The following is a 120,196-nucleotide window of genomic DNA, read 5'->3' as shown; positions in this document are numbered from 1 at the left end:
CAAAATGAATTAAATTAAATTAAATTAAATTAAATTAAATTAAATTAAATTAAATTAAATTAAATTGAATTAAATTAAATTAAAAAGCTGAAACCTCAATTAATGTACAGTATCCCTTTTCGGAATCAACTAAATAAAATGAATAAATAAATAAATAAATAAATAAATAATAGGTCTGACTCTTTAATAGAAGAGTGATAAGTGTCCCTGTTTTTATGTTTGTTGCTGTTTTTTTTTTTTTTTAAACATATTACTGTCTTAAAACTCTTCTTAAAACCTTTTTGTCTGACTTTTGAGATCACAGCAAAATTGTGACTGAATTCTCAGAATTCTTGAAAAAGAAAATCAGAATTCCATCCTGTATTTGCTCAGATTTCTTCTTCCTGTGGCCACAATACACCTCTGAAACCCTCTTCCCAGTCTCTTCTTTTAGAATTTCATGTCTGTATTCGTACATTAATAGCTTAAACTCTGTTTTAAGAAGTATGAGAATATTACATTTATTCAAAATAATTATTCAGTGTTAACAAAACTTGAGTATTTTATAGGTATACTCAATAATTTAAAGAATTTTTGTGATTTTTCTTTTGTTAATTCTTGTTAAATACTGCTGCATCCTACCCACTGCACCATCTAAGGCTTAATTTTTGATTACTTCAATTTTCTGTCAAACTCAATTTAAGAAGTTGTTTAAAACCATCAGGCGTCATGGTGTTTTGCAGTTATTATAGTCTGCAAAAATAATTCAAACTGTGTTTGTGCCATCTGTTTTTCAGACACCTCATTGTCTTTCCAGACATGGCTGCCTGGGAAGACAGTGAGAGACCAGACTGTCTCACATCCGACAAACAATAATCAAAATGCATACTTTATAATGTTGTGATTTTTGGGAAACAGTCATCAAACCTGAGCATTCATCAGTTCCTGTTTATTCAGCTGTCACTTTCTGGCACTACATGAGGACAAAGATCCATATCTGATGTTGTTTATTACAGATAAGATATTAAGGCTTTTGAGGTAGTAATAAACCATCTCTGAAATATACAATAAATCAGGCACAGACACATGACAGTGACAGCCAACAGTTTTTCACAAGTTCCTGTTTACAACCAGATTTTACCTTGTGTCCTGGATGCTGTGATCAAAAGTAGACAGTTCTGAACATGCACAGTCATAATCAGGCTCTCGGGTTAAACAGGTTACACAGACAATGAGATGCATAAACATGTTTCATGCTATTTCTACATTTGTTATAGCCATCTAACATTGTAAATTGATGTTTTCTTTATAAAGTAAACTAATCACAATAAAGTCACTGCAAAAGTTTGGACAATTTCAGCACAAATGTCTCAAATACATGTAAGGGATACAACAGCACCACATGTTTAAAAGACAACCAGTAAAATCACTAAAGCTTCCATGCCACTTTAAAGTACAATATTTATGTTCATACAAAAAAATGATGGCAGTTTCTTCTCTTTTCTCTCTATGGTTTAAAGTAACCCCAGGAATCCTCGCCTACAATCGTGCTATCTCAGGGACAGCCTTACAATGCTTAGACTTTGTTTCTTCTCCATGGGGAGCTGTGTGTCTCTCCTGCTCCTCTTGACATGGGGTATCTCAGAGTTCTCGGCCCGTTTCTTTTTTCTTATATATGCATCCCCAGAGACAAATTATCGGTCATGCAGTTACTGCAACAGAAACTCAGTCTCCTCAAACTGTCTGGCTGCTTGTAGGAACGGGATGTGTCATATATTTCTTTGACTTAATTCAGATACAGCAAAGCTCCCTAAGCCCTGAACACCCAGCTATTAACGGTCTCCAGATGGCTAGCCCTTTAACAATGTTAGTCAGACCTGTTTCAAAAAGTCTCTGCATTTTCTTCGACCCTCTTCCAAAATTTGATGGTAATGTTAGAAAATTAATTAAATCCTTCTTTTTTTCCCAACTGCAAACAAATGAAAAATATGATAGATGAATAAAAGGATGAGTACATCCAAATTTCATCATGAACAAAATGCTGCAGCCATTTGAAATCCTACATCACTTTCACAATTTTTGTGTCCCTAAATGGCTACTATCAAAGTTAGAATTGATTTCAAGCGCTTTTGTTAATCTTTTCAAGCATTATATTGCCTGTATATATTCTAACTTCAGACCAGCGCATACTTTCAGGTTGACCATCATCAATCTCCCATGTTCACCACTTTCCTGATCTATCAATAAAAGCTCAAAAGCCTAAAAATAAATTTACAAATCTCACCCTGCTTTCTTTGAGGGTTAAATGCATCACTCAATATCACACAGCACAAGGAAGGCTGTTTCTGCACTGAGCAGGCTATTGTCTGTTCTGACAGCAGTTTCAGATATTTTAAAATTACAATGCAGGAATTGTCACTCTTGTTGAAGGAGTAGGCCATAAAGAGGCATTGTTTATTCATCCTAAATCAGATGTGTTGAGAAACGTGCACTAAAGTGCCCTCTTGTGAGCCAAAATATGCATCCAAGTGCGCTCCTTAGAGCTAAAGCACGCTTAGGTGCCCTCAAAAACACATACAAAGTGTCCTCTTGAGTCAAAGCTTTTGCCAAAGTGCCCTATTGAGAGCCAAAATGCACACTTGAGTGCACTTATGGGAGCCAAAACTTGAGTAAAGTGTCCTCTTGGGAGCGAAATGCACACTAAAATCCCCTGTTTGAAGCCGAAACAAGGGCTACAGTGCCCTTGAGGGAGCTAAAATGTGTGCTAACATGCCCCCGAAAAATATACGGAATTTAGTGCCCTCCTCAGGGTTCGAAAACATGTCTTTTTCCCCCCCTGCCCTTCGAAAAGTCAGTGCACACTTCTGGGCTTCTATAAATCCACACATATAGTGCCATGTCAGAAAGGAAATATCATCTTTATAGATGATAAAAGGAAACAGTTTTAGCTGTCTAAGTTTCAGGGCAGCATTATAATCTTACCAGTATTACCAGTTCCCTTAAAAGACTAGAAATGTCTGCTTTGAAAAATGCATTCTGGGTGAATGCATTTGAATTTTTCCAATTATTGTGAGAGGTTTTTTCTCTAGTTGTCACTCCTCTCATTCACTTGAGATCATTTGTAAAATAAAAAAATAAAAAAAATAAAGAGTACAAACAACAAAAACTAAGCAAAATCTATCTTTTCTATTCATAAAGTAAATTTCATTCGTGTTTTAAAAACTGTTTCAATAAAAACAATGGCAGTAGCTCTCGGCAGTCACAGTTAATTCGGCAGCTTGTGTTGGATAATGACCTGTTTGTATAAAGCTGTAAATTATGCTAATTTTCTGCAAGTTGCAAAAACCATTTTTATTATTCATAGTAAATAACACGCTCAGTAATCCATTAGTTTGACTCAAAACACTTTTGGGACCATTTGCATAAACACACATCTCAGCTCATGCAGACTGTTGAGCTTTGTTTTGAATATCTGAAAATTATCTTTGAACTTTTGAACGGACCCCTCTCCACACTCAAGCATCTACCTGGTGAAAAATTTGATGATTCCTTGGTAGTATGCAGTGGATGATATGCTGATTGTTTCTGCAGCTAGATGAATCACACTCTGCATCATAAGATGTTAAATATTCAAGGAGCTGCTCACATCAACACACTCTGAGACAGATAAATTACACGTCATTTGAAACTGCTGAAAAAAAATGTGGTCCAGGTAGAACAGAGAGCAGGTGATAGTCCTCTCTTCTTGTAGGCTGTAGCATCAGAGTCAAACAGAGTTGCTCCTGCAGCTCAGAGGCACAGATGTTCGGGACATTTCCATGTGCACGGTGGACATAGGAAAACGTTCACACTCATCTTCAGCTGAGTGGCAGCGGCAGTGCAGCAACACCTCCCTCACCTCCTGCCTGAAGTTGGAGTTGAGAAAGCCGTAGATGATGGGGTTGATGCAGGTGGAAGACATGGCCAGCAGGTGGCACAGGGAGAACAGCAAGTTGTGGTGACAGATAGGCAGAGCCTCCTGGTTCCAGTCTGACACCACGTTGAAGACGGTGAGCGGCAGCCAGCAGAGGGCGAAGGCCGTGATGAGGGCGACCAGCATGATGTTGATCCTGCGGCTGTGGGTCATGCGATGGTTCTCAGGGGTCCTGGCTCGATCTAACATCTCTTTGCGGTGTCGTAGCCTCACAAAAACTCTAACATAGCAGAGAAGGACTAATAAAAGAGGGCCACAGTACTGGAAAAGCAGGAGCCATGTGGTGTAGGCGAGCCTGTGGTGCTGGGATGGCCAGTGCTCCAGACAGGCCATCATATGTGGAGAGGTGGTAACGTAGGAGAAGAGAGTTCGATATGAATTTGGAGGCAAGGATGAGTTTTTTAATGTGTAAGAAACAGAAAAAGGTGAAGAAGCATTGAGATAACTTTGAGGAGATGCTTGATGATAGAAAGGAGGCTGAGGCGGAACCATGTGGGTGTAGGGTTCGTTTGTGAGGAGCTGAAAGGCCAAGAAAGGCGAGGAGGTCAGTCCAGCCAAAATCCAAATCATTAAAATCACAACATAGGCTTGAGGGATGCTTGGTTTCCATCCAGAGGGGTTAATAATGAGCTGATGTCTTTCTAAGGCGATGAAAACTAGAGAAAGCACTGACACTGTCACAGAAACACACTGGATGAATGGCACCAGGCGGCACAGCAGCGACCCAAACACCCAGTGATCCATGAGCGTGTATATGACAGTGAAGGGAAGGCAGAAGACGCACACCAGGATGTCAGAGAATGACAAGTTGCAAATAAAAATGCCGGTGACGTTGACTTTCTCCCTGCGCCGGGTGATGATGCAAATAAGGCCAATGTTCCCCACCAGCCCCAGCACCATCGTGAGGCTGTACCAAACCACCAGGCACACCATAAGGAGAGGAGACATGTGGCACATCTCATCCTGTCCAAGGACAGCCAGGTCTGACAGGAGATGACTTTTATTCTCCAACCACTCCTGCACCGACTCGTGACTGTTTCTCCCCTCCTCCCATGGAAGGTTGCGCAGCGTGGCAGAGGTGTTGAAGGGCTGAAGAGGAGCTGTCGACGCTGGAGAAGGCTGGCTTGTGTTGCCACTCAAGGACATGTCACCGATAGACTTCAGTGTCACCAGCCCTCAGGATCACACTGTCCATCCCCGCCTGGAGGTAACATGCATCTGACAACACGACAGAGAGAGCACAGAGGGAAAAATGAATGCTTCATGGGCAGAGCAGCTTCCACGGGTCAACAAATCTGTTAGAGACGAGCTAATAGAGATATTTCTCCAGAGACAGAGTAAATAAAGGGCAGAGATCTTTAGGTTGAATAAAAAAAACCAAGGATGCATGCTCAAGATGAAGTGTGCAATGTTAAAGGCTTTTTCTCTCAATTTACAGGGAAGGTAGTTTGTTCAAGGGGTGCACTCTTAATCCGCAAGGCTGATGGCGCCCCAGCTGAGCTGCTTAAAATGATGGAGCTGTTCAGTTACGTCCAAATAAGCTGCATTTTTACCCTAACAATCCTTCAGAGAGTTCTGTTGTGGTCTGATATTAAACAATGATGGCTCACTAAATGATCACAGTCAATGCATGCAACTGGAACGGATCTGCAGGACTATGATGTCTCCATCCAATCTTTCAATTCAATTTAATTAAGAGAGACAAGTTAATGAAGAACAGAGATTGAGTGACAATGAGTTATTGATAGAGTCTCTTTGGTCCTGTCCTTCATGATTTAGGATTTTAATATGAGCCCATTAGATTTCATGAGGTTTCCAGTAGGTTTTCTTATTAATTTCTGCCTAGATGGCACGACATTTATCAAAGCAGAAACCTCTGGTTTTAAGAAAACAATGATAGTGAATGAAGTGATGGGGTAAGACAAGTGAGGTAGCAGTATATATATCCCACTAACTGCAGAGGGGCAGACAGTCGTGGAACAAAGGATTGGACATTAAAGATCAAATATGGACACTAAAAGACAATCAAGAATTATGTCATACTTCTGTAAATGGAATCAAAATGTATGATAATCTGATGATATGTGAAAAAGAGGAGAGTAAATATTGAGGAAATGGGGACGGGACTAGATAAGTTCTGCTTCTCCAGTCTGCCCTTTCGGACATGTACAATGTGATCATCTATTGACAATGTATGATGTTGTATAAGTGTGCTGACATGACCGAAATCAATTCAATTCAATTCAGTTCAATTCAATTCAATTCAATTCAATTCAATTCAATTCAATTCAATTCCAGACTCAAACTCTATGCAGAAATGTCCAAAACTGCAGTTCAAAGAGCGTCCACGAGAGACTGGCTTCAGAAGCACCACATACTACATACATACCCATTCAAAAAGCAAATCCTTTCAGAAAAAATTAACATGGTCAAAGCCTGATTCAAAAAAGGTTTTGGTGAGTACTTCATGTCTCAATACCTCAGCGAGGCAGAGGGGGGACTTCATAACTTGTTATTTTCTTAGGTAGAGCCAATTGGGGTGCCTGAATTTTACTCTTTAAATCAAGCATTGTTACAATGCTTCTTATTGTTACAAGAAAGACAAAATCCACCAAACACTTTATATATATATATATATATATATATATATATATATATATATATATATATATATATATATATATATATATATATATTTTTTTTTTTTTTGGTGGTCTCGAAATATCCTCAAATTTCCTCTAAAGCCATCCTGTGTATATATCTATATATCTATATATCTATATATCTATCTATATATATATATATATATATATATATATATATATATATATATATATATATATATATATATATATATATATATATATATATATATATATATATATATATATATATAAATTTTGGTGGTCTCGATATATCCTCTAATTTCTCCTCTAAAGCCATCATGATGTCAACTTTTGAGTAGCCCCTGTAAAATATGCTTTCTTTTCTTTTTTTCAATCCTTTTTTTCAACAAGCAGTGCTCGTAAATTTAACCCAACACTGTACATGTTGAACTGCAAGTAGGCAATTCTTGGTGGTAATGATCACTCTCTTCTCTTCTTCTATCCATAATAAAACCTCCAACTTGTCAGATTCCCGCCCACAAATGAGTCCTCCAGTCAGGTCTGAAGACTCAACATAAAAGCCTAATGACAATAAAATTACTGAGCATACATCTGAGCAGACTTCTTCCTTTCTTTCTTCTTCACTTACTAACAGTGTAGTGCGTCTTAGTGAAAGGGCATGACAATGTCAGGATCCTAAAAATGGATTCTTGCTGTCTTTCCTGAAACCTCTGCCATGTAGAAAACAAGCCTGTCATTTTCCATTAACCACACACACACACTCAGCTACCAGTGCCTTCACACTGCATCATTTCTAACCTGCTCTGTCAGTGTGTTGAGCGAGCTGCGGGCAGACTGGCACAGCATTGATCCGCCTTTCTTCAGTGGAAAGAAAAGTGTAATGTCACCAGAGAGCAGCTGGAAATAAGGCGATGAACCACAAATAACAAAGGGGGAGAAAAAACAAGAATTGCCAATTAGTGGGAAAAGCTGAAGCTGTTCTTTTACAGTGAAATGACACTGAAGGATCTGGTGTGTCACAGCGATCTTGATGGCAGAACGTCCTCAAGATACGGATCATTGTGGCCTGGTGACCATATTCTCCCTTTCTTCCTCACTGAAGTGTCCTCCTTAGAGAAAACCATCCTCTCTCAATTTTCATGATCCAGCTTTACCTCTGTTGTAGTTTTCTGAGGACAAATGTATTATATTACGTAGTTTTTCATTTCTAATCACTTCTTAACCGACAGTCTTCACCCTGTGAGACAATCTCTGTTTCTCCAAAGAAATATTAGGATGGCTCTTTTGTGATCCCTTTCTCACAAATGTTCTTGCAGTTTTACTTAAAACATCCACATTTAATGCATAGAAACTATAATTTAAAGAATGAATTGCAGAGCAGTAATCCAGGATTGATTTTATGGTGTGAAATGATGTGAAAATGTGTATTTGAATAAAGATGGATCCGGCACATAATCTTGCAAATGAAAGAATGAGAGAAAAATGCAACATAAATGTTCCCGTCTGTGCATTATCCTACAGAATCTCTGTCTCCCCGTAGAGTTGGTTCAATCACTTCTAGTAGCATCTTTAAATTGGCCCCCTTTTTATTGCGTACTAGTAGAGCTAGGAGCCAATATTTCCAATTATGAGGAACCATCAAGTTGGAGTCATTTTACTAAAATATTAAAGACACAAAGATAACATTTCTCACTTTGATGCTCAGCCTTTGGGACTATCCAGATGCAATTTCCTCCCTCCTGCCTCCTGCATGTGGTGAAGCAGACAAACAGGGAGCAGGCAGCTTAACGGGTACAACCTGAGATGATGACCCAAGCCTCATTATTCACTGCTGGGGCTGTCAGGGACTGTGTGGATGCTATCTAATGAGACATTATCACCAGCAGCCTGTCAGCAGATGTTTTTCTCTCCCTCCACATTTTCATACAGAATTTAAAACATTCATGCAAGTCAGTGGCATCTTCCCCCCTGGTTTTCTGTTTTTCCTGCAGAAACTGGATAAAATTTCCAGTGTCTTTTTTGCTTGAATGCAGCATTCAAAATCATTTTTAAATTTAGAGATTGACAGTAAACATGGGGAAACAACAAGACACACCTTTTTAAACTAAGGAACATAAAGAAGCAAATAGAATATGAATATTTTATGCAGAAGAGCTTTCTGGTGCATAAAATAAAGCACTCACATAGGTGTTTCTTTGAAGCCGAGGTGATAAATAAAGCGACTCTGACCAGGTGAGAATCCTCTGAGATGATAGTTGGAGGCAGAGCTGAGCATCAGAGTGTTTCTGTGAGCAGTGAGGAGAGCAGCGCTGACTCTGGGCTGTTAGAGCCTTTTGGATGCCAGAGACCGTATGAGCGCTGAGCTCTGCTGTCACACAGTGGTGTAATAACTCCATTACATTTTGAATTAGAGCAAGTTTTCATTTATTGTTCAGTATAAAGCCAGACAGACAATGGGTGAGCTTGAAAAATCTTGTTTATTGGTCATTTAACTCATGTTAACACCTTTCAGGTTTGGACTTCAGCCAAACATAACCACAGAGACCACTAAGGAAAATTTAGAAATAGACAAAGTTTTGTTTTGTTCGATTTGAGCACAGGTTGAACAGTGCAGCTCTCCCTGTCCACCAGCATCTCACAGATCAGTGGCACCTCCAGCTAAAAGCAGAAAAAAGCAAAAACATACTCAGAGAATATAAACTGAAGTACACTAAATATGTTTACACACATGAAAAAAATGGTTATTACCCCATTCTTTAAATTCAACCTGACAATTCTCAAAAATAAATAAATAAATAAATAAATAAATAAATAAATAAATAAATAAATAATTTAAAAATAATAATAATAATAAAAAATAATAATAATGATAATAAGTTAGTGTTTAAAATTAAATTTTAATCTCAAAATGCAAAAATTATTGATGAAAAGAAAAAATCCTTTACTCAACTCTAAAACATTTAATAAAACCCAAAAAACAAAATTCAAGAATGAAAAAAAAAAAATCATGAGGGAAAAAAACAGCAAGAACAGAAAATGTCAATATAAGTATTTCACAAAAGGCTTTACATTTAATTAAAACCAAAATTGTTTTAAAAACATAAAAAATACGAGTAAAAATAATAACAATAATAATGACACTGCAGAAAAACTGCTTCATGTGGGTTACAATGAGCATTATTACAAACCGTTTAGCTCATGTCTTAGCCTTTATCTCCTGTTTTAGCCTTTAGCCTTTGTTTAGCCTGTAGCTTTTGTTTTAATCTTTTGCTTTTGTTTTAGCCTTTAGCTCAAGTTTTTACCTTAAGCTCATGTTTTGACTTTTAGCTAGTTTTTTTTGTTGTTTGTTTGTTTTTTTTGCCTGTAGCTTGTGTTTATTATTCAACTTGTGTTTTAGCTTTAAGCTTGATTTTCAGCCTTTAGTTCAGGTTTTAGCTTTTAGCTAGTTTTTTAGCTTGTAGCTTGTGCTTATCATTTAGCTTGTGTAGTCGCTTGAAACTTGACTTTTAGCCTGTAGCTCATGTTTTAGCCTTTAGCTTGTGATCAAGCGTTTAGCTTGTGATTTAGCTTACACAAGTTTCAAAATGAGACATAATTCTTGGAATCCAAAACCACCTTCTTACTTTGATAAAACTTCATTCAACACAAAATGATATATCAAAAAAGACAATTTACATCTCTCTGATTTTTATTGCCTGATTTTGTGGTTTTGTAGAACATTTTGTTCCCTGTTGTTATAATTACTATACTCGTAGAGGCATTATGGTGAAATTATTATCCCTCCGAGAGACATGATCATCACGCTACCAACAAATTCAACAATGTTCAGCCTCCTCATTTTGAAAAGTTCCAAATTTCTGATACAAACTCAGTACAAAAAGCTGAAGGTCTGTTATTATTCATCCAGTGTCTTCGGTTTAATTCAACAATTGAATACAACAATGATAAAACAGCTGAAGAAAGGGGTCATATTGAAACACAGGAAACTGTTTTCTTTGTCTGTAAACTTTTATTTCCAGGGGCAGATTCCCTGCATTGCAAGAACAGCCAGGAGTTGTAAACAGTTATTAGAGAAAAACAGTTTGGATCAACATAATAAAAATATTTTTACAACATTATAGCAAAAAAGGCAGCTTCAGAAAAATCTGATATCATGATAAAGATTCATAAAATTAAAGTTTCCTTTTCTTATCACATTATTAAAAATCTGTAAAAGTTAATTTAATCATTAAAATGTTTAGCAGCTGATTGCTAAAGCTGAACATTAAGTTAACATTTTTATATTTGGTTAATCTCTGAATGCAGACAACTTTACCATCAAAAGGTCAACTTTTAATGATCTTTTATGAACAGAAAAGTGTTTCACTTGAAAAGAAGGTGAAAAAAACTTTGAACAGATAACAGGATGTAAGAAAAAAAATCCCACAGGTGCTGAATCTCTTTAACTGTCACCAAGACAACACCACAACATTCACCGTCTGTGAACTCAAATCACCCGCAAAGCCGAACATTAAAGACAGAGAAAACAACTTCAAAAACATTCCCAAACAAAATTACGTGCAACTGGTGCATTAAGTCTTAAAAATCAACTTCATTTCTCTTTTTTATATGGCAGTGTGCTGTGTAGTTGTTTGAAGTCTCAGAAAATACACTTATTTGTCTGTTAGCTGGCAGTGAGTTAGAATAATTAGCATTGCTTTCATGTCATAGTAAATATTTTCCTAATGCCAGCACACAAGTAGCATAGCTTAGCATAAAGACTGAAAGCAGAGAGGAACAGCTAGCTGGGCTCTGTTCGTCAACAAAACAACCCATCCATTATCTTCTCTACAGAAACTCAAATTCATTTTGAGCAAAAAACAAAGGTCACAGTGTGATGAAGTACATCACAGATAGCAGGAAGCTTCTTAATGACATGTTGCTGACAGCACTAACACTTCTTTATATAACGATTTTTGAGGGCTGATGAGCTTTGGTGATGTCCTGAGGGTTCACGTTTTAATATACTATTTGCCGATTGTCTGTGGGAGCCGGACCGAAGTCTTCAATTATGATGGCAGTTAGGTGGACTAGGTTACCCAAACTTAAGGTGCTAACATCTTTGGTGGCTTTAAATGTTGTAACTTTCCTGTTGTCAGGACTTAAATGTCATATTTTACATAAAGATATTTTTATTTTTAGTGCTTAAATAAAGCAAGAACAAAAAAAGTGATTTGTGATAATTTTGATGCTTAAAAAAATGTAATGAAGCAACCATGTGACACTGTATTTGTTTTAAGTTTGGATGATAGTGGAGACAAATGTGTGAAATGTGTGATGTTTGTGTGTGCAAATATATGTCACACCACGCTTGCATCAGTGAGTGTCCTCCAACCGAATATCTGGATGTGCCCCCGACAGTCATGATGCCAAGCTAAGCTATGCTAAGCTGTTCCGCTGCTGTTATATTTATGAACCTGTATATTTTTGTGATATTTCTTTCTTCTTAGCCTATATATTAAAACAAAGATCAACCATTCATACATATAAAGATGAAAACCCTCCAAAGACAGGAAGCAGCATTTCAAGTTAATAAAAAAAGATCATTTGGTTTCAACAGTGCAGCTAAAAATCTGCAAAGTTCGTTTCTATCCAATCAAAGTCTTCATGAAGGCCGGTTTGCTGAAGGGCCAATGGTACTGGTTAGGGACGGGTCCGTTCACATTGCACTCAAAAAAGGAGAACATGGGGAACCAAATGCGCGCCCTGCGGCTGTGCTGGTAGGCTCGAGTGTTAGCCAGCGTGTGATAGTACAGGAAAAGGCGGGTGGTGATGTAGAAGGCGATGAAGACGTCGATAGAGTAGTGCTCATGAGCTGCCAGGATGAAGAAAATCCCAAAGAGGTTTAAGACCCAGGAGATGGTGTGGATCATGTTCCAGGTCCGTGGAGTGTCTGCAGGGATAAATATGTTGGCTTTATTGTTTTTTTTTTAATCTATTTCATGGTTTATTTTTGATGCTTGGGTTTATAATGTTATAGTAACAGCTCTAGCTTTTCTGCAAAGTACTTTGTAACTTGTTTTAGAATCTGTTTTATGCATAAAGTTATTATTATTAAGTAACCTTACTTCTTAGGGTTATTTCTCACTCCTTTCAGTTGACTTGTGTTCCTCTCTTCACCTGACAACTGTATTTGTTCGCCTGTCTACTCCCACAGACCTCCAGACACCTCTGTACACAGCTGTCTGACCTGCCTTGTCTGTATTTGTCTGTCCTTCTTTGACGTCTACAGCAGGGGTGTGTTAAAAAAGACCATTAAAGTCTTTCATGCATACACATTCAGTAGCTGCATCTAAAAGGTTTAGTGTCAAAAACACAGGTATAATATATTTTTTTTCCAGAGTTAAGAAAGCTATTTTTAACCGGTTAAAGGGTTTATTTAAAAAAAAAAAAAAAAGTAAAGGCTGCATGTCATTTAATCATTTACAGAAGGGTCACATTGTACGTGCATTTGTGTATACACTGTGATTCAAGCTGTTTAATATTTATTCTAGACACAATACCATTAGGGAATATTTTCAAATACTGATACCAGCATTTCACCTACTTAAAACAGAATGATTAAATAGTAATAATCATTTACTGTTAGAAACTGGATTTCAAGATATCAAAAATTTAATTTCTCCACATCAAAGTTTAATCAAAGATATGTCTAAAAAAAACAGAACCTAATGATTTGCAAATTATTCAAAACTTATATCTAAGTGAAGATGGTGAAATATATAAAATGTTAAAACTTTAAAAGTCATGTTAAATTTAATGCCAGCAACACATTTTATCATGAAAAGATTCAGAGAATCTGTAGCAATGTCCGTGCCAAAGGGAAACGGCCATAAAACTGGTACTTTATGGTGATATTTGGGCCCTCTGGCAGCATGGCATTGAAACAGAACATGTTTTATTTGCAATTAAAATATGACCCACGGTTATGAGGTTAGCAAAAGGAGACATCATAAACAAAAACGACAGCCTGTATAGATCTACACATGCCGCGGGCATTTCTCACTGAATCTCTTATATTTTTACAATCTAAGCTCTTTAAATTATTTACTGGCTTAGGAATAAAGTCTGAATCAAGCAGGAGAGTATTTAGGTGTGAGACACAGCTTACCCTGTGAGCCCTTCATGAACTTAAAGAGGCTGTGAGGACTCTACCTTTATTTGTTCAGGACAACTGTTATCACAACAAGGTAAGGTACTTATCAACAGTTATGTAGCTCTGTTGCTCAAGACGTAACAAAAAGCAAAGTAAGTTTATTCCATAGTTTAGCCAGCTATATGTATCACCACTCACAGCCAAGTGGCTCAAGAGTATGTAAAGAGCATTTAAAGATCCTGATGTTTCACAGCTGGAAATATTTTTTTTTTTTGCTGGATTCTCAAAAGAGATTATAACTGTATCAAACTGGCAGCTTCCATCCAGCACTATCCACATACACTTTAAAATCTAGCATCATGATGGTAAGACCGTGCATAAATTTCTTATTATCTTGAGTTAACAAAGATGACTTTTCCATCACAACAGGCTAGAGAACAGATGAACAGATGAACTCCAGGACAGCTTTGATAAATACTTACATTCAGTCACAAAGAAGTTGAGCATCGTGATAACCACAGTGTGTCCACTAAACATGTAGTCTCCACATGTTTGGACACCCGTTAAAGTCATCCCAAACCCGCTCCAGATGGTCAGCGCTCTCTGGATCTTTCCCAGAGTGTCACCATAAGTCTGAGGAACATGAGACACAGTTATCGGTTAGAGGCAGCTGGTCATCATTTAGCGAGGATATCCAAGCCTGTCATGGGTTAGAAAAGATAAAGGATCTCTGTAGTTAATGCAAAAATGATTGAATATGTATGTTTCTCACCTTGCTGGCACACTTGAGGTGTTGTCCAGGCACAGAGAGTGAGGTGACAAACATGGTGCAACAACGCAGCAGGAACACAGTTCCCATTAAAGAGCACAAGCGTCTACAGAGAATCGACCTGAAACAGAGACAAAACATCAGACTTAAGAAGCCTCAATGCACGATACCTTCTGAAAACACTTTTCAAACAGCTGTCCTTAATAACTTTAACCATCTCCCCCCTAAAAATCAGATACATTTACCCAGTCCCTTTGGGAAAAAACAATCTTATCCACTCTGATGTCAGATTCTGAGCATTTTTTCTTCTTTCCTTTCATCCAAGCTGTGTTCAGCCAATGTGAAATTGACAGCACACACTGGCATGAGGCTTTCTTTGTTCTCCCTTTTAGAGTTAATCACTCATGACATAACTTTGATGTGACATGATGAAAAAATTGCAGATGTGATGCAGCAAAGAGCCGTGTTTTCTGCTACTCTTGGGAGAACTGGGATAAATACTCCATTTCCCATGTGCGTTCGTGAAAACGTGACTTTTTCCAAGGTGTGCATTTGTTTTGGAGAGCAGATCTTCAATGGGATGATGTAATGTGTTTGTAGTTACATAGCTCTACTGTTTAGGAGTTTCGGTCTACGTGCTGTAAATTGATTCATGTTCTCTTGAGAAAATTTGATCTGACTGCGGATACTCAGAAATATCATGTAAAAATAACCATTTTTGGCACTGATAACCTCATTTTAGATCGTGGATTACAATCAGGCACATATCTAGAAGTGAGACTTGTTCAAGATCACTCAAAAATTCTTCACAGTATTGTTAAAATCAGAACCCATTATCTACTGAAGTAAACAAAGTGTGTTTTCAGACTTCTCTGACTAAATGCGTTATAATAGAAAGACAGAAATCTTCATATGTGGACCATGTTTCTTAACCCTGATGTGCTTTTCTGCACGCATGATTCCACCTCACTGATGGGATATCTTAACTATGGACTACCTGTGTTTGTGAAGGAGCAGGATCAACAGAAACATGTAACACAGGATGAGACCACAGGCTTCAGCCATTGCAAAAGCCCAGGGGATTCTAGGAACACTGAAAGAGGACACGGATGAGCATGTCAGGGTACAGATAAGATATGAGAACAGCAGAATGTGTACATGAACTCTGGACTCATACCTGTCCAGGAATATATCAGGCAGAGGCGGGTACGTGGTTGTGTCTGGGACTCGCTCATGTACGATGACCATGACAAAAGATGTGAAGCCAAAGACTAGAAACACATAAAAGGCACTCATGACTGTTTTCCACACCTCTGGGTCCAGTCTACCTGCCAGTTGCTGCCTACACCTCCCGTTGGAGTGTATGTGACAAAGTGAATCTCCTGAGGCAAATCCAGATCTGTCTCCATTCCTTAGTCTGAGCTCAGTCCCGTTACACGTGTGGTTTCCTCCGTTGTGCCTCCTGATGGATCTGTCATAGCTCCACTCTACGCCTCCAGAGTCCACTGCAGGGTATCTGTCCGTAAGCTGCAAACCAAGCTCCTCCAGCTGGTTCTGGTTCTGCCTCTGGAGCCGGCGAAGGGCGATGTTCAGCCTCTTGATGTCTCCCAGGATAGTGAGGCCCAGTGGGGGCCCTCGAAGGTCAGCTTCAGTCAGAACCAGCAGAGCAAGGCCGTCCAGGCGGTGCTGGGTGCACAATAACTCCACGTATTCCCCGAATCCTTCCTCCTGCAGCCACTGAGCGACCTGCTTACAGCTCCAGGTGCTCACACTGTGCTCTGACAGGGCCATGGCACTACACACACACACACACCACACACAAACAGAAACAAAAATTGAGTATTTCAGGTGGGTTTCAAGTTGAACTGTTGAACTGTGAGTACCTCTCTCTCCTGCCTACTGATTTAATCACTTTTGGTCCTTTTGTATGAATGACAAGCTGCTAAAAACTCACCTCTCCACCTCTCAGTTTGCATACTTTTGATCATGGCCACTTGTGAAAAGGGCAAGAGCTGCAACTGCATGCAGGTCAATAGTTAATCCACCTAAGTTAATTTGGTCAATTGTCTGATTTTGATCTATCAGTTGACCAAACCTCAAAGCTTCAGTATAAAGTGAAACAAACAAACAAAAAGATTAAAACATAAAATCCTTTGATTAACACCCAGAGTAAAACATTTTTCTAAAACTAAATATTAGTCTCAAGTAAAGCATCTTAAAGGTATTACTGTATCTTGAAGTTTTATTTTGATGAAGCTTTTGAAGAAATTTTAAGATTCCTTGACTAAGTGTTAAAAAAGACATGTTCAGTTCAGGCTCAATAAAAAAAAAAAAAAAAAAAAAAAAAAAATTAGAATAAGGTTTTATATATATATATATATATATATATATATATATATATATATATATATATATATATATATATATATATATATATATATATATATATATATTTGTGTGTGTGTGTGTGTGTGTGTGTGTGTGTGTGTGTGTGTGAGTGTGTGTGTGTGTGTGTGTGTGTGTGTGAGTGTGTGTGTGTGTGTGTGTGTGTGTATAATGTTTCTAAGTCTAACAATTACAATTTTGTCAGATGAGGAGCATTTGCAGTGTCCAAACTATAAACTGTTTGGTTAAGTTCATCAGTCTCTGACCCGTGATTATTGGCACTCCTTAACTGGCTGTAACAATTTGCACCCACTGACAATAATAACAAAGTCTATTTACTGAAAAAAAGAACACTAAGGTCAACAGCAACAGACATCCTCCTTTAACAGCTCATAAACCTGGACAGTTTATAGATTACAAAATGAGTGATGAGGCAATGCAGGGATTCATAGAAGGGGAAACAGTAAAACTTCAGTGATGATCTTTAAAAAGGTGGTCACACTGAAGCAATTCTCGGAGTAAAACTTTTTTCGCACATTTTATTTCATGACAAGACATTGGAAACTAGGGGCTGGTTAAATTTAAATGTCATTTTTTCATGAGCATAAAGACAGATAAATGATAGGAATGGTAATATACGGAGCTGAAACTTCAACTTAATGTACAATTTCTTGACAAGATTAAAACTTGATTCCTCTCTGCTCTCACACAGTCACTGCTTCATGCTCTGAAGACGTGCATGAGGCAGAAATGACAAAACAAGGAGGCAGCTCTGTGTGGAGCAATCAGCTGTTTGTGCTCTTATTGGACGTGACCTGGTGCCACACATTGCAGAACGCTCAGTGTATTTCATCAGGTCTGTGACTACGCAGCAGCACACAGTTTAACTCACATTGATCCCTGTAAACCAAGCTTCTGTTTGGTGACAAATAAGAAATTATTCCACCTAAGTGAGAGTGGGAGTCCTCTTGGTAGCACAGCGTCATTTCATGATTAATAAAAATAAGAATCAGAAAGTCACTAACCCTCAAAAACAAGCAGTAAGCTCCACTCCCACGGGCAGACTCAGGTACTGAAGACACACTGCTCCTCATGCTAATGTATTTTGCTTCATCTTTAACCTTTGACCCTTCTGATAAGCTCACCGCAAAGGTCCGTAACCCTCAAACAGCACACCTGCACATCTAAAAACTGCTCAACGTGAGCGATACACGCTGATAGAACCGCAGATACTGACTGAAAATTATACAAGTAAGCAGATAATCAGTTATCAGTGATGACCGCAGCTTGAAACTACTCTATGGGTTGATTCATTAATGTGCTTTAAAACATAACAGCAGTTAACCCTGGTGTATTTGACCTAAATCTGAAAAATAAGGAAAAAAGGACCAAAACAGATGAGCATGTGATGGTTTTTGCCTTATAAATCATGTTTTTACAGTTCCACATTGAGTAAAATGATGTGTCAGAAACTGAAAACTATGTTTCACTGACAGAGGAAATTAGGATTGAATGATCCAAGAAATATCTAAAGATTGATGATCAAAGTTGTATGTTAACTATGTAAACTGAACATTTGTAAACAGTGACTGGATTTAAACTACAAATCTAACCCCCTTTTCATGTCTTACCTTAAAAAAAAAAAATAATCTTGAGACTTAATATAAGCCACATTCACTGGACTAGTCCAGAAAATTGTCTCAATTAAAGATACTGAAAGAGAAAATGACACCTGAAATTCTTGTTATGATTAAAAAACTAACTGTTAATAGGTTAAGAAAAATTAAATGTATGTCAAGTTTCTTGAAATATAAAATAAAGTCTGAATACAAGAAAATAAATACACATTACTCTTACCCATTGGTAGATTTTTTTTTTTTTTTTTTACTGGGGTTACATTTTTGCCTCCTAAAATCTTAAAATATGACAACTCTACAGCTGCTTTATATCTGCCACAATTCATAACAGATGAGATCAGTATTTGATAACAAAAAGCCTAAAAGGTTTAAAATTTAGCAGCATTTATGGGTTTCTGCTCCGTCAGAAGATCATGACCTATGATGGTTTGGACTTCTTGTTCCTCTTGGATACCAGGCTTTCCCTTTCGGATTCTACAGTAAGTTGCAGAGTCAACCACTACATATTTTCTAAACTGAAGAGAGACAGGAAATGTGAAGAGTTCAGAGAACACATGCAGCAAAGGAGGGTCCTGGCTGTGACCACTGCGATACGGACTGTAGCCTGTAGATATGGGGCACGTGTTAAACCCTTTCAGCCCAACGGCCAATAAACTATTTTGATTTGATACAACACAGCCACTCAAGGTCAAAACAAACATGCGGTATTGATGTGTGGTGGGATTAGTTAAAACTGATGTGTGCTCCACATGAGCAGCCTCTGTGACCAGTGTGTTTTAAGCATTTAAAGAGAAATCTTCAGATATTCCTAGGGGTGGCTATTACCATTTTTCTCTCAATTTGTCTGTTAGTCTTTGTATGCTAAATAAAACAACTTCTCAAAAAACATCGTGATCTAACAACTTCAAATTTTAATATAAAGCACATATGTCTTCACACATAAAGAAAAAGATGCCTATCAATATTTTGTATTCAATCTTTTTTTGAAAATGTTGTTTAACCAGGAAAAACTCACTGAGATTTTAATTCTCCTTCATAAGAGTGTCCTGGCAAAGACCAGCAGCAGTACTTTCCAAAAAAGTTACAAGAAAATTTAATCTAAAAGTATTTTAATGAATTCTGGATTACAAAACAGAACGTCATCAGTCAAAGCATCTACACACTGACGCATCTTCCTCCAACATCTTAAGATTGCTTTAAAAAACATTTAAAGAGACCTGCTCCCTCAAACTTCAATTTTCAGCAGCAAATCTAAAATTCTCTTTTTGTCATGATGCACTCTGAGCACAGAGAGCAAAAAGTGTTGATGCTGGCTCACAGAGTGAAGACTGAAGCTTCCAGCTTTTCTCAAATGAATTAAATTACATAAATAAGAGAGATACAAGCCAAGAGTCTTCTTGGAAACGAGGATCTGCCAGTAATTTAGTCCACAGGTTGACAGTGTAGGCTAGCCGACTCACACATGGAGCAGTGATGAGTGGATCTCGTATTAAAGCTCCTGTGAGGAACTTTCAGTTTGTGTTGATTTTGGCACCCCCTATGGAAAAAAAAACCTTTCTCTTTTACTGATCTTATCTGTACATGCTAAAATGCAAAAACACATCCTGGGCGCTGTTGGTTTATTAATGTAACCCCCTTATTTTATAAATCTAACCCCATTCAAGACAATTATTCCATAAAATCATAATGTGACACCTGATGGTTTTGTAAATAGTTGTAAAAGCCTTCAAACTTCCTGTATTCAATTCAAATTATTGTATTTTACTGTGTTGTTTGCCAAATTTGTGCTTTGAGTTTTAAAATCCACAGTGTATATTTCAGTCCTAAAGTACAAAAAAACAAAAAAAAAAAGTAATAAAAACAATTTTTAAAAAAAGGTTAAAAAATAAGGTTATATACGTTTTTTTTCATACCAGGTCAGTTCCAGGTCTACAGTGTTTTTACATTATATAAAAAATGAATAAATAACTGTAAAATCACACAGGTGAACAAATTAAAAAAAAAAAAAAAAAAAAAACCTGAGAGGCAAGGTAAACAGTGAATTATAAAGGTAAAGTCATAAGTGGTAAAAAAAAAATGGCACTTGACCCTTAAACCCCAAAGGGTTAAGAGCTCACCCGATAACTAGAAGCTATAGTCCCCATAGCACTTGTCACTGATTCGACCCCAGCCACAACAATTTCCTGCAACACATTTCCTGTTTGTTTTCATCTGCTAAACTGATGAAAAAAATGGCAAAAAATGACATTAAAAAACCCTCATCCTACTTTTTTTAAACGATCACTCACCATGAATGTTTGAAACAGAAAATGTAACAACAGGCTTTGTCTTTACTCTGCTGTTTATTATCTGATCAACACCTCAGCAGTCTCACAAAGTAAAAGAAAGAGCATAGAAACTGAAGCTTTAACTTTTATAGGTATCACAACCAAAACTTCCCACAAGAGCTTTGAATAAAGTCATTTATACCAGATTATAGCAATTGTTTTGATAGAAAACCATTATAAAGAAAGAATTGTCACGTTGCAATATCACTCTGTAACAGTATTTATGACGTACTTGGATAAAATAATCACTTAAACTGATCTGTTTTGTACCATAACACCACACAAGTCAGCACATTGTTTACAGCAGCAGACTATTTCAACTGTTTCTGTTGAGTGCATAACTTCAAAATGGTGTTAAGACCTTCAAATGGTGATCATATGGATGTTTGTTTGCTGTTAAAGCTCATATTATACCTTGAAAGGATCTATAAAGAACAATAACCCTGAGACTTAACTGAACAAAGTCTGAGAGCGGACTCACCTGTGCTGCTCTGCTCGTCCCCTCACAGGAAGAGGTTATTTTTAAACTCTAGGTTTACTGGCATGGTCATGCTGTGGCTTTACTTGGAGATTCATAAGTGCCCTGTCAGCTTGTTTGGCTGGCTTACAGTGAGTCACACTGCGCTGACACACAGCTGTGTGCGTGTGAGAGAGAAAGCCCCTCAGTGTGTGTGAGAAACACTGTTAGACAAAGGGCTCACAGTCTGTTCAACACAAACAATGAAACATCACACTTTGGCCTCAGATAAACTCTAAAAGGTTAACTTGTTTTCATGAAGTTTGGATGAGAGTTATTTCTTGACATAAATAAAAAAGTTAAAGCCACCATCTTAAAATTGGAAGTGAGAAAAAGAACACTTCCCCTGTTTTAAAATAACTTTAACAGACTTTCTGAAGCAGCTGATGTTCTTTCTTACCAGAGATCCACTGTCACAGGGCTGTTACAGGGTGTGGATGATGATCTGTGTCACAGGAACTCTTCATGATCAACATGTTTCTGACAGCCAGGCAACCAAACAGGAAGAGAGCAAATCAACAAGAGCAGCAAAGACGAGCTGCTGCTCTCAGGTAGGGCTGCTGGTTAAAGCGTGCTGACATCTGCTGGACGTGTTCAGGAACAACTGAAGAGGCAGCTTTGGCTCAGGGACTTTTTCAAAGGGTATTAGTGTTTGTTTCAACCGCAGGGACCATGGTTGTAATTAAGTTACAGTGACTTAATTTCATCCCCCTTAAAAAGCTCCTGTTGTGTGGTTTACTAAAGTACAGGATGTCTACCGTGGACCAAACCTGTTCTGACTGAGCTCCAGACCTCAGCAACAACCTCCCAGGGAAATTCAAGAAAAATTTTTGTCCTCTCCTTTGAAGCAAAATTTGTATAGATGTGCTGTCACAGGAGATTTTGTCTGTTTTAATCCTGCAGATTTTTTAGGCAGTATCACAGATAGTATCTTTAATCTTTTTTTTTCTTTTCTTTTTGTCTAAAACTGCCTATTCCTTTTGTGGTTTTGGTCTTTAACACTTCCTTTCATCTTTTCCTTTTTCAAGGTTTTAATCCTTTTGACTTGTTTTGTTCTCATCCCATTTGCCCTTCTTAAAATTGTATTTATTTTCCTCTTCACTCTTTGTTATTTCTCTTGAATTGTCAGTTTCTTATCATAACGCATTTTTTAAACTCCATTTAAAAATAAGTTTACTGTGTATTGATTTTCATTGTTTTCATTTATTTTTGTTTATTAGTTGTTTATTATTTGTCTATTTTTACCTTCATTTTACCATCTTCTTGTACTGATCAGAATTGCATTTCAATGACAATAAAGAATATCCTCCTCTTGCTTCTCGCTTGATCCAAAAACCTATCTAGCTTTGTCTAAAGTTTATGTCCATGAAAATCTCATGCAATATGCTTCATCAGATCTGAACTTCTAGATTTTTCTCCTCACTTTGATGCCATCCATGATCCTCCATACCTCTCTGAACATCAACACTCCCACCTGCTCTCTCAAATCCTCTTCTTCCATTCACCTACTGCACCTCTTGGCGGCCTGTGAACCAAGAGGTTCAGAGCTTTTAGCTACTCTGCCTCCATTTCTGGAACTTCCTTGGACATCCACAGCATTGACTCCACCCTGGCATGAATGAAGATATAAGTAGATGAGATGCAGAAGTATCAGCCAGGTTTTAGACAACAAGCAAGATGATGGTGCTGCTCGAAATGAAAATATTAAGTATTTTTGTGAATCCATTAAAATCTCCTCTACAAAAAAAATGTTTTCAACTGGTTTTGATTTTACAAAACAAAATCATAGTATTGTTTTCAGATAGTTATGGTGGTGTAATTGAAGTTGAATGAGATCAAGCTTGGCAGCAAATCTGCGTCAGACTGCAGCACCTGTTCATGACTGTCACAGACAGCGAGCAGCCAAAGCGAAGGCAACAGACAGCAGCATGACTCAGTTTTAATTATCTGATTCATTTTTCACCCTCTAAACTTTCAAATAACTGAAGGAAACCTGAGCTGTGGAAACCGAGAGGGTGAGCAGAGAAAAGTCAGGGACATGGATTCAGGGGAGGAGGAAAAGTGCACATGTGCTACAGAAGGTTTCGAAGAGAAGATCCCGTCTCTGCAGGAGCTGGAGGAGGTTTTACACTCAGCTCCTCGCTCCTGTAGACATGGAGACGAGGTGTGGCCAAATCTGTATCTTGGAGACATGTGAGTGCTCCTTTCTGTCTTTCTGGTAACATGTGCCTCTAAAACTTGACTAATATACATTTTGTGTCAGGTTCATGTCTCATGATAAACTGGGGCTCTGGCAGCTGGGCATCACTCATGTCCTAAACGTATCGCATGGAAAACTGTGCTGTAAGGGCAGTGACGATTTTTACGGCACCACAGTGAAATACTTTGGAGTCCCAGCCAACGACCTGCCGACATTTGACCTTTCACCTTTTTTCTACCCTGCTGCTGAGTTCATTCACCAGGCTTTGACGTCAGGAGGTAACCCCAGCCGCCACACACATGATTACTCATCAAAACACACTTTATGTTCAGTCTCTTTGTTGTGATCTGCAGGAAAGGTGTTCGTGCACTGTGCTGTGGGTGTGAGTCGCTCTGCTGCGTTGGTCCTCGCGTATCTGATGATTCAGCACCACCTCAGTCTTCTTTCATCCGTCCACCATGTGCAACAGAAACGGTGGATTTTCCCAAACAGAGGCTTCCTGAGACAGCTCATAGCCCTGGATCGAAAACTGAAACATGAAAGGTCAAATGAAACGCAGGAAAAGTGAAAAGCATGAGGGTCAGGTTTCAACTTGAAGTACCAGGAACATTAAGGTGCTGTCCAACCACAGGGACTACAGGATCTACATTTAGATCTAGGGTGCTTTGGGTTGGCTTAGATTAATAACTCCTAAACAACTGTCTTCTTTGAGCTTGATGGGGTGAAAGTGTCTGTCATCTCCCAGAGTTACACTTAAAACAGTGACCCTGTAAACTGGAGACCTTCAGCTGAACATGTCAGAGAATACACAGTTTACAACACAGAAGAAGTCCTCAGGTGTACATCCTCATATAGTTTTATTCCTCCCTTCATCCCTCAGTGATCTCTCACCTTATTATTAAATCCAGGCCCTATTCTTGCCAGCTGGATCCCCTTCCCACAGTTCTGGTCAAATCCTGCCTCCCTTCTCTGCTCCCCTTCATTTCAGCCATTATCCACTCCTCACTTCCCACTGGAACCATTCCCACTCTTTTCAAATTTGCTGCTGTCAGACCTATCTTGAAAAAACCTGGTTCAGACCCCAATGACTTCACTATCCTCTGCTCGATGATACTCATCAGAGAAGTTGATGATCTAAAACCGTTTGAGAAGGACGCAGGCTTTTCTATTAGCTCTCGTCTCCTCTCAAGAAATATATTCACAGGCTGAATCTCCTCCACGCTTGAGGGCTAAATGCAGCATTTTACATAAAGATGCCAGCCTGTCTATGTTACCATTTGGCTGAATGGCCTTGTTTTACTGCCCTCTAATGGTCTGGCTGTGAGTTGCAATAACCCTTTTTTTTCTACATGTGTCACAGGCTTGATTTACATATTTACCTTGGGCCGTGGTGGAAACACAGGCCAACAATGGGCCACAGAAACTTTGCAATTCCTGGAAATGTTTCAAACTTCTGGTAAAAAAACAAACAAACAAAAAAACACAAAAACAGTCTTTCATCAGTAGAAACTTAACCCCACTGAGGTCTGTCTTTCCAACAAAGTCTCAGTTAGAGTTTGACTGCTGACACCTGGCGTACAAAGGTCCACAGTCACAGCTGCAGAACTCATGCCAGTTTCCACAAACTTTTATTGGGCAACATGAATGGTGCAAATTGGATTGTGCTGATTGCTCCAGAGAGTGTGCAGAACATTCTGGCATCAAAATAAAAGCTATTTTTCTGCATAGAAGTAGGCAATCTTATTTGTGCACGGTGGGAACAACAATAACATAAATTAAAGCTGCTGTTTTTGGATTGCAAAAGCCTTTTCAAAGTCCATCCATATTTGTGCTCAAGTGTTTGGCAGACATGTACAGGATCTCACCGGTCAGATACATTTTTGTAGTATTTATAATTTTGGATGATGCACACCAAAAACAGAAATGTGTCATATCAGGATGACTAGCTTGTCTTTTTTTTTTTTTAATGCTGCATGTTCTCAAGCGCTCAAAAATGTTCAACCTTAAAGTCTCAGTGGTTTTAGAAAAAGAAGAAGAGGTTTTCAGAGGATGCACTGAATATAGACCCTGTTCCCTGCAGTATATCTGCTCTGAGGACCTCCTAACCTCCTTAATTCCTGTGCTCTCTGGGAACTGAGCAGCTGACTTGTTCTCCGTTAGTCTGCAAAGGTCATTATCCTCATTAAAACTATGCAAGGATGTCTCCTCTTGTACCATTCTGGCAGTCAAACTGTGGCCATGTTCCTGCCTGAGTGGTCACAGAGAGAGTTAGTGTGTCTCTGTCATCAGTGAACAGAACAATCAATTCCACAGCCCCATTAAGTAACTCCACATCCAGGCACAGTGAGCTCACTGAACACAGAGAGCTAATTTTGGAGCCAAGCAGCACTCAAACAACCACCTGCTTCCTGTCTGTCACCGAGCTGCAGACTGCGGTGGTGGACGACACAGACAGAGACAGACAGACAGGAGCAGTGTGCTGGAGGAGCTCTGTAAGAATGTCTGGGAGCAAGCAACTACCGAACCTGGCGATCATTAAAGAACTGGAGCTCATCTTGGATTCCTGCTCCCTGGAGCTCACACCGGTGGATGAAGTCTGGCCTAATCTGTACATAGGAAATGTGTGAGTTTCTCATGATGGATGCAAAGAAAAGATAATCAGTGAGTTAATGTGCATTATTAAAGTGAATGTATCTTAAAGTTGTTTCCTATTTTTACTTCATTTGTGTTTTTGTGTGTTTTCCAGAGCTGTAGCACAAAACAAGAAGACACTACAAAAGCTGGGCATCACTCACGTTCTGAATGCAGCTCACTCCAAGCAGGGCAGCATCGGAGACCAGAGCTTTTATGGGAACACCTGTATTTACTATGGCATCCCGGCGGAGGATTCTGATCACTTTGACTTGAGTCAATACATCAAGCCTGCTGCAGACTTTATACACAAAGCCCTGAAGAACAAAGACGGTACGATCATCAAATTAAACACTCTTTCACCAAATTCACACAGCAGCTCTGAAGTCTCAGGGAGGGAATTTTAAATTTTGCTCCCAAAATCAGATAAACAATCTGACGTGCCAACATTAGCTTAACTGCTCTCATAATTTCCAAGCTAAAGTGACATTTTACAGTAAACAGACATTCCACGGTAAATATCTCATGTTATATTGTAAAATAAAGCAAGATAACTAAAAAACAATATTGTCAGACAAAAGGTGATAACACCAATGCAACTTAGAGCAAGTGTTTGATGTAATCACTAGAGCTACTCAGGCACAAATTGATGTCAGTTACTTTACTAAAGCTTGTTAGCACAGCAGGCTTCTCTGAAATGACAGCTTTCTTAAAGCAATGTGTAAACTGCAAAATTTTATCTTCCCACCATGAGGGTAACAATTGCTACTGACTGTTATTATTTTTGTGGTAACAATGCTCTCCTTTCTTTCATTACAGGTAAAGTTCTGGTGCATTGCATCATGGGTGTCAGTCGATCAGCCACTCTGGTCCTGGCGTATTTAATGCTGCATCAGCGTCTCCCTCTGAGAGAAACTCTGAGACGAGTCATCCAAAAACGAGCAATTTACCCCAACAGGAACTTCCTGTCTCTCCTCCTCAAACTGGACGAGCAGCTGACTCTCAGGCGGAGGTTGTGTCCTCTTCTCTGACCTTACAACTCTTCCAAAATCAATCCATAACATAATCTCCAGACTTTTCTCTGCCCCACATAAATCAGAATGGACAATATTTGTGCTGGAGGATATTTTGTTGGACTGGTCATGAAGAAGGTTTCTGGGTACAGAGGCTGTAATGTTATGTACTATATTTCCTAAGGGAGATTTTTCATATTCAAACTGTATTCAAATAATATCTGTCAACTTTATCAGGCATATGTGCATGCTTTGTAAATAGAAACATGTTGTAATTATACATTTAATATATTTTTGACCATTTTATTAAAACTGAGACCTACATTCATTAAAAAGTTTTGAGTTCTTATTTCATATGCCTTAAAGTTTACTAACTGTTTGAACTACCAAAAAAAAGTCTTTTTTTTCAACAACTAATCCTAGAACTAATGTTTAAATATGGTTTTGCCATGTCATACTACATTTTAAGCTTAATGTTTAGTTATTTTGAACAGATCAAAGGTCTCAAATTTGTTTTTCAACTTGCAGTTATCAAACAAAATATGCATATTTCACAATTATTGTTACTATTTTAAAATATTACACTGGCCTACAAATTAAGTTGTATCTTATTGTTAACACTTAGATGCAGTTTTTAATTAAGTATTTAAGTATAAGAAGAAGATAAAATTAACAGGAAATAAAGCTGGAGTTCAATGAGAAAATTAACAAACATCTTAAATAATGAATTTGGCAAGAATTACCTTGCACTTGAAAGTTAAATTTGTATTTTGAAGTCACCTAAAGGGGGAAAAAAGGAGTACTAAACTTCTAGACACATGTTATTACATTGTGTATTTACTTTGCACCATGGTTATTGTTTCTTCTTGCCACAAAGTGCACTAAGAATAAGAAACCTGTTTGATTTATGCAAAAAAATTCACAACAAATGCTGGTTAAATTCAGATGTCACTGCTGGTTGTTATTCTCAGCTCACATTTCTTAAAGGAGCAGCGCAGCAGAGCTTCACTCTGCTCGGGAACAGCAACACAAAGACAAATACAGCACAGTCTATATTTGAGTTACATAACAGTCTGTGATCATGGAAACGCAGACTGACCCAGGGTGATGCCACAGCATGGAAATGAAGTGAATACATCTATCTCTACATGCCTGTGTGCTGGTGAATACTGGAGGATGTTTTGTTAGAACAGAGTGTTTGATTACAGAGTTATAAAAGGAAGCAGTCCTGGTGTGTTCATAGGGAAATAGGAGCAAGCCCGGGGGAAGAAAAGTGAGCTCTGCCTTGGATTGAGGTGAGTTCATGTAGGATTTGAAGAATTATGTGTTTGTTAGAGTGTATGTTGCAAATAAAAAGTCAGTACTAGTGTGTCTTTGTGCATAATTAGAGCCTGTTAGATCATTTTTAAGATAAAGTGAAAGCCCAGCATGTGTTTATGTTTCTATGTGTGTCAGTATGTCTCTTAAGGATTCATCATATGAGCCTCCGACTGTGTCCGAGCTGCTGGAGGTTCTCCTGGCAGACAGAAAACCGACTGGACACGTCAATCAAGTGTGGCCCAATGTTTACATCGGCAATGAGTGGGTTTCATATGGTCGCCCCGAGGGACAAAAGAAGGCAACATTTAAAATAGAACCAGAGAAAACTAAATTTTGAAGTTTACAGAACAATAATGCAGCAACATTTTGCTAAATTCAACATCTATTTAAAAAAAAAAATCATCTGAATAGAGAGACCAATTTGGAGACTCAACACTTCCCAGAGCATTATGTCAGAAAATTTAAAATTTCGCAAAAGAAAGAAAGAAATTTCTAAAATGAGACATTCCTTCAGAAATAAGTTTAACTTAAAAAAAAACCAATTTAACCAACAGAACAAAACTACATGTGGCAGTAATATCTCACGAAACATTACAAAACAGCTTTGGCTTCAAAAAATAGGGAAACCAACGTTAAAAAAATGATTTATTAATCTTTTTCATTTAAAACAGAAATGTGGAGGGGAGTATCTTAAAAAATAAATAACTTTTTCATGTGGTTTTCATACAGCCCTACATTTTGTTTTCACTTATGAAAGAAACATTTAATTTAACAACTAAATTTCATGACAAAAATTTCAAAAACAAAGAAAAAAAATTGACAAGAAAAACCCCAATATTTTTTTTAAAATACAAAACTAGCTTAAATTCACAAAAATCACTAAATGATTGAAAGAAACAAAATCAGTTTAGAAAGGAATTTTTTTTGCAATAAATATATCCTCAGAGAGGAAAGTGTTTTCTCAACACAGCATTTTTTTTTTAATAGATGAATGGAAAAAAAAGTAAGAAATTTCCCAAAACACCAATCACTAGTAGAAGAACACTGCATAAAACCAAGGAACAATGCATATTATACACAATTCTAGCTAATAGAAATAATTTTTCAGAAAACACACTCATACAAACAGCCTTCACATGGTACGTATTCTGGGGCTGTTGGCTTAGTTTTCCTGTTTTGTGAAATGTTTCAATGTATTTGACATGTTCTGTTTTTTTTCAAATGTGTTTCAACCTTCTGGGTCAACGTTAGTTACACTAACATGCACTGAACAACAAACCATCAATAAACACAGTTCACTTAACAGATGTCAATATGTGACTGGGTTTCAGGGTCGCCGCCCGTGACAAGCCCCTGCTCCACAGCCTGGGCATCACGCACATAGTGAATGCTGCTCATGGACCCTCTAACCCCGACCCTGGACCCTGTTTCTATGTCAAAACCGGCCCACGTTTCTACAGAGACATGAAGGTGGATTATTATGGGGTGGAGGCTGATGACGCCATAGGGTTTATACTGAGTCCTTTCTTCTACCCAACTGCACGATACATCAGAGCTGCACTGGCCATGGGAGGTAAGTTCATGAAATCTGCAATTGAACAGTCAGTATATCACGGTTAAATGTCTAAATGAAAGAATGGTGTGTGTGTCTGCACTAGGACGGGTGTTTGTTCACTGTTTAATGGGTGTCAGCCGCTCTGCCACATTGGTGCTGGCCTTCCTGATGATTGTTGAGGGCCTGAGGCTTCAGGAGGCGGTTGCTGCCATCAGGCCGCACAGAGACATCTGTCCGAACCCCGGCTTCCTGCAGCAGCTCCGCAGCCTGGACATGGGCTTGGAGAGGGAGAGGAGGAGACGAAGACAGGCTCTAACACTGTAACACCACAGAAAGACACACACAAAGTCATCAACAGTAACATGTACAAACACACACACATACACACAGGCACATTTTTATTGCTACAGGGGTCAAGAGGAGGTGACGCCATCGCTGACAGATCTGAGGCAATTACTCTGGACCAACAGGAAGCCGGTGGAACCTGTCAACCAAGTCTGGCCGAACCTGTACATCGGAGATGAGTGAGAATCTCAACCTGCAGATGGATGTGTTGTCAAAAACATGTTACATCAAATCATTTTGTATGTGTCGTGTGTCTGCAGGTCTGTGGCGAGAGATAAGTCCACGCTGTCCTCTCTGGGTGTGACTCACATTATGAACGCTGCAGCAGGTCGACATCGAATTAACACAGGTCTACTCTTCTACAAAGACCTTGATGTGGTGTACCTCGGAGTCGAAGCTGCAGACCATCCAGAGTTTGACCTTCGACCTTTCTTCAATTCCTCTGCACTGTTCATAGACGGTGCTTTGAGGCAGAGTGGTCAGTTTGACAGTACGGCAGCAGACTCATCCACACATCAAAAACACAAGTTAAATCACATAATTACAACATGAACTGCTTTTATATGTGTAGTTTTGACTTCATTTCTGTGTAAACTTATTTATTTAAAGATGTCTGGGGAGACTCATCTACATTTAATGTGACAAAGACATGAGCCTGCTTTTTAAACTCCTGCTCCTTCATACATTACTTATGCAGCTAACAAGTCCTGATTTCATTACTTGAGTCTACATTTCCAAATTGAATAAAGTGATATGTCACTGTCTGTGTCAGGGAAGGTGTTTGTGCACTGTGCCATGGGTGTGAGTCGCTCTGGTGCGCTGGTTCTTGCGTATCTGATGATCTGCCACGGCCTGTCCTTAGTGGATGCCATCACAGCTGTGCGTCTGAACAGAGACATTGGACCCAACTCTGGTTTTCTGGAGCAGCTGAGGCAGCTGGAGCTGAGCCTCAGAGACATTAAAGAGGACGACCACGCTGTTACTCCATGAGGAAAAGACACGCCACCTGTCCCTCACTTATTCTATTCAAATGGTGTTTTCTGTCAGTGCAATTCAGACACACTAACAGGAATCTCACCTGTTACATAAGCTTCTAATCTTGTACAAATCTCCATGGTAAAATGTAACAAATGAATGCTTCAGCTTTTATGCCTCCAGAAATAACTGCACTGACAAATGTGACGTGATCCCCACACCTGTCCACACATAAGTGACATTCTTACAACACGACTCTCTGAACCTCTTTCTGTTTGCTGGCGTTATTTCTCATGACTAAGTGTGTTTCTGTATTATCACATCTTTAAAAAATGTATAACTGTGCTGTATGAGGCATTAGATCACATTAGAGCCTGTGTGTGTGAGAGAGAGTGAGTGTGTGTGTCAGGTTTCGAAGTCAGGTGTTGAAGCCCTGATGCCTAAAAATATCACCTTTAACACAGAGCCTGACAGAGCAGTTACCATCCCGAATCAGTATTTTTGTCTCCATGCTTGATGCACACACACACGCGCGCACACGAGCATGCACACACACTCTCAAAGCTTACACATGTCCACAGTGGAAAAGTTCAGATGAAGGTCTGGGATTCTGCTCCAAAACGGATTTAATTTCACACAGGAACGAGAGGTAACTTAAGTTTTCTACTTATTATCTTGAAGACTAGACAAACATTAACAAAGCAATGTGTCTGTTTTTCTTTTGTTTTTGTTTTTTTTATTTTTGGCATTGTTATGTAACTGAAACCTGAAGTGGCACTGTCTAGCTCTAGTTCATCGAGGGACAATACAACAGTCAGTGTTTGAACAAACTGTGTTTAGAGGTTTAATATTGAAACTACAACCCCAAATCAATCTGATGAAAGTTAGCTGGACATTTATAAGTTATTCAGAGTGATTAAAGAATAGTTTTTAAACGTGATCTGTTTGTTTACCAAATTTGTCTTTATGAAGTTGTCCGTTTTTGCTGTACTGATCCTGTTAGAGATATATCTATCACAAAGTGACAACTTTTAGCCTCTGATAGCAACAGCTGAACTGTACCCAGAAGAAACACAAAATCAGACACAACAAAGCCCTTCAGTGAATGAAGAGAAGTTTAAAGTAAATATACTATTATTTTAACAACTTAAATGTCTGTATAAACTTTTATAAGCATGTAGACTGTGGATGACAAATATCCTTATACTGCCTTTTCTTACATTCCTCTCTTGTTGCTTATATTCAAAGCGTGAACGCTAATGAACAGTTGTAAGGTCTCCAGTAAGCTCAAGGCACAACTTTTCTTCTCAAGACATTTTTTCCCATAAAGTTTAAACTTTATGGGCGGCGGCATATTTCTTTAAGAAGTTATGCTTTTGTAAAACTGCTACAAGGCATACATTTACATAAAGAATCAAAACCCAAAGAATGAATTCAAAAAGGCACAAAATTTTGACACTTTGCTAAACCAAAACATAGTTTTTGTGCTCACCGCTAGTTTACAGCTCTGCTAACTATAAATTGTCTAAATTAAAAAGTTTTTTTGGAAAAAAGTGCCCAAGAAAATCTTTGCTAGAGAACAAGCAGCACCAAATAGTCCACAGTTGGAAATTAGTGAATTTACTCTTTAGAGGAGGAGACAGTATGGAAGCAAAATGCATCTTATATTAGTCTCAAATGAGCTTATTTAAAGTTTTATTAATTGAAATGATTTTTTAATTCAAGTTATTTTAGGCAATAAATTATATGTTAAACAAATAATTAAAAGCCTGTTATGTTGAATTCAAGTGCCCTGTTTGTCTGAAAAAGAGCCCAAAACCAGTAATATACCCATTAAATCAGTGAACTAATCTTTACAAGTCTGTATCATATGTCACTTCTTTACAGGTGTTAGAATGACATCCTTATACCTGTGATTAAACGTGGATGTGTGTTTTCTCTGAGCAGCGGAGGTGAGCCATGTCATCCTCAAGTGTAAAGTCCAGGAGCAAGAACCCATATGCTGCAGTCCAGGTAGACCCAGACAGTGACTACATCACACCAGGAACTTTAGACCTAGAACAGCTGTTCTGGACAGGAACCGGGGCTCCTTATGCACACGTAAACCAAGTCTGGCCCAGAATCTACATCGGTGACGAGTGAGTAAATACACAAAGATAGTTCTCCAGTTCGACATAAACACCTATGGCAGCTTAATACTGAGTGTGTGTGTCTGTAATCAGGAAAACAGCTCTTGAGTGTTCTGGACTAAAGGAGCTGGGTATCACACATGTCCTGAATGCAGCAGAGGGGAAGTGGAATAATGTACTGACTGGTGCTGACTACTACAGTGACGTGAACATTGAGTACTTTGGAGTCGAGGCTGATGACAAACCCACCTTCAACATCTCACAGTTCTTCTGTCCTGCAACCCAGTTCATCCACGAGGCCCTCAGTCAGCCCGAGAGTGAGTCCTGAAGCCATCACAGCCCTTATTAAGGATCCTCCTCTAAAGATGAAGCTCACCGTTTATCAATGTGTATTTTTTTTTTCTTTGTAGACAAGGTCCTGGTGCACTGTGTGATGGGCCGGAGCAGGTCAGCATCTCTGGTGCTGGCGTACCTGATGATGAAACAAAGCCTAACAGTCGTGGATGCTGTTGAGCATGTGAAACAGCATCGCTGCATCCTACCCAACCATGGTTTTCTGAAACAGCTCAGAGCGCTGGACATCACGTTACAGGAGGAGAGGCTGAGGGAAAAACATCAGACCAATGATACACAATAGATCTACAATATGTTTACAATGTATATAAAACTGTTGATTACCTTTGAATACATCTCAGGAATGAAAAAAGCTCTTTGTTTCTATAACTGTTGAATAATCAAACCCTGTTTTGATTGTAAAGTCTGTTTCTTGTTTGAAAATGCCAAATTCAAGAATGTTGTTGACTGGTTTGCATAGTTAATCATTTTCCATAAAATGTATTCCATTTTTCAGATGAGGTTTTCCTTTATGTCTCAATTTGCGATTGCAGCTGAATGCTGACAACATAGTCAAACTAGCTTAATCAAACAATAGAGTTAAGGTTCTTTGGTCTGTAGTGCTTGATTTTATTATCACTTATCCATAAGTGTGTTTGATATTTTAACAATATTTAAGCTAAATATTGATCAATGACAAATACATGGAGTTTTGTTTTTCAACATTAGATTATTTAGATCATTCACACCTTTAGCTATCTAACCCTTCCAAACATCACTGGGTGGGTGTTTCAACCATAAACCCACAACATAAGGCAACATTTCCAACCACTGTCCCATGTGTAAGAAAGCCCTGCAGGACCATGACTTCATCCTTTCTTTTCGCGAGATAATAAGATAACTAAGTTGTTATCTAAAGAAAACGCTAGAAATAAACCGTATGAAACCATGACCTTTATGGCTTCTGAGCATGCATTATCCAACTTATTCAATATTCCCATTACTTTAGCTAGCAACTTTAAACAAACAGCATACTTTTCTTTTTCTTTTAATTTTCTAATTGAACAAAAGCCTGTCAGCCATAGCCATTAAAGTGTTTACAAGTGTAACCTTTTCACTAAAAGCCATTTATGTAAGCTACTAGTTAACTTTTGAAGCTAACAGTTACAACAGTTTTGCAACTTAAGCTAAGCTAGCCTCTTCGCCAGCCGCGTCAAGCTATTTAAACCAATGACCATTTGCTTTTCGCCAGTTATTTTAATTTTGGCTAAGCCTTTCTACATAATTCTATTACTATTTACGCTGACCAAAAATTAGATTACATTTTGGCAAATAGCTTGCAACAGTTGCCTTGGTAGAAAAAAAAACTATTTTAAAATCCCAAATAATTTCTGTAAATAAAAGAAAAAATAAATTAAAAAAAAATCTTCACAATTAGCTTTGATGAAGCTTCCTCTCCTCACGTAACAGGCTAAAAACTGTGATAGTTTCAAGTTTGCTACCACTTTAAATCAGACAATTAACTCTTGATTAAAGCACTACCTATTACTTATTCAGGCATCAAGATTTCAGCTGCCAGACACAGATGTTTCCATAATCACTGTTTGAAATGAATTTGTTTCAAGTGGCTTAAAAAATGTTGAATTAAAGCTCTATCTTAAAAGCCTTAAAATATATATTAGCACAAATACTGAAACAGAAAAATAAAAATTGCAGTTGAATTCATCATGCAGCTTTGACTAATCAGGAGTTGTTGCAGTCAAGCACAGAGAAAGGCAACTTGAGGACCACTTATGCCTTCACTAAAAGTTTAAATAAGGCTTTTTGGTGTACCTGAAGACAGTAAAAAAGGGACAGCAGGCATGGTTTTTGTATTAACGGAAATGTATTTCAAACAGCTCTGGTATGCACAAAACTGAGCAAACTATCATGAACTGTTTGGAGGTGTACAGCTGACTTGTATTCAAGTATTCAAAGTTGCTCAGACCACTGAATAACACTTACTCAGGTAAATGGTGAGGTTTGAAAAAATTTGGCCCCGCGTCACAAGTGTGGTCTGAGCCTCATTTTAACTTGTGTTTCATTAATATATGACTGAAAACCAGGGGAGTTTTATTATCATTCACTTCTGATGGAAAGAAAAAAAACTGTTTTGAAGTTGAGTTAGATATTTCAAGTTAGAGGACTGGATCAACACACTTAGAAAGATTCCTTGCCACAACTTGAGGTGAAAAATGAACACATGAGAGGTCAATTGGCAGCCCTGTCTTTCCAACAAACACAGCTAGCTACCTTACATGCATGTGGACATATTGTGCGTCTTTCGTGTCCCTACAAGCCAGCAGCCGACAAAGCTCTGCTATATCTGCTTTGCAAACATTGTAGTACTAACGGATAAAAAAAGAAGAGGGAAAAAGGCACTCCTGACAGTAAACAGCACAAGGAAAAATTGTACACAGGAAGACTTGGAAGGTAATTTCTGAAATTGTGAAACAGCTGATGTGAAGTGATAACAGGACTTGGTTGACTGAGACTTTGACACATTGAAAAGTGTGCGTTCAACGAAAACATTTGGTTTCATCACTGGCCTGTTAAAATCATAACAGTCTAAAGACAAACAGAAAAAATTAAGAAAATACCCTTCTGCTTATTTCATTGCAGTATCAAAGCCTTATTTTTCTTTAGCTCTGTGTTTATTACATCCTGTCGTAGAATTTACTCATATGGCATAAACTTACAAGATGCCAACATTACTGCATGCAGCAGAGGTCGATGGGTGATGCGACCAAACGCTGGCAGTGTCAGAGCCAAAATGATTTGGAATCAATCCATAAAAAACAAGATGTTCAGTTAAAATCCTTCAAACACATTAATCAAATCCTGTGGTGCTCTTGTGATTCTTTAACAGTCAATGAAATCTCTGATGCTTCTGTATGATCCTCTGGCGACCCCAAGTGGAGAACATGGAGACAGGCACAGGTCAGTTGGGGGGTAACCATTAACTGGTGACAAGCTTTGTGCCAATTAAAAAAAACAACACTGGACGGTTGGCTGATTTGAAAAAAAGGGGGGGCTTTGACAATCAGGGGTCAGAGCTGTTTTATGGCAGGGTGAGCATGTGGTTCCAGATTGGAAGAAAGCGTTGTCCTGTATTCATTTGAAGTTAGGTTTTTCAGGGAAGGTGCAACCTGCTCTCCTGATGATGACGTTTGCAGAGTAGTGTGCCGCCTTTACACACTGATTCAGAGGTTTGTCCTGAACCAGTTCAGACAAGAAACCTGCATCAGAGGGAGAAAACTTAAACATAAAATCCACAGAAAAGACAAATTACCAGCTTGAAGATGAAGGAAAAAAGGAGCAGAAAACGCTTACCTCCTACAAAGGCATCACCTGCACCGTTTGTGTCAACAATGTCCTTGGGGTCAACTTTTTCTACAGGGAATGTCTCAATCTTGTCACCTAGACACAAGCAAAAAAGGGATTTAAAATACATCTTCAACAATGACAAGAAACAGAAATCAGAAGGAAATGTATTGTTACCACATGTTAAAGAAAGGGTAACCGCAAAGAAAGACATAACATTGGGATAAACTCACTTTGGGCCATGATAGTTTCATCCTTCCCCTGAGTAAATACGACAACCCTTTGTCTCTTTGAGTTGACTTTGGGCAAAGCCTGGGCTTTCTTGGCAATTTCCTTTATGTCCTCAGTCTACAAACGGGAAACACCCACAATTAACCAAATACGAGCACACAAAATTAAAAACTTATGTGCAGTAACTGAATGAGACTAGCATTCTGTTTACCTCAAAGTCCTGCTCTTTACCAAAAGCTGCTGCCTCCTGAGGAACAAAAAAACATCAACACTGTTCAAACACACAAACATGGGGTCATCATCAACATCTGCTGAAAACATGTGCAGCGGTATGTGGAGTATTTGAAGTATAAACTGCAGACGTCTGGCTTACTGTCTCGTTGCCAAAGAGCACATCGACGTAGGGCAGAACCTGCATGAGGTTATCCTTGAAGAACTGGCAGATGAAAGGTGCAGAGAGGTTCAAGCAAAAGAGCTTGTTCTTTTCAGACGCATGCTTCGCCACTTTCAGGATGGACTCCAGAGAGACAGTGAGGAAGAAGCCCTGGAAGCCAAGAGTGACATTGGGTCAGCACAGATCTGCTTTTTATATCTTGATGGGCTGTAATGACTCACACAAAGTAACGACACTAACAAAGACCTAGGGGTAAAAGGATGTGAGAACTTAAACTGACCTTATGGGATCAGAGCTAGTTTTGTAATTACTTCACTTACAGCAATATAGAAGACTTTAGCTTTTTTCACCAGCTCCCAGTTCTCCTCCAGGTCTAGATGTTTGTCTTTCTTATAACAGTTAGCAGCAGCAAGGTTCGCCACCAAAGACCTGAGAGGAGCAGGGAAGAGACAATTCAGGACTTAAAGTCACACAATGAGTCAAATTAATCTGACAGTAATGAAAACTACCCACCTGTTGTCTCCTGTGATGCATGCAGCACACGTTCCAGTAGGCTCTTCGTCTTGCTCGTAGTAGTGGGCGTCGATGTGCGCTTCCACAGCCTTCTGCTTTAGGATCTCTCCAAACTTGTCTTTGCCGATGCAGCCGAAGAATGTGCCGACGTTATGGGGCTCTTGGATCATCCACTACGAACAATGACAACATCTTTTTTTAACTCAGAGACCAGCTTAAAGATCTGTGGAGAATGTTAATGACAAAGCAGTAACTGAATGAATTTGATGTGTTTGACTGACCTGTGCAACCTTTATGGAGTTTTGTGTGGCTCCTCCTGCATGGTACTCTACTTTGAACTTCTTCACAATCTCCTCAAATCTACAAACAGAAAAAACAATTTAGCCCATGCTCTATCACTCCCTCTGTTTAGCTTTCTTCTGCTCTGACGTCCTTTTTTCCCAGCTTCAATGCCCACCATTACAACACAATAAATCCAGGAATTTTTTTTTCTCTGGAAGTATTTAGAAATGACCCATTTTAGTACTTATAATCGCATTTGAATTATGAATTATGAACATGCAAATATGTAAAAGAGAGGCTATTTTAAGAGCATTTATGACATCCTCACAGAGCTTTTAAATAGTTGCTTTAATGCATCTCCTTGGTGGTTTGCAGGATAATGGATTCTGCTTAATGGCTTTTAAGCAAATAGCAACCTCTGCTGTTGAATTATGGAGCCAGTTGGGGTGTAAAAAAAAATGCAGTGTGAGTTGAATGTCTCAAATGTCCATCAGAGAAAATTTCACAGCAGACTTTGCTGTTTTCAGCTTGGTAAATGTAGCTCATTATTTATTCATATGCAAATCATGAAGGTTTTCTTTTCAAGAAGGCAGTTATTTAAGACTGCAGACAGAGGGATTTTGACATTAATTTTATCTTTTAAGGCCACAGTTAAGTTGACACACAGGCTGGTGCGATGTAGCCGTTTGCCATGAGGCTGAATTCTCACATCAGCTCCACCTCTCCAGCTGTTTCTGGGTTGACTGGAAGTCAAGCTGATAATTGGGCTTCAAAAGACCTGTTCATGACCCCGATGGGACATCACAGAGACTACATCCTTGTATAGTAGTGTCTGTGTTTTTAACCTCAGCTGACTGGTGCTTTACTGTACAGGAGCCAAATGTCTTCCAGGTAAAAATACACCACATGCACACTGTTCACTGCTTCTTCTATTTGAACCATTTACGAGTGTTATATAACACAACAGTAGAAGCAGCGCTTTGATATTCTGCTTCAGGCGAAAGCATCGCAAATATACCATGTTGTACCATCTAAATATAGCACATGTATCTTCCTACACTCTGACATGTGTTTGTGTGGTTTGATGTGAGTGTTAGAGACGGCATGTTCAAATATGTTCGTGGAAAGTATAACAGGCCGACTGCTGCTAAAGGTCCTGAGACTGTGACAGAGGTTGGAGAGAGCGGGACATCTGGGAGACAGGGAAAAACCCAAACAATCTACAGTAGAAACATGAGTTTCAAGTATTGATAGCTGGGTCTTTAAGGTGCTCTCATTCAGAGGGGATCTGAAACGCATAACGGCTCTGACAAAAAGAGACGGTTCGCTCCAAAAGAGAACAAAGCTTCACACTTAACTGTAATGTTGACCTTTGGACAACAGAGGAAAATGTACAGGTTGAATTTGTGAGAATCTACAAAAAGAGCTTGAGTACAAAGTTGGCTTATTCTTCTAGGCTTCAAAATCTTGCTGAAAACATCAATTTCTTTGCGTTGTTTTACAATATGAAACAGATACTACAAAAGCACCGGTGGTAACTCTAAGCTGCGTTGAATAACACACAGTCACACACGACTTTCTTATCTCCTGCTGTGAAATGTTTGCTTTCTGGCTCTCGTCTCAGAGGGACTGGGAGGTGAAGTGTCCTGCTTTTCTATTGGCTGAGACTGTCTGTGTGTCCTGGATCTGTGATTGGCCATCTATAAAGGAACGGAGGTCAATGGTGCCGATTTCTGGTGTGCGCCTGTTTTGACTGGCCCCCTCTAGAACAGAGAGGACCAAACTTGAAACAAAATGGAAAGTATCTGATTCTCCTAATATATATATATGTATACCACAAACCCTGTTAGTAAATGTGTGAGAGCTTGAGTGTGGACAACATTTTAGACCATACGTACAGTGCTTTGTGTTTGTCCTCTGCCAGGATCTGGTCATTGGGTTTCAGAGTGTATCTGCAAACAATTACAGAAAAAAAGGAGGGATGAGATTTGCCCCGTAGCTGGAAACATTTGTTAATGCAAAACAGTATTGTTTTTAGGTTAAAGATTAAGGTCCAGTTTTAGTCCTGCTTCACTTATTGAGAGACTGACATAGAACTGTGGCTGGTTGTGGTCTAATCCAGGATTTTACGCAAGGGGTTTGTGAGTGGACTCTGAGCTGAGAGCCTTTGACCTGGTCAGTGTGTCAGAGTGTGGACAGAGCAGGGGGCTGCTCCTCTTTCTAAACATGCTCACTCTGACATCTCCCACCATTCACTTCAAACAAAGCTAACAAATATAAATAAAGGTAAAGATCAGGTCAAGAAAAAGTTAAGAAATTGTCTCCTATTTCTTTAACTCCTGAGGCACAGGGAAGTTTTGTGCCCTGCTGCTGATGTGACTGAACCAAAATGATATAGAATCGTCAATAATAGGAACACCATTCTTTCAAGACCATTTGTGTCACCCAGCTTGAAAAATCAGTTTCATCTCAGAATATATCAAAGCATTAAATCTTCTGGACACAGATTCACTGTTCCCTGCATTGAACTCTTCTCTGCACTATCTTAACATCACTTTCCTGTCTGCACTTCATTGAAAAGTTACTTGTAATAATGATTATCGAGATGCAAAGAAAGGACTAAGACTAGTTAATATCACATTTTTTAAATTCTGTGCTCAAACTGAACTTAAAGGAAGAAGAATTCAAAACATTTTAGGCATATATTTAACGCCTGTCAGCAGTGATGACTGAAACCACTGATAAGAACAAAAGAAATCAAACAACTTACTTATCCAAGAAGTCTTTGTCCACTACAGCAGAGATGTCCAACAAGGGGTTTCCCATCCCAAATAGAGTATTTGGACTGAAAGAGAAAAATGAAGAATTGTTAGAATAGAGGACAAGAATAACAACTTGCTTGGCATGAGAATAAAATCAGTACCATTTTGCAGAGCCTGGAAACAGCTCATGAATAAGTTAGTTTAGGACTGTAACAGCCCCTCCATTCAGCTGAATGTGAAAAGGCACATTTAATAGACTCCATGTTTGCTCCCTACACTCATGGCGCCAAGTATGCTGCCCACTAATTTACAAAACCCACATTTCTGCTTCCATGTGACTCAATCACATGACTCAAAAGCTCCAATTCGCACAGAAAGAGAAGCAGAAATAGAGCAAGTCTGCGAGAAAATAACAAGCATGACTCAATTATTATGCCCCGTCTGAGGAGAGGACTCAGTCAGTCATGCATGTATCCATGTTATGACATTAACAGGGAGACAACATCAGGACAACAGCAGCACGTCTGTTTGTGTGTAGTGTGCTCTAACCTGGGGCGAACAGACAAGAGCAGGACTTAACAAAATCACAAGTCCTGTGATGCTCAAAAACATAATCACATTACAGCGAAAAAACACTCCCTTGATCTCTGTGTCAACGCAAAACATTTCAGCAGTTTCCAATTATCTCAAGTGCAAGGTTTGTTTTTTGAGTAAATACTGCAGGAGACCAAACACTGAGGCAGCCTGCTAAGAACACGTGTCTCTAAACCTGTGTTTACGTGTCATTTTCCTTCCTTCATGCAAACCTTGGTGTCACCAATATTCTGTGTCTTGTGTGAAATGCCCAGATGGAGCAGGTCTTTCAACATATCTCCCTGACAGATGCCACCTCTCGACACAAACATGTGCATGCATGTTCTTCTTCTTGGATCTTTTCCTTCTACGCATGCCTGTGGATGAGAGCTGATGTTGCAACACAAACCCAAAGCATATGAAAATGGTGACCAAGCCGCCAGTGATTTATGTTACAGAGACAGGACCCTAGGAGATGCCACACCCGACTGTCATACCCCACAGTGCATTCATCTGCCAATATGCAGTCAGATTACTGGGCTTGTGCAGCCAATTATGCTCCACCAAAGCCCACTCCTGCCTCACTCCACATGCCAAAAGCCTCTCTTACCTCGCAGAAGACATTGTGTTCCTCCCTGACGGCTCCAGCTACACAGTGACAGACCTGTTGAGTAACCTAAAACCGGTTCAGAAAGAGCTAAACATTCTAAACTTCACATTTTCATCCCAGTGTGCGAGCAGATCGATTTTCCCCTGCAACCACAGATCCTCCTACTAAGGACTGACTGATTGGAGGCCACACTGGAGGGAGGGGCTAAGATCTGTCTCTGTCTGTTGATTGGTTTGTTTCGCAGACGTAAGGCTGGATCCTCTCACTCTTTGGAAGCTGAATTAAATCGTGAGAAGCGTGCTGATGTTGAAGGCTGCTGCAGAGACCCCAGTGTAAGCGCAGAATTTTACAGAGTGAAGCATAAGGCAAGAAATAAGCATTTTGACATCATGTTTTTGTTATAACCACGTGACTCCTCGGCGATATATTATTATGAGTGCATGTGAAAGTGAGATGAAGCTGGCTTCCTCTTAAGTGGGCACTGGAGTAAGTGAGTGTCTAGATCTGTCATGCATTTCTTGCAAAACATGCAGCAACAGCAGGTGGTGAATACGACGCACGCTGCTTTCACGAGGTAACGGAAAAATCGGAAATGGGAGGTTTTTGCATTAAAAAAGTAAAGAAAAGCTCCAGCAGGTCGGTAATACTAAATTGAGAGTCGGTAATTATGTCAATATCTAACTCAAAAGCATGGATGGGGTACTACGAAGCAAAATTAGATACTGAAATCAGTGTTAGCGCCATTGATCGACAACTTTTTCACTGATTTAATAATCAGAAATTCATATTAAGCCGAGTTTTCATTCTTAAATACTATTGTCACCATAATGTCCACGTATATTTTAAACCTCTTATTTTTACACAACAAAAGTAGAAAGTTTTAACACAAAAGTACAGAGACCGAATTCTGAAATTGGAAACTTCGAACTTCTGCAAAGCATGTAAACGCAACACGGGGCTGCATGTTTACACTGGCCGAAGCTAAACGTTATTGGTTAAAGTCAGCACATTAACGCCCCTGACCACCCAACTTATGTCACAATTACTGGACAGATAACGTTAGCAGAGTGTCCGTATGAGCAAGTTAACGAATAACTACATCTGAGGACTTTACACCGGCCGCCAAAAACAGCGACCCCCGTGGTGGTGGGTTCTTGCACAAAACCAGTGACCTCGAGTGGTTTCAGCATTCAACCAACCTCATAGTTACATTTCCCCATGCACAGTGCTACCTGTAGAGGTAAAACCTTCAAATTTCACAATTACAGCACACAATCACGCGTGCATCTCAGAGGAGGCTGGTGTCTCCTCGTGCACCAGAGATGCATTTCTGTTAGCTTTTTTTTTTCTTGGTCACCTGAGTACGACAGGAGTCTTTTTGGATGGAGACTCCTGTTTCTTCTTCTCCTCTGAAAGCCTCTGTTTCTTTGCTTTGGGCTCTTCAGAAGCCATGGTTGACCGGGCACGTTGCTTCACCTTAACCTGGGGGGAAACGCGGTCGTGCTAGGCTGAGGATGTTCACAAACTTAATCCCCTGAGTACAGCCTCGCAGGCAGCGGTTACCTCCCCCTTTCTGAAACACCTCTGCACAGCTCCACCTATCAAACTCCTCAGATTTAAAGATTACATGTTGACTCTTGCACAGAGACACTGAAATTAAAGTTGTTCCACTACCAGATCTAAGCAGATTTCAGCCTTTTAAGCTTAAAATATTCACCCATGTCCCCTCAGCTGCATGAATCATCTTTATTCAAGATTTATGGTTTGCAACAAACTATTGAAATATTGGAATGGAAAATGGAACAGATTCTACATTAAATCAACACAAAAAGTAAGCGATTAAATTAGTCACAACACAATAAGCAAGACAACACAATAATAACTTAACCTTTTACAGTTTAGCATATGCTTTGGTTGCCATTTGAGAGACAAATGTAGTTCTCCAGGAAGCATCATGCCATTGCCTTTTAGGCCTTTTAGTTACACCATTTGCTGAATGAAACTATGACCATGTGAAAAATAAAAGATAAAATCTTACAAGACACTGGAATTCATACAGGAAGTTGCACAGTTTTCCCTGTTGAGTATGTGTTAATGTTGTTCTGTGTATGGAGACAGGCTAAAGGCACAGTCAACATTTCCATTTTCAGAAATTTGGCAAAATCTGAAATGTGATTAATATAAAAGTTTTACCTCATTTAAAAAGAAACGTTTTTTTTTTTCTGAAAAAGTTAATATCAAATTTATGAGAAAGTATCACATCCATTCATACACATAGCCATGTAAGGAACTCTCAACAATCTATTTAAAAAGGGAACAAATTTTTCATGTCTATGAAAGTTTACCAAAACTGCGATTATATTAAACGAATCACTTTTATATTTTGCAATTGATTTGACTTGTACTTGTAATTCTCTGTTATTAAGCTGTTTTTATTTTTCTTATACATTTGGTGGAATGCAAAAATGTGTTTTCTACAAGAAATGGACATGTTACTGGCAGAGATTAAAATAAAGGTGGAAACACCAGTGGACATAGTTGTCTAGTTGTCTATTTATTTAAAATGTTTGAAGTCTGTTATTATTATTATTATTATTGTTGTTGTTGTTGTTGTTGTTGTTGTTCTTGTTGTTATTTTTGTTGTTGTTGTTGTTGTTGTTGTTGTTGTTGTTGTTGTTGTTGTTGTTGCTGCTGTTGTTTTTATTGTTTGTAGTAGTGGTAGTCCTTGAAAGTGAGAAAGTGTTGTAGTAGAAACAGTTAGTACGAGGGAATTAGTCCTCTATTTATTTGATAAATTTCCTACTCTTACATCTAAAATTCCTCAGGAGTCTTAACATTTACTGTATGTGCGATTTAATTCATTTTTACCCCACAAAAATATAATTTTACTGGATTTCTGATAAAAATTTGACGAACACCTGAAAGTTTTCACTCGGGGCAGCACAGCCCAAACAGTAACGCGCAGAGCAGCTTTATAGCTGGCCACAAATGTTGCCTGATTAAAAGATACAAAACTTAATTCTGACAGTTACTTAAACATTGAGACTTTAGTCTGTTTACATTCCAAACATCTAAAAATTATTTTAATACCCCTCTTATCTCCTTTTTGTCTCATTTTTTAATATATTTTATGTCTTCGTTATGTTTACGTGTGCATAGATCTGCAGGCGTGTCCTCTGCACACATTCCTGCCATATTGGCACAAAGTGGTATTCTTGGCACAGTCAGCTGGATTTAGCAGGTAAAACTTTTCAACATCTGCGAAACTTTGAATTGTTTTGACGCCTGAACTATTGGTACATCTCTCAGTTTCAAGCGTATATTGTATGATTAAAATTTTCTTTGAAATCTAGATGTTAAAACGTCCGAGGGTGTCAGTCCTGTTAGCCAGACGGTTAAAGTACCTGCAGAGTTTTAGGTTAGTTATCAGATTGACAGTATGCAAATAACACTGCTGTGAAAACCTACTGAGTTTTTATATTTCCGGAATTCAGATAAACAATATGTGCTTAACTTAACATTTTTAGGGTTATTTATTCTACGTCTCCATCATTTAGTAGCAGATCACCACTAACAACCTCCTCATTGTTGCAGCTGAGATGATCCACAGTCTGTTCCTGATTAATCACTCCGGAGACATCTTCCTGGAGAAACACTGAAAGAGTGTCATCAGCCGCAGTGTGTGTGATTACTTCTTTGAGGCCAAGGAGAAAGCTGTTGATCCGGAGGATGTCCCCCCAGTCCTGCAGACCCCACACCACTATCTTATCAGCATCTACAGGGGCAAGCTCTTCTTTCTGTCTGTCATCCAGACTGAAGTCCCCCCACTGTTTGTTATTGAGTTCCTGCACAGAGTGGCAGACACAATTCAGGTGGGATCAAACTCTGTTTACATTTTTGCCTGATAGGTGCACAAGAAAAAGTTGCTTTCCTGTCCATGCATGTCTATATGCATATTGGAAACCTGAATAATGATTTATAAGGTAATTAAAAAGCAGGAACTGATTCCTGTATGTCCTCAATTTCCCTTATCTGAGTGGCTACCATATTTTTATGGTGCTCTTCCCTTTTTTATAACCCAGGATGCAGTTTAGTCTCATGATTGCACCATAGCTGTAGCATTGGTTTCATATTGTGCTAAATAAAGCAGATGGTGAAAGATCTAAAGAAGTAACTGCATTCACTTGAATAGACTTCATATTTGAATTCTGAGTGCTGTTAGTGCAGAGACCTGAGAAAAGGTGCAATTCACAGAGGAAACATAAGTGTGACACACAACTGCAACATGTTGGTGTGAAGTCAAAGTTGTTATATAAAGATGCAGTTTGATAGACTTTTCTGGGTTCAACATCGTGTCTTATACTTTAGGCACTGAAGTGAAATATTTATTTTCTAAAATCTTCCTTCAATTGAATTTTAAGACACTATAATTTATTTTACTTATATGATTTAGTTGATGGGGAAATACAAATTACATGGTACAACATCTGCTGGCTGATGCTTTGCAAACAGAGACCATGGCTTGTTACTAGTTTCCAATAAGCCATTAAGGATAAGGTTAAGGTCAACTCTATTATCATGAGCAATATTACACCCAGCAGGAACCAAATACAAGCAAAACAACAACAAAAAATGAACAACAAAATTATTTTTTGAAGTGGTTAGTCCTGCATCCTGGCAGTGCATCACTGAGTCCAAATAGCAACAGCTCTTATGCAGCAAAGAGAGGATGACACCGGCTGAGAAAGCCTGTGCCCTTCCAAAAGCTATGGCTCTATATAAGAATGATAGAGCCTTGAAACAAAAAGAAGAGACTCCAAGGCACTCTCTTGATACTATTAAAATGCCTTTATTATGTCGGCATGGTCATGTGGACCTTAAAAACCAACTTCGACGCGTTTCAGCATCAAGCCTTCATCAGGAAGTCAAACAAACAGATGTTAGGCTGTAATAGGCCCTTTTAAAGGGGTGCTCAACCACTCAGAAACTGCCACATGGACTGATAGAGCATTAAGAATAGTGTCAGCAATTTTACTGCACACTGCACACTTTTGCAATACTCTCCAACCTTTTCTTATTTTTAATAGAAAGAGACCCAAACCAACAGATAAAGAAAATGTTAAAACAGGCTATTCCAATTCTTGTCCCTAATTAAACTTTAAGTTTTTTAAAAGAAGTAAAAAAGATATCAAGATAACATAAAATAGTCTGCACAAAGTAAAACCAATGGTGAAATAAAAAGGAGCCAGGAGGGTAATTTTTTTTATTTAAGGCATGAGAATTTAATTAAAAATGATCAAAACTGAGCAAATTTTTCTGCTTCAGTATGTGACAGCGTTGCCATCTCCTAGATTTTTACCCACTATTTTCTAGAGAAGCATCAGGTTTTATTATTTTTAACAGAACTTAACTTCACACTGACACTATTAGAATATTAACCATCGGTTTAGTTTTTGTGTTTTTGAAATGAGTGTTCGTGCCGACAGGATTACTTTGGAGAGTGCTCGGAAGGTGTCATCAAAGACAATGTGGTGACGGTGTATGAGCTGCTGGAGGAGATGCTGGACAATGGCTTCCCTCTTGCAACGGAGTCCAATGTCCTGAAAGAGATGATCCGACCCCCCACGATCCTGAGGACAGTAGTTAACACACTCACAGGTAAATGGAGGTCTCAGAAAATGTGTTGAACTGTATTTTTCTCTGTTGTACTCTCTATAAACTGAGTAAAATCATGGATATTGATGGGCAATTTTTTGTTTGTGTTTCAGGGAGTAGTAACGTTGGAGATACACTACCAACAGGTCAGCTGTCTAACATCCCATGGAGGCGAGCTGGGGTGAAATACACCAATAATGAGGCGTATTTTGACGTTATAGAGGAAATTGATGCCATTCTGGACAAATCAGGTAAAAACAATAGCAGAGAGGAAAAAGTATGCACCCAAAGAAGTTAAAGCTGTTTTTTTTCAATGAGATGTTCTTATTTCAGGTACAACAGTGTTTGCAGAGATCCAGGGAGTAGTTGAAGCCTGCGTGAGGCTCAGTGGGATGCCTGACCTCACGCTGTCTTTCATGGTGAGTTGATGTCCTGAAGACTTTTGTTGTCTTCTTTGGTGCAGAGTATTTTTAACCTGATGTCATTATGTTTGATGAAAGAATCCTCGTCTCCTTGATGACGTGAGTTTCCACCCGTGTGTTCGGTTCAAACGCTGGGAGTCAGAGAGAGTCCTCTCCTTCATCCCACCAGATGGAAACTTCACACTCATGAACTATCATGTCAGCACGCAAAAGTAAGTATATACGTGAAGATGTAGGAATGAATTATGCATGAGTTAGTTGTGACTTGAGTATGGTGCAGGGGATAAAAATTCTGTCCTAATTCCTCCAGTTAGGATTGACAATCCTCACTTGTGACCTTGTTATCTCTTAAACACAACCTGTCCTCTGTTTGTCTCCTGAATCTGTTGATTGTTTCCATCCACAGCCTCGTGGCCATTCCAGTGTGGGTGAAGCAGAGCATCAGTTTCTTTGAGACAGGACCTTCTGGCCGCCTGGACATCACCATTGGGCCCAAACAGACGATGGGAAAGACAGTGGAGAGCCTGAAGGTTACTATCCACATGCCTAAAACTGTGGTCAGCGCCAACCTCACACCCACGCAGGGAAACTACACCTACGACCTCGCTACTAAGGTAACAACACTTTTTATGAGGCTGTCTTGAGCTGTCTTCATCATTCATAGAGGTGTAGCGTTCAAAATATCATAGTTTTTACTTTTACTATTACCTTCACAAGTGTTTCGGTGTAAAGTAAGTCAGCAGACTCCTCCCCCAAGCTTTCCTTTTTTGTTTTCTCTCAGATTATAAACAGCATAATGCTGTAAAATGGAAGGTCAGTTAAAAAACTCCCCCAAAACAACTCAGTTTGTCCATATTAACCTGCATAAAATCTATGTTTCTGAAGGTTTTGGTTTGGGACATCGGGAAACTGAACCCCCAGAAGCTTCCTAACCTGCGTGGCAGTCTGAGCACACAAACAGGGGCCCCTAAACCTGAAGATAACCCCTCTCTCAACATTGACCTGAAGATACAGCAGCTGGCCATATCAGGTAAACTTCACCTCTTAATCTTTGAACTGAGCTACATTTGAAGGCCAGATACATGACTGGTCACTCATTTGATCATACTGTAGATGTTAAAGTGTGTGTGTGTGTGTGTGTGGTTAAGGTGTGCACTTTTTCCTCTGTACAGGCCTGAAGGTGAGTCGCCTTGACATGTACGGAGAGAAGTACAAGCCATTCAAAGGTGTCAAATATTTGACCAAAGCTGGGAAATTCCAAGTGCGAACCTGAGCAATGAAACCCAAAGGTCAACAATCCAACGTGCCAAATAGAGGGCAAGGTTATTACCTCACTGAGTCAGCCCTCCACCAAATTTTACATTTCCTCTGCCTCTTTGTAACAAATGAACTGTTTTTCATACTAGCAGTTATTTATTATGTTTGGCATTATGTTTCCACGCCTTGACGGTGTTTGTGGCCTGTAAAGGGAAGCCTTAATAACCAATGTGACCCTGTTGAAGTGCTAAATGTGCTGCGTATTTTGGATCATTCCTATTTTTATCTTGTTGTGTTTTTGTCTAACACTTTCCGAGTGTTGCCAAAGAGGAATATGTTGGTTTGAAAAGGGACACTCACAGCTTACTGCCTCACTCCTCACGTCTTCAGCACACCTGTACAATCAGAAAAGCATGTTTCCTGAGAACAAGCAGCTATGCCTTTCCTAACCTTTTTAATATGTTCAGTAGCAACTTTTATATACTCAAATATATGTTTATTTTTTGAATAGTCTACGTTTCTAAGTAGCCGCAATGTGTCTTGGAGCACTGTCTGTGGTGCATGTATTGTTGCACACAATCACTCTAACGTGGCCTTCTAAGATGCCTTGTACAGCACACTACAGCACAAGCTGCATGCGTCTAACACTGAGGGAAGATGTCTAAAATTAGATCTTATATATCAAAGGTACATATCTTGACAAATGGAGGTTGATAACTCTATAAGGGCCTAGCTTTGAGCTAATATTGTTGAGAACAGTTGTGGGAAAAGAACTCAGAAATCTTCAGGATCCTCACAAATCTTGAATGCAGCCTCCTCACTCAGCACAGAGTTTGCACAATCAGTTGTTTAAAAAAATCCTTTTGAAAACATATGTATGAAGTTGAATCTGTGTGTCTGTGAAAGAAGTTATATAAAATCTGAAAAAGGAAAAAAGGCTTGTGTGTAGTTTTTCTTGTAACCATTCACCCAGGATGGCTCGTCAGTTGTTCAATCGCTAAACTTGTGCAGATTTGAAAGAGACAGTTTACTGTACAAACTTTGAGGGTCTCAGATGTGTTGCTCAAGTCATGAGAGGACTGTACCTGTTAATGTGTTTCCATCTGTTCTTAGGATGAGAAGGTAAAAGGTATCACATTTTTTATTTCTTTGGATATTAGACTCTCTTCAGCATTGCAAAACACACCATTCAAGATGTCGGATATAATTAACTTGTATGCACAAATGTTGGAATGCTAGACGGTAAACAGTAGTAGCTTAAGAGCATGATGATGCTAGAATTTATTGTGTTCTATCAAACTGCCCAGCCAAAAAGAAAAAGGTATTTTGTTTGACCGCCTTTAGCTTTGATTACGGTATGCATTTCTTGTGGCATTGTTTCGATAAGCTTCTGCAATGTCAGAAGATTTATTTACATCCAGTTTTGCATTAATTTTTCACCAAGCTTTTGCATTGATGATGGTAGAGTCTGACTGCCGTGCAAAGCCTTCTCCAGCACATCCCAAAGATTCTCAATGGGGTCAAGGTTTGAACTCTGTGGTGGCCAATCCATGTATGAAAATGATGTCTCATGCTCCTTGAACCACTCTTTCACGATGAATCCTGTCATTGTCATCTCAGAATATGGCCGTGCCATCAGGGAAGAAAAAATAAATTGATGGAATAACCTGGTCATTCAGTATATTCAGGTAGTCAGCTGACCTCATTCTTTGAGCACAGACTGTTGCTGAACCTAGACCTGACCAACTGCAGCAACCCCAGATCATAGCACTGCCCCCACAGGCTTGTAGAGTAGGCACTAGGCATGATGGGTGATCACTTCATCTGCCTCTCTTCTTACCCTGATGGCCCATCACTCTAGAACAGGGTCAATCTGGACTCATCAGACCACATGACCAGACTCTACCATCATCAATACAAGATCTTAGTAAGAAATTAATGCAACATTGGATGGAAATAAATCTTGTGAGAAGCTTATTGAAACAATGCCACAGGGAACACGCAAAGCTAAAGGCGGTCCAATGAAATATTAAAGTGTGTGACCTTTTTGTTAGATGGTAATTCTTTTTGGCCGTGTTATCTGTGTAGCTACTCAGGGCAACTTGCTATAGACTATGAACAAGATAGAGTCTATTAACACATAAGAAGGTAAACATTAAGAATTCATCAGACAGTTTTCAGCACTGACATCAGTATTTAGGTTCAAGTGAACTTAAGTACAGGTTAACCACAAGTTAACCCAAAAGGACAGAGCACTGCAAAAACAAATCTTATCAAGTGTTTTTGTTTGTAAAAATGGTCTTGTTATACTTGATATTAGCTGTATTCAACTTATCAGTCCAGAAAAATGTCTTATTTCAAGTTATTTCAAGACAAAATGAGGTCTGAACTGCTTGCAAGAAGTAAAAAAAATCTGTCAATGGAAGAAGAGAAATTTGCTTAAAACTAGAATAATGTCTTAATACAAGTAACTTTTCTCTTGTTCCATTGACTGATCTTTTTGTTTACTTCTTACAAGCAATTTAGACCTATTTTTGTCTTTAAATAACTTGAAATAAGACATTTTTGGGGGCTGGTCAGGTAAATGTGGCTAATGTTAAGTCTAAAAAGACATTTTCTACTGAAAACAAGACAAAAACACTTGATAAGATTGAATTTTTTTCAGCGAGGGCACTGAGAATCTTTAACATTAATTTCACTCGCAGAGTTCTGACATTTTTCTCAACCTTCTAAAACTGAAGTTGGAACACCAACTCTTGACACTGCAGTGAATTCAAAAAGTGAACGATGAGAGAGACTTTAATCTTCAGACTTTTATTCTTCCAAGGCACAGCAGATGTGTTGGCAGGGCTAGAAGCTATCAGAATACATTCAGGGTGTGAATGAACACATCAAGTACACACAGAAGTTTACACCCTGTCCCTCTCACAGAGGAGTTACAGACTGCTACATGCTCGGTAGACCCAAATAAATATAAAAATGCAGTTCATATACTGCACTAACCTTCATATTGGACGGCTCATTAATACTGTTCGAGTGAACAGGGTTCACGCACTCACAGACTGAAGGACTTCAGTTTGCTCGACCAATGAGGAGAAAAATGAGTCAAAGTTCGACTGACTTCTCTTTAGGGGATGAAAATAAACACAGTCTGTTATTATTTCATGGAACACTGAGTTATCGGTCACGTCATTCCAGACAGAAAAAAAACTTTTAAATTGTGATTATCTTAATTCTTAAAAAGTCACATAAAGAGGTTTGTTCAAACCACCTGGGTCCAGAAGAAAAAGCAAGTCAGAGCTGTCAAAGTGAGTTTACGAATACAGAGAAGACTGAAAATAAAGTCAGGACAACTGATAATTAATGGTTTGAATAAACCCAAACAGCTCAACTGTTACAGAAAAAGTGCAGAAACAAAGCACCCCAGTACGCTTAAAATATGCAGAAAACATACTTGTTTGTAAGAAAAGTGAGACCTTAAAAGAGGGTCTGCTGCAGGCTCTAAATAAAGTTTCCAGCGTTATTCATAATAACCTGGATTTTAAGTGTTTACAGAACTTTATGAAGCTAAAACAAAACCTTTGGCATTGTTCACTGTGACATCTAAACAAAGTTAAAACAAGAAAACAAACTCACATTCATCCCAGTTTAGTGAAAACCTCCCATCTTTAAAGCCTCCCGCAATAAACAAAAATATTCTATTGACAATGATATATTTTTCAAAATATACAATCCCCCTTGAAGCTTTACCTTTAGCCTTTAAGTTATAGCACTTTAATCCAGAAGACATTATAGTTCTTCAAGTATTGATCTTTAAATTCATAGATTTCAGTTAAAAACAGCGTCACTAATAAACGTAAACATGAAGACTCCACACATACTCAGTGTAAAAATCATCGCTGAGTTTTGCCCATAAAACAAATCACTACTGTATATACAATAGACGTTAAGAAACTCACTGAAAAAGAAAAACAGCTTTAAAGTAAATGTTCTCTGAGAGCCAAGAATCCTTTCATTATCATTTGATTTTAGAAAGTAGAAAAATTTTCATGCAAAAAATATATTTACCTGGGATTTGGATAAACTCTTGTAACACAACATACCAAAAATATATTTAGAAACCGTCTTGATGAGCCTGCAGGATACACTGGATAAAGGGAGCAAAATAATGAAACCTGCTTTTCACCAGATGTTGTAGAAAACTACAGTGGAAGATGGATAAAATCACCTGCAGTTTCCTCTTTGAAGAAGTGCACGTTTGCTACTTTAACTCAAGTTGTGTGCTATCATTGTTTGGTAAAGGGGGTTCTTAGTATCCAGGTTTTTATTGGTACCAGGGGGTCTTGCGCACCCAGCGAAGGGTGAAACCTGCGTCTGTGCGGATCTTGATAGAAGCAGCTTCTGCTTCTCTGACCGTCTCCTTTACAGACTGCATCAGATTCTGAGCGTTGTGGACCAACATCTCTGTGGCCTGGGGAGGAAAAGATGTGGAAGTAAAGCAGTTAGAGGTTATGTTATATAGCCACAAGTTAAGACAAGAGACGGAAATCTCCAGTTGAGTTGCTGGCATTGACTTTGAAATGACATATGATATACGACTTTTTTAAACATTAAAGCTCCAGTGAGCATTTTTTGTCAGGTTAAGAAATTGTCTGAAATAAACAGTAATGCCTCGTTATAACCTGGACAAGTAAATAAGACCATTTGCAAGAAGATTAATTATTCCTTTTCTGGAATTATAAAGGTTGTATCTGCAATAAGAGGGTAGGTGTCAGACCAGACAATTAAGAGGCTGTTTACACAACGATATAACTGCAGAGACACACCCCTCCACAGGCCAGAAAAAGAGTAGATAGCTGCTAAAAAAAAAAAAAAGAAAAGAAAAAAGAAACAGAGGAGAAGTGCAGAAGTGGTGCAACAAATGCACATTTTGTTGAAAAGCAGTCAGAAGATTTAGCAGTACAAGCAAAACAAAGTAGTCTGCCATTGTTGGGCGGGTCGCGCATGGCAATTCATACTGCCACAATGAAAGTGTAATGTGTGACGTCAGTGTTTCCTCCAAGAAATCTGGCTTGCTGTTTACTGGTCAACAGTGGATGCAGCGTTTCAGAGAAATTCCACTCTGGAGGCTGTTTTCAAAAGTTTCCATTTTAGTTTGGCTAACAAGAAGCCAAAACACAAACTGCCTTTGCATTTCATCCTAAGACCACAGTCGTGTAAACAGCCCCTAAAGCTCACGATTGTATGTCATACCTTTGACTGTTAAAAGAAAGCAGTGTTAGATTTCCAACCAGAAAGTACTTCTTGAAAGAAATACAAAAAAATCAGCACAGAGATTGGAATAAGTTGTATCACTTTGTCCGAAGGGAGCGCCAAAATCAACAAAGCAGAGACCTATTTTTGATAAAACAACAACGTTTTTCAGTTTTTAGCCATCAGTTACAGTACATCTGTTCCTGTAGATTGTGTTTGTGGGCATACCTGCTCTGACTCCTCTTCACTGATGTTTGTCCGTCCCAACATGGTGGCTTTGACAGTGGAGAGGATCTTCAGCTGAGTACTGATGGTTGGGATCCTCTCACAAACCTTTAGGAGAAGAAAAACATGTGAATATCTTCACATACATTATTCAGTGTGTATCCTGGTCCAGATAAGTTTACCTGCAGCAGGTTAGTCCTGATGCGTCTGTCCGTGCACTGTTTGGCTACTTCTTTAGCCAGTCTCGTCACCTCGTCTGAGGCCTTGGCAATGTCTTTGGCACACTGGATCAGCGCTCGCTTGTTTCCACTCCCACCGCGCACCAGACGAGACATTTCTGCCATCAGCAAAGCCATGCGCTTGGCTGCTGCTATGATATCATTACCCTGCAAGAAGTGGGAGAAAGAAGAGGAGAAGGAGGAGAAGGAAGAGCTGTTAGCAGGATACAGGAGAAGAAAACGGCTTTGGATAGAGATGAGAATGCGTATTGTATGATTAAGATGTGAGATACTGGAAATCATTTGTATGAGTGACTATGAAGTAAAACAAAACAAGTACTGAATTCAGAGGAGGAAGCTGCATGCAGTGTCAGTGCAGTTCTTCAGTTTACATTAAAGACAATTATTCTGCCTTTAATTTGCCAGTTAGGAGGCAGTTCTCTCAGTCTCTTTCACATCACTGGGAGTTAGTATCCATCTGGAGATGTTCGTGTTGAATCAATCAGAACAAAACCTGAGAGTAAGGGGCAAAGCAGGTGATCACACCAAGCAAGCAGATCTGATATCAAACTACATCGCTTAAAAACTGTAAGAATCAGCATCACTGGTTGGCCAGGCAGCACCGCTAAAAGCTCAACATAAACACTAACATAAGGCTGGATCATGAGACCAGTATTAGTTCATCTCTGGAGCACAACAAACAGTTCAAAAGACCTGTTATCCTTTAGTACAATATGAGCATTCATTTGTTTTTTCATAGCAGCTATTTTCCTCAGTCGTCACTTGAGGGAAGAGAAGCTGAAATGCTGTTAAAAACTCATAGTGCTGTATTTCAGATCGCTTATAAACATGAAGAATCTGACATGTTGCTGTTCCTGATTGATTACTGAAACTAAGATAATTGATATCCTGCATGGACATTCGACCATACTTGAAGGTTAAACAAAAACAGTTTTTGATCGCCTTTAAAGAGCTGCTAGGTAACAGCTGAAGCTAAGATTAAACCAATTTAAACTTTTTATGATCATTATGTTCTTTTCAAATTATTTTATGTTTTTATTATTTCATGGTCTGCTCTGGTCTTTGTGTTCTCAGTCTAGGGTGATGGAATTTTATGTTTCACCTTAAAATGTGAATCTGGATTGATACCCCTTGATTAGGTTCTTATGACTGATTGTTTTAGTGCTGGTTAGATTATGTGTTGTTCAGCTCTTCGTCTCTTTTTTAGCCTTCTGTGATTGGGTTCTTGTTTTGCTTGTTTAGTTCCGCACTTTGTAAACTCAGATTATTAAAGGTGCAATACAAATAAAGTTATGATTGTTTTTATTACTTCACTGTGCACTTTAATATTGCAAGGCTAGCTAGCCAGCGTTATTATTAATCCTATCTGTTTGATAGTGTCAGCTAATATTATGTTTGCTTCCTCAAATTATAAAGAATCTTAGAGAGCTGATGACAGTAATAACTAACCTTTAGCGGATATGGATATTTGGTAAATAAACAAATTGAGCTTACTTAAAGCTGCAGGAAATTTTTCAGATTCTCTTCATTTACACAAGTTGCAACTTGAAAACCAGCGTCTGAAGTTGCTTTTCAACCAGAAGGTCCAGGAACTTTTAACATTCCCAGGAACTACACAGTGAAATTATTATCCGATGAAGATATTTTGACATATGTATAAAACTAAAAAAGGATGCATTTCAAGGGACTTCTTCTGTGTTTCAACAGCTGTCTTGAACTAGATATCTGCTGACATATTCAGCTTAGGGTCTCTAGTTATATAGTCCCTCTTTAAACTGGAACACTGGGAGTTGACAGAGACACATTTGCACTATCAGGCCCAAAGAAGACCATTATTTAAAGTTATTAAACCAAGTCCATCACAGCTGGGGGTCATTTCTTGTGGACGGATGGGGAACTATAAAACACTGAAGGTGCTCCACCAATCAGATACATTCAGCTTGCAGGCCCTGCCCCTAAACTTAGACCCTAGTTCCTTTGGTCAAAAGGTACAAAGTTCCTAGCTCCAGGGGAAATTTCAGTGGTTGAAAAGCACCATAATTCATCTTTCTGATAAAGCTTTTAAACTTCTCAAGCTGTGACGTAAGGAGATAAAATGGCTGCAGTGTGAGTTTAGTGAACAGCATCAGCAAACCTGTGTCTAAACCATGTGTGTGTGTAATGAAGCACCAGTTAAAGCAGCTTGCAGCAGGTTGAAGGTTTCCACGGTAGAAACCGATGCAGAGCGTTGAGTTGTTTCTGTTTCCTGCAGCGCTTCCACTTGTGTTGTGTTTGTATCTATTTGCATGCTCTGAAGTTTTCTGAATGTGTGTTTCAGAAACACTCTGCAGCGCGTCGTCTGCTTGTGTGTGCTCTCATGTACATGTGCGTGCGCAGACCTTGCTGGACCACTTGCGCGCCTCCTGGTGGAGAGCCTGGGCAGCTGCCAGAATGGGTTGATTGACAGGCTGGTTGGAGGGCATCATCAGCAGCTCTGGCTCATAGTCATCCTCACCATCAGTAAACTCATCTTCCTCATCTACCTCCCTCTCCTCCACTACTGCCTCCTCTTCCTCAGGCTGGTTTGGGCGAGGGGAGGGGGATTTGGCGATGGTGGTTGGAGGAGTGGGAGCAATCGGGATGGGAGGGAGGCAAAGGGATTGGGTGGAGGAGGAGGAAAAAAAGGAGGAGAAAGCCAGGAAAGCATGGGAAAAGGAGGCATTAAGTACAGTATGGAAAACAAAGGACAGGAGATTTACAGGGAAGAGGACGAGCAAATACAAGTGCAGAAGACAAGCAGGAAGAGGGGAAGGTGGAACTAAGCGCGCAAGCAAAAATGGCAGCAAAGGGAAGGGACAGGAGAGCTGGAAGCTGGTGGATGATGAGCCTTGCTCTGAGGCAGTAGATGGGGTGAAAGTTTGTGAAGCTTTAACCCAAAACCAGTGGTTTGCATCCTGATGGTGAAACAGGAGCCTGGGAGTGTGCTCGGAAACATTGTGTGACATATGTGGCCTTGTAAGAGATCAAGCTGTTCCCAGAGACTCGTTTAATGAAAGCTCATTAAACGGGGTAGGAACTGATAGAAACAGTGTGTTTCAACCAAATATTTACACAGAATAGTGGTCCTTCACACCATTTCTCTGCAAACAAAACACTTTGACAAACACCTACAAACATTTACACCAGAAAGTGATGGGGTGTAACAGAAATATTGCAGATAAAGTGCTTTCTTTCACTAAAGCAACAAATTGAGAGGCTGCATCATATGGAACCCCAAAAGATTCATAATCAAATAAATAAAAACAATATTTTGAAATACATACCGTTTGATGAATAAAAGACAAATATATACAATACGGCCATTAAATTGTGAAATAAGGCAATGCTATTATGAAATACTTTTTATAATTCTTTAATACCAAATTAATATAATGACATATTTCATAATCATTACATACTTTATAAAATAATGACTTTTATTTTATTTTCCAAGGTTTTAAAAATAAAATAAAAAACGTGTTTTTTACTAAGTTGATTTTTATTTCACAATGTTCTTTTCAACAACGGCCTTTTTTATTTCATGTCGTTTTTTTTTTTTTTTTTTGAATGACTTGGTCTTTCAATCAAAGCTAGATAGTGGGACCTCTGCTTGATCCATGAAGATCAATTAGTTTGAGAGGGGTCTAGCTGCAGACCTCCGCTCTCAGCTGCTTGAGGAGCAACTCTGAAACTGACTTTTCTGTTGCAGCCATTCTGTCTTAAACGTGTCATGCACTCCTGTTTTCAGCTTTTCAGTCTTCTCAGCATTAGTGATAAGTCTCCATGCTAAAATCGATACGGCAAGTGCTGCTACAATGTCTGTGTAAAAGATCGGCCAATCACTCAACTGGCTCTGCCTTGGACATTACGCTGAAAAACAACATTATAAAATAAAAAGGCCATTATGGAAAAGGACATTATGAAATAAAAGTTGACTTTCTACAAAACATTTAAAAAACCTATTTTGCCATATGTCACAATTTAATGGCCATGTTAGATATTTTTTTCTGTAATTTATTAAAATGATATTTATTTCAAAATGTGGTTTTATTTGTTTAATTATGAATCTTTTGGGGTTCCATAGGATCATCTCTCTTTCTCTTGTGTTTACTCCCAGGAGTGTATTTGTGAGTTATTGCCGATGCAACATGTGAATATCTTCAATAGAAGAAAGTTTTTGATCTGAAAAGTTGATTTAGCATTCCTACCAAGGGTATAAGGAAGTATCCCAATGTTTGAGCATCTGACTGTTAAACTTCCTGTGAAAACTCCATCAGTTTTGGTTTCCTGCTCATAAAGGTGACTGACTCTGACATCATATTACCAAGAAACATGATACATAGTGTAATAGGAATCACACTGTTATCCTTGCTTTCTGCGAGTGATCCAGATAAGAAGTGAGACTCTACGGTTCTTCTGTGTAAGTCTATGCAGACTGACCTTACTCGACCACTTTCGGGCCTCGTCGTGCAGCTGCCTGGCGGCCACCATCATTGGCTCACTGAGCACCTCTCCAACCTTCTGCTCCGGGAACTCCTCGTCCTTCTCCTCAGGTGGAGGAGGTCGTGGTGGGGGCACCTCGCCCTCTGGCAGGGGGGGTTTGGGTGGAGCCTGCTCATCACTAACCTGGAAAACACACACACACACACACACACACACACACACACACACACACACACACACACACACACACACACACACACACGGACAAACACGCATTAGCTTTAGATACAGAAGGATTAAGACACAAGTGGATCTGTGGAGTAGAAAATCAGACAAATTCATTTTAAAAATCTGGAAATTAAAAAAAGACAACTAATGCATCATCCAGAGGTTGTTTCATGAAGTCTTTAGTGAGCAGTTCGATCGATGACAGATGGAGTTGTTATAAATCAGTCTGAATGACTTAGAAAAAAAAAACGCCTCAGGTCTTATTATTCACAGTCAAGTGTGTCTCAGAAAAGCTTTTGTGGGTGTTGATCACACACAGGCTTATATTTTGAGCTGTTTGTTTACATTTTATTGATTGTTGACCTTTTATTTAATCATACCTGAGTATGAAACCTGAGTGCTTCAAATTCAAAAATTCAACAAAGGCCTGAGCAGCTCTCTGAAAGGTCACTGCTCACTTTTCACACTTTACATCTTTATCACAGTGTTTGTTTTTAGCTCTGGTAGTGAGGTGGTGGATTTTATTGTGGATAGTAGGAGTTTCATGTGTGTGAATGAGCTCACATGGAGCTGGTCCAGGTCTGGAGGTGGAGGAGGGAAGTCCGGTTCCTGAGGCTGGAACGCTTCCCTCACTTTCCCAACTGCAGCCAAAATCCTCAGACAGGAGTCTAAGTATGCTTTCTGCAGCGCTGCAGAGGAGAGGATGAAGCATTAAGAGACAGGTAGATAAAATAAACCTGGAGATGTGTTGGCATGCTGTGTCTTCACACCTTTATCCTGAATGTTTCCAGCCACAGCCTTGGCGTCCATCACCATTGGTGAGATGGTGTGTGAGAGGATGTCTGACGCGTGTTTCACAGTGTCTCTGAAGCGAGGATCTTCCGAGTTCTCCACCTCCCTCTTTGCCACCAACAGGACCCGGTTAGCTCGTCTTGCTATGCTTGTTGCCCCGGCAACAAGCATTTGGGGCTGAACATTTGCCATGGCAACACGGCACTTGTCGATGTCTTTCTTTATCGCCTCTTCGGATGCATCTAAGAGAGATTTGGTGTCTATGGCCTCATCCACTAGACCTGCGGTGACACACAGAACAATATTTAATCTTTTCTGATCTTTTATTCATATTTTTATCATTTTTAAATCATTTCTCTATCTTGAATTGTAAAGTTCTGATAATTTAATGTACAAATCCTCACCAGTAAGTCTCTCCACATTGTCAATCCACTGGTTTTTCATGGTGTCAAAGTGTTCATACGCCGCTTTGTTCCCAGGATTCTTCAACAGGATCCGAGCAGCAGAAGTCACCTGGACATTAAAAACAGTCAGACTGTGCAACGAACTCACTGTAACCCGTACATTTCTTATCTTAATATGATATCATGCAAATCAGGGAGCAAAGTAAGCAGCATCACCTGTGGAGTGAGCTCCCTGGCGTGTTTCACAGCAGCATGTATTCCCTCCACCGTGCTCTTATTGGCTGTTCCCACCGCTGCAGCTTTCTCTGCCGTCGCCCCGAGTCGACCTGCGTGGGCCTCAAAGTTTCCTGCACGTTCTTCAAAAACCTATAATAAACAGAGAGTACTGAGCTCAACCCAGCTTAATTTATAAATTATCTTTTATTTCTCAGCCTATAGGATAGGACAGAATACAAGAAATTTATAAAAAAAAACAAAAGAAGCTTTGATCAAAGCTATGAAAATATTTTAAATTAAAAAAGAATTTTTAAATAGTTTTACATTACTGAGATGCTTTTTAAACATAACTGACCTCCGCTCGGTTGGGGGCATCAGGTGGAGCAGTTGCAGCCACGGCGAGCAGTTTGACAGGCGTAGTGGTGTCACTGAAAACATCCGATACCTCTTGGGTCATCACCTCCTGCATGTGCTGCCTGAGGTCCTGTTTGAAGCAGAGAGTTGTGTCATGCCCACTAGGGGGAGCTATGGCTGTTGCTATCCTAGAGACCTTTGCTGTCACTTTCAAAAGGACTCGTAACTGAAGTAACAAACATTTCCAGCATGTTAGCATTCTTTTTATCAGGCCTATAAAGCTGGGAGAAAAATTTTGTTGACAAAAATCTTTGTCATCATAAAGATAAAAAAAACTAGAGTGACCAATCAACCTGATGAGCATGTTTTTGGACTGTGGGGGAGCTAGAGAGAAACCACTCACGCAGACGCGACACAGAAAAGCTCCTGTCCAGTTAGGGAATTGAACCAGACTGGCTGTTGCATACATGATGAGTCTTTAACCACCCTCTTTCCAATCAATTTCCAATCAACTCTAAATTCAATCACCTTGAGACAAGTTTTGTTCAAAGCTGAGTGCTTTACTACTTTACCTTGAGGCTGTCCTGCAGCTGTGCAGCTGTTGCTCGTGCATGAGGAGCCTCAGCCTCACCCCTTCCAGCCATGTCTGCCAGAGAGTTCATCAGAGCCTCCGTCCTGTCACAGCGTCCTGTCATGTCCTGTCTGTACGGCCCCAAGAGGCCTCCTGCCAGCCTCCGGCCCTCTCCGACCATCCCTCTGATGGCTGCCTGACCTGAGGGGGCACAAGGGGACAACATTGTATTTGAATCACAGCTTATAAAAAATCACATCTCCTCGTTTACAAATATAAAAGAAACTAAGATGTTCTGTTTTGGGTAAAAGTTTTCAGTTAAGTCCTGATGTGATTTATGTCAAAGCTTCTTGTTTATATCTTCAGAGGAAGCATGTTGTTGAAAGTACCTTCATTCCATTGTAGTATCTCACACTCTGCTCCCAAAGGGAAGCATGAAGGAGTAAAGGAAACAGAGCAACATACTTCAAACAAAGCATCAAAAACTGAACAATGAATGATTAAGAGAGTAGAGTTAGTCATTCTGTGATTCAAGCATGAGATACCGTCCTGTAGGGTTTTTAGGAAACGGCATTAGATACATGGAATATCTAAAATCCTATAGGACTACGAGTGTGTCACAAATCTTTCAGGATCCTAAGTCCAGGATGTTGCTTTTACCACTTCCCTCCGCTTCATTAATCATAACTCTTCTGACTGAAGCCACTGAAGGTCACAGTGTCAATTTTTGCACCAAAACCACTACATCATCTTGCTCACCCACTCCTCTGTCATCCACTCCTGGGCTGGCTACCCAGCGCAGCGCCTGCTCCATCTTCCCCTCCAGGGTGACAGCAGGCTTGGCTGGCCTCATGTTGGCTACAGCCCGGTTCGTTTTGGACTGCAGGGTCAGCAGCGCCGCGCCAATCTGCTTCGCCAATGCTCGGGCCTCAGGGGTGTCACCTTTACCCCTGATAGAAAAGCAGAGAGGTGATTTAGAGGAGGAAGAGAGGTAAGCTGTCACTTACAGGCCTAAAACCCCAACCTGGGGCCTGGATGTTCAAAAGCTTTTATCAGAGATAGAATAACCAACATCAGAGGATCCTTCTGTTGTTTTCCAAGATTAAGTCCAACAAATCCAAATACAGATTCTCAAGTCAAGATCACAAGGGCTCTAAAGGGGGCAACACATTTCAAAATTTGTCCACAGGGGGGCGCCACAACTGCTTCAGTTTGAAAAGATATTAGGGGCAAAATACTATAGTTATCTTCCCCTTTCAGTCTGTCACTGCAGCAATTTAGTGGCTCACTGTAAAAAGAATTTGACAGACTGTCTGACAAGTATTATCATGTATAGTTCCTGTGATCCAGCCTGAAAACATCCTTCTTGGATCCTTATTTTACTAATTTTATTGGATTAACCTAAAGTGGGTTAAGGTTTAAACCAAGTTTGGATTAACTGACCCTGTTGGATTTTGTAATCCCTTTTGTCTTTCTTTGGAAAAGTTCATTTTTAGGATTTTATCTTAACCCGTATTTCCACTCTTATCAAACACTTTTGAACAACCAGGCACTGTTTGTTAAAGCCATTCCCCAACACCACCATAAAGGAAAATACCACTGAAAAGGAATTATGCCACTTTTCCACTTTTTCGTTTTTCAAGTATCAACACAAACTTTAGTATGGCCAGTAAAAAAGCAGGAAAAATATGTTTGATTACCCTTTTTTTTACAGGTTTAAAAGCTACATGTTTGAGTCAATAATATTATCATTATCACCAGGCTTTAGGCCAAAAGGGTAGAATATTTGTATAGAGTTTAGAGTTGTAACCAAAGACTAAAAAAAAATGGACGTCTGTTTGCTCGGCTCCAAGTGAGGTCTCCACAAAAACTGCTCCCCCTGGTGGCTGGCTGCAGTATAGGTTAGAAAATCTGGTTATCCAGCCATTCCGGATGGGCTGTGGTCAAACTTTAAAAAATTAATACTCCTTGTAGAAATGTTTCTCACATCCGATTGTTGTGGTGATTTGAGGACATCATTTGGCTGTCTTGTATTCAAGTCCTCTTTTTTCTAAAAAGTTTTGTTTTCATTAGTTATACGAGTTTAAAAACAAGGCTTTATGTAATGTTTAACAATGTTTGACAGCTGCCGTTCTTGTGCATTTTTTTCTGGGATTGTAAAATATGTCGGGAGGTAGAGTCAAGAAGTGATTAGACTCTCAAAAGACAAAAAAATATTTTTTTTTTTGTACCCGGCTCCACTCATATTCTCCCAGAATCCCTCACAGTCTCTACTGCACAGACTCTGGCTGCAATTGCTACCAATGGCTGTGCCTGTAACAGGGGAATTTTGGCTTCAAAACTGTACAATGATACATGGCGGAGCCACACTGTCCACTCTATATACAGTCTATTGTTGTAACATGAAATACTAAATATTATCCTGGTGTAACTTTCCTTGTGCAATAATTTTTCTATGCATATGATATGTAGTAAATATATATTTGCTTATTTCCTAATTGACTGACCTTGTTGTAATTGTATGGACTTACAACTTCTGTCTGTGTCTTGTTCACATTGATTCACGTCAAATTGCAGTCATATTTGATCATTTGAAGGTCCAGGTTTATATTCATTGCCCAGGTTTGGTAAAATCTATTCTGCTCTGTGTTTTGTTTTTATCTCTTGTTTCCTCTGGTCCATGCAGGCAGCTGAAAAGCAGTAAAATATACCCCTAACAGGGACTGCACAGCCAACAAAATAAAGATTTGACCAAACAGTCCGTTCAAATGTCCTCTATGCGTGTCCTTTTTAAAGCTCAGATTCATAATTTTAGCTTGTTTCATGCTGGATCTTTTGTTTTTCCTGTTCCTGTTTGCCTTGTTTCCTTGTATGGTCACCAAAATGGATGAAATGAGAAGGAGAAATAATTTATATTCCTAACTGTGACTCAGCTCGCTGTGATTCATGAAACTAAAATGCCATTTGGGAAATTAACTGTTTAAACATGTTATCTGACTCTAAACAGTTTGAAGTTTTACGGCATGTTCCTTTAAGAGAGCAGTATTTTCCTTTCAGGTTCACCAAGTTTAAATTCTCAAACTCCTTCTCACTCTCCACCTTTTTACCCAAACCCTTACACCACCAACTCAGACATTTAGAAACCTCATAGCTGGACTGATGCCCAGAGTCGACAGGCAACAACATAATTTCCAGGCAGGTAAAACATGCCACCTATTGGTTGTATGTGGTTGCAGTTTGAACCTAAAAAAGAATGTCTAAGAATTAAACTGAGTGTTTAAAAACACATTTCTGGTCATGCATGTTAAAGAAGAGACTGCGTACTGTCTGCGCAGCTCCATGAGTCTGGCGGTGAGGCCTGCGATCTCGCTGATGGAGCGCAGGATGTCGTCTCTCTCCTTGGGGTCCTCACAAAGATCGGCGATGCGTTTGGCTTCTGCTAGCAGCGCTCGGATGTTTTCTTCGCCCTCAGGACCACCATTAGGATCAGCCAGCCAGGCCTGAGACGTACCAAAACAGGATTTAGTTAAAAATCTGATCAATTTGTAAGACTAACAAGCAGAAAAACATCACAAGAGACTTTGAAACAGAAAAACTGAAAAGTATTCTGTATCTTAAGAAGTTAGCTGTTCCGCTAAACCCATTAGCTTTAAATTATTGAAGGGCTGGAAAACAATTTCTCCTAATATGCAAAGGTAGATTTTTCTTTATCGTGTACAGAAAAACTTTTAGTTATCAAGAATCCATATCTTAAAAGGACAACAAGATTTTCAAGAACAAAAGAGTAAAGAAAAAAAAAACTTATTCAAGCCTTCAGTAAAGACGAAAATGTTAGTGGAACCTTATAACACATTCAAAGTGCAGAAGTTTTGCAGAAGTAAGTGCAAAAACTTTGATTGCAGTGTTTTGATTTGAAGTCAGAATAAATTAAATAGAAAATAAGAAAGTGGAACATTGTGAATCTGGTGCAGCGTGCCGGCCTCATGGGTGAACGTGGATTACTGTGCTGTTGTTGTTGCTGTTGTTGTTTTATCTGACCTGTGCAGCATCCAGCCTCCTGGCGATGGCCTGCTTGGCATTGATTAGAGCCTCCAGTCGGCGAGCAGCACTGTCCACTTTGCCAAATAACAAGTCTAAGCCCTGTGAGCACTGGCCTGCACGCTGCACACACCCCGAGGTCGGGCCCTGGCCTCTGACAAAATAAACAGAGATGATACATTACAATGTGAGAATACAGAGATTAGCAAAACTGCCTGACTTACAGTCTTTTAAAACAATAAAGAAGTGGAAGTAATAGGAAGCAAATGCATTACTCTATGTTACTTTACTGGTTGTTGATCTATCACAGTATCATGGTTCCTAATTGATTGCGCAAGAATCTGTTTGGAAGAGCTGCAGGCTAAGAGGTCGCCTGTGCATGCTTCTGCAAACACTGTTTAGTGTATCATCATCAGACGGTCACTTTATTCTGTTGAATTTTAATCTTTAATCTCATAAATTAACAGGAATAAACTCACGAGTTAAGACTTATATCTTTTTAACTTAATTCCTTAAATCCCAAGTCTCAACTCCTCCTTAAAGCAGCACTAAATCCCAGTCATTGAAAAGTAACCCACTTCTCAAAGCATTTAGGGTAAAATACTCGTAATGATGTTTTGCTCTGCTGTTTTCATGCTTTAAAATGCATGGTTTTAGCTGTCTGCACGACAGCATGTTGTTATTTTGTAAACTGGGTCCCGTTTTGAATAAAACCAGCGACACACAGGGTATAATCCAGGGTGTGTCTACCTGTTATTGACAGACTTGACTTTTAATGCCTGTTAGCCAGGGTAGATTGAATGTTTATTTCTTGAGCTGTCTTATTATGGTTCCTTTCCTGATTTCCTGAAAACAAGATGCCACAACACCAAACTCAAAGCTTCAAGAGAGAAAATTCTACCTGATCCTGAGATCTGTGACCTGATCGGTCATCTGTCCCAGAGCTTTTGCGGTAGCCAGGATGTCTTTCCTCTCCTTCCCAGCACACAGCTCCCCCACCTTACCAGCTTCATCCAGGATCACACGCAGCGCGACCTCGCCGGGCTCTCCTGAGGACGGCAAGGACACATCACAGCATGAGATTTAGAGATGATGTTGAAAGCAATAACAGACCAAGTGTTTCAGTTCTGCAGAAAAAAATCCACTCACCTGGCTGTCCATGAGGGTCTTTGAGCCAGCTTTTAGCGTGACCCATCTTTGACTCGATCAGAGCCAGAGATCTCTTCAAAGCCTCCATATCCTGAGGAAGAGAGGAACAGCTTTGTGTGAAGCTTCGACAAAACAGGACTGAGAACAAAGCTGTAGATACACAGCTCACCGTTCTGACTGTTGTTCTCTTAGTTACTAATTCTTCTGTGTTTTAAAGTAGTGTCTTTGGTTGGGAGCTAGAATGATGCCTTTTTTTCTCATTCACATCAAAACAAATGAAAACACCAAAACTATCAAACTCTCCTGTTTTGCAAGTTACAGTCTGAGAAACTACATTATTCTGAAGATGTCTTTAAAATGTCACATCACTACTGGTAGGTTTGACCTTTGGAAAATATAATTTCAGAGGGACTCTAATTTCTAGAGAGGTCTCTGAAAGAGGGAAGGATTCATAAGTGGAGGACTACCTTCTCGGGCTGATTAATTAAAATTCTTATTTCAAAAACAAATTTTTCTTACTGCACTGGCAGATTCATTTTTCTACTCCTAACAAGCAATTCAGGCTTCTTTTTTGTCTGCTAATATCTTTAAAGAATACTTTTTTTCCTGGCTTTGTTGTCTAAAGGTCGCTCATATTACGTCCAATAAGACTGTTCTTACCGAAATTAAGGCATAAATGTTTTCTTTGATTTCTTTTTTTGGAAGTGCATCCTCTTTCAGACTGAAAGCTGTGGAATAATTGTAAAAGACTGTCAAACCAATACAGACAGTTCTGAAATGTACTCTTCGGGTTTGATGCTTTCAGGGGGAGAAAAGATAGTGGATAAAGACGCAAACTATGTGCAGTTGAACCTCTAAGCCAAAACAACTCCCTCATTTTGTGCTTTTTAAACCTGGTGACAAATTAACTGTTGTTATGCAACAAATGGTGTAGTGTAGTGAAGTGTGTTTTCAGCTTTTTGTGTTATTGAAAACTCTTATTTCTCTCACTGTCTGTAACACGCTGATGTCTCTTTAAGAGTCCTCCACTCAACAAACCCCCTTTCCTCTGATTGGCCAGCCTTCTGGAGGTCTCTAAGGGGTGGAGCTTGAGTCAGACCTTGGTGTTCGAGGTCTACCCCTTGAACTTGTTATGAAATCATAAGGAGATCCTTGATAACCTCATCATTTCAGAAAATCTTGAAAAATACCTCCGGATGATCCTGCGCTGTTATTAAAGTTAAATCAGAGATAAAACCACAGATTAAGTAATTTCCCAAACATATGGATACATAGAGTTTTGAAACTCTGCACACCCAGCATTGTTACTTTATAGCTAAGTTTAAAATATGGGGAGGCAGAATGCCCCCTCTTTAAAATCTTCACTAATACATGTCTTTATTCATTTTATTGTAAAATGGGAAAAGTTTATCAGTCTGTTTATTCTATTGTTCAAATAGCGATAAAAGGTGATAGAGGGTTGAAATAAGAGCTTTAAAGGAGTATGAAGAACTCACAGCGGAAACACCATGACTCCTGTCTCCCTTTGTTGCAGGTTTAGAAGCTTCTTCCAGCTGACTGGAGACTGAACCTCCTAAGTGAAACCGTTCAATACAAACCATCTATTATGGATGAGTCTGGACACCAACCAGCTTATTTCTATAATTCATGACCCCAGAGGACAGCCATCATGTGCCAGCAGTTCTCCCACACACTGACAGTAAGTGCTTATCACAGCTCTCTCTATCTCTTTTTCTCTCTCCCTCACACACACACACGCACACACACACACAGTTCATTGTCTGAGGCAGCTGTATGCAGAGAAACATGCAGGGTTACAGGTTAGACTAGAGAAACAGATCCTAAATTTTCCGGTCAAGTATCTCATGGTACTGATGTGCCAAACACATTTCCTACAGAGTAAATATTCTTCCTGAAACAGCTTTTTTCAGACGTCTCTCCCACACTGTTAGAAACACAAAAAGGACTGGAGATGGACTTAATCTCAACACAAACTACCATTAAAATGAATTACCCAGCTCAGGGGATAGTTCTCATTTTTATTGGGTTTTTATGAGGTACTAGGAAAAATAAGGTGCAATATTTACAATAGATGACAGACAGCTCTTTTCTTTGGTACAATGTTTTCATAAAAATTATGATAGAATAACTCATACAGAAGGACTGGCTGCCCAAAACTATTAAAAGGACTGAGAGGAGAGAAAGGATGGAGGATGCACTAAGTCTGCAGAGAAATTATTTATCTGTGATGGATTGCGCCCCCCATGTAGTCTTACGTCACAAATATCACATACTGTAACATTGTATCATCGCCTGTTGTTGTGTTGTTATCTTTCTTGTTACAGTTTAAAGCATGTTCAGTTTGTTCCTTTCTTTTCCACGATGTACAGTTTCCTGACTTTTAGTTCCAAGTTGTATCATTTTGTTATGTATCTTTCTGTTTATTTCATTAGTTTCATTTTGTGTCGCACTGTTCCATGATGTATTGTTGCATTATGTATTAGATGGTATTCTACTGTATCACATAACATCATCAACAACATCATTACATTTCCTTAACAATGCTGTGATGCATCCCGTCCCTACAAAATGTTTTGTGACACATCGTTTCATATTTCTTTGTATTTTTTCAACATATCATTCCATGAATTATAGTTCCAAGATGTATCATTTTGTTAGATATTGTTTTGTTCTCTGACACATCATTCTGATATGTTGTATCGTTCCGTGGTGTATCATTCCTTTACATTTCATTTTGTTACGTATCGTGTCATGTTGTATCGTATTTGTGTTGTGTCATTTTCTAATGTATCGTTATATCCTGTCATATTGTAATTTGTTGTATGCTATATCGTGTTATGTTGTGTTGTTTTCTATTGTGTCGTGTTTTACCTTGTTGAACATACTGTGTCACGTCATGTCATGAAATATCGCATCACATCATATCCTATCATGTCGCACTGTACCGTTCCATTACTTTCATTTTGTGACAGTGTTCTGTGATGTATCATTGCATAAAGTGTTACATTGTATCCAGGACTTGACATTAACTTTTTTGCTCACCAGCCACTGTGGCCAGTGGTATCCCTGAGTTACTAGCCACTTAGTATTTTCACTGGCCACAATTTGTTGCTGGATAATTATGTTCAATTTGATTAAAGCCGATGATGACATGCTAAAGTTTACTTTGATTTACAACCTCTTTAAATGTAAATGACCCTTATGCACACTCAAAACAAGACTACATCAATGTTAAAATCCACAGGTCCTTAATCAGGTATTCAGCTCTGATAAAGTTGTGTGTAACATTGTGCTCTTTTCATATGAAAATATGCTGTCTGTTAAGACATAGTTATTTAAGAAGTAGTTTGTTATTGCTTATAATAAAATGGTAAAGGGGATTAATTGAACTGATAAAAACTCAGCAAGAGACACCGTCTGCTTAAATATGTTCCAAAACAATGACTGTGAATGAAGTGATGTTGTAAGACAAGTGATGGACAGTAACGATCAAATATGGACACTAAAAGACAATCAAGAATTATGTCATACATCTGTAAATGGAATCAAATTCATAATAATCTGATGATATGTGAAAAGAGGAGACTAAATATTGAGGGAATGGGGACGGGACTAGATAAGCTCTGCTTCTCCCGTCTTCCCTTTCGGACATGTACAATGTGATCCATTGAAAATGTGTGATATTGTATAAGTGTGCTGACATGACCGAAATAAATCAAATCATCATCATCATCATCATCATCAAAATATTTATTAACGATTGTAATCAGAAAATCATTTCTTTTTTCATGAGAATGACAATGAAGGAGAGGTAAATTAAATTTCCTCAGAGCTTTCATCATCAGAGTCATCTTTTTGGTTGTCTCTCTGCTCCATGTTTGAGATAAAAATTCAACCCGCCAAAGTGGCCAGTAGGAGCGGCGGTGTTACCAGCCACTGCCGAAATCCACCAGCATTTGGCTGGTTGGCCGGTGTTAATGTCAAGCCCTGATTGTATCCTATTGAATACCTTCACAGGACATCATTTTGTTTTGTTGGCATTGTGTGCACAATTTCATAACATTGTTGGTTTTGCAGTGTGTCTTATAGTTCCCTTTTGTTGACTTTTATCATATGGTATGGTATTGTGAGCCACATAATAAATAACATCAAGGTTTACTGAGCTACCTGATAGGTATTGATGTTTGTCTAACCTGTATGTGTAAAAACAGAGGTTGCAAAGTAGGGAAAACAGGGTCAAAGGAAAGGACTGTGTGTCTGTCACACTGAGCACTCAACCACTCAGCTTTGTTTTAGGATGTCATCTCCTCATAAATACCTCATACAAGCCCAGCTTAAAAAAGTCAGAACTATCCCTTTAAAACTTTCATCAAACCTCCATCTGTTTCAAGCCATTTGACTCAAATGGACATCGAGAGACAAACAGATGCACATAAAACAGCAGAGTGATGAGCGTCTGCACAGAACATCATCACATCAGTTTAAAGAACACACGACACACGTATGCTGTTAACACACAGCATGACAGGGACATGTGTGAACACAAGGACGTCATTTCCTTCTCTGTCTCAACCACACATACACAGGTGCATGCTGGGAACTGCAGAGAGGGAGAGAAACAGGCTTACCTTCTACAGGGAGGAAAAGAATGGAGGAGGAAGGTGAAGAAAGAAAAAAAGAAAAACCAGGAGTTATACTGGCGAGCAAACAGAAAAGAGGGAACAGAAAGTAAAGAGTGATTTGTTTTCAAGAAAGGGTTTGCTTAGAAGAATGTGTGTCTGTGTGTGGCTCAAATTAAAAGAGTGACTATCAGATTCAGGTATGTGGAGCTTCTCTCTGATGTTTTGGGGGCTTTGGGGTATAAAATAGAAGCTAAAATGAGGCGTGTAATCATACTTTATTGGCCCAGGCGTCTTCGTCCCACGTGGTGAGCTGTAGGACACGGATGATTTCATTGATTTCGGCGCTCATTTTTTCAAAGGTGAACCTTCTGTTCCTCTCTGCCTCCTCCACGCCAGCTCCTCGGCTGCTCTTTGTGGCGACAAAGATCTTTATAGCTGCAGACAGACAAGTGAAAGTTTATTCACAACAGGAGCACAGACTCGAGGGGATAGAAAAAGTGGTCAATGAAGCAGCTTTGGTTTCCAGTTGGTGGGAAATAAACCTATCTGTGACAAAGCCCTGGAGCTAAAAGATTAATTACAATCACAAACATTTCATTCATTCATTTTTTGCATCTCCTGTTCAGGGTCGCTGGTGACAGGAGCCGATCCCAGCTGTCTACAGGCAAAGGATAAAGTACATGGGTGAAAAGACAGTCCCTAAAAGTATTGGAGTTCTGAAATTATGTAAAAAGTCTTTAAATATGAAATGAGTGTAGACCTTTACGAGATCTTCGCAAGACCTTCAAGAGATCTCTGCAAGATCTTAATGAGATTTTCAAGAGATTTGTTGAACTGTTGAGGTCTTCACATAAGTATCTCCTAACTGTTGTATGAAATCTTTGAGAGGGTGGGCCTAGAACACCAAGGTACGCTCATAGACGTAAAAAAAAAAAATGGACGTCATCTTGCTCGAAGTAAGGTCTCCAAAAAAACTGCTCCCCCTAGTGGCTGGCTGCAGTATAGGTAAAAAAAATCTGACGCTCCAGCCATTCCAGATAGGCTGTGGTCAAACTGTAAAAAATTAATGTTTCTCACGTCCGATTTCTGTGGTGATTTGAAGATAACATTTGGCTGCCTTGTATTCAAGTCCTCATTTTTCTGAAGAGTTTCGTTTTCATTAGTTTTACAAGGTTAAAAGGAGGTTTTACATCAGGTTCAATGATGTTTGACAGCTGCCATTCTTGTGTTTTTTTTTCAGGGACTGAAAATTATGTTGGGAGGTGGAGCCAAGAAGAGATTAGACTCTTGAAAGAAAAAAAAAAATCATTACTTTTGTCACCCAGCTCCACTCAGATTCACCCAGAATCCCTCACAGTCTTTACTGCGCAGACTCTGGCTGCACAACTGCTTCAATGGCTGTGCCTGTGACGGGGTATTTTGGCTTCAAAATCGTACAATGGTAAACCACGCTGTCCAATCAGAGAGAAGGGGGGCTGTGGAGCAGGGAGCCCTAAAGAGGCAGCAGCTAAAGCGAAGTGTTTCAGGCAGAGGCTGAAAAAAGTGTTTATTTGGTGTGAGGAAATATGAATTTTTTGAGCTGTACAGAGTGAAGCCTGAAAAAGAAAATAACCCCTCTTTCATCAAGGTATGAGCTGCAAAATAGCATCTGACCCTGCAAGACAAACTCCTGCTGCATACTGCAGAAGCTGTGACAGTGCTCTCTGCTGCTGCGGTGTACAGTACAGCATGTGGGCTGTGTGTGTGTGTGTGTGTGTGTGTGTAGTCAGTCTGACATCCCCAGAAACTAATGACTGTAATTATGAGTGTTGCTATAACAACAGTGGGTCCACTCACACTCTGACCTACACAGAGGTTTTCCCACACAGTCACACACACACACACACACACACACACCTGATATGAGAACAGGCAGCAGCTCCTTGACGGTGTTCATGGAGCTGACCAGCATCTGTCTGTGCTCCTGGTGTGTGAGCTCCTGCTGCCGCTCCTCGATCATCTTCGACATTTTGGTCATCCCTGAAGGACAAACAGAGACTGAGCTTCTTTCACAACAAGACAGGATCACGTTTTACAGTTTATCCTCCAGTTTATTCTCATCCTGAGTCGTTTTTGACCAAACTGATCATTACTTCTCAAACGACTGATTTCGTACAAAGACAGCTCGGACGGATGAGAGGAGACCTTGGCATCAGATTTCCTCCGGCTCATTATTCCGCGGAGCTCTGACAAAACAGTTGACCTTTTACCTCGGGTGATAAATAGCCTGTTTATGGATCAGCTCGTCTGTGGGTAAAAGACTTAATCACAGCATCTTTGGGGCAGCAGTCAGCTGTTCATTTAGCCTGTCTCTGGATTAAAACGCAGCAGGTTGAGTTTGTTTCCCCTTATTTCATGACACCAAGTTTGATAAAGGTGATAACAAAGCAGCTGTGTTTATCCTTAATTCATTTTTGATTGGCAGCTTTGAGATTGGGGTTTTATTTTGAAAGGGAGGAATCCTGCAGACCTGGTCCTAGGTTCTTGGTGTATGTGATGAGATCCTCCATGGTCTCCACTACCTCAGCTACAGCCAGGTACTCCAGGATACCTTTACACACCCGGATTATCTTCCTCACCTGGAACACAGACATAATCACAAACATTTCTGCAGGCGTGAAGGAAATGCTGACATGATTTGAAACAAACATCTTTTATGTGTGTGTGAGCTTTTTTTAGGCAGAGTTAAACAGGGGCTTTCATTTTGTTTGGTGTCTCTGTGAGTGCGCAGTCTTGTGATGTGCGTCTTGTGACCGCAAAGAGTTGCTCTTTTAAAAAAATGAGGCTTCTGATGAGATGTGGCGAGGGAGTGAGCCTCATCACGTGTCCAGTGTGACTCCACTTACAGGGCTTCCATCAAACATTCAACACACACACACCATACAGCTTTGTACATACCATATTTTTACACACACACACTGAGTTACGACGGAGGGGAGTCATCTGATCTCAGTGATTAGATCTGAGCCTCCATTACAGACTTGCTCCTTCCTCTGCTCGGCTAAATAAAGCTTTATTTCCCTGAAAGATACCACACCTCTGAAGTAAGAGGGATCCTCAGGACACACTCATGATAAAAGAGGTTATTACACACACACATGCACTCATACACACACCTCAGCTTCATCAAAGGTAAGAAGCAGGTCGGATGTCCCCGACAGGATCCCTCTGGATCCGTCGATTAGGTAATCTCGAGCAGGAACAGAGTACGGATCCGCCTTTAACATCTGAGATGCCTGGACCAGCTTGGAGCTCGAGTTCTCTACCCTGAAGAAAAAAAAACACAGACGGCTTTAGAGGAGCAGTCAAGATCAAACTCAACATATGCCTTCACAGAAAACAGGAATTTATCACCTTGTAAACAAATAGATCAGATCTCATGTCGCCAAAGATGTGGCTCTCGTTTTAAGAAGCGGCTAGAGTTGAACCAAAGTTTTCCTGTGACATACAGACCCTGTTGGCTGGACTTCTTTAAATTAGCACTAGGGGGTAAAATAAAAGCACGAAACCTTCAGACTGCCTCAGATTGAGTTTCACAAGCAGGTGCTCGAATTTTTATCACATAGATCTTCAAAATGTTGACTCTTTCACAAGATGAAATAAAAAGTTTTTCTATAGTCTGACACTTAAAAAGTCACCCTTCCTTGTGAATACCAATGAAAGTCCAGTTTTTCTTTGATTTTCATTTTCTAAAGCTAGTATGGGCCTCAAACAGAGAAAGAAAGTGAGGTTAAGTGAAAGTTGTCATAGTTCGACCTGCAAAATCTAGCAATTCTCCTTAAACAATACAACAGTGTTCGAACTTCCAGGCTTTTATTTTGAAAGCCGTCTCCTCGGGGATCAAGGATTTAACCTGAAGGAGGTGATGGATTTTAACAGCACTTTAATAAACCCAAGTAACTCCTCTTTCTGACCCCCATTGGTCATGGTATTGATGGCTGCTGGTTCATCTATATTTAGGCTGGTTCACATTCCCACACGCCCCCTCCTAAGCCCTGTGAGTGAGATTTATGGTGTAATGCCTTGTGTGTGTGCCAGCAAGCTGGCGTGTGGGTCTGCTTGAGGTCTGAGCCCTTATTCTTAAAACAGGAGACAAATGTGGGATTAAATACGAGGGATAATGAAATCAGGGAGATGAGAATTGTTGACAACTCTCAGTAGAAGCATGAGAGTATGTGCAAAAAAACACACAGCTGGGTGTTTGGGTCTAAGACTGCAGAGTGGCAGCTCTCAGAGTTTATGTCAGCTCTTTGGATGTCGGCTGGGGAACAACAAGTAGCCTCTCAGCGGTCTGGATGCTGGGGCCGGACATCAGAAGAGGCTCTTTGTTGCAGCTGGGAACGCGGCCACGTTTCCTGACATTAAACCGTCTGGAATCCTCTTTTTAACAAGTTCTCTGTCTTCTCAGATGATGTGTATCTTTTCCATCATTTCTTCCTCTGGATGTAAAAGAGAATCTGAAAGACGGCTTTCTTTGAGACAAACTTACTTAATGAAGGCAGGAGGCATGTCTCTCTTCATCACCTGGTCCTCAGTGGTCTGAACCGTCTCCTTCCCCACCTGAAACACACACACACACAAATACACATACATATTGATTGTTTGTTTCACATTATCATTAGTCACAGCAAGACAGGAAATCACATTTAAGAGAATGCTATTTATAGTCTGAAGGGTGAACGGGTGTGCATCAATTCACACCTATTTCAGCCGTGCGTGCATGTCATATCTTTGGGGGAGCTCCGGTTGACTGGGTCGTCTGGTATTCAACATGAGGGCAGGTCAGGGGAGAGTCGCTGCTCTAAGTTGACCCAACTCTTCAGACCAAAACCCAGAACCTCAATCAATTTGGTCTACATCTTTATGGAGCAGATTTAGGTGACAAATGGCTTCACAAATGCAGGTCCTAAAATTACCAAAACTTAAAGTAAAGGCTAAAGCAAAACAGCACAGGGATGAGAATCTATGAGCATGCATGACAAATCACATCAAGGCAAGCTTCAAGGCTCCGAGAGGGAACACTCGTCTCTCAGTTTTCAGTTTTCTACACATCCAACATTTCAGAACAGGAAATTTCAGCACCCTGATCAATCACTGGCCAATTTTATAAGGTACATCTTGCTAATACCCTCCTTTGCCGTCAGGCCTGTCTTAATTTTCCGTTGCACAGATTGAACAAAGTGTTGTAAACCTTCCTCAGAGATTTTGCTCCATATTTAAATGATAGCTTCACACAGCTGCTGCAGATTTGTCGGCTGAGCATTCATGATGAGAATCTCCTGTTCCATCACATCCCAAAGGAGCTCTATTGGATTGAGTTCTGGTGACTGTGGAGGCCAATGAAGAACAGGGAACTCACTGAACAAGTTTTGGATGATTTGTGACAAGGAGCTTCAGAGGATGGGTACACTGGGCTCATATAGAGATGGATAGTTGCTCAGTTGCCACTGCAAAAACTGAAATCTTATCAAGTGTTTTTGCCTCATTTTAAGTAAAAATTGTCTTGTCATACTTGAGATGAGCCACATTAAACTTACCAGTCCAGAGAAATGTCTTCTTTCAAGTTATTTAAAGACAAAAATGAGGTCTCAATTGCATTTAAGAAGTAAAAAAGAAGTAAAAAGATTTTTTTTACTTCTTACAAGCAATTTAGACCTCATTTTTGTCTTGAAATAACTAGAAACAAGACACTTTTCTGGACTGGTCAGGTAAATGTGTCTAATATTAAGTCTAAAAAGACATTTTCTACTGAAAATAAGACAAAAACACTTTATAAGATTTCAGTTTTTTCCAGTGTGGTACTAAGGGGCTCAAAGTGGGTACAGAAAATCCACACCATTACACCACCAGCAGCAGCCTGAAGCATTGATCTATGGCAGGATGGATCCATACTTTCATGTTGTTCCCTCCAAAGTCTGAGCCTACTATCCGAGTGTGGAGCAGAGACCCAGACTCAACGGACCAGGAGACAGTTTTCAATCATCCCTGGTCAGGTTTGCGAGTTAGCACATGTGAATTGTAGCCTCAGTTTCCTGTTCTTAGCTGACAGGAGGGTCACCCGGTGTGGTCTTCTGCTGCTGCAGCCCATCTTCAAGGTTGGATGTTTAGATAAGCACGCTCAAAGTAGGGATGGGTACAGAATTAGGAACTTTTTAGGTACTGACCGAATCATGTCAAAAGTACCAGGTATCGATTCATGTAAAATCAAAAGGTACCATGTTTAGGTACCTAAATGCATCCTTGTGACTGTGAGAGAGTAGGTGATTTTCCATGATGGACATGAACACAGCATTTCAAGGTTATATATTGAAGAACATATTTGTTAAATTGTAAAAAAAAAAATATATATATATATATATATATTATTGTTAAACAAATTGATATTTTTACCACATAAACACAAAAAAGTACAGAAAATTGGTACCATTGAGTACTGGTACCGATGGCCAGGTACCGGGCATCGGTACTGTATCATTTCAAATGTGTAAGGTACCCATCCCTAGCTCAAAGTCTCTTAAATCCCCTTCCTTCTCCTTACTAATGCTCAGTTTGAACTTAAGCAGCTCGTTTTCACGTAAGTGCACTAAGTTGCTGCACTGTGATTGGCCGATTAGATCTTTGCGACAATAAGCAGTTGAACAGGTCTACCCAAAATAGTGGCTAGTGACCAACATTACAACTTTAATCTTCCAATCTGTTGTTTTTTTCTACTTTGCTCAAACCCTCCATCATCTTAAGGCCGCAGTGGTTATGAGGACATGGCATGATGAAGGTGAGTAAAACCGCGGCTTCACCACAGCAGGTGTGTTGGGCTGATTTCATCCAGTCATCATCAGCATCACCGTCAGTGAAGCAGAAAATGAAAGCAGGGCCTCCTTACAGTGAATGTGCAAAAACGGAGCCCTTGCGCATTGATTTTGCAGCTCGTCACATGATTTCTGACAAACAACGTCTGAGAGATGTGCATTTATCAACTCCCTGCTCTGCCAAAAAGGCAGCATAAATCAAACACCAACAGAGAGTCCTCCTGCAGAACACATCTGCACAAACACACACTCCTCTGTAAACACAGACACACACACACACACACAGCAGGATGACTTTGCTCACTTTTTCTGCAGATGTTCCTGCAGTGATGCAAAAACATCTCCAAAACAAATCACATTTACACACAAACACAGGCACACACACACACACACACACACACACTTTTGAGATGCAATTACAGTGAGATGATGACATCAGTCTCTCGTGGCTGCGTCAGTGGAAGTCGGTTAATAGACTTTCTGGCTCCAGAGACTCGGAGGCAGCGCGTTCAAACAAAACAGGCCTTCACTGGAGATTTATTCTCAAATTATCTGACCGCTCAGTGCTCGTGCTGAGGGCTTCTCCTTTTCTGGTCATGCTCAGTGGTTGGTAAGAGGTAACATCTCACAAACAACCAGTTAACAATGATCTGGTTTTCTTTTTCTGCTGCTGGTGCATGCACATCATTATCTGTGGCTGTATTTCATTAATCATATTAAGCACAAACAACTCTTTCCTTGAAGAGAGGAGTGAAACTAAAAGTCTTGATGCAGGAACTTGAACTTAACATCAGGACACTTCATGCTTCACTTGCAATGACAAAAGCATCAACAACACGTGAAGATATTCTTAAGAAAGTATACTTGTTCAAGCAAAAATACATCTTTTTAAGGTCATTTTTGGGCAGGACTTTCTGTCTTTTCCTTATCTCTGCAGCTGTCCTGAGGACAGACTTGCGACAAAAATCCCCAAAAGATGTTCTCTAATCTGAAGTGAAAGCAAATTTTGGAGATCTGCTAGGGAGACATGTCTCAACTTTTTGAACAGACTCAACAGCTCAAACTTTCTAAAATATTCTGAAAGTTTCTGAACACACTTAATGTGCCTTAAGAGATAAGCCAAAAATATCTGCAGGTGTCAGTGTGTCAATTTCCCCAAAGAGGAGGAAGTCCGACTTTAAAATGTGAGGAATGAAGCTCTGCAGGTCGAGCGCAGCCTGATGCAACCCTGCAGACGAACCCACAAAGTCATATCAGGTGACGGATCAAAGAGTTTCCTGTAAGCAGCAACACTCCACACCAGTTCCTCCATACATTTTTAATGAGACATTAAAGTGGTTCTCTGGACACGCTGACGGTGGGATGTGTTTGTGGTTTCACAGATTGAGAGGTGCAGCTGCCTCTGCAGAAAGGAAACAGCTGTCAATCAAAGAGGACAGGGTCATCAGCCACATAGGCAAACATCAGCTTTAATGCAGACGCAGCTCTGTTTCCTGTTTTTATCAGCTTACAAGTTAGATTTCAAGTCCAAGTGAGGGCAATGAAGTTTAAGGGTTCAAAAGCGATCAGCACATCCTGAACGCACTGTCTACGGCTCAGATTTCTATCTATCTACCTCATTTCTGATCTTTTTTTACCACTCAAAGACAAATTTCCTCTTATGAAGACACGCTTTGATGATTTTTTAATATAAATCACTGAATCATTAATAACATGAAGGACACGCGCAAGAGGAAAGAAAAGTGGAAGGAGTCATGACACATACATGAAACAGCACTCCAACTGAAGAATAAGTCGTTTTTCACCACTTGGACAATAAAAAGGGGGAAAAAAAATTAAAAAACACCTCTTCAGCATCTTCATGAATCAGCTCCTCTTCCTCACCAGTTAATTTTTCTTGGCTGTCTGTTGCTGTTGATTGGCGGGAGGTTTTTTAGGCTTAAAACAGTTGTCAGCTGCTTCTACTCTGTAAAAACTCAAAACTAACTTTTTCTTTTATCTTATTTGTTATGAAAAATAAAACTACCTGTCACATACACAACCCTTATTCTGAAATAATACACAAAAGCAAGGCCAGAATGTTTACGAAGAGTAAAAAAAATGATTAAATTAGATTCCTGGGATGAAAACGATGCCAACAGATCAACAGAATCAACAGGACCAAGTAGCATCTCCAGGTCTAAAATTATGAAGCCCATGCTAAAGTCCTAAAATATGAGGCTGGCAGCAGAAACACCTGAAACTAAACACAATAAGCCAAGACCGCAAGAATTAACATATTAATTTGTAGTCTAGGTCGGGCCCCCATGAGGTTCGTCCTTGAGCTGGTGATCTGGGTTCAAGTCCAGCCTCTGACCTGTTTACTGCATGTCTCTGCCCACTCTTGCCTTCTCTATCCACTGATAAACACAGGATAAACATATTCACTATTTAAAAGCCCACCTCTTTACGGGCTGAAGCTAGGTTGAGTTCAGCATTTCCAATATGGATTCAAAACTCTGCATCAGAAACAGATGGGTGACATCACAGAGACTACATCTGTATATCTTACAGTTTAAAATATGACCTTTGAGTTCCTCTTCAACCTTTGAGCTACAGATTAATCCTTCTCTTTATGATTTCACTTTTCCTGGTAGATTTTTTAATCTTATTAAAGCTGCTCTCTATAGATGTTCTCCCTTAAATTTAATTCCCAAACAGATAAACTCTGCTTTCTGAATCCAAATCATCTCTGAAGGTCAACTTGTTGTACAGAAAGCACAACCCCTCCTTAGATACCAGACTTACAGTGAAAAATCAGTACAATCCATACAAAGTGAGTTATCTAAAAAGCCACAGCAGTAGGGACAAAGCCTTTTTTCTCAATGAGATGACTCCTTCAGGCTCCAAAAGTGATAAAGGAAGGAAGTTTGCTAGTCAGGAGTCAATTTGTGACAGGCTGAGACGCAGAGGGGACGCACAGCCGGACTTTCATCCTCAGTCTGCTGTCGAATGAGAAGAGATGGAGCATATTTACATAGAGCAGCAGTTGGTGAGTCTGTGTGAGTGTGTGTAGAGGGGTGAGGTGGACCACAGGGTCTGGCACACTTTGGTCTGAACACACCACACACACTTTTCCTTCCTAATTGTTAAAAATGACTGCTCCTCCTCCTCATACTCTTCATCTTACTCTCCTTCACTTTCTGTCTGTCTCTTTCTCCGTCAGCATGCGGTTTCTTCACTCAACGGTAAATCTATTTATTCCTCCTCCCCCTCCCCCTCAGACATACTCAGGATCTCTGTTGACTCCTTGAGGAGCAGATTCTTCACAAACAGCACCGCAGCACCGCGGCTGCTCCTTCATCAGCACAACTTCACACACGCAAACACACTTTCAAACAAACTCCGGCAGCAGCTTTCAGATCTTTAGTCAAATCAACGTCGACCCACGCACACCCCACGCGCAGATCCAGACTGACACCATCTTGTGAGTGTCTCAGTGACCTAGATATGAAAGTGCCCCCTACACAGCCCACCCTGTCCGGGGTTAACAGTGAAACTGTATCAGCATTTGGTCAGACCCTCGGTGCTGTATACTGAGTTACCTCTCAGCTCAAAGTGTAGAAATGAATCAGCTTTCTAAAATCAAACGTGTCCTCAGAAGTGTGTGTGTGCTCAAGCTCCAGGTGCACTTTACATCCAATTAAGTTTATCTACCCGGCAACAAACCTCTGCTGATTTTACAAGCTGTGTTCCCAAGCACTCTCTGTCTCTTCAACACCTACTTAGAAACCACTTCTTAACGCTCGCTCCTCCTGTCATGAAACCACACAACAAGTCATCAGTTTTTCTTCACCCTCGCAGAGGATAAAGAATGAGCACAGATACCTTGGCACTTAAAAGTATCCTCACACCCTGGTTCAAGCCTTCTGATTAAAATTCTTATTGGCCATTTCCTGAACCTGAAGTTATGTTTGGGAGATAATTAAATATATAGCTAATAAATAGAAGAAGCACTTCATGGACTCAAAAAAGGGGAGTGAGTTTGAGGTGTACATTGAAAAAGGATACATCCAGCCTTAGAAATTCAAGAAAAACATCAAGGCACTCTTTTTTAAAGAGTTAAAATGTTTCTATTTTAATGGCATACTCATGTTGATCCTAAAAACACACCTCCAGGAATTCAGACTTAAAGCACCACTGAGTGACTTTCTGTATATGTCTATCTTGGTGTAGCTTTTCAACAAAGAAGTGTGTCTTACTGTATACAAGATGGGCAACATTAATGCTAAAAAGAAAGTTATCTTCACAGAGTCGGCTGGAGATTTAAACATGGCATGGCTATGTGTTGTTCTTTATTACTGCTGTCGCACAGGGAGTGACGATTCCTTTGACCAATCAGTGGACTGCAGAGTTTCTAGCTGCACCTTCTGGGGTTGGATTGGTATGTCTGGCACCCCAACAGATGGGTCCCAAAAAGTGGGACGGTACAGATCTGTAATTTGGAGACCTGTCCTGGTTTTAGTCAAAGGAAACACTACAAAATCACTGCAGAACTGCTTGATGGAAACTGAACTTTAGTGCTTCTCTTACTGACCAGATGAAATACAGGTAATCCTGTTCTTTGATGAGAAACTGGGCTTAAACGCAGAAGCTGCAGTGTCAAACGTTGCAGACTGGGGGACATCTATGATGTAGTTCAGCTAGTTTTAAAGCCTCATCAGATGTCTGTCTCACATGAGTCTGATTCTGCTCTACGAAAGGAATTTTTTTTTTTTTACCACTGCAACTTACTAAATGCTGCCAAGATCTCTACTCGTGGTGGGTTAAGATGAGACCAGTTCTTACCGTTTTTACACTTAAGGCTGGATGGGACATGTGTGTCATTGTTTTCAAGGCATGTGACTCATGAAATGTGGAACTGTGCAGTGATTGGATGAAATAAACATGAAGGGAGTGGAAAGTCTGTGTTATTTTTTGTTTCTTTTAATGACCAACTTTTTGACAGCTAAGATCTGAAATCCAAAATGACCTACACCCCACATGTGGCATCCAGGCTCAAATGTGTATACGCATTAATGTTGCAGCTGGTCTAAGTGGGCTAGAACTAGGACGACACCAGATGCCTCTTCAGTCTGGGTTCATGTTGACTGCACACATTGACTGGACATGTCAACTCACATCAGCTGCATGTTACCAAAAAGATGGAGTCCCAGGAATGAGAAGTTTGTTTTATTTTGAAACTCACTTGGCCTGTTAGGGTAGTGCCCCTGCGTATCTGCTGCAACCTGCTGGAGCAGGGATGCAGCCAGATCACAGCAGAGTGTAAGTTAACACATTAACTTGTGTTAGAAACAAATCTGATCCAGTGCCGTGACAAGGCAGAGGTGGACTGGAGACACATCTGGTGTTTTTTGACTGTAAATAATATAACAGTAGCATATCTAGATCCATTAATATCTTTGTCTTAAGATAACATTTATTGTGATATGGCACTTTATGAGCAGATATGGAATGGTTGATATTTATGGGTTGTTAATCAATTTTACTTGTGAGTTTGTCTCAAAGTTTGAAAGTACTTAAAGATATGAAGAAAAATCAATTTATTCCTTTTTGAGTGCCTTTGTAACTACTTTAAGGCTTTAACAGGGAGAAATTACTGTTGATTTTCAAAATACAGGAAGTTAATTCATTAAAAACTGTCTAACAGACACCAGATGACTCTACTTAAACAAACAGGCTTCTTCAGCTGTTCATCTTCAGCCATCTAACTCTGATATGCATTATGTACACAGAGGCTCTTTAGGTCTGCATGCTGCACATGGCCTCATGGAAATCAGACTCAGTGGTATTAAAAATAACTGAATTAGATATAACCTTCTCTCTGACGGTGTGGTTTGCTTTTATAGCCTGTTTAGAAACATCAGTGGTAGATAAATTTATTCTGTGTTCATTACAAATAAAAAAGGAAGCACTGTGATTAATTATTTACACTCTATTACTTCCCACTTCTGCTCATGTTTTCATATAAGTGATAGTCCAAAGTGTCTGAGAGTTTATATTTGGCCTAACATTTCACAAACACGAGCAGAGGAGACAGTATGCTACTGACAACTTTTAAATGCATCCTACTTTCCTCTACATCCTCAAAACACTTCCTCTGTCTGCCACTTTCCTTTGTCCCTGTTATCTCTCCTTGTCTCCTTGCATCTCCATCATCCGAGACCTGAGCGACAAGCCTGGAGCTGCTATTAACCTCCTTCTGCTCTCCGTCTGAAAGGATCAACTGACCGGATCACTGAGGAGGAGCCGTGAAAAGAGAGGCGGAGAGGTGAGCCCGGCAGCGATGGGGTATCAAGGACGAACTGCAGCTGGATTGTATCAAATGAAAAGGGGATTTTTTTTATCCAGTCCAGACTAAATGTCTCCTGTTTTACTATCAGTTAATGAGATATTTATCAAAGTGATCTGGTGTGTCCTTGCAGGGGAGATGAAGCTTTGTGAAGGAGCTGCTGAAGAAGTTTAACCGGAGAGGAGAAAGTTTAGAGCCCCTGGTTGACTTTTTATTTCAGAAGTTCTCCTGCTTTGCAGAATTATCTATCAACCTTAACACATCAAGAGCAGAACATCATTATAACCAACTACCTTATGTATTCAGACTTCCATAATCCAACTGTGCTTCTCCTGCATCTAAATCCTGCTGACGTATCCTTACACGTGCTTAATAATATTACAAAAGGCATTTAGCCATTGCATAACAATTTGGGATTAAGTCAGCAGCTTAAATTTTCCCAACATGACACAAAATTTATTTTTTTATTTTAGAAAAGCATTCAGAGAGAAAACAGCTACAGTATGTCTCAAAGAGGCACCACAGTAAGGAAAGCACGAAGGTGATTCTCTCCAGAGTTGAGGAGAGGAAAAGTATAATAATCAGTCATTTACTTCAATATATAGAAGTTGTGAAACAAACTCCCTCATGGCTTGTTTTGGAGTCAGTGTGATGATGAGGATTCACAGAATAATGCATGAATGTATCACAAACTCTTCTTGTGCAGCATTAAAATTGTACATAAGGAAGTCTTTGCTCAAACTCTTGGTCAGACATTTCAATAGTACGTAGATGGCAGTAATTTTTTTAAGGTTTTGAAGACTTTTTCATGACTTTGTTCACAGTATGAACATTTATTTAGATCTAAATATGACTTTCTTTTGTCTGTGTTTTTCTGAATTCCCATTCATTTATAGTTGTTTTACCGACTTGTTTTTTTTGTTATGCTCCAACCAAGTCAATCAGGCCCTCCAGGGCTTCCTTTTTGAATGTTCCTCATGTTTCATATAAGAGCGCAGACTTAAAGAGGCTGTGATGACTATCTGTTTGAAGTGGGTTACAGTGATACCTCTGGACTGTTGTGATGACATGACTTAACAAGGCGTGTGTTTGTTTTGAAAGATGAACAGAGATCAGATATTTTTAACTCTACTTTTCTTTGTTCAAGACAACCTTTTTACCAGATACAACACAAGGTAAGGCGTTTATCAACAGTTACATAGTGCTGTTGTTTGAAACGTGACAACAAGCAAACTTTGTCAGTTTGTACCATAGTTTAGTGGCTGGCTATATTTAGCCCTACTCACAGCCCGGTGTTTTGAGACAAGTCCGGGATGTGCAACATTAGTAAATCCTGGTTATTTTCTCCCAGTGCTTATCTACCAAGCAGAGCTAACATAACCTTGCTTTTCATTTTATTGATAGACTCTAATGTTTAAATAGACCACTGCAGAATAACTGCCGCATGAGGGTTGGAATGAATGTTATTACTAACAGTTTAACACCTGCTTTAGCCTTTGGCTTGTGGTTTAGCTTTTAGCTCATGCTCTATCACTCTCCTATTGAGCTTTTTTCTGCTCTTCTGTCCTTTTTCTGTCAGACAGTTAGGCTCCAGTGTCCACCATTGCTAATTTTTTCAGCAGAGGAAAACACAGATCTCTTTTCTCAGACCTACAGTTTATTGGCCAGCATAGTGTTATAATAGAGACTGATCAGGAAGCTCAGAGGTAGCATTTAAGTATAACCTGTATTGTCACTCATAATCTCATTTCAAGCTCAGGATCATGGTCAGACATTTCTAGAAGTGAGACTTTTTCATGATCACTAGAAATCACTTATAGAGTCCTCAGTCCCTTTAAAGGAGGTCGAAGATCTTATGATACATTTAATTTGGCAGTTCATTTTGTGAGGTTTATAATCTTTCATCTGTGTGTTTTTTTTTTTAATTTTGGTCTGAGCCCAACTGTATCATGTTTTGTCACTTGCTTATTTTGTTATAATTATTTTAAGATTTAAGTATTTTTTAACTCTCCTCTTCTTGATATATTGTCTTTCATTATGGTATCTATTGTTCCCAATTTTCTGTCTATTTTTTTTTTCCGGAGAAATTTAAGCTGTATGTTTGTAAGTAGGAAACATGCACTTTAATTCAAAGATGAGTCCAGTTTGTCTGGTTTGATCTGGCCACAAGAGAAGGCTGATTGTAAAACACAACTCCTGATGTTTTCAGATAACCAAATCACCAAGTTGGTAAGGTAACTTCAGTTAAGAGCAAATTAAAACGACCAAAGTGTTCACCCAAGACAGACAGTTCCTCACTCTTCCACACAGCCTGCATTTACAGATTCCCTTACAAGGCTCCACAAAGTGTCAACTCCCACACTTTCAGACTCATTTTCCCTCACATTAGCAGCTTCTTTTCTCTCACTCTCTGATACCATCATTAAAGTGTAAGGAGTGAGTGTTTGTCTGCTGCTGATTCCTTCTGACTGAGTGAAGCCCACTCACCCCCCCTGCATCAATTACACCGACCTGAATTGGCATTAATGATGTGGCTGGTATTGATTTTTCTGGTCAGTGCTTACAGAGGTGACATCAGGGTCTTTCTATACAATATGTGGGGTCAATTTGATGGAGAATAAAAGAGCCAGAGAAGGGAGACTGTGGGAGATGGGTGAGGCTGAAAGAAGTTGGGACAAAGGGAACGATAAGATGAATTACCGGAGATGCAATTATTAATGAGCAGATTTTATTCTATTGTCCCGCAGAAGTGCATATTCTGCAACAATCTGAGCTGGTTTCATAACCCCACAGTAGCCCTCAAGTGACATTTCCCACCAGCTGATCTGCATCCTGTTAATTCAATCTGCACTACTTTCTTCCGCCCCACAAACTTCGTTAAGCTCTGAGGCCATCTGATGAGCAGCCAGGGTCAAAGTTTCACATGTTTGTTGGATTACTGTGTGACATGATATTAAAAAACTGCAGCAGGAGCTCTGGGAACTGGCACGAGCGTCAGCTGGGTGTGTGACAGTTTTATATGGTTTTAATGGCGAGCAGGGACCAAGGTGGTATAAATCTACCTGGAGATTGAACCACAAGCACCTGCTCCATGTGCAGAGTGAGTCTGCTGCTGTTGTTTATGGAAGTGATTAATGGAAGCAGTGATTGAAGTAATGGTAAGATTTTGAAGTTTGAATGATAAATGTCACTTTGAGGTCTGAGGAATCTGACGCCCTGGGACTCACCCGCACAAGGTTGCTGACAGCCGCCTGCACCGCGGCCACCGGCACCGTCAGATCCGGGATGGCTTTACCGTCCACCTCCCCCTCCTCGTGCATGATGACCAGGTGAGAGATCTGCTGGGCCACCGGCTCCAGGATACTCTCGATGGTCTTGGTGTGAAACACCGGCATCGTGGACGACTTTTACCGCAGCCCTGACTGAAGAAAAGGCGGCTGGTCGCTCCGGATCCAGCACTGAAGATCTCCCCTCTCTCCTCTCCTGTCCTCTCCGACAAATCCCGAGTTGCCAATCCAGCCCCTGGGACGGTTCCTCTCCAGTCTCTCCTCCCGGTGTGCTCCCCCGGTAAAACCTGGACTCAGACGGTCGGTGTCCTCCGGTGGGAGCGACCCAAATCGTGACAGACGGAATCACCGCCCTCCGCCCAATCACAGCCGAGGAATACAGCTGCCAAGCGGGTTGGTGCTGGTGCGCATTGACGCCCCCCGTCCCTCCACCCCCGCGCACACAAACGTACCAACACACATCTCTCACACACACAAACACGCACACAAACACGCACACAAATACATGCACAAGCACACGCACAGTAAGTGAAAGCGCTTCCCAAATGACGTCATGCATGCCAGCAGCCCCAATAAGGAAAGTGATGGAGCAACTAGATGGGTAAAGATTGAGATTTAAGCATTCAGACAAGAGGTGATATCTGCTACAGAGAGAGGCTGTGAACATGACTGAAGTTAATGAAGGTCAGATTCATATCAGTGAAAAACTGGAGGGAGAAGGAGAAGCTGCACAGTGCCTGATACTGTGGCCCTAAAGTGCAAAACACAACAACAGAAGAAAACCCTGTAATTAAAAAATGGAACCGTATTCGTCTGTGTATATAAATGGATGGGGATATTTACAAACAGATTTTCCACACAACAGGAGAATTACTGATGATACAAACTTAAGGCCTTCCACACTCAGTCCATTTTCTGAAAAAAGAAATTTGATCTCATGTTATGTCAACCATGATTGCACACTGTTGTCAAAACTTTAATCCATCATTTTTGGAACAAGTTTGATTTCTGCAGTTTTTGCATCTTTCCTGGCCATTTCGTGGGTTGTTTGACTTTTCAGAGACGCCCAGTATTAATTGTTTCGCGGAAATTCATGTTCTAAATTTCTTTGTGTGGTTCCAGTAAATTCAACCGGTTGATGCCTCCATTCTTCTCATACTGCTAATTTTTCACGGTTAATAGAAAAATAAACTCAACACATTCATTATCCAAGATGTCTTTTGGATTACAAATCCAAAATACTTCATCAGAGTCCAAAAAAAAAATTTAAATGAATCAGTCAAAGGCCTTTCGTTTTTGTATTTCAATCAATCAATCAATCAATCAATCAATCAATCAATCAATCAATCAATCAATCTTTATTTGTACAGCGCCAAATCATCACAAATGTTATTTTAAGACACTTAAAAACATTTACAGGTCTAGACCTGTAAATGTTGATAAAATTTTATTAGCAGAAACCCAACATCAAGACAAGATAAGAAGTTTTATCTTATCTTATTTCTGCTTCTTCTCCTTTTTTTTTTCTTGTGGTGTTTTGCACTTCAGGGCCACCATAATCCACAATATGAAATGTTAACAGTGATAATTAGAATACGCTTTCTGTTATTACTGTTTTTTTTTTTCTAGTAAAGCCTTCAAACTGTTTTCTATGAACTTGGGATCAAGAAAAAAATAATAACACATTCATTATTACACATGATCATGAAAGCTTTGTTCTCAGATTTGTCTTTCAGAGCTGTCTTTCAGCAGCTCTGTCAGAAAAACTTCCAGAAGCCCATCAGTTACATAAAAAAAAAAAAAAAATCATGAATATAAAAATAAACAAACATCAATCACATTTTTTTTTTTCATTTCAAGGTTATTTCTGTATGGTTTTGCTTTCTAATATGGCTCCAAATGAGGTCTGACTCACTTTTGGGAGCCAGCCCCTACTGGCCACTCAATGAACTGCAATTTCTTCAGTTTCAGCCTCCTTCCTTAACTCCCTCCTGCAATGCTTTCTATCACCGTCTATTTAGACAAGTCCCTGTATACAGACAGTTTGCAGCAGTGCTACTGAGGCCAAACACAGTTCATCCTATCCCCCCTTGATTACTCACAGACCCCAGTTTACTTTACTGCTCCTCCACTCTGCCTCCATCCATATATGGGTTTGCGATGCTGCGAGTACGAGTCTTACCTCTCTGTAAGGACAATTTCTGAGGGGAGTAAATATTCATACCAGGATGACCAGGGAGTCTGGTCTTGCTGGTTTGGATTCTCACTGAACACACACACACAGGAGGGTCTCATGGGTGCTCACACTTTAGTTAACTCCAGTTCTCAGGGGTATAAATACCTCTATTTTAGCTGCTGGGGTCTCTGGTTTCCCCGAAACAGATTGCGATCTAAAGAGCAGGAACAACACTTACAACATTTTAATCCTTTGGCTATGATCACTACAGGAAATATTCAATTGAGACAACTTCAAGTGCAACCTGTCAGGCTGGTGTTAAACCAGTGGGACAGCTGAAAGAGGGAAGCAGTCGTAGAATCAACTACATGTGGGAGTGGTGCAGGGTCTGCAAGCCTTGTCCTGCTGCAGAGACTCCTTCAGCCAACAGCAGCAGCAAGCTGAATCCTCAGTCTTTATTTAGACCTGAACATTTAGGTCTGGAGACATGAACTCCTGACCCACCTTTTAATGAACACAGATCATGTGTCAGATGCAGGTTGGAAGCTTTATAAGAAACAACACATGAATGATTTGAACCTGTAGCTTTGGCACTGGAGTGAAATGCCACCTCACTTATCCAAGACAATAAGCGGCAAATATAATATTTATTATGCCATCAGTAAGGATACATTTTATTATCCAAATTAAAGAGAGCTTCATGAAGGCAGTGAAATAAATGGGTCTGGATGGGCTGGCTGGGGTGTGCACGCATACTAACCCACACACAAATAAAGTCTTTCTCATCTCAAACAGGTTGAATTTAAGCTCCTCTGGGTTGTTTTCTAGTAATGAAACAGATTGATATTAACAGTGACCTTACTTAATAACGTAAAGAAATAATAAACATAGCTTACAACATAATCAGCATTTCCTGTGATATTTTTCAAAGCCAGTATGAGTAGGTTAATGAGAGGGTAGGTGTAAATAATTCTGACAACCAGGAGGGGTTTGTTCAGATACGTACCTTGTGAACTGGGTCATCATAATTTCAAATCAAAATGGACGACTTCCTGTTGGGTAGATCTGGGTATGTTACATGTGCCTACCTATTTTCATGGTTGCACACTGAACTGTATTGTGGAGCTGAATTACAGAACATGCAACTTCAGGGGTGGCGCTAGTGAGGCAGTTTTTGACGTTTTTTTAGGGTGACCAAGAAAGAGAAACAAACATTTGAGTTATAGAAAGCCCCACTTCCACCAAGTGGTCTTGTATGCTATGGGTTTAAGCCATTTTTCAATGAAATAATTGAAGATTATTGAAAAAAAACAAAAAAAAGAATACTGGATTCATATGAGAGTGGCAATATCAGAACTTTATTATCCATACAGGGATGCTTTAACCAAAACCTCATATAAATGAGCAAACGCTACGATAATTAACAAAAACTTTATTTGAAAATGAATACTGAACAGGAGAATTACATGGGTGGAATAGAAACATAATGGTTACTTAAGCACCAGATCAGTGGCCTACACTGCAACCACAGACGGTATAATACACCAGTGTACTCTTTGTGACATCATCAATTGGTTTCTAAAGCAGCGTTGTGAAGCCTGTCGTCAGAATGCTGACTCAGTCTAACTTTTCACCAAGTCAATGAGAGGCAAACAGTTGGGGTTGAGGTGGACTTTTAGCCTCCTGCTACCTCTTAATCAAGTCAGCCAAACTTAAAATCTGCAAAAATATTGTGAATTTTTTCGTTCTCACGGAAATAAGATGTTTAAGACCAAGGTCTTTTTTAAACTATGATTACACTTGGATTAGGAAAAGGAAAGTCCAAGGGGGGCAGATCCAAATGTCAGGAGGAACCAAGAACCAGAACAGCAGGATTGAAGCTCAGCAGCATACCTGACCAAGAGGGGGTGGAGAAGAAAGGGACTGTTGACTATGACATATTCTTTGTCAGCCCTTTAATTTTTGCAACAAAACAGAGTAGACTTAGACATGCTGTAGTAAATAAACACTTGTTGTAGTGTGAGACAAACACAGAATTCTTCTTTCCTGGTCCTTTTCAAAGGAAAGTGTAACTCCACTGCCTTGTGGCTCTTTGTAAACTACCCGATGATACACAGCAGGTCCTGTCAGTAAGACGACCGCAGGCTGACAGCTACTGACACATTTACAGACGGATCATTGACCTTTGACCCATGGCGCATCAGGGATGTTTCTCTTTGTTAAAACAGCAGCAGCCTTGGCAATGACACTGACTGACAAATCAGACTCACAAACATGGTGTATTGTTTTGAGGACATATTCATGTCTAAGTATTTGTTGAACCGGGATGTATTGACACCCAGGTTAAGACGATAACACAGAAGTGTTCGACTGTGTTTCTGCAAAGCATCAGCCTCAAGAACAGCTCTTCACTTCTTTGTTTAAAATATATTTGCTCTGATTTAAGGAGTGTTGCTGCAGCATTCGTCTGTCTTCAGGGGGGAGTGCGGGTGTTGGAGGTATTAGACAGAGAGGTGTGAGTCAGTGGACAACTGAACACATAAACACTCACTCTGTCCTGCTGAGAGCTCCCTGAGAGTCAGGCTCTCTCCTCTCTGCAGTAAACCAGACTGGTGCTGCATATGAACATAAAACAGCAGCTTCTTGATGAGTCATACTTTTAACAGCATGGAGGGTAAATAAAAAAACATTACCTTTCCTTTAACACAGCTCAGTCTGCAGAGGGTGTTTACTTCCAAAAATAAGAGTGTGGGTGAAACGTCCAACAGGATGTTCTCTCAGGGTGGGCTGGAATATATCTGGAGAGGATTTTTGTAGATTAAACTAATTATTTGTGTTTTATTTATTGCATGTCGGGTCTTCTTGGGTTTACTTCTGGCTGTATACCAAAATGTCCTATCTAGGATATTTAGATTTGACCTTGAAAATTTCCTCATGAATCAAGCCAGAAAACCTAGTCAACAGCTGGTGTTCTGTTCATGCATCCTTATCTACTAAATAACATCTTAGGAGAGGAGGGAAGCAAATTTACATTAAGTCTTATCATCAAACGCAGTGTTTACCCAAAAGGGTCTTGAAAATTTAGATGGTTGGTGTAAAATAAAAACTCAAACTGCCTCATGGTCTCAGCAGGTTTTAAACTGACTCCCTGACTTGATTGCTTAAGGGAAAAACAAATCATGAGGGACTATTTATTGATTTATAACAATCAATTTATTGGCAATGAGATCAGAAATTTTTCTCTGTGTCACCAGATCTGTGAGCTCGAGCTTCATCTCCAAGTTTCAGAACCAGTATGATGCAAATGTTAAGTTACATGTCCCATATTTTCTGACGAGGACCACGCTTTAGACAGGAAGTAGTTTTATGATTTATTTATGTATTTATTGATCAAACTGATTATGCTGTAATTTGTGTCCCATGCAGTTGTTTTGGGGAATTCTACTCAGAGGGACTGAAAGGGCCATCTGTTTGAAGTGGACCTGGAGTCGTAAATAGTGGTACCTAAGGTGTGTGTTTGTTTTGGAAAATTAATAAGGATCAGATCTTCTTTTTAACTCTACTTTTGTTTTTTCAAGACAACTTTTTACCAGATTCAACACGAGATAAGGTATTGATCATCAGTTACACATCGCTGTTATTTGAAATGTGATAACAAGCTAACTTTGTCAGTTTGTACCATAGGTTATGTCCACTGCAGAATAACTGCTACATGTGGGTTGGAATGGACATTATCACAAACCGTTTAGCCTGTATTTTAGCCTTTAACTCGTGTTTTAGCCTTTAACTCGTGTTTTAGCCTTTAACACGTACTCTATATTTATTACTTTCTTCTGCTCTTCTGTCTTTTTTTTGTCTGATAGCTAGGCTCCAGTGTTTACCATCACTACAAAGTAAATCCAATATACATTTTTATCAGATAAAAACGCAGATCTCTCTTCTCAGCCAACTGTAGTCAGCTGGTATATTGTTGTCGTAGAGACTTTGAGATGTTGTAGATCAATCCGGTCCTGCGTAGCAATAGCATTTAGGAATAACCTATACTGGTGCTGATAATCTTATTTCCATTTGTGGATTACAATTGGGCATATATCTGGAAGTGAGACTTTTCAAAGATCACTTAGAAAGCCCTTGCAGTCCCTTTAGTTATGAGCTGGTTATGCTGCACGTTGTGTTTCGTGTAGCTCCCTGAAGAAAGAATCCAGTTATGCAGATACAAACTCTGATCTTGAGTCAGTTTGATTACACTGAATTCTGTAATGAAGTCTTTTCTATGTTTGAGGCTACTCATCAGCTTCATGTTATTACATACACAACAGCGCCCTCCAGTGTTTGACTTTGGGACTTTTTCTCTAAAGAACATTCTGAGCTTGATTCACAGACTTTATTGAGCCAATGAACCAGACAAGGTCGGACTCTATCAGTATTACTGCAGTTACTATTCAGACATACCCTCATGTAGCCTGAAGTGGGGATCAGGGCCCCTTGGGGTGTCATGAAACGGTAATAGAGGAGTAAGGTTTAAAAAAAAAAGATATGCATACAAGTTGTAAATAATTTAAAATTGTACATTTTATTCATTATTTACAAGTCAAATTGAAGGTTATTTTTGACATTACTCACTGAAGAGTCACAGCTACAGGTTAAAAAAAGAATGCTACAACTTTTCCTCTTGACTTGGAAATTCACATAAAATGATATCATGGTAATTTGGTTGTTTAGATGGTTGTTTTTTTTTTTTGATTGCCTTTATTTTGTTTGCAAGGCAGATCTAGTCTCTGGAACTGTTATTTTGGGGGTTATGTGGTGTAAAAGTAAAGGTAAGTTCATTGAGTTTTGAGCACAATGAGCATGGATACAATGGAATGCAAATATTCTTTATTTAAGAAAAGTCTCAAGTGCAGGACCAGCCTTTTACAAAAGATGATGCTTATTGAATAAAATAAGAAAAATAAACTTTACAATAGCTTGTATTAAAAACAATACGCATGATATAAAAAATATACACTATATACAACAAATGATAATAAAATACATTCAGTTTCAACTGTTTCAGAAAATCTTCACTGTGCAAAACGCAATTTCTCTGTGTGAGAAAAACAATACCAATAAGCAACAAGCTCACATTAAAACAGATTTCACTCAAAAATAAAAGCTGCTGCCAAAGTTTCCTTTCAGAAATGAAATGCCCAATGTGAGAAAAGACCCTCTACAGCTTTATTTCTGAGGGAACATGACGCCATTTGTGTATTTGGAGAGGCCTGTTTTCGCTGCGATCCACTTGTTGTAGTTGGTGACCTGAGTGTAAACACCCGGTTTGTTCTTCTTGGCACAGCCTTCCCCCCAACTCACTACACCATACAGAAACATCCGCCCTGACACCTCACACACCAGCGGACCTCCAGAGTCACCCTGCAGGGAAAGGGACATGAATCAGTCACTTGATAACAACTTCCTCTTACTGTTTTGATGCACTTCAGCTTTTGTATACATTCAGATGTCAAGGTAGGATATGAGACAGACAAGATGTAATCAGTTCCCTCTCTTTGAATGTACTCCTTTTGAACTTCCTCCTTTCTAATGCAAAAATACAAAAATATATTCAGGGATCTGGAATTGAAACTGCTGATACCGCAATGCAAACTGTGGGAGTCTTGGAGAACAGAGTGAACTCTGAAACCTGTGTTAACACTCTTTCGAGCAAAGATGACCTTTTTTTTAAGCTGAGAGAAGAATCTTTGGTCCGTCACTGAGCTCCTTTCTCACCTTGCAAGCGTCCATGCTCCAGTCAGGGCTCCCAGCGCAGAACATGTTCTTCGTGATGCAATAGTCGTAGTAGGATCTTCTTTGACAATCAGCCCGAGAGATCAGTTTCACCTCAGCCTGCTTCAGGTACTGAGAGTAATGCCATGCCACTGCAGAAATCAAAACACAGTGTAAGAATCACTGGCATGTCTGAGGAGATTATTCATAAATCTGTACACTGGAGAATCTGAACTACTTACTGTACTTCTCATTCCCAAACCCTGCAATGCTGCACTGAATTCCTGCAGGAAGCTGAGTGTGAAACGGAGGGAGGCACACAGTCCGAGCGGATGCTGACTTCACTGCACATCCTCCACTGCTGCTTTTGATCCTCAAGAGTGCTGAAATGCAAAGACAAACACAGGCATTAACTTGTAACCTTATCAGGTCTTATCTTACTGACTCATTGGCCTCATTTCCACCCAAAGGACCCGGAACTCTTCCCAAGCACTACTTTCTAAGTGACTCAAATGTGCCCTAAGGCTGCTCCCTTGTCTTTTTTTGACAAAGAAAAGCCTGCTGACCTGTTTAAAGTCTTCTGGATGACTAACATCCCCTCAATAGCCTTCCCAGGGGACCCTGGTCCCCATCACTGAAAAGTTCCCCTTAAACTTGAGGTTCCTGCACTGGAAATGCACCAAAGCGCTTACCAATGTCATTGTCAAAGTTGGAGTCGTTGTATTTCTGGTGGATGATCAGTTTCTCTACAGTGAAGCTCTGCTCTTTCTCAGTATCAGTTTCATTGATGGCCGACTTCCCCAGGTACACAGACAGGCGCTTGATGTTGGTCAGATTCCTGAAAGAAAAGGAAAAAAAAGACACAAGTGGTTAATATTTATCCAGAGAGCACACATCCCCCTCTGAGTCATGCTGCCATCATGGAGGAAATGAGAGTGTTGTGTTTTCTCACCCATCGGAGAAACAATGTGCAGCCGTGACAACCCAGCACGGTGCGATGAGAGAGCCCCCGCACAGGAAACGAGAGCGTAGGAATAGAGCAGCCACCCATGGGTGAGACTCTATAGGTGTGAAAGAACCACCCACAATTTTGAGCAGCTTCCGCTCAGACCTCTCACCGCAGGTCAACTCTGCAGGGACACACACAGGACGGGTCAGTGCTGATAGAGGCCTTCATGATGAGATGTGTAAGTGTGAAAGTCAAACAACAAACCTGTATCCACTGCAGGTGCAGGTTTAACTGTTGGGGTGGAACCTGAAAACAAAAATCATAAATTAAATAGAGCATTAAAAAAGGAAAAAGAAAAGAATTTGTTGTAAATGAGCAGTTTTCAAACTTACATCTGGGAATGTCACAGAATTCCCTGACAACCGTGCGTCCTCTTTGGACACGACACCACGGCATCAAACTGTGGTCAGGATTCCTGAGATTACAGAGCAGTTATGTTAAACACAGGATAACTTATCGAGTCTCATACAATGAAACAAAGAAACTAAGTTCAATACAAAATGGTTTCATGCAAGACACCATGACACTGAACAGAGATAAAACTAGATAAGATGAGATAAAACTCCTCATCTTGTCCCAGTGCTGCGTCTTTAAGATAACATAGAGTTAAATAACTTTTTTTTGTAAAGTGTCCTGAGACATTTGTTGTGAATTGACGCAATATTAATAAAGACTGATGGATTCACTGAGATTGTTAAACTGGAATATGTTAAATTAATACAAGTACAATATGACACCACATGGTGTATGATCCCATGTGAAAAGTATGATTCATAACAATGAGGAAGGATAAGTAAAGAAACACGTTTATGTTTTATTTCAATAAAAAAAGGGCTTATTAGTATTAACACAAGCCTCATTAACTTGACAGGTACAGGAAAATTTCTTAGTTAAAGATATTAAAATTCAAAAATGATGCCTGTATTGTTTTTAAAAAGTTAAATAGGATCTTTTTGTCTACTTCTATGAAATGAGAATATTTTCTGAATACAAAACAAAAAAAGCTTTTCACATTGGCAGATTATTTCTTTTACTCTTTAGAAGAATTTCAGGCTTCATGTTTAATTAAAATAAGACATAGCCTAATCACTTGCTTAGGGTTCAATTTTTCCAGTGCAATTAAAAAAAAAAAAAAAGGGAGGTGATAGGATAAGGACCAATACAAAAAGATGCTGTGAAATAATACACAATATGATAAAAACACAAATCGATATGAAAAAACATCATAATATTATGAGGTAAAAAAGGAAACAATTTAATATTTTGGAAAACAATATGATATGAAGGAAAAATGTGACAAAAGAAGCCACAGAGCATGTCACAAAAAGAGAAAACTTTATCAAGTTACCAGGAGTGTATTTGTTATTTAACTTATATGCAGCACCATAACAGGTGAGGGTAATCTGTACCTGCAGTAGCTGTGGTTATCGACTCCTTTCGAAGCTCCCCAAGGGTTTCTAAACCTGTTCCAGTTCAGACATTTTCTGCCGTACACTGACTCTGACATGAATCCTCTGTAGCTGCTCCCGTCTCCAGACCGACACAGCTCTGATGATCACGTTACAAAGAGAAACATTAGATGTCTGATATACCTCTATGGAGAACATACAGTAGTATGTGTTTTCTTGAAAGTGCGTTACCATTTTTAGTCCTCCTGGGCTCAGGTGTCCATCTTCTACTAGGCCTTCTTGAAAAAGCCTGAGGAAAAGAAAACACAGTTGAGACAGAGTTATGAAACTTTCCCAGACTCAGGTGTGACTAACAAATCTATAGATTTACTTCCTCAAACTGAAGCTTACCACATCCACACTAAGTGCTGCAAGTGTAACAAGGATGACTAACAGGTCCATCTTCAGTTCTGGTTGCACTTCTTCTTATTGAGGATATTTATGTCCAAAGCTGTTCTGTAAAAAGAAAGAAATACAGAAATGGAACTCAAGAAGAAACTAAACCTGAATCCACAACCCCTTTGGCCTTATATGGACGTTATCTCAGAGTACATGTGAGTCTATGAACAGACACATGAGTCTTTGTATGGGTTATAGATTTCCCCCATCTTTACAGCACACTGAGTGTATTGTATCTTTGTAACTTGGGGATAAACCATGCTGTGGAGGTTTGGATGTGTAGTCAGAGCATGCTCATACTGTGTGCGCTCTGTTCTATAAACATCATCGTAATCAGACCTGTCAGTGCATTATCACTTCAGGCTCACAGCATGTGCATCATAATATCCGTGCAGAACATACAGTCTGGATAGTTTTTCTATGTGTTTTTAGGTCATGGTCTGAACTTGGTTATGACCAAAGGATGTGGATAAAACTCTATTTTCCATTCTCTAAGTCCAACAGATACACAATCAGATGCACACTATGTCTAATCCACTTCTACAACACATCAGTCCCTCCTTGAGTTTGTCTCCTTTTTCCTTTTAAAGCTGAATGATGGGCTTAAAAACGATTCTATATCCAGTCATCCTCACTTTGCAACTTTAATTTTGCTTTTTAGAAAACATCTACTGCAGGTGAGTCTTTACTAAAGGTCGGGAAAATAATTACAGTAATAATGATGCACAATTCACATATGTGTTTATGATATTATGAATGTTTCAAAGAAGAGTATTATTTCTCAAAGATAACACTCAAACACAAATCAAAGACATTCCATGAATCTGCATAAATGATTTATACACACTTTCAGATCCAATGCATCAAATTCGCATTCAAGAGTTCAAACTTCCCTTAAATTTCTTTAGATAAGTCAGTAACATTCTCAAAATTCTTGCACAATATTTTGTTCATATCCACCAGGTGTCTGAGTATCCTGAAGGAGCTTCATAGTGAACCTCATTGGGTCAAACTAACAGTTTATTAATTTATAAATAACTTATTTCAAGGGCATTTTCCTCCTTACATTCATGTTTGTCTTCAAAAGATGCCATAAACTGCATTTTGACAAGAAATGTTCAATTTCATTTAATCAGACTGGTAAAAGATAATGCACCAATGACTAAAACAACTAACTTCAAAAGTTGTGAGATGCATTTACCTTTCTTTCCAAACTTGCAATCCCGATGAATCTGTCTGTTATCTCTCCCCTCTGACTCTGTCCTGTCTGATTTGCACCTGTGTTGTGTCCGGGCGCTTTCAGCTGTTCTGGTGTTTCAGTGCAGATCCTGCTGATCTCCCTCTCATTTAAACTCTGGAGCACAGTGGGAGGGGTTTAGGGAGCAGTATGAAAACACCCCTCTTGTTGATGATCAGCAAAGTCTAAGTCAAATGAATTTGTCACTTCCTCTGACACAGACACACTTTACACCCCCTCCTCCCCCATAAACCACAGTAACACCAACAGAAAAATATATGTATGTCCATAATTGGACATGTGTGGTGCAATGACAGCGGCTGCAGCTGCTGGTCCATCATGTGTATGGTCAAAGATAGAATTACAGGTATTTTAAAGGTGAGCTTATATTTGTATTCTAGACATCAAACCAGTTTTAGGTTGATGCACACCAAAATTTTTGTAAACAATATCAACTTGAATTTATATTGTTCCATAGTGTTTCTGGATTTCTGAAAAATTCAAAGCAGCTCATTTTTCTACAGTGTGGAGAAAAATCTAAATCTGAACTGCAGACTTTATTTATGAAGCACTTTTCATTAAAAAGAAAATAATAAAGAATAAATAAGACCCTTTTCCGACCTATCCCCACTCCTAAATGCATATACAGTTAAAGAGAACTTTCAAATAAAAAACTATATTAAATCAAAGCTTTATTAAAAACAAGAGCTTAGCTGAGGAAAACTAAATGTCAAAATATAAGATAGAAAACTAGTAAAATTCAGGTAACAAATAAGATAAAACACTACATTTTAAACCAGTCAATCTCATTTCAATCTACAGGATAAGGAAAGTGTCTTTTCATTTCCTCCTGCCTCATTTAATTCAACTATTAATAAATGAATAGTCAGATTTCTAAGAAATATTATTTTAGGTGGTCTGTGGAATTTTTTTTTTATCACAAGTTCAAGCTCAGGTGTTCTCACCACAATGAGTCAACTTACCAGGAATCAACCACAGACGCTGATATTCATCAGACATGTAACAAGCTAAATGATTCAGTTACAGTAAGCCAATGCAAAATAAGATCAAACATCAGCAACACAGACAAGTTTGCAAGAGAAAATAATTTAGCTGTGTCTGATTTTATCCACAGATTATATTAATTTACTCATTACACAGTAAATTTTACATCAGAAAGATCATATTTATTAAGTCTGCAGCTAGCTCATCAAACATCAGGGGCTTTTTTCCCATGCAGTCGTCTGTTGCACTCACTCCTCTGAGGTCAAGTCACAGGGGCAGCAGTCTAATCAGCAGACAGACATTCCTCTTTTGTGAAACACTTTCTATCTCCTCCTGTGGGAATCCTGACACGTTCCCAGGCCAGATCAGATCTTCTGTAATCCCTTCAGTAAGCTCTGGGTCTACCCTGAGGCTTCCTCCCAGGTGGAAATGTCTAGAGCAATTCTGAAGGGAACTTCCTCAGCTGAGTCTTTTTAGTGTGAAGGGGGAATGGCTCTACTCTGAGCTCCTTTAGGAAGTTCGGGTGAAAAGTACAACTCATTACAACGGTGTTGGACCCCTGCTTTAATTCTATGGTGTCATAGATTGAACAAGATGCTGGAAACCTTACGCAGAGATTTTGCTCCATACCAACATGATTTGTGGGCTGCACGTCTGTGATAAGAATCTCCCATCCCATCATATCCCAAAGGTGCTCTATTGGACTGAGATCTGGTGACTGTGGAGGCCATTGGATCACAGGGAACTCATCGGACCAGTTTGGGATAAACTGAGCTTTGTGGCATGGAGCTTTATCCTGCAACTCAAGTAGGCTGTAGACTTTAAACCATGCTTAGTTGGTACTAAGGGGCCCAAATTGAGCCAAAGAAAATCTCCCCCACACTATTACACCTGTAGCAGCAGTAGCAGGCTGAATCTTTGAGCCAAAGCAGGATGGATCCATACTTTCATGTCATTTACTTCAAATCCTGAGCCAACCATCTGAACGTGAGGCATAAATCCAGACTCATCAGACCAGGCAATGTTTTTCAATCTTCTGCGATCCAGTTTTGGTGAGCCTGTGTGATCTGTAGCCTCAGTTTCCTGTTCCTAATTGACAAGAAAGTCACTCAGTGTGGTCTTCTGCTTCTGCATGCTACACATGCTGTGTGTTCAGAGATGGTCTTCTGCAGACCTTGGTTGTAAAGATTACAGTCACTAGAACTGCTGCTCCCTGGATATTTTCTCTTTTTGGGACCGTTCTTTGAAAACCCTGGAGATGGTTGTGTGTGAAAATTTAAAACAATGTCGCGTCCACTGGATTTGGAAACGCAAAAGAGAGGGGTGTGTTTTTTAAATCCACAATAAAGTTATAACACTGAATATTCTGTATAAGAAGAGAAAATACAAAGTGTAAACACTGCCACCACCCTCTTGAATCACCATCCTGTTACAACATTCAGCCACCTGCATCATTAATCACAACCAACCTAAAGCACGTATTCCTGAAACTTAGAGTTTTCAATTCCAACTGACTGAAGTTAAACCGCCTCTTTCTTCATAAGTCTGGTTTGGATGAAACACATCTGAATTTTAATACAGCAACATTCTCTGCACATTTTGAATTAGTACTCAACATAACTTCCCCTAAAACAATAAGAGCTCCAGTATGTTTGGGGATTTCTGGTCTGAACTCATGACGCCTGAGTTACTCATGTTTCCTCCTCTTTGATTGTAACAATAGGCTGATATGACATCTCTAAGCTGGGCCGCACACTGGAAGTCCTTTAAGGAAGAGATAAACTCAACGTGCATGATGTCAGGTGAGGAAGGGTGACACAGCTGAACCATGGGCATTACTTGATTTATTGGCTCTTAATTCACCCTGCTCAGATAAGTCTGTTTGCCTCACACAGGTGTTTAACCAAAACATTTCAGCACAGGTGTTTCCCAACTCAGGGATGTTTCTGCCTTAAGACAGCTGTGACGTCTGTATCTGCTACCTTGAAGCCCCTAAGGACAATTTATGCATGCTGGGATGGTTCAACATTTGTCTGACTGGAACAAAGATTTCTTTGTTAAGAGCATATTGTACTCTGTACTGCACTATAGTGGATAAAGTAATCTAAAGTTATTGGTATCTTGTGTTTTATTAAACACCTTTTGAATGAGGAAATGTCTATATTTACTGTATAGTTCACTCATGATGCCATATTTGAAATACTGTGAAGAGGTCTGGGGAGATGCAGCCTATACAGACAGTTCCTTTTACTCCAGATAATAAAAAAAACCTTGTAAGAGTAATTAATGAAGCTCATATTGAGGAATCTACTGATTCATTATTCATCAGATCTTGCACTTTTGAATAAATTCTTGTTTGTCTGTGATATTTATTGAGATTAAGAAAGGCACGTCATAATTAAAGAGGGTCAAGTGTGCGTTACAAGCATTAAATCCAATCCAATCCATTCTAGCCTAGTCCAGCCCAGTCCAATCTAATCCATTCCAGTCCAATCCAATCCAACCCAACCCAATCCAATCCAATCCAATCCAAATTTATTTATAAAGCACAAAATTTTAAAATCAATCCTCTAACATACAGGAAGCCAGTGAAGAGGCCAAAAACAAGGGAAATTCAATTATATTTATGTCTACCAATTAAAACAAGAGCTGTGGCGTTTTGGACGAGCTGTATACTATTTGGGGAAGTTTTACTGGCACCAAAATAAAGTGCATTGCAATAATAGAGATTAGTTGTGGTAAAAGCATGGACCTTTTGGGGATGTGACACAGAAAACACCTGATTTTGCTACAGTATCTTCTTAATTATTTTCATACTGCTGATGTTTTGGGTAATCCTCATCCAATCGACCAAACAAGATTCAGTGGCAGAATAAGCTGTTAGGTGTTGGCAGCTAAGATTTGGCACATTTTTCATGGACACAACCAACGGGAACGCACGTCCCCTTCCAAATGTTTAAAAGTGAAGTAAGTTCCTTCTTTGGTCGTCATTTATTGTGAATTCTTATTGCGTGAGACGAACTTGAGTGAACTTGTATAATTGTGTTAGTTGTATTATTTAAGATTAGTACTTACACAAACTGTTGGTTTTTGTTCCTTAACAATTAATGACCAAATTAAAAAAAATAATAATTCATTTAAACTACAAGAAATTCAGCCTACAGAGACAGATTTTGTTGGTGCAGTGAGAATATTACTTAAGAGACCTCAATAGTGTAAAGCACATGAAATGTTTGAGCCAACATGCTAGTGAGCACTGACAAGGTCCCAGTTTGAGTCAAAGTTAGGAACCAGAGTCTTCTACCAAAGTTTGGGCTACAGGTTTTCTGCTACTGGAGTAATGGTGACTTTTTAGCATGGTGGTGTAGGATCAGGATAGTTCAGGATTCAAGTCCCAGCTGGAGTTTCTGGGAAAGATAGGTAAGCACTTACAGGTTTCATTTTAGTTTGAAGGACCAGCTCATGTGTCATCTGTAATCTCCACAATGAGTCAACTCACTGTGGAGAGTTAAGACTGTGGCCTTTGGTTGTTGGTTCAAAGCTGGTGCTGTCCGATTCAACAGATGTATGCGTTAGTTCTGTGCGAGAAAACCGGACTTGAAGGGAAACAAATCCTGAGAGTTCCCCCTTCCTGCAGGGTGTATTGATGCTTTTTTTCTTGTTACCATGCGGTAGTGCATGATGGGTTATTTCCCCTAATATGTCATATGCTGCTTGCAGAAGCTTCTGACGGTTTACACAGAGTCACACTGACCACAGGGCAGAAAAAATGAGGAAGGAGAAATCAGATATTCGGGCATAAAGACACAAATTTAATTTTAATGATTCATTTCTAATATTTAAGATGTCACATGCTGTGATGTTCCTGTATTCTTCTTTACTTCCCAGACTCACAATAGGTGTAAACCTCACCTAACCCCAAATTAAATTAAAATCAACAGAATACTGTAAAAGTGTCTGCTCTAGTTTTAACTGTGGGAAACTTAACTCTTGACAGACATATTTCTTCTTTGTGTCCTTTGCTCTACATCTATTTTTCTGTGAATATTTTCCCTGATGTAATTCCATCTTCTTCTAACTATCTTTTTATTCTCTTATTGGACATTTTCTTACTTGATGATTTATTGTTTTACTACAAAGGAATCTTCTTGGTCATCTTTATTCTGATTTTTTGTATTTATTTCTGCTTTTTGTTCTGTCTAGTATGGCTTTAAGATATTATTCTGTAATACTCTGGAGTTCTTGCCCTGGTTTGTCTGTCAAAGCACATATAAACATTTGTTCTAAATGTGTTATTTGTATATGCGAGTTTATTCTAACAATCTTTAATCTGATCATCAAATGTAAAGTCCCCGTATTAAAACTCTACAGATCATCTGATATATCCATTGGGTTCACTTTTTTAAAAGGACAGACAATGTGGGACCGTGTCTCTCAAATTACAGGAATCAGATTGTGTATATTTCTGCTTTCTTTTTTTTATACCACGAGACACCTGTCTGCTTCTCTTTTCCAGTGTAATGGAAAAAATAAAATTTCCCAATGACAAAACCACAAGGCTGTGAAAGCAGTTTATAGACACAGCTACCTGGGCTGATAATAATGCCTCGTAGTGTTTTCACAGAAGTCTAACTTTCTCCACAATCATCATGAAAGACAGATTCAGAGGACACCTTAGACCACCAGTCTACACTGCATCAGTGCTTCATCATTGCTTCAATTTTGCTGATCAATTTCTCCTCCTTTTCTAAAGGTTTAGAAAAATAAAGAAAAAATGTCAAAGGATCGATTTTAGAATTTAATGTTCACCCACAAAGCCTTGAATGGGTTGGAAATACCTAACCGTCCTTTAACTGTAGAACTGCCCCTAGCTTCTCACAAGATCTACCCCTAACTTTCACATTTTTAAAATGATTATCAAAAACTTATCTTGAGCTTAGGCCTTTCTTTTGGAATGAGTACATTATTATCCCAACTGGTTGTTTTACTTAAGTATTGCCGTTTTTAATATTTTATAAAAGAAATTATGAGTTGTTCTTGACAAGTCGCATTTAAAAGAAACGGTCTCGTCCGTTCAGTGTAAAAATTTCAGTCAGGGTACTGTATCTAATTGAGAGCTTGTGGTCATTTGTCACTGTTAAATCCGTGCAAATGGCACCATCTAGTGAACTCACGATGACCTCGTCAAAGTTTTAGAAATCCTCTTACTGGGCAGCTATGATGCTCTTGTTGCATACACGTTGATAGATAAGAAAAGGACAGAAATGATAAGAAATCACATGTAGCGCCCCAGGTTATTCTGGATTTATTAGTTCTCTCTGGAAGTTTAGATTTGGATGGGATGGGAAATTCCCAAACACAGGAGCTTGTTACAGAGAGGTTGGGCAATGCACGCATGCGCTGACAGAACGCCTGCCTGACAGTCTTTGCTGTTGGTGCATTCAAGTTCTCTCCGCGGCTCGTTATCTTAACTTTTGTGTGTTTGTGTGAACTCGTGATGTCAAAACAACATCTAACGATACAGAACTATTACTTTTTTTTTTTTTTAATTAAAGTTAGAAAGACTATAATTTATGGTGGAATAAAAATCCTTAAAAATGATCCCAAAGAGAGGTTCTCTGTGTTTATTAATGCAAGTTGTCAAGCTTAAGTTTCATTCTACCGATCATTCAGACACCCCATGAACACATCCTTTCACTTTGGTAGTTATCGAGATTGTTCGACTGTAGATATCGCTTTGAATCTGAATTTTGAACCCTTGAACGCCCTTAAACTTTGACCACAAGCAGTTTTTGTCTGTCTGTTAAGGTTTTACGAACGTATACCACTACTTCAACCTTCTTAATACAAAACTTACAAGAAAACAAACCGTAAACAACACAGTAAGCTAACTCTAAGCAACAATGTTGAGCTAGCCAAAGTGAGCCTACTGTCAACTTTGGACTCTGACCTCCAGGACAGGTACGTTTATCATGTTTTTCCGATGTTTTTGTTCTATTAGTTGTCTTTGTGTTTATGGTTTGGGTTATAAGACTTCTCTAAAGTTAATATTGGTCATTCAAAAACAGTTAACCACTCCTAACCCCATATATTTGGAAATCAACTCCAGGACTGAGTAAAAGGCCAATATTTAGACATGTTAAGGACACTGGTGAGTTAATTACTGATAGTGCAATAATCTGCTATCAAGAAAACAAATGTAATCCAGGTTATTTGTTGTACAGAACATTCTGAGCCCACTGTCATTGTCCTTGGAGATTCATACATGATTTTTACAGACATGCGTTTATAAACATGGCAGAGGATTCTGAAATTATTACTGGATAACTGTTAATCTTTTTATTCTTCCAATTTTTCCTGCAGACTACACACAATGGAGCGAAGCACACTCAAACAGAGTCCGCTCTGTGGCTCCTGGGAGATGAAGGAGAGACTTGGGATGGGGGGATTTGGACATGTTTACCTCTACCAACACCTGGTAAGTTATATAAGATCATGTGGATCCCTTGTGCCTTCAACTCTGTTTTAAATTCTTTCTGTAATCGGGGAAGGAGTCAGGAGAGAAGATGGCTGTGAAACTTTGCCGCCTAGAGCTGAACTCCAAGAACAAAGACCACTGGAGCAGAGAAATTCAGATCATGAAGAAGTGGGTATGAATCATCAGCTTGTGTACTCATTTTCTCCTGTTCAAACCATAGCTGTATGTTTTTCTCCTTTTTTTTTTGGTTACAGGCTGAATCATGTGAATGTGGTTCAGGCTCGAGAAGTGCCAGAAGAGTTGAGCTCCATAGCTTTGAATGACTTACCTCTACTGGCCATGGAGTACTGCTCAAGAGGAGACCTACGCAAGGTACAAAGTGCGTATATTCCAAAGATCCCAAGCGACTAGATGCATCCCCAAACATCGCACTTTTAACGCTTTTACATCTTAATTTAGATGTTGAGCAAACCAGAAAACTGCTGTGGGCTAAAGGAAAGTGAAGTCCTCTCGCTGCTCAGTGACATTGGTAGTATTTCATCTTCTCTCACAATTAGTCACATGTTGAATCATGGTGCTAAGAGAACCGTTTATTTCTTGCTCTCACAGGTTCTGGTATTCAGTATCTCCACGAGAATAAGATCATTCACAGAGATCTAAAACCAGAGAACATTGTTCTACAGGAAGCTGGTGGGAAGGTGAGTTCACTTCCTTTTGCACATGATGCTTCAGTGATCTGCAATTTCATATTTATATGTGGTTTCAGTGCCTTCCTCTCATAACGAAACTGCTTTCCTCCCCAGCTCATCCATAAAATCATAGATCTGGGTTATGCAAAAGATCTAGACCAGAGCAGTCTTTGTACCTCATTTGTAGGAACTCTGCAGTATTTGGTAGGTATTGCACCATGGCTTCTTTCACAAACATTTTTTCTTTCCAATTCATTTTCTCTTTGATAAATCTGTTTGCATTTCAGGCTCCAGAGATGTTTGAGAGTAAACCCTACACTGTGACTGTGGACTACTGGAGCTTTGGGACATTGATCTTTGAATGCACTTGTGGCTTTCGCCCTTTTTTGCACCACATGCAGCCTGTGCAGTGGTGAGCAACACATTCCCTTTGAGACTTTGTGAAGCTGGGTGTACCCTAGAAATCAAAACAAACATTCCAGGAATTTCACTTTCTTTTTACAATGTTATTGAGCATTCAGACTCACTTTACAACAGAAACACAGTGTCTACGAACATGTGGCATGCAGGCTTTCTTCATAACTTAATCACATAGTTGGTTGAGTCTTTTCTTTGTTTATTATGATTCCTGACTTTTATTTTTCTCCGTTTGTAGGACAAGCAAAGTCAAAAACAAAGGTCCCAAAGACATCATGGCAGTCGAGGACATGAACGGAGAAGTTAGATTCTCCACACGTCTTCCGTATCCCAATAATCTCAGCAGGTAGAGACAGAAAGATCATTTTTCTTACAGCATCTATCACTTGACTTGTAGCTTACATGTCTGATACACGTTTTTAGGCCACTATTGGAACCAGTTGAGTCTCTACTGCAGATGTTGTTATTGTGGGACCCTGCAGAACGAGGTGGAGGGCAGGATCCTGACACAAACAAGCCGTGCTATTACACAACTTTACAGAATATTCTCAACATGAAGGTGGGTCATTTCAGTATTTCATATTTTCCAACAGATGATGTGCATTTCTTTTATGTGCCTGCTGAGGAGGAATTCCCCTTCACCATGCCTTTATTTTTTATTTCTGCAGGTCATCCATGTATTGGACATGACATCAGCACAGCTGCACTCATTGGTTTTGGGATCTGAGGAGAGCTTACACTCCCTGCAGCTGCGCCTGGAGACACAAACTCAGACACACATCGCCCCGCTGAGTCAGGAGCTGCTGCTTGAGACGGGAATCTCCCTCGACCCACGCTGGCCACCCTCACACTGTCTGCCGGAGGGACTGGTATGTGATACACACACAAAGGGAATTCCTAATATCAAAAATCCAGACCACAAGTGCAGACACAGCAAATCTGTTTTTTTTTTCCATCCTTTTTTTCTTCGTGTGTTCATTTAAGAATTTGAAGCCTTCATGCTGGCTACTAGTGTTTAACCACAGAGTTTCCAGATGTTCATCTACTGCGTAAACAAACATATTTTAAGGCTGACTAAAGAGTATGAGTTGTAATTACTGACAAACTAGTTTCAGGCTGCATGAACAAATATGTGAAGATTGTGCACTTCCAGGAGATCTATCTCCTCTTCAAGTTGGAAACCATTAACAAAACATCATCCAAACACTCTCCCAGTGATAATGTTTCTGTGTTTCAGAGAGGCTGGGACAGCTCCATTGTTTTCTTGTTTGACAAAAGCCTAACAAAATACTCTGGACCCCTGACTGCCAGACCACTGCCAGACAGTGTCAACTTCATAGGTAAGATTTAGAAAAGAGTCCTGAACTGTTAAATAGTAGTGTATAGAGATGTAAAATTATCAAGTTGTTGATTGTTCAGAGCATGCTTTAACACAAATTTTGCTCAATATTCCATCAGATAGCGGTAAACAACATGTTGTCTCATACTTTGATCAGCTATCAGGGCCATAAATCTGCTCCATATGTCACTATGTAGTATTTTAAACTCATTGTATTTCTTTGTATGTTTGGCAGGTATACAAACTTCAGGCAAAATGCATTGGGTTTCTGTGGAAAACAGGATTTAGTGGCAAAACATGCATTTGGCATGCTTTTTTAGTTGTAAAGATCAAAGTTTTATGGTCAGCAGATTTGGAGTTGTAACTTTTGGGAAGAGACTGCTGCATGCGTGGCCGTGTTATAGATGTTTCCAATGCTGGTGATGAGACTGTTCTTTTTTATGCAAACCTTAATGCCATGTGTTTTATGAACTGTGTTTCCTCAGTCAGGGAGACAAAGACTCAGCTCCCACTCTCTGCACTGAGAAAAGTGTGGGGTGAAGCTGTCCACTACATCTGTGGGCTGAAAGAGGACTACCTCCGCCTGTATCAGGGACAGCGTGCTGCCATGTAAGCACACTAACACGCTCATCTACATCCATCAAAGCACTGAAAGGTACCTAACATATTTCTTGTCTCTATGCCTTGAAAGGCTGAGCCTGCTGCGTTACAACACCAACCTGACACGCTTCAAGAACCAGCTCTTCTCCCAGTCGCAGCAACTCAGAGCCAAACTGGCTTTCTTTAAGACCAGCATCCAGCATGACCTGGAGCAGTACAGCAAACAGACACACAACGGGATCTGTGAGTGGACCATCACGTTTTTTTGTGATTCATTAAGCCATTACTAAAAACTTGAGTGTAAGTGTTACCTGGTGTTTTTTGTGTTGTGAAGCATCAGAGAAGCTATTGAAGACGTGGCAGGAGAATGAAGAGAAAGCAGACGGGTTCATGAAGGTGTGACAGTCACTTAACTCGCACCAAGTCTTTGTAAAATAACTGTCAGTGCTTCAAGTAAATGCTGTAAGTGTTTTTTGCTGTAGGTTGCAGATGTGGGGTATTTGGATGAAGAGGTGGTGGCTCTACACTCTGAGATCGTTGAGTTGCAGAGAAGTCCATTTGCGAGGAAACAGGGGGACGTAATGGAGCAGCTGTACGTATCTTAGTTATATTTCCCCCCTGAATAAATAATTCCGGTGCGTAAAAGCAAAATAGAGAGGATTCCTTAAATACCAGAATGAAACAACAGTTTCAGGAGAACAAAAAATGGTTATCATGTGCAATTGGGCTCTTTTATTTTAATTTCCACACAAAAACTACCTTAAACATGAACTTCCTCTTTCTCCTTTATTTTTCAGTGAGGGGAAAGCCATCGAACTCTACAAGCAGCTGAAAGCTAAATGCAAAAGTAAGCACAAATTTACATTAGAAGGAACATACATGAGTTTAACATGGGGGGCATCTGATCATTTTCATGCCATGTGGTTAGAGTTCAATTTTAAGCTCAGTTTTTAAGTTCAGTTTGTTGCAGGAACCGTGCACAACTTGGGGTTTGATAAAAAGCACATTAACACCTGGATGATAAAAAACAGGACTCAAAGTAGAGAAGAACAGACGATATATGAAGGATCATCAAGTTTTGTGTTTGCACAGGTCCCGACCCTCCACACGGCTACAGTGACAGCTCGGATATGGTGAGGACCATCCTCCAAACAGTCCAGAACCAGGACAGAGTGCTGAAAGACCTCTACACACACCTCAGGTAAGTTAAACAAAAGTGTAGTCTGAGCAGCAGAAATCTTTTTTGACACCTCTTCTGGGTGTGATTTGTGATTTTTCTGACCAGTTTTTATTTTGTGCAGCACAATTTTGGTTTGCAAGCGCCGGATCGTTGATTTGTTCCCTAAGCTGGAGAGGGCAGTAGAGAGCATAAAAACTGCAGAGGCAGCAGTGATGCAGATGCAAATGAAAAGACAGAAGGAGTTTTGGTATCTGCTAAAGATTGCCTGTGTGAGTAAAAAGCAACACTTGTAAAATCTTTCTTTCTAACACTGGAACTGATGGTGTTTGTAATTTAGCTGCACAGTCTTCAGTGTACTGTAGATGTTAAGTAATGTAGAGTGTTCTTGGTTCCAGGCCCAGAACAGTTCTCCATCACCATCACTTATGCAACACGAAACTGACCGGTAAGATATGTATAATTTTTTTTTTTTTTACATGTTAACAGTCAATGGTCCTATAAAGGTATAGTTCATTTTGACTTACAGAGGACTTGTCTGGGGAAACAGGGAAGAAGTGAAAGAAAGTAACAGTAGGGATTTGTGCACTGATTTTAGAGTCTGACATCTTTAATAATGATAAAAGTAATAATAATAATAATAATAATTATACATTTTATTTGAATGGCGCCTTTCAAGAGACTACTGGACAAATTACAATATAAAAGAAGTACAAAAGATAAAATTCTGAAATTAGATAACTTATGGGGTGGTAATGCCTCCACAGCAGAATGTAGCCTTGCTTTTGTGTCAATAGTCCAGTGATTTTTCAGTACAGCAGCTGTTTAAATGGAGCTGCTACAAACCACAAATTGTCCACAAGAGGTCACCACATGCACCTCAAGTGGAGTACCTTGTACAAGAGAAGTCATTATCTTCTTACATATTATTAGGTATAAAGATATACCTCTGAGTGGTATGCATAATTCCAAGGTGTAAGACAGATGTTCATTTTTTTCTTTCATTTCAGTGAAACTGCCCAGTTATTGGATGAAAATCAACATTATCTGAGTCTGCTAACTTCTCTGCTGCATGAAGCCAACCAGGAGATGGAGCAAAGTTCCATGGTAGTGTTGAACATTCATACGAGTCACACATAGATGCTCTCTGTGTGTTAGCAGTGATGGTTGTTTCATTTTCCATCTTGCATGCCGTCAATTTGTACTGATTCTAGTTTTAAGATGGAGAGTGGAATAATGACACTGTGTTGATGCTTAACCTACATGTCTTTGTTCTCCTTATATGATCAGGATTGGAGCTGGACTGAGTACAAAACATCTGGAGCTGAACCCCAGAAGCTGTAAGAACAGACCAAAGACTTCATAAGTTGATGGAATATACCAGAAAGAAGCCTTATCAGAGTAAAATGATCTACAAGCTTTGTGATTCCTTACTGTGTCTTAAACAGACATTTTAATGTGTGAAGCTGCAAGATTTAGCATGATATTCATGTTTAACTTAAATATCTGTTATTTAACTAAGAAAAGCTTTTACCAAGACATATTTATTTCTCTGTTAATGATTTTAAGAACATCTTGCCTCTAGGGAAATATGCAAGATGAAATTTCAATAAAGTTTTTAAAAATACATGTTTTGTCTTTTTTTTTCTAAAGGGTGCAGATTTTTTATTTTCCTGGTTGATTAATTTTTATTTAAATTTGTAACTTCTTGTTGTTGAACAAAGAGGTACGAGAGATAGGACTGTGTTTCTAAAAGTGCCAAAAAAGGCGTGATTGAGGTGTGATTCTTTAAAAATCTTGTCACAGTAACTAGAACTAAGAAAGTAAGAGCTTAAAACAGGATTTTCTGCTCTTGGTTCCACACCTGACTAAAAAGGTGTGTGTACAAAAGCTTGATTCTATTTTGGAGCACTCTCAAATGCTTCATAATCAGGTGTGTTTCTGTAGGGAGGAAGCTAAAACTGTTGCAGTGTAACACCTAAGACCTGCCACTGTATGAGCAAGTCTTACTACTTTACGATACTATGTTATGCAGAGAAAACAAGAAAGATTCAGATCAGGTAATAATGAAACAGCACTTTATTTAAGACACATGGGTATTTAACAGTTCATGGATTCTCCTTGATGAAATTCAAATAAAACCTTGAGGCTCCATGGCAAACATGGATCAACATGTTTTTACTATAACACTTAAATACTCAAGCAACAACTGAAGAACTATGTACAGAAATATGTGTAATTTGTAACCTTTTTCAGCATAAATAAATAATGTCAGTGTGCTTCTTTTGTTGTCAATACAGTTTCTACTCCCTGAACTTGAAACCTGACAGTTTTTTAACTTCAAGACAAACACTGAAGGGTTCAACACAAATGGTGAAACCTTTAACTGTAAAAAAGAAAATTCAAGTCCTCCCTTTGCTGAATGAACGATGTGAACAGTATCTTTATGTCACAGTTTATAGAAAGGCAGAGACTGTTACGGAAATAGAAATTCAGCAGGTGTTTAAAATATAACGTGAAAAAATGAAGAGCAAGCCAGAATATTACACAATCAAAGCCAAGCTGACAAAACACTTTTGCCAAAGCTCTCCTTACACTGTTCAGAACTCAGGCCTCAGATTTTACTGCTGAACACAGCATTAAAAACTTTATATTGAAGACTCAAGAACAGCTAAGGCTGTGTCCTGATGTGATAATGAAGCACGGGTTAATAAAGTGAGTTATTAAGCTCTGTAAAAAGAATGAGAAAATTAAAATGCAAAGCATGCTTACTCTAAAACAGAGTAAGGCTGGTCTGCATGTGCAGTTTGCTAGACAGTATGAGCAGGCGGAAAACAGAAGAGGATAGATAACATGAGGTGATGAAATTTTACTTTTCTCAGAACATTTTTTCATTCTGATATAAACATTTTTTTTGTAATACACAAAGGAGTGCAATGTCACTGTCATACAAACTTGCATGTGTAGAACTAGTTTCTATTCCAAGTAAGGAAAGTCATCCTCAGTTGATGAGCAGTTTAAAAACGGATGTGAGAGATAATCAGAACTGGGGTCTTACAGCTGCACTCCTCATGCTTGAGTTTCAAGTTCCTCTTTAAAGTTCATTCCATTAATGTATAACAAAACTTCCCAAATCTTCCTGTCATATTCAAAAATAAAAAAAATCTACATTCAATTAATGTAAATTTCTCTTCAGAATCTTCTCGCTCAAGACTTTTTAGATCACCCACAATAAAAGTATTAAAAAACGCTCCAGTTTCAGTGGGTGAAATCTCCAGGGAACATTTTTGGTCCTGTGCGACTGTCAGCCTAAAGTACACATGTGCAAACTGAGCTCTCTGTACGACTGAAATGAAACAGGGTAAGCTCTGTGGTTCCCTTTTTCAAATTAGGCTAACATTCCTTCAACTTCCAGACAGATCAATAAGTTATAGTGCTTATCATTGATGAACAACTCTGAAATAGAACCGCAACATTTCCCTTATACTGAAATGTGACAACGTGGAGTGCAATGAGCAGAGTTCACACCTCACCTCTAAACAAATGCTACAAAACATATACTAAAACTACTTTCTAATGCGTCTGAAGTTATTTTTATAGCAAAACTTGGTCTAAGCATTGCTCGTTCATTGTTTTCAAGATGGAAGGAATATTCTCAGTCTCTAGCTGTGTCCCAATCCCAGTTCAGAAGCTGCAGTCCTCACATCTAAAAAACTACATACACTTCATTAAGATGTGTTGAACATCTTATGCTGATGTTAAAGGTAGGGCTGTTACTTTAACACGGTAATTAGATTAATTAATCAATGAATTAATTACACCGCAAATGAATGCGTTAAAAATACTACCGCGACACATCCTCAGTTCGAGCGAGAGCTGCCTGAACTTTTCTGACATGCAGCATCTCGTCTTGCCTCGGTCATCTCACATCTTCTCCTCATATCCATGCTGATCTCTCATCCAAAGAACGCACTGCTCTCACCCACAGTAGTTTACAAGCATGATTTTGACTGACAAGCTCCGCCAGACCCTGCCTTCCCCCGCTACAAAACATTATTTACTTCTATAGACGCAGTTAACGGTTGCACAGTGTCAAAGGCAGTGAACACTGACATTTTAATATTGGCCAGTTGAAAAAAATGTGGATTTACAAACCTTTTCTTCTTTGGGTATTCATTTGATTAGTGATGCGCTACAGTTTTGTAATGTCCTAGAATTCAAATTCTTTGTTTGGGGACCTTAAGCAGATATAAGATTAATTAGATCAATTCATTACAAATCCTGTAATTAATCAGATTAATTTTTTAATCGCCTGACAGCACTAGTTAAAGGAAATAAAATAAAGTAACGGACTTCTAAACTCCGTTAACGTCACCAACTGTTACAGCTGTATTCTTCCGCTGTATCCTTACAGTGTTGGAGCCCTGCCATTGCCAAATTTGGTCTCCAAACGTAGCCCCTGAATTGAGACACAGCTTGAGTGCGTTGTGTTTTGATCCCAGACATCACTACATTGTACATCTTCAAACATCTACCTGGCTATGTACATTCCACTTCATGTCAAGCATTTTTTTAACCTTTAAATACATACATACATATGTAATATTTTGAGAAACTACAGTGAATTGTCTTATTTATATTTCAGCTAGATTCGAGAGACCAATCACTCTCTAAACTGCTCCTACGATGTAATGAATAACACAGCTCATAAAGTAGCCATAAATACAGCAGACAGCTTTGACAATGTGTTTTTTTATCACTTGTTTTTTCACTGTTGATATTGTTTTTCCTTTATTAATGTACATAAATGTAATCTCTGCTAAGTAGCATTGTATTGTGGTTTGGTGAAGGAGATTGCTTGCTTGTTCTGAATTAGTTTTGCAGTTTAGGATAATTTGTCCTATGTGCATTATACCCCACTGTTGTGTTGTCATATTTCATCAATTCAAATGTTTGCTCTCCTCATGTGTTACTGTATCATGGGATCATCGTTGGGAGAGACCAGAGTTGGGACGCCCGCAAATGACGCGGTCTTGTCCTCGCTCTGGGCTGCGGCTCTTTTGGACACGGTGGTGAAGGACAGGTGATCGTGCTCCAAGATGGCGAGGCGGTCCTGGGGCTTCTCCTTCTTCAAGTAGAACATCTTCCGGAGCTGCTTCAGTTGCTGCAGCTCGCAGAAAGTTTCCAGGACCACCAGCATGACAATCAGACCCAGGATCAGGTAGACTGGAGAGAAAAGTACAGGTAAGATGAGGAATTACAAGATGTTAAAGCACTTTTTACAATTTTTGTAATTTTTTTAACAAGTTTTTCTTACAGAAAACTCATTATGCATTCCTTTTGTCCTGAAACCTGTTGCTGACAGACCTGACACAAGGGGGCACTGTTACAAAAACTGAGCAACAGCTCCCTGTCAAAACAATAGTACAGAAACACTGGAAACCCCCTGATCACCCAGTAGGTGCCAGCTGTATATTATTTTTTCTGACTTTCACCTGTGACATGCAAACTATGTTTGCCAGACCATCAAACCCCAGAAACCAAAGATGTAACAGATAGAAAACCACTTCACAAATATTATTTAAGCACTGTTTCCCTCACGGTTTAAACAGAAGTGGTCAAAAAGCCTGGAGAGGGTCATGTTAGGTCGAAAAAATACATACTTTCCCACATAAATATTCTTGGATTTGCAGGAAGTCTCATGTCTTAGTGAGTGATTGCTCTCAGGCTAGAAATGGCCAAACACACTTCAGTGTTTTATGGCAAGTGTCAGTTCCCTTTAAACTTTCGGTTTACTTTAGCTACAGCTGCTCAGAAAATAAGATGAACTGAAGGGTTAACATGCAAACATCCTCACAGATAACAGAGATGTCACTTCGATACCATAGAGCTATTGTTCACGGAGGAAGCTGTACAAATTTATCTGGTGATATTTGTGCAAACAATTACGCACTTATCACAGCCGCTCGCCTCCTACTGTATGACGTCTCTCTAGCAGCTGAGAACCACAACACGAACACACGCCAGAGCAGCTTTCGACACTCAAGCACACCCACAGCTTGTGAACGCTGGTTTGATCTGACTGTCTTTTGATCATCATTAGCTCTGACAGAGAGCTGCACAACCACTCAGAGGCTGCAATCAATAGATACAAGATTTTTCAATTTAAAAAGGAACACAGGGATTATTTGACAGATGGGAGACTGTCACATAAACAAGACATGCTTCTGGTTTAGATCGGTGTAATTGTGGCAATTTTTGTCCAAAAGAATTATATCAGGATGTGAGTGGGCTCTAAGATGCTTTCAGGAGATTTCTGGATAGAGAGCTTTTTGCTCTGTGTTTCATGTGTTCATATTCTACTGCAACGATGTTATCAGCCTGCTCTTATTAATGTATTTCAGGATATTAGCCTACTAGATGTATGAACCTGAATTCACACAGCAAAAACTGAAAACTATCAAGTGTTTGTCTTATTTCTAGTATTAATTGTCTTATTCGACTTTATACGAGCCAAGTTCACCTAACAAGTCCTGAAAAATGTCTGCTAATGGGGTCAGAAATATGTACTTGTTTAGAATTTCGTATCAAGAAATTGAGGTGTCAATTTTGTCATCTTATATCTTGAAATTAGATTTTTTTCTGGACTTATAAAGTGAATGTGGCTTATATTAAGTCTAATTACACAATATTTACAAAATAAATAATAAATAAAAACTTGTTTAGATTCAGCTTTTTACTGTGCAAGTATCATACAGTCGGTTCAACTTTGTTACAAGAGGAATTTAAAAAGGCTGAGAGCAGGATCTGTTTAAACTGGATTGCATTAACACCTTTGGCCCAGAGTTGCACGCACACTAGCGAGAAGATGTGACTCATAACAAGGCATGTGTTTGTTTTCGAAATGAATGGAGATCAGATCTTCTTTTTAACTCCACGTTTCTTTGTTCAAGACAACTTTTTACTGGACACAATGCCACAAGGTGAGGTGTTCATCAACAGTTACAAAGCCCTGTTGTTTGAAATGTGACAAAAAGCAAACTTTGTCAGTTTGTACAATCGTTTAGCAGCCTGCTATATTTAGCGCTATTCACAGCCCGGTGCTCTGGAGGCATGTCCGTATTGTGTAATGTTCGGGCATGCCCGTTATGTCCTTCCAGTCATCCACCAAGCAGAGCTAACGAAACATTACTCTTTATTTTATTGATAGACTCTCAAGTCTGAACAGACCACTGCAGAATAACTGCTGCTTGTGGGTTGGAGCAAAAATGATCACGAACAGTTTAGCCCCTGTTTTAGCCTTTAGCTTGTGTTTTAGCCCTTAGCTTGTGCTCGATCACTCTCGCATTTAGCTTTCTTCTGCTCTTCTGTCCTTTTTCTGTCTGAGAGTTAGGCTCCAGTGTCCACAATTACTAAAACATTAATCACAGAAATCGTTTTCAGCAGAGAAAAACGAAGATCTTTCTTCTCACTACTAAAGTTCATCAGCCAGTGTGGTGTTGTCATGGAGA

The 120,196-nt window shown here is 39.5% G+C and overlaps 13 protein-coding genes across 21 annotated transcripts in view; 7 read left to right on the top strand and 6 right to left on the bottom strand.

The window, feature by feature from the left end:
* Positions 1 to 1,016: 1,016 nt before the first annotated feature.
* LOC141795088 (neuropeptide Y receptor type 4-2-like) lies at positions 1,017 to 8,878 on the bottom strand. The gene is made up of 2 exons (XM_074675851.1): positions 8,763 to 8,878; positions 1,017 to 5,170 (listed from the first exon to the last, which is right to left on the bottom strand). Exon 2 carries the CDS (start codon positions 5,096 to 5,098, stop codon positions 3,746 to 3,748), a length of 1,353 nt encoding a protein of 450 aa, XP_074531952.1. The 5' UTR covers positions 5,099 to 5,170; positions 8,763 to 8,878; the 3' UTR covers positions 1,017 to 3,745.
* Positions 8,879 to 10,739: 1,861 nt separating this feature from the next.
* LOC141794637 (sphingomyelin synthase-related protein 1-like) lies at positions 10,740 to 21,868 on the bottom strand. Of its 2 annotated transcripts, none has more exons than XM_074675017.1 (6): positions 21,750 to 21,868; positions 15,661 to 16,278; positions 15,481 to 15,576; positions 14,487 to 14,604; positions 14,197 to 14,347; positions 10,740 to 12,511 (listed from the first exon to the last, which is right to left on the bottom strand). In XM_074675017.1, the coding sequence occupies exons 2-6, from the start codon at positions 16,272 to 16,274 to the stop codon at positions 12,207 to 12,209; spliced, it is 1,284 nt and encodes a 427-aa protein (XP_074531118.1). In that variant the 5' UTR covers positions 16,275 to 16,278; positions 21,750 to 21,868; the 3' UTR covers positions 10,740 to 12,206. The 2 variants fall into 2 exon arrangements, with proteins under 2 accessions (XP_074531118.1, XP_074531117.1); XM_074675016.1 differs by lacking the exon at positions 21,750 to 21,868 and adding an exon at positions 21,314 to 21,455.
* LOC141794734 (dual specificity protein phosphatase 13A-like) lies at positions 21,376 to 24,117 on the top strand. Its single transcript, XM_074675195.1, has 5 exons — positions 21,376 to 21,441; positions 21,837 to 21,900; positions 23,338 to 23,542; positions 23,613 to 23,827; positions 23,903 to 24,117. The coding sequence occupies exons 1-5, from the start codon at positions 21,376 to 21,378 to the stop codon at positions 24,115 to 24,117; spliced, it is 765 nt and encodes a 254-aa protein (XP_074531296.1).
* A 1,878-nt stretch (positions 24,118 to 25,995) lies between these two features.
* Positions 25,996 to 27,413, top strand: LOC141795351 (dual specificity protein phosphatase 13A-like). Of its 2 annotated transcripts, none has more exons than XM_074676194.1 (3): positions 25,996 to 26,172; positions 26,296 to 26,513; positions 27,000 to 27,413. In XM_074676194.1, exons 1-3 carry the CDS (start codon positions 26,048 to 26,050, stop codon positions 27,209 to 27,211), a joined length of 555 nt encoding a protein of 184 aa, XP_074532295.1. In that variant the 5' UTR covers positions 25,996 to 26,047; the 3' UTR covers positions 27,212 to 27,413. The 2 variants fall into 2 exon arrangements, with proteins under 2 accessions (XP_074532295.1, XP_074532296.1); XM_074676195.1 differs by having other exon boundaries at positions 26,075 to 26,210.
* An 808-nt stretch (positions 27,414 to 28,221) lies between these two features.
* On the top strand, positions 28,222 to 30,526 carry LOC141795102 (dual specificity protein phosphatase 13B-like). Its single transcript, XM_074675870.1, has 4 exons — positions 28,222 to 28,488; positions 28,649 to 28,774; positions 29,845 to 30,086; positions 30,172 to 30,526. The coding sequence occupies exons 2-4, from the start codon at positions 28,650 to 28,652 to the stop codon at positions 30,390 to 30,392; spliced, it is 588 nt and encodes a 195-aa protein (XP_074531971.1). The 5' UTR covers positions 28,222 to 28,488; position 28,649; the 3' UTR covers positions 30,393 to 30,526.
* On the top strand, positions 30,399 to 31,408 carry LOC141795103 (dual specificity protein phosphatase 13B-like; the record flags this gene model as incomplete). Its single annotated transcript, XM_074675871.1, has 3 exons — positions 30,399 to 30,592; positions 30,674 to 30,891; positions 31,186 to 31,408. Coding segments are annotated over 3 exons (630 nt in total), but the record flags the coding sequence as incomplete, so codon positions are not given.
* A 515-nt stretch (positions 31,409 to 31,923) lies between these two features.
* LOC141795313 (dual specificity phosphatase 29-like) lies at positions 31,924 to 34,154 on the top strand. The gene is made up of 4 exons (XM_074676148.1): positions 31,924 to 32,037; positions 33,336 to 33,526; positions 33,611 to 33,834; positions 33,928 to 34,154. Exons 2-4 carry the CDS (start codon positions 33,348 to 33,350, stop codon positions 34,152 to 34,154), a joined length of 630 nt encoding a protein of 209 aa, XP_074532249.1. The 5' UTR covers positions 31,924 to 32,037; positions 33,336 to 33,347.
* A 2,694-nt stretch (positions 34,155 to 36,848) lies between these two features.
* LOC141794960 (adenosine kinase-like) lies at positions 36,849 to 44,123 on the bottom strand. 2 transcript variants are annotated; one of them, XM_074675634.1, is made up of 11 exons: positions 43,936 to 44,123; positions 41,404 to 41,478; positions 40,532 to 40,585; positions 38,633 to 38,711; positions 38,352 to 38,524; positions 38,159 to 38,267; positions 37,818 to 37,988; positions 37,656 to 37,691; positions 37,447 to 37,561; positions 37,223 to 37,309; positions 36,849 to 37,128 (listed from the first exon to the last, which is right to left on the bottom strand). In XM_074675634.1, exons 1-11 carry the CDS (start codon positions 44,028 to 44,030, stop codon positions 37,004 to 37,006), a joined length of 1,119 nt encoding a protein of 372 aa, XP_074531735.1. In that variant the 5' UTR covers positions 44,031 to 44,123; the 3' UTR covers positions 36,849 to 37,003. The 2 variants fall into 2 exon arrangements, with proteins under 2 accessions (XP_074531735.1, XP_074531736.1); XM_074675635.1 differs by lacking the exon at positions 43,936 to 44,123 and adding an exon at positions 42,579 to 42,747.
* A 2,049-nt stretch (positions 44,124 to 46,172) lies between these two features.
* Positions 46,173 to 50,804, top strand: ap3m1 (adaptor related protein complex 3 subunit mu 1). The gene is given in 8 exon segments (XM_074675633.1): positions 46,173 to 46,450; positions 48,065 to 48,236; positions 48,347 to 48,484; positions 48,567 to 48,652; positions 48,734 to 48,867; positions 49,062 to 49,269; positions 49,541 to 49,685; positions 49,828 to 50,804. Coding segments are annotated over 8 exon segments (1,257 nt in total). The 5' UTR covers positions 46,173 to 46,177; the 3' UTR covers positions 49,929 to 50,804.
* Positions 50,805 to 52,741: 1,937 nt separating this feature from the next.
* Positions 52,742 to 89,332, bottom strand: LOC141795086 (vinculin-like). 4 transcript variants are annotated; one of them, XM_074675845.1, is made up of 23 exons: positions 88,889 to 89,332; positions 77,014 to 77,084; positions 75,641 to 75,791; positions 74,995 to 75,103; positions 74,382 to 74,504; positions 72,760 to 72,920; positions 67,843 to 67,933; positions 67,595 to 67,742; positions 66,694 to 66,847; positions 65,980 to 66,155; positions 63,415 to 63,605; positions 63,045 to 63,071; positions 62,657 to 62,856; positions 62,086 to 62,214; positions 61,731 to 61,880; positions 61,515 to 61,623; positions 61,089 to 61,391; positions 60,883 to 61,007; positions 60,088 to 60,273; positions 58,008 to 58,187; positions 55,573 to 55,776; positions 55,394 to 55,498; positions 52,742 to 54,383 (listed from the first exon to the last, which is right to left on the bottom strand). In XM_074675845.1, exons 1-23 carry the CDS (start codon positions 89,054 to 89,056, stop codon positions 54,237 to 54,239), a joined length of 3,408 nt encoding a protein of 1,135 aa, XP_074531946.1. In that variant the 5' UTR covers positions 89,057 to 89,332; the 3' UTR covers positions 52,742 to 54,236. The 4 variants fall into 4 exon arrangements, with proteins under 4 accessions (XP_074531946.1, XP_074531948.1, XP_074531947.1 ...); XM_074675847.1 differs by lacking the exon at positions 58,008 to 58,187; XM_074675846.1 differs by lacking the exon at positions 63,045 to 63,071.
* A 6,610-nt stretch (positions 89,333 to 95,942) lies between these two features.
* plaua (plasminogen activator, urokinase a) lies at positions 95,943 to 101,055 on the bottom strand. Its single transcript, XM_074676256.1, has 11 exons — positions 100,945 to 101,055; positions 99,696 to 99,800; positions 99,537 to 99,594; positions 99,306 to 99,444; positions 98,229 to 98,311; positions 98,101 to 98,142; positions 97,840 to 98,017; positions 97,580 to 97,725; positions 97,130 to 97,270; positions 96,891 to 97,039; positions 95,943 to 96,536 (listed from the first exon to the last, which is right to left on the bottom strand). The coding sequence occupies exons 2-11, from the start codon at positions 99,744 to 99,746 to the stop codon at positions 96,342 to 96,344; spliced, it is 1,182 nt and encodes a 393-aa protein (XP_074532357.1). The 5' UTR covers positions 99,747 to 99,800; positions 100,945 to 101,055; the 3' UTR covers positions 95,943 to 96,341.
* A 6,604-nt stretch (positions 101,056 to 107,659) lies between these two features.
* LOC141795526 (inhibitor of nuclear factor kappa-B kinase subunit alpha-like) lies at positions 107,660 to 114,238 on the top strand. Of its 3 annotated transcripts, none has more exons than XM_074676441.1 (22): positions 107,660 to 107,946; positions 108,349 to 108,463; positions 108,540 to 108,631; positions 108,718 to 108,835; positions 108,923 to 108,992; positions 109,073 to 109,161; positions 109,267 to 109,356; positions 109,440 to 109,564; positions 109,808 to 109,915; positions 109,993 to 110,128; positions 110,238 to 110,438; positions 110,807 to 110,909; positions 111,394 to 111,517; positions 111,600 to 111,751; positions 111,843 to 111,904; positions 111,991 to 112,100; positions 112,306 to 112,355; positions 112,601 to 112,709; positions 112,810 to 112,957; positions 113,084 to 113,133; positions 113,696 to 113,792; positions 113,976 to 114,238. In XM_074676441.1, exons 2-22 carry the CDS (start codon positions 108,359 to 108,361, stop codon positions 114,027 to 114,029), a joined length of 2,193 nt encoding a protein of 730 aa, XP_074532542.1. In that variant the 5' UTR covers positions 107,660 to 107,946; positions 108,349 to 108,358; the 3' UTR covers positions 114,030 to 114,238. The 3 variants fall into 3 exon arrangements, with proteins under 3 accessions (XP_074532542.1, XP_074532544.1, XP_074532543.1); XM_074676443.1 differs by having other exon boundaries at positions 107,851 to 107,946; positions 108,537 to 108,631; XM_074676442.1 differs by lacking the exons at positions 107,660 to 107,946; positions 108,349 to 108,463 and having other exon boundaries at positions 108,541 to 108,631; positions 108,718 to 108,842; positions 113,976 to 114,237.
* A 2,699-nt stretch (positions 114,239 to 116,937) lies between these two features.
* kcnk1b (potassium channel, subfamily K, member 1b) overlaps positions 116,938 to 120,196 on the bottom strand; it is an 8,264-nt gene continuing 5,005 nt past the window's right edge. Inside the window, exon 3 of the mRNA XM_074676601.1 lies at positions 116,938 to 117,911. Within this exon, the coding sequence (XP_074532702.1) occupies positions 117,655 to 117,911 (257 nt within the window). The 3' untranslated portion in view covers positions 116,938 to 117,654. The remainder of the gene's footprint in view (positions 117,912 to 120,196) is intronic.

The sequence above is a fragment of the Halichoeres trimaculatus genome, unplaced genomic scaffold (assembly GCF_033239565.1).
Source record: "Halichoeres trimaculatus isolate MK-OKI-2021-1 unplaced genomic scaffold, fHalTri1.1 fHalTri1_scaffold_8, whole genome shotgun sequence".
Taxonomy (NCBI): domain Eukaryota; kingdom Metazoa; phylum Chordata; class Actinopteri; order Labriformes; family Labridae; genus Halichoeres; species Halichoeres trimaculatus.
The sequence above is the reverse complement of the archived record's forward strand: the minus strand, read 5'-3'. Positions and strand labels throughout refer to the sequence as shown.

Coding starts and splice junctions, on each gene's coding strand:
- LOC141795088 (XM_074675851.1), bottom strand. CDS start 5,098: ATGTCCTTGAGTGGCAACACAAGCCAGCCTTCTCCAGCGTCGACAGCT.
- LOC141794637 (XM_074675017.1), bottom strand. CDS start 16,274: ATGGCCCTGTCAGAGCACAGTGTGAGCACCTGGAGCTGTAAGCAGGTC. Junction 15,577..15,660: donor CCTGATATATTCCTGGACAG/GTATGAGTCCAG, acceptor GTCCTCTTTCAG/TGTTCCTAGAATCCCCTGGG. Junction 12,512..14,196: donor CAACTTCTTTGTGACTGAAT/GTAAGTATTTAT, acceptor TTATCCCTGCAG/ACACTCCACGGACCTGGAAC.
- LOC141794734 (XM_074675195.1), top strand. CDS start 21,376: ATGGTCATGCTGTGGCTTTACTTGGAGATTCATAAGTGCCCTGTCAGC. Junction 21,442..21,836: donor GCTTGTTTGGCTGGCTTACA/GTGAGTCACACT, acceptor TGTTTCTGACAG/CCAGGCAACCAAACAGGAAG. Junction 23,543..23,612: donor AATCTGTATCTTGGAGACAT/GTGAGTGCTCCT, acceptor ATTTTGTGTCAG/GTTCATGTCTCATGATAAAC.
- LOC141795351 (XM_074676194.1), top strand. CDS start 26,048: ATGTCTGGGAGCAAGCAACTACCGAACCTGGCGATCATTAAAGAACTG. Junction 26,173..26,295: donor AATCTGTACATAGGAAATGT/GTGAGTTTCTCA, acceptor TGTGTTTTCCAG/AGCTGTAGCACAAAACAAGA. Junction 26,514..26,999: donor AGCCCTGAAGAACAAAGACG/GTACGATCATCA, acceptor CTTTCATTACAG/GTAAAGTTCTGGTGCATTGC.
- LOC141795102 (XM_074675870.1), top strand. CDS start 28,650: ATGTCTCTTAAGGATTCATCATATGAGCCTCCGACTGTGTCCGAGCTG. Junction 28,775..29,844: donor AATGTTTACATCGGCAATGA/GTGGGTTTCATA, acceptor ACTGGGTTTCAG/GGTCGCCGCCCGTGACAAGC. Junction 30,087..30,171: donor AGCTGCACTGGCCATGGGAG/GTAAGTTCATGA, acceptor TGTCTGCACTAG/GACGGGTGTTTGTTCACTGT.
- LOC141795313 (XM_074676148.1), top strand. CDS start 33,348: ATGTCATCCTCAAGTGTAAAGTCCAGGAGCAAGAACCCATATGCTGCA. Junction 33,527..33,610: donor AGAATCTACATCGGTGACGA/GTGAGTAAATAC, acceptor GTCTGTAATCAG/GAAAACAGCTCTTGAGTGTT. Junction 33,835..33,927: donor GGCCCTCAGTCAGCCCGAGA/GTGAGTCCTGAA, acceptor TTTTCTTTGTAG/ACAAGGTCCTGGTGCACTGT.
- LOC141794960 (XM_074675634.1), bottom strand. CDS start 44,030: ATGGCTTCTGAAGAGCCCAAAGCAAAGAAACAGAGGCTTTCAGAGGAG. Junction 37,989..38,158: donor CTAAAGTCTTCTATATTGCT/GTAAGTGAAGTA, acceptor CTTGGCTTCCAG/GGCTTCTTCCTCACTGTCTC. Junction 37,562..37,655: donor GTAAAGAGCAGGACTTTGAG/GTAAACAGAATG, acceptor TCCCGTTTGTAG/ACTGAGGACATAAAGGAAAT.
- LOC141795086 (XM_074675845.1), bottom strand. CDS start 89,056: ATGCCGGTGTTTCACACCAAGACCATCGAGAGTATCCTGGAGCCGGTG. Junction 75,104..75,640: donor TTACCTTTGATGAAGCTGAG/GTGTGTGTATGA, acceptor TCTGTGTTCCAG/GTGAGGAAGATAATCCGGGT. Junction 74,505..74,994: donor CACCAAGAACCTAGGACCAG/GTCTGCAGGATT, acceptor TTTGTCCTTCAG/GGATGACCAAAATGTCGAAG.
- plaua (XM_074676256.1), bottom strand. CDS start 99,746: ATGGACCTGTTAGTCATCCTTGTTACACTTGCAGCACTTAGTGTGGAT. Junction 98,143..98,228: donor ATTCTGTGACATTCCCAGAT/GTAAGTTTGAAA, acceptor TTTTGTTTTCAG/GTTCCACCCCAACAGTTAAA. Junction 98,018..98,100: donor TGCACCTGCAGTGGATACAG/GTTTGTTGTTTG, acceptor GTGTCCCTGCAG/AGTTGACCTGCGGTGAGAGG.
- LOC141795526 (XM_074676443.1), top strand. CDS start 108,359: ATGGAGCGAAGCACACTCAAACAGAGTCCGCTCTGTGGCTCCTGGGAG. Junction 111,905..111,990: donor AAGCAGACGGGTTCATGAAG/GTGTGACAGTCA, acceptor TTTTTGCTGTAG/GTTGCAGATGTGGGGTATTT. Junction 112,958..113,083: donor ATCTGCTAAAGATTGCCTGT/GTGAGTAAAAAG, acceptor TCTTGGTTCCAG/GCCCAGAACAGTTCTCCATC.